At 35.3% G+C, this 144,179-nt stretch overlaps 1 protein-coding gene and 1 long non-coding RNA gene across 3 annotated transcripts; one reads left to right on the top strand and one right to left on the bottom strand.

The window, feature by feature from the left end:
• Nucleotides 1-23,543: 23,543 nt before the first annotated feature.
• Nucleotides 23,544-74,712, bottom strand: EMC2 (ER membrane protein complex subunit 2). Its single transcript, XM_061171599.1, has 12 exons — nt 74,650-74,712; nt 64,541-64,654; nt 63,967-64,031; nt 61,870-61,955; nt 54,857-54,914; nt 44,938-45,023; nt 44,728-44,787; nt 39,225-39,306; nt 38,287-38,397; nt 36,163-36,267; nt 27,244-27,331; nt 23,544-23,713 (listed from the first exon to the last, which is right to left on the bottom strand). The coding sequence occupies exons 1-11, from the start codon at nt 74,687-74,689 to the stop codon at nt 27,245-27,247; spliced, it is 894 nt and encodes a 297-aa protein (XP_061027582.1). The 5' UTR covers nt 74,690-74,712; the 3' UTR covers nt 23,544-23,713; nt 27,244.
• Nucleotides 74,713-74,926: 214 nt separating this feature from the next.
• LOC133077417 (uncharacterized) lies at nt 74,927-141,769 on the top strand. 2 transcript variants are annotated; one of them, XR_009697717.1, is made up of 3 exons: nt 74,927-74,967; nt 94,412-94,484; nt 141,719-141,769. It is a non-coding gene; the product is annotated as an uncharacterized LOC133077417 (long non-coding RNA). The 2 variants fall into 2 exon arrangements; XR_009697718.1 differs by lacking the exon at nt 141,719-141,769 and adding an exon at nt 96,242-96,286.
• Nucleotides 141,770-144,179: the final 2,410 nt, after the last annotated feature.

Here is a 144,179-nt window from a genome sequence, read left to right as displayed (position 1 = left end):
CAAAATTTTTCCAGGAAAGTAAAATCAATTTAATTTAATATTTGGACCAGCTATATACCAGTAACAGTATTTTCATAGTCAAAATTATGTAAAATACTAAATGTTAATATGATCAAAATTACAATGTTAACTGTAGTAGGAAGAGAGGTATGTGGGAAGGGTGTTCATATGTGGTAGGGATGGAGAAAGAGAGCTAAATCTTCATCTTCCGTAAAGGAAAATCAATGCTTAAAATTGAAAAATCAAGAAGAAACAACACAAACCTGTTAAGTAAAGACATCAATATATTGACAAAAGTTAAATGGACGTAAGTTAAAAGGATGAAGAAGTGACCTTATAGAACTACTTGACTCTTTAAGCTATGTGTATGTATAATTTGATAAAAATGAAAATGAACATCCATGATTTATAGAGCATGGTGAATTTTTGAGTGGAAGAATAACAAAACTTGTTCTAAATGTATTAAGCAAACTTTTTGTTGGCATTGCAAAAGAAATGATTAAAGGGAGAGAGGAAAATCAGTTGGAAATCTATTCCCCTAGGTTAAAGGGAATGTAATAAAGACTTGAACCAAGTTATTGGCAGTGAAGCCAGAAGGAAAGGGGACTATTTAGAAGACAGTTCAGACAGAATCACAAGGACTTGGGAGATATTGGATATAGATACGCAGCGGGGATGTTTAGGATAATTCAGAGGCATGTTTAAGATAATCTGGAAGTTTATAACCTGAATTACTAGACGGAGCTGCTCTCTGTGTAGTTTTCTGATTAATTCACAATAACATGTATTATTCTCTATTATATATATATAAACATATTATAATTTTTATTTTTATTATACATAGTATTATATAAAATATATGTTATATATGTATTCTGGAGAGATACTAATCCCTTGTTGGTTATATAGATTGCAAGTATTGGCGCCCAGTAACTTATCTTTCTATTTCTTTATGGTGATTTTTGATGAAGAGAAATTCTTAATTTAATCTTGGTATTTATTTGGTTTTCTTGATTTGAGTGAGGATTACTGTCTTTCAATAATTCTGAGGAATACTTTTTGAATACTCTTTCCCATTGACTCTATAATCTCCTTCTAGAACTCTGAAAAAAAGTATATTCTCCCTTCATTCTCCACAGCTATTAACTTCTCTATCATGTTTTTCACTTCTCTCTGGACTGTATTTTAGATAAGTTCTTCAGAAATTACTTCACCAATTCTCTTTTCTGCTGTGTCTAATCTGATGGTTAATCTTTTCACTGTTTTTAATTATTATGTTAATAATTTCTAGAATTTCTATTTAGTTATTTTTCAAACCTACTTGTTACCTATTTATGTTTTCAAGCTTCTATCTCTTTAATCATATTAACCATGATTGTACATTCTGTCTCATAATTCCAACGTTTATAGTTTTGGGAGGTCTATTGTTTTGATTGTTTTGGTAGATTCTCATTTGTGATGTCTTGTCTCCTTGGGTGCTTTATGATTTTTTTACCATGAAAGTTCATTTTCCTTGGTGGTTGAGGCCTAAACTGAAGTTGGAATTCCTCCAAATAATTTTCATTTGTTTCTGCCAGTCATCTGGGGGCATTACCAGCTGGAAACATTCTAAGCTAAGCTCTCCACTAAACTCCTTGAGGCTTTTCAGACCCATTGAGGGGCCAGTTTGTACTTATATATTCTCAAGGAAATTTTTACTTATTCTTCACTTACCTAGCATTACTGGAGAATTTCCTTGGTGTTTCCATCTTTATTTCACTCCTACACATCTCAGCTTTGTGTAGGGGTATCCTATTAGGTAGGTTTCCATCCACAGCTGGATCTTCAGTTTTAACTAGTATCCCCCATGGCCCAAGAAGCTGTCAAATGGAAACCCAGTACTTCAGGATTCAGCAGAAATCCTCAGAACAAAACTAGGTTTGGCACTTATCTTTTATGGTTCCTGGTTTACTCTGTTTTTGGATTTGGCTGCTTTGCCAGGTCATCAATGCAAAACAAAGTACATACATAATACATGTAATATATATAAAAAATATACATAAGATTTTATTTTATCCAATTTTTAAAAATCTGTTCAAAGGGTGGTTTAGAGTAACTAATCTCCAGAAATATACATCCAGGTCTCCATCTTCCTTTAATGGTAAACTCAACTTTCTTGCTTTCCACGTTGTAGAATACATCCTGTTTTAACCCTGTTCCACTGCTTATAGATCTGTGATGTTGAGTCTGCAGTTCTCTACTGTGTATGACTATGCTCCTTTGCTATGGTGAAAGGCTAAACTGATTTAGTCAGTACATGTAGCTAAACCAGGCCTACACTGCTAATCTGGCAGTACATTGGTACAGGTACATTGTCTCAAGCTTCTGAAAACCAACAAACGAACAAACAAAACCAGTAAATGGCCTCTAATAAACCAAGGGTTGCTGTATCTAGTGTAGAACAAAAGGACTGTCAGGGAATCACTGAAGTACACAATGCTTTTATTTATCTCCTCTGTCAGTGTTTTTTTAGATGTTGTTAGAAGGCTGATTTTTTGAGAAGTAAAGCTGTATTGTACATAAGAAGCAATTTCAATAACTAGGGTTCTGCTTAGGTATCGTAACAAGTCTCATCTATTTGAAATCAAATGTATTGATTTAATAATAACTGATTTTATAAGTAAACACACATGTGAATGTCCAAAGGTGACTGTTTCTGATGACTGTTATTTCACTAAAGGAACAAAGTTCTGACAAAAAGCACACTGCTGATTCCTATAATTAAGGAAAGGTTAACGATTAGAAGAGATAAGCAGCTGGGAGAGAATTAAAATCAGAAAAAGGAAAAGTGAGGAGAGACCTGCCACTCGAGAGGAAAAATAGATTGTGGTTTTTCGTGCTACCAAAAGCAACAGTAATTCATCATAAGTGTGATAAGTGTGATAAGTGTGATAACAGATCATCATGGGTATGGAGAAGCTTTATTTTTTGTGTAGAGTAAAGTTGGATGATTTTCCCAGCTATAGGATATTACAGTAAAGAATTACTTTAAACATCACTAAGTAAAGGCCCCATATTGAGATAGAATCATTAGCAAATTGAGAAAATCAATAATTTGCATGCCCAATGTAAAATTTTATGTCACAAAAATGTGCCACTGAGGTCTATCCTTAGCACAGACTTTGGGTTGAGCCATAGCTTTTTTCCCCCTGAATCAATTTTTCTCCCTTAATCATAAGAAAAAAAGAAACTATAAGAGCTAGCCAGATGCTTCAATCCTGAAGGAAATTGTTTTAGTGTAATCCAAAAAGAGGAAAAAAGCCAGGAAATTTGGAAAGCTCAGGCCATTTTTTACCACACCCAGTCTGTTGCACGTAGGCTGTGTGACTTGTTTGGCAACTTCCAAAACAGCTATATGCACCATAAGGGTTCAGCATTTAAGTCTTAAATACAGTATGTGTGGCCTGAATTGGCTTCCACCAGCTGACTATCTTATTTCATGCAATACAAATCAACCACAATGTTAAATATCCTTTTAACTAAATCATACTGTGCATAAAACTGTGAGGCAAGCAAAGGACAGGAGAACAGAACTCAGATTTGAAGATGCAAGAACCAGTTACAGACTCATCAAAGAAGAAGCTGTATTTGTAGTTAAGTCCTCAACTGATTAAAGTGAAACTAAATAATCCTAAAAATCCAGCTAACACCATAGCAAATCAGAGATGTGTTTAGAGATTTAGCAAGAGAAAAATAATCAGTGACACTTAAAACACCTGATAAGCTAAGGAGGTCATCTTCACCATAGGTATAATCAGATTCTACCTCTTACCTTAGGTTCAAAGGATTTTAGTACTGTTAAGTTCCTTTCCTACTAATATCTTTGTTCATTGGGAATTTAAACTATTAAAAAGATAGAGCTCTGTGGTGCAGAATGTTTTCTATAAGCAATATAATTTGTTACAAAACAAAATTTTATTTTTACCATATTGGGAAGTAAGGTTGTCCCTGAATGAGTTTTTTACTTTGTTCACTTTGTAGCCTTAACCTACAAAACTTTCTGCTCTGCTATTTCGAAACAATAATATGAAGTTTTTGGTGTATGTAAAAGTGGAAGATTACTACATTTGAAATATAATATGATAACTCAGGTCCTAAATGACATTAGTCTGTTCCAGATTTCCCTTTGATGTAATTTGTTAGTTTAGGCTGGCCTACCCAAACTTTAAACGCAAAATGAAACAATCCAAGAGTATTGAGAGAAGACATTCCAAACTTAAAATGGAAAGGGAGCAGTAGCTCCTATTCCCACTCTATAAAAATCCAGATCCTATTTTTGTCATTTGTTCTTTAGAAATGAAGGTCTAGTAAGCATAACACTTAAATGGTAATATATTTACTTCTTTTATTCATTTTCAAAATCAAGACTCTAATGGAACATTTGTGTTTCTAATTTTTTTCCCTCCCTGGCATATCACCAGCTTGCTATTTTCCAAATGACATTTTGTTTCAGGGCTTTGTTACAATACTAATAATTTTCTTTATTTCCTTGCTACCCAAATTCAATAACTTACTTTGAGCCATAGCAATGTTTTAAGCGTTGTACCAAAATCTAAAATTAAATGAAGCTGTTTGTTAATCTTGTAATATAATGTCATCATTTATATTTGTGCCACAAATTGATGTTCTTTTTCTTCTTTTATTCAGTCTCTTCTATTTTATAATATTCTAAATCAAGTCAAATTTGAATGTGCACAAATAGAATTTCTATGAATTACCTCTCTATCAGATCTGGTTAAGTGGCAATGCCTAAGTAGAAGACACTGATCATAATTCAGTATATATTTTCATGTTAAATGAATTTTTCAAAATGTTTTACAGACTGAAAGCATTTCCATGTGCCATAAAAACTGAATTTAAAAATTTTTTACATAGAAAAATCTATATATCTGCAATGAGCTTCTTTATTTTCTATGGTTAACATGAACTTCTACACAGAGGAAAGATACTATGTTACAATAAAGAACCTCTAACTCAAAAATTGCATTACCTGATACAAAAGGGAAATATTAAATGACACCTGACCCCTTCTAACTTTTTTATGTGAAATTAATAAAAGTATTTTTTTATTTTAAACATCAACCAGAACTAAATCTAATGGCCAGAACCTTAACAACAACTGTATTTTCAATCACACTTGAGGGAAATATCTTTCCATATCTATTTCTGATATGACTATAGTATTAATAAACATGCAGTCTTACAAGCAATTTTAAAATTTTTATCCAAGTTTTATCTTATTTGTGATTCTAGTTTGGAGAATGGATGGCATTACATACAACTAATTGACTAACATAAAAATTCATAACTCCATGTACCTCCAAATTAAAAAAAAAAAACATTCTGGAAAAGGAAAAACCATGGAGACAAAAAATCAGTGGTTGCCAGGGGTCAGAGGAAGGGGGTGATAAACAGGCAGAGCACAGAGGGTTTTCAGGGCAGAGAAAATATTCTATATGATATTATAATGATGGATATATGTCATAATATTTTTGTCTAAACCCATAGAATCTACAACACCAAGACTGAACCCTAAAGTAAACTATGGACTTCTGGTGATTATGATATGTCAATGTAGGTTTGTTCTTGGTAATGAATGTACCATTCTGGTGAAAGATGAGGGATGGCTATGCAAATGTAGGGGCAACGGGCATATGGGAAATCTCTATACCTTCCTCTCAATTTTGTTGTAAACCTAAAAGTGCTCTAAAAAACTTTTTTAAAGTCCTTAATAAAAAATACATTTAAAATTATATTTAAAAGTAGCTTTTCAAGTTCAATTTCAAAAATTTGTAACAAACACATGTGTTATACCCTGTTTATTTCCTATCAAGCATTATATCATCAAGCTAGTCACACAAGTTATTGAGAAAAATAGAATTTTTCCTAGACTTCCTGTTATCCCTTACCTTCTACCATATTCATTTCATCAGGTCTTACTATGTTTAAAACAAACAAACAAACAAAAACTCAGAAAAAGAGATCAAATTTGTGGTTACCAGAAGCGGTAGGAAGGGTGAATTGGATGAAGGTGGTCAAAAGGTACAAACGTCTAGTTGTAAGATAAATAAGTCCTAGGGATATAATTTGCAACATGATAAATATAATAAACACAGCTGTATCTTATATATGAAAGTTGCTAAGAGAGTAAATCCTAAGAGCTCTCATCACAAGGAAAAAACATTTTTTCTATTTCTTTAATTTTGTATCTATATGAGATGATGGATATTCACTAAACTTATTGTGGTAACCATTTCATGATGCTTGTAAGTCAAATCATTATGCAGTACACTTTAAACTTACACAGTGCTGTATGTCAATTATAGCTCAATAAAACTGGAAGAAAAAAAGTTTATTTAGAAAACAAGTTTTAATATTTCTTAAATCTGTCCATTTTCTCTCATTTCTTTTATCCTTACCACAGTTTCATTTTTTTCTCACTTGAGCTACTCTGCCTACCTGCTTTCTCCACTAGCTCAAGTCTGTTTCAAGTACATTAACTACAGTGCTAATAAAATAGTTACTTCAATGTGGACAGCACTTTAGTAGACTCCAACCATCTACAGGATAAATTCCATGCTCCAAAGTATGACATACAAAGCTCTTGGTAATCAAGCTACTTGCTGTTTCTCCTTCTTGTGGTATAAATCTAATTCTACCATAGCCTACTTTTTATTCAATAAATATTTATTGAACTGTATTTTGCTAAGTATCTCCTTCTTTAAATTACCTGTTCATGTACTTTGCCCAATTTTCACTGATTTTTTAAATTCATAAATGTGTATGTTATTATACTAAATGTTTTTTCTTCACCTATTGAAAAAACATTTATCATCGTTAGTACATTTTTATATAACAAATTCTTTAAAAATTTAAGTTGTCATCAATTTAAAATAGACCAAAATTTCTGTGACACCCCCCCCCCCAACTTCATCCAAACTTGTGGGTTTTGGTGGTATTACTGACTCACAGTGGCTAGGAAGAGACAGAGTAAGGGAGAGGCACAACCTTCTTGGTCTCCAGAAGCAGGTCCCAATGATTCGTATAGCACCCATCTTTGTTTTTCACCATTTAACATCATATTATGTTCATTTACCACCATCTTCAAATCATCAGTCCTTCTGTGGATCGCCCTTCAGAGTGCCATCACCCTTTGGATCTTCAATATCCACCAGACTGTTTCAAGACCTTTGAGACCTATAATCTACATCAGTCATACATTTGCAAGATCTTAGCCTGGTGCCTACTGTAGGCAAAATGCCATGCTAAGCCTTAGGGATACCAGGAAAAAATGAGCAAGATACCACACTAGTAGCATAAAGCACAAGTCTTGTGTTAACAGAGAAAACAAGTCCCCTTAAATCCATAGAATATGGCTTTGCCTTTTCTGGATGTTAGACCTGGCCCTTCAAGGCCTCTGCCAGTTCCAGTGATCTTTTCTGAGATCTCTTTTTGCCTGACACCCCTGCCACATCTAATGCAGAATACTTTCTTGTTAAAATTCTTCCTTTGACTTTTATTATATCATCCCTCTTCTGATTCTCTTCTGACATCTCTGAGCGAGAGAGATGGAATGCTGAGGAGGATAAAGCATGAACTTTATTACAGATCTTGCTTTGAATCATCATTGCTCTACCATTTATTGGGTGACTGGGGGCAAATTATTCATCTTTCTTAGTTGTAACTTTCTCATTTAAACTGAGTATGAAATGAGATAAAGTATGTAATGTCATTCGTTCAATGGTTATTCCTCTGTAATTGTATTTCCTTAGTTCTCTATCCTCTACTATTTTTTCTTCTTCCACTCCCCAAATTTTAGTAAGCCTTAAACATCAATCCCTAACTTTCTACTCTCCTTTCTAAATTCTCTCTTTTCCTTAAGAATTACATGGAAGCCTACGCCTATATCAGTTTCTGTATGGCCATTTCCCAAATAGTAATCATCATGGGTTCACAAAGGTCTTATAAGGAATCATGATGTTAAATTAACAGTGTTATCTGTTTCAGTATCTACTTCTTAATATGTTAATAACTTTTTAAAAATATCCATCTAAAATGAAATCTGGAGAGCCTAGGACTGCAAGTGCTGTAAGAATGTACAGTGATTATTGGAAATCAGAGGAAGGGCCTCCATACATAGACACTGTCAGTTTATAACTCAGCAAAGCATTACCAGTCATCATGAAGGTATTAATCATTGCTTAGTTTTAAATCATCTATTTTTGGTCCCTTATTACCTAGTTTATACCCATAATCAGTCACTGGTTGAAGAAAGATAACACAAGAAAATAATAAAATACACATTAATGAGTACAAACAGGGTAAATGTGCAAATTTGCCTCAAAATGATCTTCAGACCCATTAGTTCAATCTGTCTGATCAAAATTCTTTAAAAGTGTACCAGTATTTCTTGTACCTCAAAAAGCACTGCTAATAAAATAAATGACTGTGATGACTATATCCAATTTGGCTTTATTTTAGCTGGTAATAAAAACCACTATCATCAATGCTATATTTGTGAGGACATACTAATAGGTAGCAACATTTTCTCTTATGTCATCATGAGAATAAAATAAAATAAAATAATTATGAAAACTTTTTGCTAAATTACTTTGTTACGTGCCATAGGAAAATCAGAAAATAATTTTTTAAATTCCTGAGTTGGCAAAATCATATATTATTGTGAAAGAGATCATTCATCCAAAAAGGTTAGGAAATAATTATCTACAACAGTGATTCCCAAAGTATATTCCTCAGAACAGCACTTGCATGGAATTTTTAAATTTTAAGCATAATGCCTTTAATGTTTTAGAAAAAAAGTGATGCACATTTGGTTCAGAAAGTACACTGAAAAGTGCCAGGAAGAAACTAAAAAATCTACTAATATTCCATCACCCCAAAATAATCATTGCCAACTTTTATTGAACATTCTTACGAATACGTACAGCTTGCAAAGAAGTACTTCAGAAAGGCAAATATAAATAATTTCAGGAAAAAATGGTGGAATCATGATTATTTTTAAATTTAAAAATTTTTTAAATAAATGGAAGGCAATACTGAAATTCATAAAAATTTAATCTTCACAGAAGATATTGTTACTAAGTAAAAGATCTCTCTAAAGGTAAGAAAAAAAATTATAAAAATCTTTGATGTCACTTTTGAAACTATATGTTTTACCTTTAAACCGTCTCCTTACAATGAAAGATTAAACAGATTATCAAATTTTTCCACTTTAACCTAATTTTTGTTATATTTTCTCTTTATCAAAGCTTACATTTATATTTTGTTCATTTTTATTTTGTAACAATAATTCCCAGTTGCCTTAGTTCTAGATTTATTTTTAAAATAGAAGTAATAAAGATACTGCATCACAGGTATTTAAGATTAAATGAGAATTACATAGAAATCCCTTATAAATTGTAAAGTGCTAGAGAAATATTTGTTCTAATAATTAATACTTCCCCCCATTCTTTCTCTATACTTACTTCTCTAAACTCTCATCCTAGCAAAAAAGGCCTAGCCACTGTGCCTCTAGAAGGTGGTTTTCTCCTCTCTAATATTGATGCATAAATTGTTACCCCAACCTAGAATGCCAACATTCGATCTAAAACTATCCATCTTTCAGTATCAAGGCCAAGTCTCTCCCCTTCCCTCAAGTTTTTACAGAACCTTCTGAACTGCAGTGACATCTTCATCTGAAGCTGTATGGCACTAACATATTAAGTCACTAGGCAATAAGAATTACTCGCATATTATTCTACTGGACAGTTATTTCCTGTGTACACTAATAGAATTTTCATTCTTAGTCACTGTCTTTCAAACTAAATTATAAGCATTTTGAGGGCAAGATCTAAATATTAGATTTCTGTCGCCATATTCACTTCTGTTTTATGCATACTGGTACCACCAGTGTATCCATTTCATAAGCTTCCAGAGAACAGGGAATATAATTGTGCAACGTAGTTGGGGTAAACACAAAGTTAAAAGTTAACTTAGTAGATATTTAACTAAACTATGCCTCAGAGACTGCCAGTGTTCAAAAAATAAAATGAATTACATAAATTAAAATGAACACAATCCACAAATCTAGAAATTATAATGAATATAATTTCATATGTCAACATTAAGGAGTTAATTCTCGGTTGTGTATATTAAGAATCAATGCTAAGAAGGTGTTTCTAGGTTCTTAATATTAAAAAGGTACTTCTTGGGATATCTGAAGATAACCTTTATGAACACCAAATATTACAGGTTAATGTGGTAGATGTATATGGGTTTGGAATATTGGCTTGAGATAAATGTACACTGACTCTAAAATATACTAGTTGTTTTTAAAAAGAAATCCTAGATATTAATAAGTTCACTTTTATTTTCTGTCCTGTTTCTCTCATAAAAGTTGAGGAAAAATGTCTTTTAATTAGTTCATTTAGATTTTCACTTATTTTAAGTAAATGAAAGCTTACAAAATGATATTGATGATAGTGACAATTTTTCTTTGATCAGGAAAAAATAAGCATCATTCTAATAGCTAATTTCCCATATTAAAATTCTGCTTGAAAAGTGCATGTCAACTGACAAGACATAATATTTTAGTTTTTAACTTTTTGGTTTTAATATTATTATACAAGTTTATTACAATGCAAATATAGTCAGTTATAGGTAGAGTAACTATGGCACACAACTGCAGTTACGTTTGGTGTTCTTGGAATATATGGGTCCAAGTAACAAGAAGCTACTACTTCATTGCCAAGAAGTCAGGTTTAATTTACTTTCTTTTTCCCTCCCTCTTCAACTGGCTGAAATACAAGTTCCACTGCAAATGCAACAACCAGCAAACACAGATGCCATCATAAATACATAATGCTGCCAAGTAGGAAACCCTACATTGACGAATAACAGAACTCCCCATAGCAACTGGAAGATATTCTGGGCAGCATATTTAAAGTCTTGAAGCTATATTATAAATAAAATGCATGTGTCCCTTGTAACTAAAAAATAAGTTAGTTTTTTTTTAAACACTGACATTTACTATTACTCAATGGGTAATTTTTCTGTCTGGTTTATATTTTTAGTGGGTTGAGAAATTTTATAAATCTTTCATTCTGAACTGCTATCAAGGAGGCTTTGTTATGCCTTAAATAAAATTTGCCATACTAAATTAAAAAAAAAAAAACCATGAAGAGTTTTCAAACTTTGCTAATTAAATTCCTAGTCTGATAACCTAATTTGACTGTTAAAGTTTAGCAACTGAATGACTCTCACTGACTTCAGTTAGCTTGGAGACAAAATATTATATCAACAAATATTTATAAGCATTCCCTGTGGCAAAAGTATGTGTTAGATAATGTAAGGAAATGAAACTGAAGACAAGACCTCTACTCTGCAGGAATTTTTCCTCTGGATAAGTGTAGAAATCACCTATACAAGGACACAAATAAATCAAAGCAATATTTCATTAGAAAATCTGATCCCTTGTGGGATGTTACAAGAAACATCATTTGCCCACACTGTTTCAAATTCTGAACTCCCAAAGCAAAAATTCCAAGCATTACCTATCAACAGACACAAAAACTAGAAGAGAAAATGATCCTTTAAAGCAGAGATAAGATAGAGTCTCAGAGATAAGATAGACCTCTCCAAATAGCTTTGGTTTCAAATCCAAAATATTTTGTACTCAATTTCATGAAATCTTCCCCCATCACATTCACTATGAAATGTCAATCCTGAGGAGTGACATCACCAAGATGGCAAAGTAGGAGACCTCAGACTCCATCTCCCCGCAAGGATCAACAATTAGACCGCTATCCATGAACAAAGCCAGCTCTGGGAGAACTCAGGAGTCCACTTAAGATACTTTAGCAACACAGAGGAACAAAAACCCTGAGAATAAACCCACAAAAAGGATAGGAAGAACAGCTCCATTTTGCCTCCCTCATCTCCCTAGGCCAGGAAGGAACTCCCCAGCTAGAAAGAGTTCCCCTCACTGGGAAAGAGAGAGCAGGGTGAGTCATCAGCTTCCCCAGCCTTTCAGTTCACTATAAGAAGAATCCACTTCAGTTTCAGCCCACCAAGAGACTGGCAAAGCTGAGACATATAGATACAGCTAGGAATAAGGAAGAAGGGCAAGGGCTACCAGTATCAGCCACACAGTGGAAGTGACCGTGATTCCCAGCAAACTCCTCTACAGAAGACCCGAGCAGATTTTGCTACTGAAGAAACCAGTACAACCACAACAGAACCCTTACAGATTTATCTGGTTTGTGCCCCACAGGTTTTCATGTTTACAGATGCCAAATGCCTGAGTATCTCTCCTCACTCCCCGCTTCCCTCCCTATCAGAGCCTGGGATCTGCACTGGCATCCCGGCTCTGTGGCTGCATGAGTGCAAAACACAGCCTTAGACCCCCATGGCTGACCCCCAATGCCATGTGCATGCTTGGGGCTAGCTCCTCCAGCTGTGCACTTGTACAACTCCAGTTTGATTCCTGTCACCAACCTTCACTGCATTGAATGCACCCATGGCAAGACCCTGCAGTCACAGGAGTGTATGCTGACAACCAGGGCCCCACAACTGCCAGTATGCCCAGTTGACCTTGGCACGTGCTGCTTGCCCTGGCCCCTACCACTATGTGTGTACCTGCAACCAGCCCCTATCATTACACAGGAACCTGCAGCTGGCCCCCAGATCCACATACCCCTGACTCCAGCCACCACCACTGGCTTGATCCCTAGCCACTGGACCTGGAAACACAGCTGAAGAACCAATAACCCTCGCAGCCATTGAAGATCCCCCACAGTGCTCACCAAGGAGCACATAATTTCTGATATTATGTACTCCAGTTGGCCAAGCCATTGAGACGGTACGCCCCTCCACAGGACCCAGAGCCACCACATGCACGCACACTTGGTGCCCTGAACCACTAGACCCAGGGTCACATCATGTGCCAGCATGCCCCACCACACAAGTGAAGGTCTTTTCTTACTGAAGTCAGTCCATAAAGTCTGGCAGAGGTGACTGCTTCTTCAAAAGTGCAGACACCTATGCAAGACTACTGGCATCATAAAGAATCAGGTAAATATGATACCACCAAAGGAACACAGTAAATTTTCAGTAAATGATGCCAAAGAAATGGAGATCCAGGAATTGCCCAATAAAGAATTCAAAATAATTGTTATAAAGATTCTCAGAGAGTTGTAAGAGAACACAGATAAACAATCATTAAAGTCAGGAAAATAATATAAGAACAAAACAAGAAGTTCAACAAACAGAAAACATGAAAAAGAGCCAAAGAAAAATTTTGGAACTGGAGAACACAATGACTTCACTGAAAAAGTCAATAAGAGCTTTAAGAGCAGATGGCACAAACAAAGCAGAAGAAATAAATAGTGAGTCCAAACACAGATCATTTGAAATTATCCAGTGAGAAGCAAAAAAAAAAAAAAAGAAAAAAAGAATGAAAAGGAATGAAGAAAACCTACAGGACTAATGGTAAAAGATTAAGAGAAACAACCTAGGCATAATTGAAGTCCCAGAGGGAGAAAAGAGGGAGAAAGGGGTAGAAAGCTTATTTAAAGAAATAATGTCTGAGAATTTCCTAAACCTGGGGACAGATTTGGACATCAAAATTCATTAAGTTAACAGGTCACCCCAAAATTTCAATCCAAAACAACCTTCTCCAAGACACACTATAATAAAACTGTCTAAAATCAAAGAGGGAATTTTAAAAGCAGCCAGAAGAAAAAAATATTTTGCTCTCATAGAAGGGAACCCCCATAAGGTTATCAGTGGACTTCTCAAACCTTGCAGGGTGGGAGAGAGGGAGATGATACATTCAAAGTGCTGAAAGAAAAAAACTGCCAACCACAAATACTTTACCTGGCAAAGCTGTCCATCAGAAATGAAGGTGAGATAAACACTTTCCTAACCAACAACAGCTGAGGGAGGTGATCACCACTAGACTTGCCTTATAAGAAATGCTGAAAGGAGTTCTTCAACCTGAAATGAAAGGATGCTAATTAGTAACACGAAAACATATGAAAATATACAACATACTGGTGACATTTAGTATATAGTCAGATTCAAAATACTCCAATACTATGATATGGTTGTGTGCTAACCACTTAACTCTACAATAAAGGTTAAAGGAAAAAGTAGTAAATATAGCTATAGTTACTATAATTTGTTAATAGATACACAATATAAAAAGATATAAATTGTGACATCAAAAACATAACATGTGGGGAGAGGAGTAAAAGGGTAGAGTTTTGTATACAATCAAAGTTAAGTTGTTATCAGCTTAAAATAGACTGCTATATCCATTAAGATACTCTATGTAAGCCTCAGGATAAATGCAAAACAAAAAACTATACTAGATACACACAACATAAAAAGAAAGGAATCAAAGTATACCACTATGGAAAATAATCAATTTACAAAGGAAGACAGATAGAAAGGAAGAAACGAACAAAAAAACTACAAAGGATCCAGAAAACAATTAAAAAGATGACAATAGTAAGTCCCTACTATCAATAATTTCTTCAAATGTAAATGGATTAAATCTCCAATCAAAAGGCATAGAGTGACTAAATGAATTTTTAAAAACCCAGACCCAACTATATGATACCTAAAGGAGACACATTTCAACTTCAAGGACACACACAGTCTCAAAGAGAAGGAATGAAAAAATATATATCATGTAAACAAAACCCAAGAGAGAGCAGGGTAGCTATATTTATATCAGACAAAACAGACTTTAAGTCAAAAACTGTAACAGGAAACTAAGGTCATCATATAATGATAAAGGGGTCAATTCATCAAGAGGCTATAACAATTATAAATATATATGAACCCAACACAGAGTACCTAAATATATTAAGCAAATGCTAACATATGTGAAAGAAATAATAGCCAGCAATACAATAATAGGAGGAGACTTCAATACCTCACTTTCAACAATGGATATATCATGGAGACAGAATATCTATAAGGAAATGTGGAACTTAAACTGTACTCTAAACCAAAAGGACCTAAAAACATATATGGAACATTCCATTCAACAGCAGCAAAATATACATTCTCAACTGCATGTGGAACATTTTCCAGAATAGATCATATGTTAGGTCACAAAAGTTTCAGCAAATTTAAAACACTGAAACCACACTAAGTATCTTTTTTGATCACAGTGATATGAAACTAGAAATCAGTAACATGAGGAAAGCTGGAAAATTTACAAACACATGGAAATTAAACAATACACTCCTGAAAAACTAATGAGTCAAAGATAAAATCAAAGATAAATTAGAAAATGTATCAAAACATATGATATTGGAAACACCACATGCCAAAATGTATGGGATGCAGTAAAAGCTATGCAAAAGAAAACTTCATAGCAATAAATGCTTACATTACAAAAAGAAAGATTTTAAATAAATATCCTAACTTTACACCTCAAGGAACTAGAAAAAGAAAAATAATTAAGCCCAAAGTTAGCAGAAGTAAGCAGATAATAAAGATCTGTGCAGAAAACAATGAAATAGAGAATAGGGAAACAATAGAAAAAAAAAATCAGTGAAACTAAGAGTTGGCTTTGTAAAAAGATAAAATTCACAAACTTTTAGCTAGATTTTCCAAGAAAAAAGAAGAGTGGACTTAAATAAATAAAATTATAAATGAAAGAGGAGACATTACTACTGATACCAAAGAAATACAAAGGGTCCTAAGAAACTACTATGAACAATCATACACCAACAATTGGACAACCTAAAAGAAATGGACAAATTCCTAGAAACATACAACCTACCAGAACTAAATTGGGAAGAAACAGAAAATCTGAACAGACCAAATACTAGTCAGGAGATTAAATCAGTAATCAAAAATCTCCTAACGAAGAAAAGCCCAGGAACTAATGGCTTTACTGGTGAATTCTACCAAACATTTAAAGAATAATTAATGCCAACTTTTCTCAAACTCTTCCCAAAAAAGGAAGAGGAGAAAACACTCCCAAACTTATTTTAGAAGGCCAGCATTATCCTGATACCAAGTCAGATAAGAACAAATAAATTCAGTAAAATCTGCTTATAAAAATCAGTTATGTTTCTATACACTAACAATGAACTATCTTAATAAGAAATAAAAATAACAATCCCATTTACAATGGCACCAAAAACAATAAAATACTTAGGAATAAATTTAACCAAGAAAGTGAAAGATCTGTACACTGAAAATTATAAGACATTGATGAAAAAAATTAAGGATACAAATAAATGGGAGATATTCCATGTTTATGGATCAGAAGAGTTAATATTGTTAAAATGTCTATACTACCCAAAGCCATCTATAGATTCAGTGTAATCCCTATGAAAATTCCAATGAAATTTTTTACAGAAACAAAAAACAATCCTAAAATTCCTATCGAACCACAAAAGACCCTGATTAATCAAATCAATCTTGAGAAAGAACAAAGCTGGAAGCATAACACGTCCTGATTCCAAACTATATCACAAAGCTGTAGTAATGAAAACAGTATGGCACTGGCATAAAAACAGAAACATAGACCAATAAATCAGAATAGAGAGCTCTCAGAAATAAATCCATGCACAAAAGCTCAACAAATATTTGACAAGGAACCAAGAATACTCAATGGGGAAAGAATAGTTTCTTCAATAAATGATGCTGGGGAAACTGGATATCCACATGCAAAGAATGAAATTGGACCCCTATCTTACACTTCTCACAAAAATTACCTTGAAATGGATTAAGGCCTTAAACATAGAAAATACCTAGAAGAAAACAGTGAAAAAGCTCCTTGGCATCAGTCTTGGCAATAATTTTTTGGATACAACACCAAAAACACAAGCAACTAAAGCAAAAATCAACAAGTAAGACTATATCAAACTAAAAAACTTCTGCACAGCAAAAGAAACAATCAACAAAATGAAAAGGCAACCTAAGAAATATAAGGAACTCACACACCTCAATAGCAAAAAAAAAAAGAAAGAAAATCCAATTTAAAAATGGGCAAAAACTCTTTTTCCAAAGAAGACATACATACAGTGGCCACCAAGTATAAGAGTGCTCAATATCAATAGCCAACAGGGAAATGCAAATCAAAACCACAATAAGATACCACCTCACACCTGTTAGAATGGCTATCATTAAAAAGACCAGAGATAACACATGCTGGAGAGGATGTGGAGAAATAGGAACCCTGGTACACTGTTGGTGGGAAATGTAAATTGAAACAGTCAATAGAAAACAGTGTGGAGATTCCTTTAAAATATTAAAAACAGAACTACCATATGACCCAGCTATCCCACTTCTGAATATATATCTAAAGGAAATGAAATTACTATCTTGAAAAGATATCTGCACTCCCATGTTCAGTGCAGCATTATTCATAATAGCCAGGACATGGAAACAATCCAAGTGTCCATCAATGGATGAAAAGAGAAAGAAAATGTGATATATATATATATGCAATGGAATATAATTCAGCCATAAAAAAGAAGGAAATCCTGCCTTTTGTGACAAGATGGATGGCTTTTGAGGGCATTAAGCTAAGTGAAATAAGTCAGAGAAAGACAAATACCATAAGATCTCACTTATATGTGGAATCTAAAAACGTCAAACTCATAGAAACAGAGAATAGATTAATGGTTACCAGAGGCTGGAGATCAGAAGAAACGGTGAGATGCTGGACAAAGGGCACAAACTTTTAATTCTAAAATGAATAATTTCTGGGGATCTAATGTATAGTATGAATTATAGTTAACAATACCGTATTGCATACTTGAAAGTTGCTGTGACAGCAAATCTTAAAGTGTTCTCACTGTAACAACAGAGTAATTATATGAGGTTAAGGATGTGTTACTTAACCTTATTGTGGTAAATAATTTGCAATATATACGTGTATCTGATCATTACTTTGTATATCTTAAACTTGCACAATGTTGTATGTCAGTTATATTTCAATAAAGTTGGGGTAAAAAAAGAAAAAAAGGTCAATGATTTTTAACATTGCCTAGTATACTGTGTGTGTACTTATGTATATATCCAAAACTCATTATTTATATTATCTCTCAAATATTTCCATAGTTATTTTAGTTGGTAATAGCATGTTAAGATTACCTAATGTCATTGAATCAGGTTTCAAAAATTATAACTCCTGAACTTGATTTGTTAACCATCTCGAGAGGGCACATTGTGTAAATTGCTTAATCTGGAACTATTGAAAAACAGTCTATTTTATATACAGTAATATTAAGAAAGTCACATCAAAACAGAAAATATATGAAAAATTCCACAATTATAATATTTAGCTTGATTTTGATTAAAATGTGCCTACTTTTTATAGTTTAGAATAATAAAACCAGCCCAGCAGTTTTTACACTTTAAAAATTATAAAATTTACTCTAGGTGGCGTACTTCTATAAGCTTGTAGAAGGAAAAGAATACAATTGAAAATCATTTTTTGTTATTTCTAATCAATGACTGTTAATTCAAAAACTAGTCTAATGATATTTGAGATTTGTTAATAGAAAATTAAGTTTAAAGTTGCTAAGCTAAATTGGGATATAACTAACAGAAAATACTGTATTATGATTCTCTTTAGACTAGTAAATATTGTCTTGTGGGAAAAACTTTAGAGAAATCACATGCAGAAAAATGAAATATTTAGCAGTAACCCCCACCCCATGGAAAAAAAATATTGTATTTAACTATTTTTATATCTTTAAAACTTGTTTTTTAAAACTCCCTCTCATTCTAATATTCATTAAGATTGCATTTGTGCAAGCATCAGAGTTCTGACTCTTGGGTGCCATTTGTGATGCAACAATTTGTGATGCAAACATTTGCACCATGTCTATTTCCCAAAAGCCATTAGTTTTTTAAAATCAGCATATATATCATGTTACTTGAAGCTCTTTTTAGCAAGACAATTTTCTTCAATTGTTTTTATCTGGAACCACACAACTTTGATTCCCCTCACAAGAACTGTAGTCATATTTATTCCCGTATTTTTAAAAATCAGACTAGGGGGGACATTGGGGAATTATCAACCAGCAGAGCTGTGTTGTCTCCAGTTCTCTCTGTCATACTGAGTATGACACGTAGACCAGTATAGTGAAACTGGATCCAAAATCAGCTGTCATTTGAGGCCAACTCTTGAAACCACTCTACAGTTACCACTCTGGAGAGCTTCAAATTGATTTTAAATTGATGTGATATTTTGGTACACGTTGTTACCTAGAGTTTTTAAAGAACATGCTTTTTGATAAACTTCAACTTTTTGGGTCATTCATCTGATACAATCACATTTTCACATAATTCGTATCCATGCTTTCATGTAATATTTAAGTTGCCTAAAAAGGAACTGAATTTGCAATTAGGGATTCTTTCGTAGTGTATCTCTCAAGTTTGTCAGGCATAAACTCAGATTTCCTCGAAGTTACTGTCCATTCACTGTTTGGAAATGTTCATGATTACTTGGACATCTGCAAGTACATATTTCCTTATTAGTGACTTATTTGCCAAATTAATGTCTCTAACTTTGTTTTGGTGGCAGCAGTTTGTTGAGATAGAGGAATTTTTCCAGGACTTAGACTTGAAAATGAGTTGTGCATTCTTATGTTTGTGTTTTTATATTAAATAGTAGAGATGCAATTGACCTTATTGGAATTCAGTCATTTGTGGATTAAATGGTCTGTTGCAATGTTTCTAATTTAACTTTGGGCATCAAGATCTTTCTAATTATTAATTTTATTTTTATGCTAAGAAACAAGTATAGAAGACTTGATTTATTCTTGTTTTCTACTATGTCTACAGTAATGCAAAGTTCATACCTTCTACACCTCATTATGATTATTACAATTGGGTGCAAAAATAAATACAAATATATAAATGGAGAGAGATGAGTATATGAACATGTGTGTGTGTGTGTGTGTGTGTGTAGCTTCCATGCTAAAAACTGGAATGACAATAGTGGGCAAAAACAGTTATGGTCTCTGACCTCATGTAATTAAAGAATCTACGGCAGGGGGTTGGCGGGGGTGGGGGGTGGGGGGGTGGGGGTGGGGGTGGGGAGGAATCACCTGAAAATGATTAAGGTGATGAGTGCTTCAAATGAAAGGTATGTGATAATATAGAAGTATATGAAAAACCGTTTTCCAGAGAAGCTAAACATTTGACATTTCCAAGTTGTTTTGCATAATCATCAGCACAGAGTTGTTTTATTTTAGCCATTCTAATAGGTTTTCAGTGGTATCTCATTATAGCTGTAATTTGCACTTCCCTAATAGCTAATTACGTTGAACATCTTTTCATGTGCCGCCACTACAGCCTCTTTGTTGAAATGTCTGCTCAAGTCTTCTGCCTATTTTCTAACTGGATTGTTTTCTTCCTATTAAATTTTGAAAGTTCTTTATATATTCTGGACACAAGTCCTTTATTGAATATGTTTGCAAGTATTTTCTGTCCATGGCTTGTCTTTCCACTTCTTTAACAGGGTCTTTCTCAGAACAAAAAATTTTTATTTTTTTGAGTTCAATTTATTCATATTTTTAAATAAGGATTACATCTTGTTGTCACCTGAAGAATTTTGGCCTAACCCTAGGTCAAAGGGGTTTCTTCGTGTTTTTTTCCTAAAAATTTTAGTTTTACACAATGCATTAAGATCCATGACCCATTTTGAACATTTTTTTAAGGTGTGAGGTCTAGGTTTAGGGGTTTTTTTGCTATAAATTCCTAACTGTTCCAACACCATTTGTTGAATATTCAATCGTCCCAGCACAATTCCTCCACTGAATAAATTAGTTTGCCATACTGGTGTGAGTCTATTCTGGACTCTATATTCTGTTCCATGCTCCATGTGTCTTTATCACTCTGGCAAAACCACACAATCAGTAACAATACCATACTTTCCTGACTGCTGTAGTAGCTACATAGTAAGTTTTGGTATCTTGCAGTCTAATTCCTTCAACTTTATCTTCATTTTCAAAATTGTGTATGCTATTCTTGCTCCTCTATCTTTTCATATTAATTTTAGAAAGTCTGTCTATCTACAGAGAATCCTTCAGGATAGAAATTGTATTAAACCCACAGATCATTTGGGGTACAACTGACGTCTTTACTATGTTGCCTCCCAATCCACGAATATGGTCTGTCTCTCCATTTATTTAGCTCTTCCTTCATTAGCATTTGTAGTTTTCAGCAAACATATCCCACAGATTTTCTTATACTTAATATTGTATTTTTTAGCAACTGTAAATGAAAATGTCTTCATTGCTAGCATATAAAATTTTTGTTGACCTTGTATTATTCTGTGATCTTGCTAAACTCACTTATTAGTTGCAAGATGTTCTTGGAGATTTCCTGGGATTTTACATGTTGACCATCAGGTTATCTGTAAACAGAGACAGTTTTACTTCTTCCTTTCCAATCTGTATGCTTTTTATTCCTTTATCTTACTGCACCAGCTAAGTCATCAAGTACTATAACAAACAGATGTGGTAATTGCATATCCTTGTCTTCTTCCCAATCTTAATGTATTTAGTCTTTCATCGAGTACCATGCTAGGTGCAAGTTTTGCAGATGCTTTTTATCAAACTCAGGTAGTTTCCTTCTATTGCTGAGTTGTTTTTTTCATCATAAATGGGTATTGAATTCTGTCAAATGCTTTTTTCATATCAGTTGATATGATCATGTGCTTTTTCTTATTTTCTTCTTAATATGATGAATTACACTGACCAATTTTCAAATATTAAAGCAAGAGTCTCGCATATCTGGAATAAAGCCCACTTCGTTGTGTAAACAACTCAAATGTCTTTCCATGGTGAATGCATTACCAGACTGTGATACCTCTATACAATGGAATATTATTTAGCAATACAAAGGAACAAATTATTGACACATACAACAACACTAATAGAGCTAAAGGGAACCATGTTGAGTTAAAGCAGTCAGTCTCAAAAGGTTACAAATTGTATGACTCCACTGATATAACATTTTTACAGTGAGAAAATTATAGCAATAGAGAAACAAATCAGTGGACAGCAGGCATTAGAGTTAGATGAGGATGTAACATGTACCCTATTAAGCAGCATTAAGAAGTTCCTTTGTGATATACATTCTATATCCTGATTGTGGTGATGGTAAAATTAATCTACATATGTAACACTTAATAAACAGAAAAGAAAAAAAAAAGGCATGTAAAAATTGTGAAATCTGAATACAGTCTGTACCTGAGTTAATAGTATTGCTGCAATGTCAATTTCCTGGTTTAACAATGTACTAAGGTTACATAAGATAATAGGGAGAAGCTTACCAGTACATGAGAATTCTCTGCATTGCTTTTGCAACTTCTTGTGAGTCTTAAAGTATTTTAAAATAAGACATTGTCTTTAAAATACAGTAGGGAAAAAAAAAGAGGGGTGTGACCTCTGAAACATGAGTCAAGGAAGGCTTTGTTTTACAGAGAGGGAACAACAAGTACCAAGTTTGTAGAAGGAAGCATAACAAGGCCATTGAATTTAAGTGTAGCTAAATTCAGAAACAAAGGGGAAGGGTAGAGGATGACAGTTTACAATTAAGAAACTCTGAATCTTCCTTCCTGGTTCTGACACCATACAGAACCTCAAAGGTCATGTTTAAGGCAACAAATGGGAAACAACTGAAGAGTTTTAAAGAGGGGGTAGGGTAAAAAGGCATTATTAGTGATGTTTTGTCACATTCTAATTGTAGTGAAGAATGGAGTAGGGGAAGTGAAGATGCTCTCTAGCCACTGTTGTAGTCCAGGAGTCATGTAATGGTAGCTTGGTCTAGGGTGGTGGTGGCAATAGAAATGGAGAAGAGTGGATAGATTTGAGGCGTATCATAGAGCATAAAATAGATGGAACACGGTCATGACTTAAAAGACTGAACATGTCCATTAGATTGGTGACATTGAACTAAACTATTTCAAAGGAACAATGCAGGGGGTGAAGGGAATGCCAGACTGGAGCAATTTAAGAATGGGAAAACAGACATGAGTTTAGACAAGTGAGGAAATTTGGCTGTAAAAAAAGAGAAAAATGGGTAGTGGCTGGAGTGGGACTGTGGAAATGAAGGAAGACGTTTTAAAAAGTGGTAGCAAACTGAGCATATTTTAGTGTTAATAGGAAGAATCTAGTTGAAATAAAAAAGAGAAGAGATAATGAAGAAAAAAATAGTTTAAGGACAAATGTGAAGAAAAGACGAAGTTTTGGGAAGTCAGGAAGGGAGTGTGGCAAATTCATGAAGCTAAAGTATGGCTAAAGCATAAAAAATGAGGAAGACAGTGGTGGGAAATAGCTCAGAAAAGGGTAGGGCCAATTTCTTTTACTCTAAGAAGAAAAGAGGTGAATTTGGGCACAAGAATGTCATACTGGGTATGTTTTTATCTCACGACTTCTCTTTTTCTCTGTGAAATAGTAAGAGAGCTATGTTAGTTAACTAGAGCTGTCTTAATAAAGTACACAGAGGACTGGGTGTCTTAAAACAACAGAAATTTATTTCATCACAGTTCTAAAGGCCAGAAGTCCAAGATCAAGGTGTCAGCAGGGTTGGTTTCTTCTGAGGAAACGCTCCTTGTCTTGTAGATGGACATCTTCTCTTCGTCTTCTCATGGTCCTTCCACTGTATGTCTGTGTCCTAATCTCTCCTTATAAAGATATCAATCATATTGGATTAGGGCTCACCAATATGACCTAATTTTACTTAATGACCACTTTAAAGACTCAATCTCCAAATAAAGTCACATTCAAAGGCACCAGGGGTTAGAACTTCAAATATGAAATTCTGGGCAAGACACAATTCAGCCTATAAAAGAGGTTACTTGCCAAGAATGAGAAGAGAGATAGGATAAATTAGAGGTTCCAAATGAAAGAGGTTTGAAATAGTTCTAAATAGTTTGAAATACTTCTCACATTAACTATAAATGAAGTAACATCTTTAATGGGTAATTTTGTTTAAATTCAATTTAATTAAAAATGAAATTCTGACTTCATTATTCCATTAAAAAATTCTTTTACAAGCCAGAAAATCTGAATTCTAGTCCTTGCTCTGCTAACAAGCAATGTCCCTTAGGTATATCTGGCTCTCATTTTTGTCAAGGAACAACCTATCAGAGACTAGACATATGCCTTGGAATATGCTAGAAGGAGCACTAACTTGGGAACGCCTGACATCCTGGTCCAATTACCTGCTCTGTCACAGAAGAGCTTAATTTCTCAGAACCTCACTTCCTCATCCTACAAGGGAGAACAACTAAATCTCTCTAAAGTCCCTCCTACACTCCTACTATAGTTCTTTGAATTTAAATAAGTTACTTTGAGAATAAAGGGATTATAGCATTAAAGAAAAAAAATTCTTCTAAATATTTGATAATAAAAATTGTATGCTTCCAGCATATTGAAACATTAATTTTCCATTTCAATTTTTTCTATATCCTCCTCTATTCCCAAGTCAATATTATCCTCATGATTAAAGACATTCTAAATATGCCTTTTTCTCACCTCTGTTGGCTTAAATACTAGGTGCTGAGTTGGAACAAGATACTACTTCTTTTGTTACATGTAATTACCTACTTAATTTTAAATCATTACATTCTAAAATAGCATCCCTAGCATGTCTAAAGTAAGAGTTTTGCATCTTAAAAAAAAAAGCTGAATGATGGATATATTAGTCAGAAACATATATGGCTAAAGTAACAAAAAATAACAATGGCTTAACAATCAAGAGTTTATTTTTCTCATGTAGTTAGTGCAGAAGCTGGCAATTGCTCTTGTTGGTTCAGGTGTTCAACCAATCAGGGACCCAGGCTCCCAGTAATCTTTCTACAGAACCATCTCTGAAATGCAGCTTTAATTCTCATATTTGCTATTTCATGCTTGTAAGATGGCTATTATACCTCCAGGCTTGTTGTTGGCATTCATGGCCAGAAGAGGCAAAAAGCCTCAGCTCACAAAACTTTGACTTTTTAATTTGAAAGACAGGCCCTTCCCCACAGCTTCTGTTCATTTCATTAGCCCTAATTAGGCCACATGCCCAGATTTTGGATATCTGCACTTTCAAATATGGTGGCCATGAGTCACATGCAGCTATTAAAATTAAAATTAAATAAAAAATTCAATTTCTCGGTTGTCCTGGCTACATTTCAAGTGCTTAATACCCACATACAGCTAGTGGCTACCACATTAGGTAGCACAAATATGGAATATTTCCTTCAATGCAAAAAGTTCTGCCTTGGCATATCACGGACCATATGGAATGAAACCACTTCTGTTTTAGATCAATCATGATACTTCCCTTGGGGCTGAGGGTAAGGTCCAAACCTCCTGGAATAACAGGGATCTGTGCTCCTACCTGAACAATATAGGATACTGTTAACAAGGAAGAAGGAGGTAAAAGCAGTTGGGTGGGCAACTGTCTGCCACAATGAGATTATCACTATATATAATTGAAGTTTATAAATTATTACACATTAACAATGTACTTAATAAATAAAAAATTCCTGGCAAGGAGGTATTAAAATTAGAAAAAATAAAGTGAAACTAAAGGCTGACAGTTATAAGGGACACTAAATTACTTATTACACAAATATTGCTAAAGTAAACACTACTCTAGTGACTCACGGGAGGAGATTAAAGGGAAGAAAGGTAGTGGAATAATATGTGGGCACTATTTTCTTTATAACGAACAAATCTGAAATGTCTGATTATATTGAAAATGGTTACTAAATTCATGGGCAAAAACAGTGTATCTTGTGATAACAATTATTAATTTATAAGAATTACCTTCATATGGGAAGAGTTATTTCACATCTGCCCATTACTCAGGGCAAAATAAAATGAAAAAAACTGTAAAATGAAAGAATTAGACTAGATGTGGAGAATAATTTACTAACAGAATAACTCAAAAGGTTAAAAAGCTGATACTGACAATAGTTTTCTTCCTTAAGACTTCCAGGTTGTCAATTCTTCCATGATCTCCAATTTACGCAAATAAAGCAATAACAAGCATGTCGGAGTCTCTGTATTATGTTGGTAATTAATTAATTAAAATTTATATATGTATTTCTATATGTAATATATAAGTTATGTATATAAATTACAGACTAATACTAACAATATTTGCCCTGAATGAACAACTGCCTATTTTAAAAACTGATTTGTGTCTGAATAAAGTGGTTAACTCTCAAAGTTCTTTCTATTCTATTGTGAAACATGCAAAATACTGCTAAAGGTAGTGTAATGGTTGTTCACTATGAAAAGAGAAAAAAAGGAAGAAGAAATTCTAATTATTATTACTGAGGAGTAATGAGATATGAGAATTGTAAAAATTTTGCTTCTAAAGATAGTTCAGATTTTCTTATTTTTCCTTAAAGTAAAAATAACTAAGCCACTGAAACCCCTTTCATCCCTATTATCTATGCTCTCTAAAAATTATGCCTTTTACATAGAGTTGAAAGTTGGATAAATATAACTTTCATAAGGGTTCAATTTGAATATCATAACATACATGAACCTTAAACCATTTTATAGGTTAAAAAAATCTCAGTTATGTCCCATAGCAAAACAAAATTTTATAAAAAGATAGTGCTGAACTTTGGAGAATGATGTATTTTAATCAAGATTTATCAGAATAACATTACAGCATATAAAATAATAATAGCCCACTGGAATACAGAGCGAAACCCAACCTGACGCTATAAAAAGAATGAAAATAATTTGCCAGCATTTTGCTTCTGTCACCTATATATGCTATGTATTTCCTATCACAAATAAAAAGGAGTTAACTAGAAATTGAGTTCTAAAACAATATAGTCACTCACTATTTGAGTATAACAAAAAGAATCTAGAATTTTCATATGAAAGTTTAATAAATCATCAGTTTATTTAACAAGGTTATTTCTATATCAGATTGTGGTTTAAAAGCAGTTATATATGTATGATATGGAAAGAATGATGTACAATCAGTAAGAATCTTGTCAAATCTCTCTTCCATGGGTTTTCTCCATCTTCCTGCTTAGCAGTAAATGGCATTTTTAGGTTTATATAAACACATTCTTTACAACTGCCTTCTTAGCAGAAAATCAGTATATAAATAGCACTGGGCATCTAGTAAATAAGTCACAAACCAGTGAGCTCAATTTTACAGTTGTGAAATGTAATGTGAAAGAGTTTTTGAAACCTTAAGACTGGGTGATCTGCAGTGTTTCCAGCATGTCTTCGACTGCCTTGAGAGAGTATTTGGTTTCCTTCTTACTTCGACCTGCAAACTAATTTTTAGAAAATGCAATTAGGCTCAATTTCAGTGGCAGGTTCAAAATCACAGTCTTACTTTCAAATTGTTAGAGAGTTAACATTATCTATTTTATCACTAGCATGAAATCAGATACGTTCTTTTTCTTCAATAAAAAACAAAATTTGGGTTTTAAGGACATTTTCATTAAGGTTTCATCTTCAACTGCCGTATATAAAAATTTCCGTGTGAAACTGGCCAGTTTAAATGTTTAAGTAGGATGATAACCTATAAAAACATTAATATGATTTTCAAACTGTACTCCCTCTTCAGACCAGAAAAGCTTTATGAAATAAAAAGCATAATTTAGAAATGAAATTTAGCTTATATTTACGTAGGAATGTGGACTACTTGTGTGGCCTCTAATCAACTTTTTACAATTTCAAACAAAGGTAAAATACAAATGTAAAGAAGTTTTATCAAACATTTTAGAGTTGCAAGATTTCTCTAAAACTACTTATAGTGGGCTGTAATTTTTAAAAATTTCCCAGATTTATTAGTTGACTAGATAATATCATGTTTCTGCAGCAAAAACCTATCAAATAAAACTCTATGCTACATATTAAAGTAAACATTTTAAAACATGCATTTCTAGTTTATTAAGTCATAATTTATTTTACAATACCAAATTGGGATTGGATTTTACAATAAAAACAAAACATAGTGCATTAAATACTATCTTTGTACATTTAAAAGCAAATTCCTGTGTATTAAATTCAATATAGTGCATGATAAGTGGGGAAAACACTGTTGAATACCCCATGCTGATTTCAAAATGAGTTTTCTAACTAGACTGACAATTCCCATCATTTATCAGTTTTACTTAACACTACAGATTTACTAGATAAGTATGTGTTCCTTGTAAAGGCAGGGGAAGGTTTATTATAACTATATTACCTGTTTTTCCCCTGGTTAAAGTATTAACATTTTCTATTAGCAACATACAGTATTTTCAAGTTAACATCTAAGCACTCAGTATACTTTCAAGTGACTGATCTTTCCTTCAAATACCAATGCTGTCTTAGGTACTTAGTACTTGATTTATGATGTGTTCCTTCTCTTTTGTAATTAACTTAATTTGGCAAACTTCTTGTGACCTGTTGAGAAAGATTAAGTGATCAAGCACAGGTAATATCGCAGAAGCAATAGGCTTCAGGAATTGGTAACCTGCCTCTGACCCCTCTGGCTGCAGCTTAACATTATGATTCTCCTATTTCCTAAACCATTAGCTTCTGTGATTGAATCTTGATTTGATAGAGTAACTAAAGGGGATTTCTAGAGGAAATGCCAGGGAAAGAGAAAAGCTTCTTGTAAGAATCAAGATCACTTTGCCTTTCATAAGACATTATTAATTTAAGGAATTCAAATGCTGAATATACAGGCCATAATTCAAAAATATGGCAATAGCAACACCACATTTAAAACTCTGCCCTTTCACAATTTCCCTTGGTGAGTAAAGGATGTGGAGTGTGCTTATTACTCCTATTACCCAGTTGATAGAGTCACTTTCACAAGGACTTACCAAGAACAGAAAGCCTTTTCTTTTACCACTGCCTACCCAAAGTAAACAGGAATCGTCCTAATCAGATACTTAAAGGTCTAATTCTAAGAAAAAGCTTTTGATGGGTTGGGGGAAGGGGTACAAAATAGGACACCTAATTTTTTAAATGGAAAATAAAAATGAAAAATTTGTGTAGCGCTGAAGTCATAGTATTTTAAAATATAGCATTTTTCTTGATTTGTGTTTAAATGTAATAAAAATAATAACAAATACAAATTTGTGATTTTCAAAATTAGCTAATTTTAGAAAACCACCTAAGATTGTGTGTCAACACTACTGACAACCAGTGCAATTGAGAATAAACCAAACTAACTTGTGTCAGAACAAATAAAAAGAAAGTTGGAAATATAAATCTATCACTTCAAATTTTACCTGACATGCAATTATTTTGTCTATTCTAGAATTATATGGCAATTTAACTGATTAAGCCGGAATCCTATTTTTCCCTCAAATCATGATTTAATTTTCTATTTCCCAAAAGGATAGTAACAAAATCACCTCTGCAATCACAAATACCATATGGATCACTAGCACAGACGAATTTAACAGAGTACCGAAGAAGCATTTATCTGGAAAATTACTGAGTAGGTTCACATTAAAGTTTTTCATGAGCATTAATCAAACTTGCCTGCCTCTACTGAACATGCTAAACCAATTACCTAATTGAAGAGCAAGTAGTAGCCATATTTTGTTTCATTATTAAGTAGAAACAAAGACAGAAAGCAGTTCTTAAAATCTCATTTTCTCTAATTTTTAAATGCCTAGAAAAACATTACAATAAGGAATAATTATACACTTTATACTTGTTTATATGCCTAGACATATCATAAAGTTCTCAATTAGATCCCAGAGATTTATTACTAAAATGTCAATCTCTGAAAATTATACTTTTCCACATTAATCACAAATTCTGCATTTTTATTTTTCATATAGATTTTGCTTAAGTAAACTTTTTTCATAATTTCCTGATGGATCTTAAAGAAAACTAACCAGAAAACCACTCAAATAATAAAAAAATGCTTATCAAATTCAAAGGTCAATGATTCACCCATTGTGATAACTGGAGTAAGTTGGGCTAAAATTCACAAATTTACACAGTTTGTGGAAAATAATATGGGTGGACAAAGTAATAAGATAAATAAAATGGAGAAGTGGATGGATGAAGCTCAGAAACATGCTGAGTGAAAGAAGCAATGCAGAAAAGAGTACATAATCTACGATCTCATTTATATATAAGGTTCTAGTACAGGCAAAACTAATTTATAGTGATGAAAATCAAATCAGTGCTAGTCTGCAGTGTGGAATGGGGCTGACTACTAAGTGGCAGAGGGGAACTTTCTGGGGTGATGGAAACTGTATGTCTTGAATGGGGTAGTGGTGAGAGAGGAGTATACATTTGCCAAACTCAACTGTACACTTAAAATGTGTGCATGTTATTGTATGTAAACTATACCTCAATAAAGTGGATAAAAAGAAAAAGGCAAAATAAACAAAAACGGATGGAACTATGGAGTTATACAAAAGTGTAATAAATTGCCAAATGACCACATATTTCTCTTCCGATTGAGAGGTGAAATATTATATCCCCTGTATCTGGGTTCACCATGCGACTTGTTTTGCTCAATGGAATATTAGCAATATGTGACACAAGCAGAGGCTCAGAACACTCTTGGGCACTGGAGTTTGCCTGTTTGCTTCTCCTGGAACCCTGAAACCATCATGTGAATAAGTCCAAGTTAGCTTGCCAAATGAGAAATACAAGGCCCAGCACCCCCAGCTGACAGAGAGCCAACCATCAGACATTTAAGTGAGGCCGTCAACCACTAGCATAGAGCAGAAAAAAAATAAGTCCACTATAGACCTGTAGAATTACTCAACTGAGTGTAAGCCTACATGATACCTACAGATTCATAAGCAAATAAGTCGTTATTTTAAACCACTATGTTAGCAAAAGGCAATAGATACAAATATTTATGAAATCTGATTCACATGAAGAAAACCACCAACTTCTGTAGAAAAAGCATAGAGATGAAAATTTCAAAAGCACCAAAAGATTTTATTTAAAACCCGTTACTGGGACTTCCCTGGTGGTCCAGTGGTTAAGACTCTGCGCTTCTATTGCAGGCGGCACGGGTTTGATCCCTGGTTAGGAAACTAAGATCCTGCATGCTTCGTGGCGCAGCCAAACAAAAACAAAAACAAACAAAAAAAGTGTTACTAGTGTCTAGAGGCAAAAATAAATTTTGCATGATGGGTGATTCCTAATTGAGAGGTATTTTAGGCTGCTATACAGAAACCTGACATTATCAACTGAGAGATGTTATCTTTTTGGAGTGGTATCCAAGATGACAGAAACTTGCAAAAATTCCTTATACTATCCTTTCCCTTAGAGTCAAGAAAGGCAAATCATACCTTCAGGAAAGATGTGTAAAACATCACTGGGTACTATGGAGTTTATGGTGCCAAAGTCAAAGACTGAAGAGCACAGATGATATTCTCAGAGCTCTTTCCAAAAAACACTGAGACTTTACAAAATAAGTCTATGAAAAGAGAATGGATCTAATGAGACAATTTTAAAAAATGTGTTTAAAGAGAATGGCAGGGAGGGAAAATATTACTAACGAATAGGGTTTGGATATATGAACAATGGCTTAAAATATCAAAATGATGGATTCATGTCTAATGGTGAAGTGCATCTCATATGGCAGGGAAGGGCATGCTTGCCTGGTCTTGCATTACTGAAGAGACAGTGAAAAAGAGGAAAAACAAACAAACAAACAAAATGAAACTCTATATTTAGTTACTATGGAGAGCTTTGGGTCTGAAATGAAAAGGGAAACAAGTGAGGGTAGGATATCACTTGTTCACATGAGAAAATAACTAAGAAGGGAGTTGGAAACTATAATTACAGTTTTAGAAACATTTATACCTGACATCTCTTTATAAAGGCAGTATATTGTGGCCATTAAGAGCATCAAACTTGGAGTCAGGCTGCCTAGGTTTGAAAACCGCTCTGTCATTAACCAGTTATATCACCCTGGAGAAAGTTATTTAATCTTTCATGCCTTAATTTCCTCATTTGTAAACAGGAAAAGTACCTACCTTATAAAAAATTTTGTTTGCTATTATAACTGTTATTGTTGTTACTGTTATTGTAATTGCAATAAAAATAGACATAATAAAGTGAACTTACAGCATGCAATTAGTAAACACAATATAATGTGTATTACTGTGATACGGTAAAAAGTATGTATCAACTCCTTTAATACTCAGAAAACTTTTATTACGTCCATCTTGCAAATGAAAAGCTAGGCCCAGAGATGGTATGTAATTTGTCCATGGCCACATGTCAGAGCCAAACTTGGAAGCCAGACAATACAGCTCGAGCATCTGTGTTCTCTCTCAACTATTATAAGGTAGCATCTTCCATAGAATGGGACTCATGACAGAATACAGAGATAGAAACACTGGAAAGCTACGTAGGGGGGAAACAGACCTCTATTTTCACATCATACATAAAAATCAGTTCCAAATGGATTGTGGATCTAAATGTGAAAAGTAGAAGAAAAAAAACTCCAAAGACACACAAGATTATCTTTATGACCATCAGCAGCAAATGATTTCTTAAACAGAACATCAAAGCACAAACCATAAAGGAAATGAACGATTAGGGTGAAGATAATCTTCAAAACTTTCTTCATCAAAATCATTTGAGAGTGATTGCAACTAAGGAGTTAAAAAGATCTGCTACACATATAATGAACAAAGGGCCCATAATCAAAAAACTAAAAAACAAAATAAAAAGTCATAAACCAATGAAAAACATAGACTTCATGAAAGAAGATATCCAAACAGCCAATAAACATATGAAAAAGTGTTCAACCTCACTGGTCATCAGGGAGATACAAAATAAAACCATGAAGATACCACTACACATACACCAGAATGACCATAATAACAAAAACTGACAGAAGGACGTGTTGGTGAAAATGTGGAACTATGCGAACTCTCAAACACTGCTGGTGGGACTATAAACAAGTGATCTGGAAAACCAGCTTTATCTACTTCAGTTAGATATATGTACATCCTATGACCCAGTATTTCCACTCAAAGGTATACACCCCTAAGAAGTACATGTACATATACACCAAGAGACTTGTACAGCAATATCAGTGTAGTATTATTCATAATAGCCCCAAACAGGAAACAATCCAACGTCTATCAACAACTGAAAAAGGGGCTTCCCTGGTGGCACAGTGGTTGAGAATCCACCTGTCATTGCAGGGGACACGGGTTCGAGCCCTGGTCCGGGAAGATCCCCCATGCCGCGGAGCAACTAAGCCCGTGCGCCACAATTACTGAGCCTGTGCTCTAGAGCCCACGAGCCACAACTACTGAGCCTGCGTGCTGCAACTACTGAAGCCCGTGTGCCTGGAGTCCGTGCTCCGCAACAAGAAAAGCCACCACAATGAGAAGCCCGCGCACTGCAAAGGAGAGTAGCCCCCGCTCGCCACAATTAGAGAAAGCCCGTGAGCAGTGATGAAGATGCAACACAGCCAAATATAATAAATAAAATAAATTTAAAAAAAAAAACTGAATAAATTATAGTATGTTCATATAATAGACTACAGTACAATGAAAATGAATGAACTACAGACTTAAACAAAGATAAAACTCATAAATCATGAAACAGGCCAGACAAAAATAAATACATACTGTATGATTCTATAAAGTTCAAAAAAAAAAGCCAAAACTATGGGATTATAAATTTGTACTTTTGAAGGGAATACAAGGAGTAGAATTTGAAAGAAGGTACCAGGAAGGTTTTGGGGTGCTGTAATGTTTCTATTTATTGACCTGGTTACATTTACTTGTATAATTCATTGGAATGTATCTTTGTGACTTGGGTTCATTTTTCTATGTATGTTATAATTTAATAAAAATTGATTTTAGAAATATAGTCATGCCATGTCAAAAAAAGCACTCTCTGAGCAGCTAGTTGTTTCTCAAAAATATCTTAAAAACAATGATGTAGTTTGCATACTATTATTTTCACATTATCCAAGTCTTATTTTTAAATCACAAACTACCCCTCCCTCCCTCGCAACCCCCAACCCTACTCTGTGTGGAACCCCTCAAGCCATCTCAAACTCCATTTGAAGAAGCACAGCCTAGCTAATACTTATAAATATTCTGACTTGCAATATGCCAACAGAACTAACATTCTCTATTATATATAATAAAACTACACAAAAGTGACTAAATGGTGTGATCACAGGGCACTGAATTGTTTTAATCTCCCCAACCAGGAGTACAAAAACAAAGAAACAAACAGCACCAAAACCAAGACCAAAATAAGAGGAAACAAACCCAACAAAGACATCTTTCAAAAAAAACTATATTGCAGGCAATCCTTCAAAATCCTAGGTTGTTGTACCACCAACAGTAGCAGGACCTACAAAAGCTCAACAGCTATGTGGTAGGCACTACAGGATGTAAAAGACGGCAACCTACTACTCTATAGGCCACAAAAGTAAAAAAAAGTATGAACTGATGCATCTGCAAATGGCTTGCAAAACTAGGACAGTCTCATAGGCTCCAAATCAAAGTATAAAAAACTGTATGCAACCATGACATTAAACAAATCTAATAGTCTAAGACCTCAAAATCTCTGAATTATCCAGCAAACACCCTCTTCCAAAAGGAAAAAAACCTCACACTGAAAGAATACTACAGAAACTGAAACCAAATTTAACAGGGCAGAAACACTGGGGTTAAGAGGGAGAGATGGTTCAGATAAGGGGAGAAGGGGAGGGTGGGAGGTAGTGATGCCCAGAGGCAGAAAATCCCAGAAGAAAAAACAACAACAAAATGTAACATTTAAAACTAAGAACACCACCTCAAAATTCAAGATCTGTAGACCCATAGGGGTAGAACACAGGCCTGCAGCCAGAAAAATCATTCTGAATCTGACCTAGTTCTAAGAAAGACTGGATATATAGAGAGGTCATATTTGAGTTCTCTGTAGCAAAGAAGAGGAAACATATAAAGGTCAAGCTGGGAATGTTATGCTGTTCTATCTCTGACTCCCCTAAGATGGTAAAAACCACCTCCTAACAGCCCAGAAAAACTATCTTATTTAAATGCAGAGAACAGAAAAAAAAGAATTAACTCCATAAAAAAATTATTAGCAGAAAAAAAAGAAGAGAATAAAATACAGAAAACGACAGAAGGATCTGAAAAAAAAAAAGAATGATAAAAGGAAGTGCGAAAGGAGAGCCAATAAACTTATAGTTGGAGACCTGAAAAAGAAAACTTAAGGAATCAAGCAAAAAAAATTCAAAATCATAATTCTAAAAGCAACTTTTCTCAAATTAAAAGAGGACTGAATCCAAATATTAAAAAGGTCTACAGTGTATTTGGGAAGACTGACCCAAGAATATCAACAAAACATTATCATAGTAAAACTATTGGATTTTAAAGATAAAGAAAAAATTCCTTTGGGCAACCAGACAAAAAGTACAAGTCACTTATTAGAGAAAGAAAATCAGGATGGCATGAAACTTGTTGACAGCAATATTTTATCCTAAAAAAGAAAAAAACAAAAAACGGAACAGTATGTTTAATACTTAGGTAAATGTATTTAATAGCAAAGGATGTACAAAAAGTCAAATTGTCCTTCAAATATAAAGACTATAGACGGATAAGTTACAAACATGAAAGATGTAAGAAGATGAGATTCTCCATGAGTCTTTTCTGAAGACTCTCCTAGGGATGAGCTTCAGTAAACTAAAAAATGAGGGGAGATGTTTCAGATAAGGTCTGACTGTAAACAGAGTACATAAACTTTGTTATATAGTCTTGTTAGTTTACTTTTAAGATTTTCTTCCTCTTTTTTTTATTATTTGAGATATCTCTGATTAGTTATACACTCACATACCCAATCTGCCTCTGAAATGCATCATGAAATTTATCCTTTCTGGATTTTTACAATTACTTTTTTTTATTTGCCAAATGTAGAACTACTGAGATGATAAGGCTCATTATGGGATAATAGTAACAGACTCCTTTTGAGGAAAAAAAAAAAGGATCCTACAAGTTAATTCTACACAGTTAAAACATTTGATAAAGACCCAAAAGCACAAAAGTTCAATGATAGACATCTAGCTTTGTAGTTTGTAGAAACATAAACAACTAAGAAATACATTAACTGACCTATGTCATAATATAAAATTATCAATACTAACCTGATAAGCTCTGTTTATTTGACTAGCTGCCCAACTAGCATACTTCATGTTGTCCTTTTTTGTTTTTGCACTTGCTTTTGGATTAGAAGCAATATGACTTGCAGACTAAGAACAAAAAAGAAACATCAAAAACAATACTCCTTTGATGTAGCCAAGACAATCAAAAACATGTAAGGGCCATAATTGCAACGGGCTGATAATAAAGAGTTTTTAAAAACTGTACCAACACAATTTTTAAAATAAAATAAAGCTGAATGAAATTAGTGTTCACAAATGAAAATATATTTTAAAATGGAGAATAATCCAAGGTAGTAGGAAGAGAAAGGATATCTTAAATAACATCTAAAATTATTTTATTAGTTATCTACCACAGCCCTTGAAGGTAAAATTCCATCATCACTTAAATACTGTAGGATATTACTGGTGCTATTTCTTATTACTGAATTACTTCAACTTTTCTATGTCAGAATTATAGAATTACTGAATATTAATATAAGGGACCTCAAAAATAATTTAGTCTAACTTCCTACATTAACAGGTGAAAAAAAAAATTAAGTCCAATAGGAGTGAATTGACTTAACCAAAGTAAGTTAACGAAAGTCTTAGAAGTAGAAAGAGATCATCACTTCCAACCTATTTCTCTTTTCACTACACCGAGAGTTTCCAAACTATGTTCCATAGAACCAATTAGAGCCATCATCTCCTTTTTAAAGATGTGTTTAAACAAGGGATTGTTAAACTGGGATCCATGCAAGAATCTGCAGACCCTCAAAATCACATTCTTATTTTTAACTGTATGTATTTCTGAGGAGAGAAAGATACAAATTTTATCTTATGCTTAAATATATCTTATTCTTAAGAAGCTCTGTCCATGTGGTTTCTTTTATGCCTAGCCTGTGTTATATGCTTTTTCCTTCTGTCTCCTCCTCTGCCACTAAGGAATTTATATGCCAAAATCTGATTGCAGTAGTTAAGAGAATGACTCTGGAGTCAACTGCCTGAGCTGGAATCCCAGCTCAATCATTTAGTAGCTCTGTGTCCATCCTTGGGCAAATTAATCAGAACTCTGTGTCTTAGTTTCATTTTCTGTGAAATGGTAGCAGTAATAGTACCTTCTCAAATAGCTGATGTAAAGATGTAACGATTTAAAATAAAAAAGAGAGGTCATAACAACACCTGACACATAAAGTGCTACGTATTTTTACTATTATTAATAATTTATTTTTTAAAATAGTACTTATTTGGTAAAAGAGACACTGCTACCATACTGTACCTACAAGCTGCTACAATTGGCACTGGTAGAATCCAGGAAAAATTTTTTGAAATCCCTTTAATCTGTTTTCTAATTATATTTTGCCATTTCTTTGCTGAAAATTATTTCATTTACATTTCTTCCTGCCTCCATTTCTGCAATCAATTCTTTTCACTGAGCTCCAACAAAATAGTCATCCAAAAGTCCATGAAAAGACTAGGATAAAATAAAATTTCAAAGAACTGGCGTATTAAAGAAGTTTATTTTTCTAGTCATTCTGACTGTAGAAAGGAGCTCATTTTATATAAATTTGAAGTTCATTAAATTCTTCCTCTATTTCCCATAGCTCTTGTTAACTGACTTTTTCTAAGCTCATCATTTAGCATACATAAACAAAAGAAATATTTAATTACATGCATACCACAAACTGTTTTTCTATACCATAAAAAAGTTTTAATTTGGCATTAGAGATTTTATTTCTAATATGTCTTTTATAAACATAGTTTAAAAATATCTTATACAATTATAATTTAAGGTAAGAAATAAAATGTTGGGCATGAACCCAAGAATAACAAAACAATTAAGAAATACATAATATAGCTTCGTATCTGTTACTATTTAATTTCATAAAGGCAGATTTAAATTCTGATAGAGTAAAAGATAATTGACAATGAAATGTCAAATAGCTGGGATATATTAACATTCAAAAATATAACCGCCTTACAACCTATTGCCTATAATTAACTAGAGGAAAAAAATCATATGCTTATCAATGAAATACAAAAAAAAAAAAAAGAGGGAAGTGATTAACTGGGACGGTTAATGGACTTTAAAATTTCATAAAATAACATTAAACATGCACCTCAACTCACCATGTAAAGTCCAAACAAAGCTCTCATATTTCTGTTGTTCAGTTTCAATGCCTGCGCAAAATACTTTCTTGAAAGTTCAAGATTTTCAAGTCCACCTTGGGTATATTTAACCTGTTAAAAATTACGGAGTGCTGAAACCTGTTTATTTTACTACTTTGAAATATAGCATGTTTCATCATACCATAGGCATTAGTAATTGAAACAGATATTCTGTAAACAAATGCAAGATGTTAAAAGAATTCATCTTAAAGTTGTTAAAGCTAATCTAAACTTTAAAGCATAACATACCCTCCAGAATCATTATATTCTATGAACATTAAGATCACTGAGTTTTTAAAATAAAAAAATGCTGCCAATATAAAAAAGCCAGTATAATTTCTATTTCAACTGCTTTCCAAATGCTTCACAACTTTATTTTCTATTACTAGCATTATAAATCTAGACTTCATACTGAATTGTCCTTTCCTAGTTGCACTGACATTCCTTAATAATGAAGTCCTTTTAACCTTATAGGATTCAACTGTATTGCTATTCTTAACAGTTAATCAAATAAGAAAAAAACTTCCTACTTTCCAAAATACTGACCTTAATATGAATTTCCTAGAATATGGATGTAAAAATTTTAATCACTGTAAATGCCTTAAAGGCCATTAAATGGTGATAACTGTGACATAATTCATAATTAGGAAAGAATACAGTACGCAATTAAAAAAGTACAAAGAATGTCACTATTTTAAATAAGTGCATTTAATTGAAAAGTCAGTATTTCCATTATAGTATTAAAAATTTAAAAATTTTACTCCCACAAATCAATTTTCATCACATCTTACATATTTATATACTTGCCTAACATTAAGGACATATTCTTAGTTCCATAATAATACCCAAAACCAACAAAAATAAAATCACATACAATTGTTGTTTTTGAAAACACTTACTTCAGCATACTGCTGACAGTATAAGTGGTTGTGTGGATTAGTCATCATAAGCTCCTCTAAACAAAAGGCTGCTTTAGCATAGCTGAAAAACACCAAGGAGTTAATTTTAAAAGTCATAAATTTTATGTCAGTTACACCTTAAAATAATTTAAAAACAATGTTAGTGATATTACACATTTTATTCCCCAAATACTTTAAATACCTTTATTAATAAAGTACTTATCTTGAATTCATAAATACGAATATCATATTCTTTAATGAAATGAATAAACAGAAGCTTAAATCCTAAAGCAGCCTGTGAACTATCAAGAGATATTACATTTTTCTTTTTTTCTTATTTATGTATGTATGTATGTATGTATGTATGTATGGCTGCGCTGGGTCTTCATTGCAGTGTGCGGGCTTTCTCTATTTGCACCAAGCAGGGGTTATGCGGTGCGCGGGCTTCTCATTGCAGTGGCTTCTCTTGTTGCGGAGCATGGGCTCTAGGCGCGCAGGCTTCAGCAGTTGTGCCACGTGGCCTCAGTAGTTGTGGCTTACGGGCTCTAGAGCACAGGCTCAGTAGTTGTGGAGCACAGGCTTAGTTGCCCCATGGCATGTGGGATCTTCCTGGTCCAGGGCTTGAACCCGTGTCCCCTGCATTGGCAGGCGGATTCATAACCACTGTTCCACCAGGGAAGTCCCGAGATATTAAATTTTTAAAACTGGGTCACTAGGATGACATCCGAACATAATTAACAACACAGGCTTCAAGATCTTGGATCAGGTTACATATAAAATAAGTTCTGCAAGTCCACTGATCATTTAATAAAATATTCAAATAGCTGAAGTGTAATGAGGAAATAAACATTAAATATTCTCTATTCACTAAAAATCCTTTACAGACATATCCCACATATTCTATTACAAAGACTTTTCATTATTTAAGGTTACTGTCAAATACAAAATTATGATGAAGTTATGAATTTCTAAACCCATGAAAAACAGATCAAGTTAGTGGTTTTGATATGCACTCTACTACTATTTAATCATGTGGTAGAGAAACAAAATCTTTACTGAAAACCTAAGGAGAAAACTGCTGCAAAGGGCTCTGGAAAAATAGTTTTATACCACATGACTATAATTCCCCTTAATGTATTTTATATGTTCAAGCCATGTGAATATCCTTCCTATTTACAGGAAATCGTAAAGAACACAGGTGTTGTAAGATTTAGTCCCAGTGAGGAGGTTATGACATTACAACAGAAAAAGGCTACCTACAGTTATTTTTGACATTTGTCACCAATATACAAAGGTATCTATTTTACACTAACGTCCGACACACTTAGTTTTCAAAATATATACGTTGCAGTTTCAAACATGTGAAATACTAATAATAGCTAACTTTTATTAGGTGCTCATTATGTATCATGCACCTCTCTAGGTGTGTTACAAATATTAATTCATTTAATCCCACCAAAACCCTAGGAAGTAGGCAGACAGCCTACACTCTTAACCACCATGCATACTACCTATATACACTACACATCAGGATGAAAAATCGAGGTGGTGATGGTAGTGATGAATCTGTCAACGGTAACATAAAAACAGGTACAGCAATCAAACCCAAAGGGCCAGAGGAACCAAAAACACCCTGCAGATTAGCCCAAAATCACAGCATTTTAAATATATGAAGGACCTTATATATAATTCTCATCAAAGATCATGCTGCTATTTAGCCCTTTTCATATTTACGCCCAAAACCTAGTATTGGTTCTTGACATATGATAGCTATATAATGAATGACTGAACAAATGACTGAATAAATGTCTAGAACAAAAGTATTGTGACTACCTATCTGATATTTATTCATCATTGTGTAGAAGGGGAAGTCGTCTATACTTTAAACACACAGCTTCATCAGAAAGATAGTTCCCTTCTAAATGTGTTCTTTTACGGTAACGCCAAAAATTCATATTAATGCTAAGAATAAATGTTCTTAGAGATTTAAATGGGTTGAGCAAAATAGTGATTCTGATTCTTATATAGCATAATGTAAGATAAAATGGGCAGAGAGGAGTTTCTAATGAAAAATGAATGCCAAGATATTTTTCTCAAAAATTATTTAGTATCACATACAAGGAGGGGATACCTTCCCCCAATTTTACAAAATATAAAATCAAATTAATTTTGTGGATAAAGTATAGAATCAAATAAACTTAGAGCTGGAAGGAGCGAGAAATGGTCTAATCCAGTTTTTCTCAGCCAGGGGTACACAAGAGTATTAAGCCATACATAAGTGATTTGAGTGATGACTATTTTCTCAGTTCTCCCAAGATGGTACATAGCCAATACCACTGCAGATATATAAAGAAATTAATTCATTATATACAACTCATGAGACTAAGATTTAGAGAAGTAAAAATAATTGGAATCCATTTAAAATAGAATAACCACTATTATTACTACATTAGAGTCAGTAACTAGTTTTTGAAGTTCTTCTCTTCCTCACAAAAGCATATGTATAGGTTACAGTATTTGTTCCTTGACTGCTTTATCAACATTATGATTTTTCCTTACAGGATTCTGATAATTCCCTTTGTTATAGAATTTTATATAGTAAGGCTGTACCTACAATAATCACAATCATAATCAATATTTACTAACTGCTCCTTGCTGATATAACATCTAGTTTTAACTACAAATCAAGTAAAAAAAAAATTCAGTATCTTTGTTTAAAATACATATTTTTGTTTATAATATGTACTGTTGGGGTTAAGGTATAAATCATGACTAATTTTTTATACTTAGAGCAAGTGTCTCAATGTGATCAACTGGTGTGACATATACCACTAGAATAACTGTATCTAAAATTTATAAATCAGAAGCAAATTTAAATAAAAATAACTTAAAGACATAAAAAAAGTATGTGGCAGAATTCTATATCCCCTTTTCTCTCTATAAAATCACTGAATAGACTTATATGAACAGTCTACTGTGGAAATTTATTTGGAGTAAAAAAGTCTACATCTAGATTAGCAATGCTGCCTGTGACTTACTATAACTATTAATATGAAGAAAAGAATGTCAAAATATTAAATATATCAAGCAATTCCTAAATTGGTACATTTTTGCCACTGGGTCCACAAAACTGTGGTAAACTGACATTCCACAGTAACTTACTACTTGTACCCACAATACCCTACCGAAGACAATGACTTGCTCAAACAAGTTAAATGAATTAAGTGAACATTCTGATTTTCACACAGTTTCAAAAAATCTGAAGACATTTATTTCCATTCACCGTAAATCTGAATATTCCTTCTGTGTTCAATTAGAAAAAATAAACGGACATTGTGTAAGTAACTAGCTTTGAGACCAAAAAGAGTTTTGTAATACAAGATAAAAGGGTAGGCAGAATGTAAGTATCATTTCCCATGAAAAGAAACTATTTTTCAGGTGCTTTTCTGTCTCTGTATCTCTTGATTTCTTGGGATTCTTCAGTTCAATTCTCTTAAATGTACATCCAACTCTATCTCAATAAACTCTTTAGAGACCCAAAACAAAGCAAAACTGAATGTGGCTATTACAAGGTGAGGTAAATAATAATAAATTTAATGATAGGTTAAAAATAAAGTATAACCCATTGGAGAGCTAAATATAGAAATATTACAAATACATGCAAAAAAGTAAAATTGATAAAGAAGTAGAAGAAAAACACAGAGGTGATATATTTATATAGTTCTTAGAGGACAGAAAACCTGAAAGTAATATAAATTGATATACTGACCATCTGAAAATATAAAGTTTCTATAAGTTAAAAAAATCAATATTAAAAAGACATAATAAACAAGGATATATTCTAGACAGGACAAAGGCTCATATCATTTATATAAAGAGCTCTTAAAAAAAGTGTAACCAATTTTCACTTATCACAATTTGCAAAGATTAGAAAGAACAGTAGCACCCAGTGTTAAGTGGACATTCTAATAATTGCTGATGTGAGAGTAAATTGACACTACCTTTCTAGTGCACATCTAGGAATGATTTATCAAAACCACTGAAAATGTGCATATCATTTAATCAAGTAATTCTATTTCTAAGAATTTAGCCCAAGGAAAAATTTAAATAAAGATAATCGTTATATGTATGTGTAACTGAATCACTTTGCTGCATACCTGAAACTAACACAACATTGTAAATTAACTATACTTCAATAAAAACAAAAACAAAACCCAAAAAACAAACAAACAAAACAATACTGAGCCTCCAATCTATGAATTTGGTATTATTTAGGTGTTCTTTAATTTCTTTAATTAATATTTTATAGTTTCCAGCATACAAATAATTTACATTTAAAAAACTTTATAAATGTTGACTTTAAAACAATGAAAAATAGAAACATTACCATTTAACCAAATACACTACCATTCTTATATACATAAGAGAAAGCTAAGTATATTTACATATATGATCATACAAGCATCCAAACATGATTCAGGAAATAACTTCCTAACAAAAAACAAAGAATCGGATAGCCAGCATATATAATAGAGAAATGAAAAATGCTTCCCAGTACACATTCATTAAGTGACATTTTATTTTCGCCCCCACTTTTATTAGAATTACACAGATAATACATTAACTCTATTTCACATACATATATACCCCTGAGCAAAGGCAAGAGACAAGTATCTTCATTCGATACTATTTCCTATGTCAGCTATTTGTCCTATGAGAATGAGGTTAAGTATTCTAAGTATTCGTGCACAGTAAGAATATGTGCATGAGAATCTGATTCTGTTCTCTCAAAAGGAAGGAAAGAAACAATGTGATATACTTCAGACTCCTCACTAAGAAAAAAGGGGAAAAAAAGCCTGCCTCTAGATAGAGGTTAGCATTAATGCTATGATATTAGAAAACTTGCACTAAGACTGGGCTAATCCTCTCACACTGGGATTTCCTCCTGTCACTGCAATAAAAAAAAGCTAACAAAAACATTAAATATCCAATAAGCAAGTTCCTACAGCATTCAACATTCTTGATTATTCTTGATTTTTTACCCAGGCAACAGAATGCTTCTACTTTGGAAGAGTTGATTCTCTTAGCACTAAGGCTAATAAATGCATACAATTGACAGAATTTTTAAACAGCAGGGAGTATAATACTCTTTGTATGTAAGAACAATTTAAATTCTAAAAATTCACAATTTTGATTCACTAAAAATAACCTTAGCTCAGCACATACATGCCTTTCTAACTCCAAAGAATGCCATCTGTATTTGAAAGAAAACTCATTTCCCAAACAAAAATAATTTAGCAAAACACAAATGACCTACTTAAAGCAATTCACATATTATAACCAACAAACTGTCGATCTGTTTTCCTTCATTTATTTATTTTGCTAATTTAAAATGATGTGATTCATACCTCTCACCAACCCTTTAGAAACTACTATGCCTTCTGAACTTATATAGTGATGAAAATTGCACTCCTTAACGAAATTTTATGTGTTAACGACTTACTCATGTTCATTGATATAAAGTTCTGCAAGTTCATGCCAGGCTTCTTGGTCTCCAACAAATCTGGTGAGAGGAAAGGGAAAAAAAGTAAGTGTGTAGATATTCTATAAATGAACAGCATGGAGGCAAAAAGGAAAATCAAATGCAAATTCCATTTTAATTAAAAAAGATTTATCAGAATAACAAAACACAATCCTCTTGTAAGACACTCACTGTTCCAGATACTCATTCAGTTCCCGAATGGCCTCCACATTTTTCCCCTGGGCTTTTCGAATGGCAATCTTACGCTTTCTTGCAGCCTGTGGGTTGACATTAATAAAGGATTAGACCCTCATGATTCCCTGGGTTTTTGTAAAGAGGTAATTTGACTGTGCAAATTATTATCTCAATGCCAGTGAAATTCCATTGTAGAACTAACGCTTAGTGGGAGTTTATAAACATACCCCATGACATCCCACTGGGGAGTTCAAACATTCCTCTAACAATCACATGTGCTTTACTTTTGATGTACACAATGTATGCATCATTTCATTCAAATAAATAACCATCCAGATTCTGATAATTACAAGCCAGCAGGGAATCCTAATCTTTATCCAGCCTAAAGTCCTTTACTCTGTCTCATTCATAAGATCTGTATCTTAAGAGATAGAGGGATAGCGGAGATTAGAAAATAATCTTACTGTGGCCACTTGAATGTCATTATACAAATATGGCTTCAAATAACTTTTTTCACAATTTCAAGAGAAAAATCTACCTAAGAGTCTTTCAAAAGAATAATATAGGTCCTGAAAGAAATATTTTATAATAGACAAAACATTTAAAACCTGCAACTTAAAGCTTTTTAAATATAAATATAAAAATCAATGCCATTTATTTATACATTCATCAAATATGTAACAAACATCTGTTGTTTGCCAGGTACTGTGCTGGACAATGAAAATATAAGGATAAAAAAAAGGAACAGATAATTCCTTGCAGGAGCTCAGTCTGATAAGAGAAAGAGACATCAAATAAAAAGACAATAATAGAGATATCTAAGATGTTGTGGCAACACGGAGGTGATCCTAACAAGGCTGTGGCAGATGGGAGGAAGTGGAAGGACAGGAAGCAAAGAGCGTCCCAGATGTGATACCTGTGCTAAAAGAGAACGTGCAAGTAGACATTAAGAAAGCAGAAAAGAAAGCTGTGTGGAGGGACAATACTGCATAGCAGGAGAACAAAGGAGCAAAGGCATAGGAGACAGCAGCATTGTGTATAATCAAGACTATATGTTTGGGGCTGAAGTGACCGGAGGGCTCTGTGTGAATTATTAAATTTACATCCCCTCCGTCTCTGTTTAATTAAATGCAGAAGACTAAACAATAAAACACACTATAATCAGGGCTAGGTTAGGCTTATTAATTATGAACATGATTGTCATTGTTTTAAGTAAAACACACTCCACAAGATACACACAAGGGAAGTACTGTAAAATGAATGGGGCCTCTTTAGACCAAAGGAGCTATCTGTCCTGGGGTGGAAAAGGTGGGTTTTGCTCTGAAAAACTGAAAGTCACAAAATCAGAGCGAATCAAGAGACTCCCAATAAATATGACCAAAAGCAATATTTATAATAATAGTGATAACAATATTTCGGTAATGAAAGAATGACACATCTGTTAAAAATGTATACCCCTGATTATATGGCTCATGCTGAATGCCTACCAGAACACCTGCCACACAGCAGGAACTCAAATATTTTTGGAATAATTTCACTATGCACAACAATGAAAGCGCCATAATAAATGTAAAGTTTAAGTCTCAAGAATTCAGAAGGAAAGTAAAAGTAAAGCTCTAACAGTAACTCAATCCTAAAGCCTTTAGGAAGAATATTAGACTTCAAATGTACGCCTTATTCCAAGTCCTTCTGAAAATAGGTGAGGATTAAATTAACATAATTAAGAAACTAATTTCTTTGGGGCATATATTATCTAATTTCACCAGTCCAACAGAATTTGAAACATTTTTGTTTATTCATTTCATTTTTGATGACACTACTTCTTCCACAGGCAGTATGTTAGAGCAGAGAGTCTAGGTTTTGAAATAAAAAAAGACAAGGAACTGAATCCCAACTCTTGTCACTTATGAGCTTTCTAACCAAGAGCAAAACATCTGACCTGCCCAAACTTCAGTAATACCACCAATCTCCAAGTATCAAAGTGAAGTATCTAACACAGTACATAGCATATAACAGTATTGAATAAATGTTATCTTCCTTCTTTTTTACCTTTGGTCTATGATTAATATATATGCGTTAAACCTTGCCAAAAGCTCTACCTATGAGATCTTTAAAGAACTGGCACAGGCTTGCTTAGTTTAATATTGATATATTTCCCCAATCCTTACAGGATTTGTATCAGCTGAAATGAGATATTGTATAGATGCAGTGAAACTTGTTGAAAATACTGCATTCAAATGCCACAAATAAGAGACAAAAAGTCAAAGTACAAACATGAATAGCAACTAATACCTCTACAGTCATAGTAAGAATGTGGTATGAACACTGTAATGGACACCATTATTCACAAAATGAGTTTCGTTTTTTAAAAAACACCTGTCTAATATTAACTCATTTTCTCATTGATTTGACAAGAGAATCATGTCTCTACTGTTGAACAAACACCAAAATTTTTAGGTCAGCAGCATTTTGCAGAATACAGTTTATAAAGCACTGCTAGTGTTTCAAAGATAATTAGTCTTTAAAAATGCCTTTTTAAAAAATAATCCTTTTGTAAATAATGAAAAACAGAGGTTTAAACAACCTAAATGCATCAAAAGAGGTAGGATGAGAAGCAGGATCTCAAATTTCTGATTCCCGTTCTAGATTCATTGATAAGAGTTCCTGAAACTGAAATATTACAAATTAATTTGTTACTATTTTTTGAATTATGTATATTTGTAGTAGGTGGAATGCCATAATTTTATAATAATGTAAAACAGAAATTCAGTATTAACTTTGTAATAGCCTATTTTAAAAACTAAGAGTTTTCCACCTAACAAACACTTCAGTGAAGTATAAGCAAAGATTTTAAACATAAGGTTTTACTAATCAATTTGTGAAACATGCCCCAAAATCTCTACTATAATAAGCAATACATTGCTTAACCATGTAAGACCTAAGATAATAGTAACTTATCTCCTAATATTATAAGGTTTAAAACACACTTTTAAGAGGTAACTATTCAACTATGCAAAGCCAGTCTTCCTAATGAAACTATACATGACAGCTTAAAGAAAAACCTATATGGCAATCACTATCATACAGGCAACAATGTATCATTAAGTCACATACAACAGCCCTCTAAGAAAAATACTACCACATTCTGGCACAAAAACCATAATCATTTTAAATGAGCATTAAGCAGGGATTTCATTTCCGGCCAAGATGTAGTAACAGGCAGCGGTTTTACCCTCTTGCCTGAGACCACGAAAGGACTGTACTATATATATAAAACGACCACTTTTAAGGCACAGGACAACAAGCAAAAAAGGAGAGTTGATCCCTGACAGGCAGAAACAAATGAGGTGGGCCCTAATTTTATTGCCCTGACTCACTGCTTTGAGAGAGTTTCAAGGGTGCTGTGCAAGAAAAGAAAACCAGGTTGAGCTGTGAGTTCATAAGGAGCTCAGAGTCCAAGAAGATCAAAGAGGCTACAGTTCATGGGACAGAGTACAGGAGAAGAGAGAAAAATACAGAATAAAGACTCTAAAGAGATTCCCCTTGAATCTCAAGGGTTTCCCTCGAGTACTCAGGTTCGTACTGATCAGTGCATGTGTATGTGGAAACTACCACAGCCAAGGAAAGATCTACCAGAAACGTTTAGGGGAAAATGTGCCCAGAGCTCACACAGGGCTGGGAATAGTGTCCCTTCCTAATAGTCAGACTGGAAAATGCCATGATTCCTGGGGCAGTGGACAGACTACCCAGAAGGACATAATGGGGAATTAATTAGTCCCAGTATAAACACTGTTCTGGTCCTGTCTAACAAAGACCCAAAAGGATGAAACTGTTTGCAAGTAACTTAATTATATCCCACAAGAAAGCTCAAAGAATATATATAAGAATACAAAAATCAAAAGGGGCAAAGAGAACTTTAGAGCATGATGGTTTTGTTCATTATCTTGATTGTGGTGATGGTTTCACAAGTGTATACAAATGTCAAAACTTATCAAATTATACACCTTAAATATGTGCAGTCTATTCTACATCAATTATATGCCAAAACAGTTTTAAAAATACCACTAATTAGACATTAAGTAGAGTCTTGACTATCAATTTCCATTTATATTTCTTTCTTATACTTTTTATCTTATAAAATATGCCAATGTTCTGAATTTTTCTAAATTTCTTGTTTAGATCAACCTTTGTAAAAGTCAGTTTAAGTCAAAAATGAAAACTGTCCACATTTTACAAGCGATTTTAATAATGGAGTCAGAATTTCTATTATAAAATATGAAACTTCAAAACGTTCTTATGACCATAAATTTGGTACCTGCCTCTGTATATGTACAAGGAGCTAGCTAGCAATTTTTCCTGAAAGACATATCACATCTTAAAAAAAAATGAGGCCACGTAGGGAGAGAACCTAGAAAATGATTACAGGATTAAGGTCTACCAGCAAAATACAACCTAGAACACCCCCTACCCCAGATGTTGGGACACAGAAACAGACCACTGGCCAACAAAGGGAAAGCAGAGTTCCAGGTTCTTCTGCCTCCGAGGCTTATGCCATGACCCTGGGAAATATGGCATTCTAAAAGCATTTTCAGGGGCTTCCCTGGTGGCGCAGTAGTTGGGAATCCGCCTGCCAATGTGGGGGACACGGGTTCGAGCACGGGAAGATCCCACGTGCCGCAGAGCAACTGGGCCCACGCATCACAGCTACTGAGCCTGTGCTCTGCAGCCGGCGGGCCACAACTACTGAGCCCGCATGCCACGGCCGCTGAAGCCTGCACGCCTAGAGCCTGTGCTCGGCACACAACGAGAAGCCGCTGCAATGAGAGGTCCGCGCACTGCAACGAAGAGTGGCCCCCGCTTGCCGCAACTGGAGAAAGCCCGTGCACAGCAACGAAGACCCAACACAGCCAAAAATAAATAAATAAAATAAATTTATTAAAAAAAATAAAAATAAAAATAAACCATCTTCACTCTTGGCACAGAGGCAATTACATCTAATTCCAAAATAAGACTTCAAATATTTGATATATCATAACAGGCAGTTCACAATTGGAGGCAAAATCTGATCTTTCTGAAATATGAAAGTTAACTAAAAAGACAAGAATTATTGTACTTTCTTTCTGAAAGGCATTCATTCATTCAACAAGTATTTACTGAAGGCATATATGCTAGGCATTGTTGCATGCAGTGGACATAATTTTTCCCTCAAAGAGCTTTCAAAGGATGAAAAGCCTACTTTTACTTTAAAAGCAGGCAAACAAAAAACTGACCGGTGTTGGGGTAATCTAAGGGATAAAAAGCTCACAGTCAGCCTAATTCAATACTTGATTTTGATGAGCTGGTGACGAAAATTTTCATACTTCAGAGTTATCCTTCTAAAATAACGTTTATATCTAAGTTTTCATCATTTGTGTACTTTTATTGCAAAATATACTTTCATCCAACCCCATCCTCTTTAATTCTACTTATCCTAGGTTTAGATCCCCATAATCTCTAGCCTAAGACAGAACAGCCTCCAAATTACTATTTCATCTCTTTTCACCTCTTTCAAACCATCTCCCGTATTACTGACAAAGTTATCTCTAAAAAAAAATCTGGTGGAATTTCACTAATCAAAATTTGACTTCATTCTCCATTTTCTAAGAATAAAAATTAAAATTCTGTTACACCCAATATCTTGTAATAACCTATAATGGAATCTAATCTGCAAAAAGACCCAAATCACTATGCTGTATACCTGAAACTAACAGAATATTGTAAATCAACTATACTTCAATTAAAAAGAAAACAAAAAAGAAATAAAAATGTATTGATAATGCAGAAAAAAAATTAAAATTCTGAAGTGTAACATACCAGGTTGTTCACAAATGCAGACCTTCTTGTTGTATCGCTAGTCACTCTGAACAACGAACCAACTAAAAGGTATAAAATATTGTTCCTTAGAGCCCTAGTTTTCCTCAGCAGTAAATCAGTGGGGAAGAAGGGGGAGGTTAAAACTACACAGAGCACCAGAGCCATGCCCTCTCTTCAACAAGAATAGAAATGAAATTTCACGTGAAAATCGTGTTAAAGGAGGCAGTTCAAAAAGAGAAATATACCTGGCCCTATAAGCATATTAGAAGATATTAAACATCACTCATAATGCAAATTAAAACAAGGTAACATTTTTAACTAATTAGACTGGCAAAGGTTAAACACAAAAAAAGCTGATAATATACCACGTGGGAGGATACAGGGCAAGAAGCACTCTCATACACCAAATTAATGAGTATAGACAGCTAAAAAGCTTCTGTGGAGGGAAATTTGGTAACAACTATCAAATTTTAAAATACATGGACCTCCTGACTCGGAGACTTCACTTCTAGGAATCTATCCTACAAATGACATGTACTGCAACACTGCTTCTGGGGGGACTATATCAGATACCAAGGGGACTTAATTAAAGAAAGTTTTCCATCAAGACAGGGATTATACATCCGTGCATTACAATGCTATGCAGCTACCTAAAGGATGAGGTAAAGGATGTGCTGACAGCGCATGAACTTTAAAAGATACTACTAGGGGGGCTTCCCTGGTGGCGCAGTGGTTGAGAATCTGCCTGCTAATGCAGGGGACGCGGGTTTGAGCCCTGGTCTGGGAAGATCCCACATGCCGCGGAGCAACTAGGCCCGTGAGCCACAACTACTGAGCCTGCGTGTCTGGAGCCCGTGCTCCACAACAAGAGAGGCCGCGACAGTGAGAGGCCCGCGCACCGCGATGAAGAGTGGCCCCCGCTTGCCACAACTAGAGAAAGCCCTCGCACAGAAACTAAGACCCAACACAGCCAAAAATAATAAATAAATAAATTTAATAAAAAAAAAAAAAAAAAAGATACTACTAGGTAGAGTATGCCACCATTTGCATTTCCAACCATTCTCCCTGTCAAAAGGGACACACATGCACACACACTTATTTGTGTGTGCATGAGAAAAAATTTCTGGAAGAGTTCTTAAGAAATTGCTAACAATGTTTGCCTAAGTGAAGGAGGACCTGAGATCAGGGGTGGGAGGACTTATTTTTCAACATACACTCTGTACTGTTTGTAATTTTTTAACATGGGTACATGTTACTTTTTTCAAAAGAATATTTTACAGCTTTTTAAAAATAGATGAGATGTCCCATTTTAGCAACCTCCCAACATTTGAAAACTTCCATTTTAATCACTTTATTCTTTTTTCCCTAGGTAGGCCTTGTACTTTAATAATGCTAAGGCTTACTCATGCCATTCATGGGATACAATGTCTTTCCCCAGCCTACCATCTTTGTCTCATTTAAGCCACACTCATCCTTCAAGGCCTACAAGGCTTAAAAGTAATGTAGCAAATCACCAAAGAGTCAGGATTCAATAAGTCTATTTCAAAGTCCATAATGTGTTCATTATATCATGCTATCTCTCTAAAAACAAAGTCAAGGATGGTGTCTAATTCATCCCGCTAGTCTCAACAACAAGCATGTTGCAAGCACTCAACAAACATTTTTTGAAAGAATAATGAATGCATGTGAGAGGGAAAGAGAGCTCCTTAAAGCTTTAATGAACAGCCTCATTTCTATACTGGATATATAGGAACACAGAAGCAGATGAAAGAGTCACATGATCAGTTTCAGACAATGCAAAGCTCTACAGTATAAAAGCTTGAATTATAACTATGGTGTCTTCTACATAGTAACTTCACTGTTTAATATAAGAAAAGTCTTCCCCTACTAGACTTTATTAGTTCTAGGTCTTATATGCCTTTGTTTTTCTCCCTTAATGTCTACCACAGTGCTTTCTATGGATACAGTAACAGAAATAGTGTCTTTATTCTTAGTAACACCAACATTTTCATGGCTCTTGACAGGTACTCAATAAACATTTACAGAAGGACAGAAGAGACTGAGGGGCGACTAGATAAAAATAATATTTGATGAAAGAATAATACATCTAGCAAAGCTGAATTTAGTCACCTTGTTCTAAAATGTTTACCTAACAACTAAATGATTTAGTTATTACCCCCTCATACATAGTCTATGAGGGGAACCAAACCATAAAACATGGAAAGTACTACAAAGATAGAGTAATATTTAGTTACATATTACCTGAGACCCTGAAGTAGTGAAATAATTTATTTAAAATATGCCCAACTTAAACTGACACAGAAGTAAAATATGACTCCTAATTCAAAAAAATAAATTACAAACTATTAATCTTTTAAACTAGTATGAGAAAACTACATGAAACAAACTTTTTTCAGAAATCTGATGTCATATTTCATATTACACAGAAATATCGCTGTGTAAAAAATGAATACCTCTGAAACTGTGGTAAAGTCTTAGAGCTGAAATAAGTACATGAGAAAATCTCCAGGAAAAGAAAAATGGGGCTTTTTACAAGGGATTGTTTTATTAAGACAGATGGCAAGCTATTAGTATAAATAAGATTTAAAGATTATTCAGAACTTCTCAATTTTAACTCTCTTTTTATTTGGGATATCTAAATTAACTTTTTTTTTAATAACAGGTAGGCTTGCAGCTCTGTCAAAACTTTTCCCTGAACTTTCTGTATTTTGAGAATCCTCACAAAATGATGAATGCTTACCATTCAAATATCTACAAAACAAAACAAAACACCTAGAAAGTTTCCAGAGAAAATTTCCCTGGGGTGAGACTGTATTAAAAGCAATAATCTAAACCATTTCACAATATATATATACACATATCAAATCACCAAGTTGTGTAACTTACACAATGTTAATTATATCTCAATAAAGCTGGGAAAAAATATTATTTAAGCAAAAAAAATACGTATTCCTATAGAGTAACAAAAGGGGCAAGGAGAGATCAGGGATTTATGACCAATAAATGCCTGGTATAAATGTTATCTAAAAATTGCACACTTCAATATTAATTTCCAAACTTAGCATAAATAATTTAAAATGAATCAAGTTACCAATGTTCAATCAGTATTTCTGCATCTTTTAATCCACAATCATACATTATATGACTTTTTAAAATGTATATTTTTAATAAACTACTTGCCAAATAAGAGAAAACCTTCACATAGTTGTATTATGTGTTAAAATAACAATTTCTGTTTCTATAAAAGGAAAAAACAAACTCAAACTGATTATTATTTAAAAACTCTAAAAATATTTACTTTACTTTAGCAGGCATATGTGTGCATGGATAGAATAATATGAAACATTGAAACGCCTGATACGTTATCTAATGTCTCTAACTTTTCATTTAGTAAAAGGTAAGTCTGAGGGAAGCCATTATGCCAATATAGTAAACTAAAATGTTCTCAATATTAAAAAAAATTTTTTCACCAGGGTGTTTTTAAAACAGATAAACTACATAAGTATATTTGAAACAAATCTTCTGCCCAATAAACTGAGATAAATATTTGTTCAAAATCAGAATAAATTAAAGATGTTATCTTAAGGAAAACATATACATATATATATCCCTATTCAGGTATAAGGAAGAAAGCAAAACTGAAAAAAAAAGTCTTCATTAATCAATTCCATATACTAATTACTGAGGTGACGTCTTTCATTTTTCATGAAGACAACTAAAATATAACTACCCAAACCAGAGAAGTTAGTATTCCATAAACTTCAAAGTATTACAAAAACAATAAGCTCTGCTAGGTGTTTTTTTTTGCAAGCGCATAAAATTCATTCTTTCTAAATTTCAACTAGCTTCTTTCTAATAAGAGATATTGTAAGTCAAATTTTACTGAAGAGTTTTAAACCTGTTTTTTTTAAAATGGCCCATCACGAAATATTTAAAATAACAAAATAGAATATGGTTCCATGTGGTTTTTTCCATTATTTCCAAAATAAATTAATTTCATTTCTTAAAATGAATTGATCTTCAGCACAACCAGCTAACTTACAGTGTTAGTTGGATCTTCTTGTAAAATTCGATCATATAGCTGTATAGCATCATCATATCTATTTAAAAAGAAAAACAAATATCAAGAATCATTACCTTAAAATTTAGTGACAAATAGTAAATACAGAAAAAGATTAAACTGGCAGGACTTTATATGCATTTACAATTGCTACTAAGCCTCTTCTGATCTTCACATGACAGCAAGTTTGCTACAATGTCATTTTCCAAGCAAAAAAAAGAAAAAAACATGTATAAAGTATTTATAGAAAAACTTACTTCAAAAACATACTGATTCAATTTGGCCTAAATACAAAGGTAAAAACTAGCAGCTCAAAGAGACACCTTTGTGGTCCTAGTTATACACAGAATTACAGCTAATAAACCATGAAAAAGAGTTTAATTTTAACAAATATATTCACAAGGAAATGATCTAAGTATTAATTCTCCTTTAATAAATATTTATGACAGCTTTTCTTAGTTGAGCTGGTGAAGTTCAATTCATTAAGTACCTATTAAGTATGCACACATAATACACTTTGCTGGGTTACAGTCTCATATGGGAAATAGTTAACAAGTTTATCAAATGAAAAAATAATCAAATATGGCAGGATATAACTAAGAAGCCAAAATTAACATTATATGATAGTGAATCAAAGGGAGGGATACATCAGAAATCACACAAAGAACTTTACCTAACAATATACTCCTGTATATGGTGATCTTATTTGGGATACAAGGAAATAGTCGAGTGATTCTGAAATTCCCTCCTAACCATATCCACAACCCCCAACTCCCTTCCAATCAATTTCTCCACTTCCGGATATAGATCTTTAGAGAAAGCAAAAAACGATGTTTAAACACTTTTACAGCAGTATTTATAAAACTAGGGACGGCAGATATACTCTTGTGATCTATTCTTAAGTTCCCTATAATTTTTTAATTTTAAGTTTTTCTCTTAATGTTATTCAACACATAAATATTCTATATCATCATGGTGACACATCTTTTAATCAAACACCGGCCCACAATTTTAGTGACCAAGCCTGTATCTGTGGTTGTGGTCATGCCAGTAGGTAAGAATATTTAACTACTGTAGCAGACTACTGAGAAAAATAAAAGCAGACTTAATTTGTAAGTATGTCCATACCATGCAAAGGCCAAATAACATCACTGCACACTAAGTTAATCAGAGTTAGCAATAGCTCAAAAAAAGAAAATTAGTTTGGACATCAAATACATGATTATATAGTAGGTGTGCTAGCCTCATAAGAACCTGCAACTATATGGAGAAAGAGAAAATAATATCATTAAATAATTATAAAATAAAGTATATAAACAAGGGCAAAATTAATGCCATAGAGCACAGGTTCTCACAAGACATAGTACATGAGAATCGCTTGGGGATCTTTTCCCAACTATATAACTTCTAGGAAATATATTGGAAATGACAGAGGAAACTACTCATTCACTTCATTAATAGAATAATAATTTGAATTATAGTACTTTCTAGTTTTTTTGGTATTTTATTAGAAACCATACATTGTTTTCACAGTTATATGAAAATATACATGTAAGGCACTAATACTGGTTTTATATTTGAACATATTTAAGTTATATTATAATAAAAAAAGTAATTTATGTAAAAACTGGGTGTGATGATTAATTTTATGTGTCAACCACAGGGTGCCGAGATCAAATATTATTTCTGGGTATGTCTCAGGGTGTTTCAGATGAGATTAGCATTTGAATCCATGGACTCAGTAAAACAGATTACCTTCCCCAATATGGGTGGACACCATCCAATCTCTCAAGGGCCTGAATAGAACAAAAGCAGAAGGAAGAATTTACCTCTTTTTACTGCCTCACACTGCTGGAGCTGGGACATCTCATCTCACTTTCTCTTGCCTTCAGACTTCAAACTGAGATTTACACTATTGGCTCCCCTGGTCCTCAGGCCTTCAGACCTGGTCTCAGACTGAATTATAGCACCAGCTTTCCTGGGTCTCCAGGTCACAGACAGCAGATCCTGGGACTTCTTAGCCTCCATAATTGCCTCATAATAAATCTCCATTATATATATATGTATGTGTATATATACACACACACACACATACACACACATAAATATACATACATCCCACTGGTTCTGTTTCTCTAGAGAGTCCTGACTAATACACTGAAGGTCCATAAAAATTTACCTTTAGTCAGCAACGTTCTCAAATCTACCTGTCTATTCTCCTGCATTACACCCCTAACAGACTGATCTCAGTAGTGAGGACTAGGCAACTACATATTTTTTAAATGCCACAGATAATTCTAATTCACACAATCATGTATGAGAATCAATGGTTAAAGGTCCTATGTAACAAAAACATATAACAGCCACTCTTTCAGAAAAAAACAGTAAAACCTTACTAGGTAAAATGATGATATGAGTTTCAGTTAAAGAATAAAAGCTTAAAGAAATTAAAGTTCACTAGGTTTCTTAGAAACCTGAGTTAATACTTAAAAATAAATTATTGCTATCATATCAATTTTTTGTATGGCTGGAAAGAGGGTAGAGGAATGATAACTATTAAAATGTGTTAAAAAGATAATTTGAAAAATCATTCATCTTGGACTCTGGGATGTGCTTTGCTATTCACTTATTTTAAGAACGGGCTAGGAACTCATACTACTTGAAGTAAAACAAAAAGTGGTATTAGAGTGGAATACTGATTCAGGAGCAATCCTTTGCAGATTTCTTCCATTCTGTCCTCTGATTCAAAATTATTTTCTGCTAACCTATAATAATACTATTTTATTTATTTTTATTTATCCATGCCCTTTGCTAACTAACAGAGAAGATCCAAAGATATTAAAATATACATATACATAAACACATAAGCCAAAAGCCAAGAAATAAAAGGGTTAAGAAAAACTATATCAATAGATCCTATGTGAAAAAAGCTACTACAATTGAGGTACAAGTTAGCCCTGTCTCACCTAAAACACCAAGTTAAAAAGGTAAGAAACAACAAGCTGACTCTAAAATGAATATAAAAATTTAAGAGACTCAGACAAAATAATCTTGCAAAAAAAAAAAAAACAACAAAGTTGAAGGACTCACACTTCCCAATTTTAGAACTTACTACAAAGCTACAATATCGATATTGGGATCGATACAGTGTGGTATATAATAAACATATATATCGATGGAACAGAACTGAAAGCCCAGAAATAAAACATCGCATTTACATTCAACTGATTTAATTGCCCAAGACAATTAAATGGGGAAAGCAGTCTTTTCAACAAATGGTGCTGGAACAACAGGATATCCACAAAAGAAAGAATAAAGTTGGACACCTTCTTCATACTATAAAAAATATTTACTCAAAAAGTGTCAATGACCTAAATGCAAAAACTGGAACTATAAAACTATTAGAAGAAAAGAGGTGTAATCTTTGTGACCCTGAATTAGGCAATGGTTTCTAGAAATAACACCAGAATGACAAGCAACAAAAGAAAAAATGAACTGAACTTCATAAAAAAATTAAAATCCTTTGTAATCAAAGACACCATTAAGCAAGTGAAAGACAACCCACATAATGTAAGAAAATTTTTGCAAATCATATATATGATAAAACACTTGTATCTAGACTATATATAAAGAACTCTTACAACTAAATAATAAAAAGACGTAAATAAATAAAGTAACCCAATTTAAAAACAGACAATGTGAACAAACATTTCTCCAAAGAACATATATAAATGGCCAATTATTGCATGAAAAGATACTCAAGATTTCTGGTTCCTGGTCTGGCACATAAAGACCTTGGAAGTCATCACTCCCATCCTCGCAAGAAAAAAGCTGCCCCAACAACTCTTCTTAGATCCATCAGACAATTAAAGTTACAGGGCAAACCACTGCATCCAAAATTGCAAGACAGGTGAATACAATCACAGCTTACTGGTGCAAAGGACTCCATCAAAAACTGTTACAACTAATAAATTCAGTAAAGTTGCAGATACAAAATTAATATACAAAAATCTGTTGTGTTTCAATACACTAATAAGAATCTATCAGAAAGAGAAATTAAGAAAACAATCCCATTTATAACTGCATCAAAAAGAATAAAATACCTAGAAATAAATTTAATCAAAGAGCTGAAAGCCCTATATACTACAAACTGTAAGATACTAATGAAAGAAACTGAAGACACAAATAAATAAGATGATTATCTCATGCTCAAGGACTGGAAAAATTAAGACTGGTCAAATGTCCATAGTACCCAAAGCAATCTACAGATTCAGTGCAATTCTTAAAATTCCAATGCCATTTCCCACAGAAATAGAATAATCCTAAAATCTGTATGGAAGCAACCTTTAGCAAGAAAAACAAAGCTGGAGGGATCAGGCTCCCTGATTTCAGACTATATTACAAATCTATAGTAATCAAAACAGTATGGTACTGGCATAAAAACAGACACATAGATCACTAGGACAGAACAGAGCCCAGACATAAACCCACACATATATGGCCAATTAATTTATGACAAAGGAGCTAAAAATATACCATGGGGGAGAAACAGTCTCTTCAATAAACAGTGTTGCGAAAACTAGACAGCCTGAATGAAACTGGACCTCTATCTTTACACCATACAGAAAAACAACTCAAATGGATTAAAGACCTGAACATAAGATCTGAGACCATAAAACCCCTAGAAGAAAACGTAGGTGGTAAGCTCCTTGACATCAATCTTGGTGATGATTTTTTGGATTCAACACAAAAAGCAAAGTCAACCAAAGCAAAAATAAACAAGTGGGACTACATCAAACTAAAAAGCTTCTGCACAGCAAAGAAAAACATCAATAGAATGGAAAGGCAACTTATGGAATTAGAGAAAATATTTGCAAATCATACCTGATAAGGGGCTAATAACCAAAATATTATAAGAACTTACATAATTCAATAGCAAAAAAATAAACAATCCAAGTAAAAAGGGTCAGAGCAACTGAATATACATTTTTCTAAAGAAGACACACAAATAGCCAACAAGTCCATGAAAAGGTGCTCAATATCACTAATCATCAGGGAAATGAAAATTAAAACCACAATGTGGTTATCACCTCATAATTATTAGAATGGCTATTATCAAAAAGACGAAACATACCAAGTGTTGGAAGGATGTGGAGAAAAGGGAACCCTTGTGCACTGTCGATGGGAATGTAAATTGGCACAGTCACTATGGAAAACAGTATAAAAGTCCCTCAAAAAATTAAACACAGAACTACCATTTGATCTAGTCAATTCTACTTCTGGGTATTTATCCAAAGGAAATAAAATCACTAACTTGAAAAGATATTTGAACCCCCATGTTCATTGCAGCATTATTTATAATAGCCAAGAGATGGAAACAACCTAAGTGTCCATCGACAGATAAATGGCTAAAACAGTTTGGTGTAAGTACAGTTGACCCTTGAACAACGTGGGGGTCAGGAGCACCAAACCTATGGCACAGTGGAAAATCCATACATAGGCGACTTCCCTAGTGGTCCAGTGGTTAAGAATCCGCCTTCCAATGCAGGGGACGCAGGTTCAATTCCTAGTTGGGGAACTAAGATCCCACATGCTACAGGGCAACTAAGCCCACACGCCGCAACTACTGAGCCCACATGCTCTAGAGCCCGCACGCCATAACTAGGGAGCCCACGCACCATGCTCTAGAGCCCGCATGCCACAACTAGAGAGCCCACGCACCACAACTACTGAGCCCGTGCACCGCAACTAGAGAAGCCTGCGTGCTGCAACTAGAGAAGCCCACATGTTGCAACTAGAGAAGCCCATGTGCCACAATGAAGAGCTTGCGTGCCATGACGAAGACCCAGCACAGCCAAAAAATTAAAATTAAAAAAAGGAAAATCCATATATAACTTAAAATCAGCCCTTCCATATCCAAGGTTCTACATCCACAGATTCAACCAACTACAGACTGTGTAGCACTGTAGTATTTACTATTGAAAAAAATCCACGTACTAAGTGGACCCACACAATTCAAACCCATGTTACTCAAGGGTCAACTGTATATACAATGTAATTTTACTGACCCATAAAAAAGAAAAGAAATTCTGCCATTTATGACAACCTGGATGGACCTTAAGGGCATTATGCTAAGTGTAATAAGTCAGACAGAGAAAGATAAATACTATATGATCTCACTTCCATGTGGAATCAAAGAGAACCTGAGCTCACGGATACAAAGAACAGATTAGTGGTTGCCAGACGAGGGGATGGGGAGTGGGAGAAGTGGGTGAAGGTGGTCAAAAGGTACAAACATCCAGTTATAAGATAAATTAAGTCCTGGGGATATAATACAGCATGGTTTACTATAGTTAACAATACTGTGTTGTACATTTGAAAGTTGCTAACAGAGTAAATCTTAAACGTTCTTATCATAAGAAATTTATAACTATGATGATGGATGTTAACTAAACTTATTGCGGTAATCATTTCACAATGTACACATTTAACAAATCATTATGTTGTACACCTGAAACTAATACAATGTTATATATCAATTATATCTCAGTTAAAAAAATAATAATAGCTTCTATACCTTGAGTGCCTGAGAGGGCACTACACATATATCATTATTAATTCCCAAAACAACCCTGACAAGTTGGTAATATTCTTGTTTTACAGAGGAGTAAGGCTGAAAATCTTAAATAATTTGCCAGGTCAATAGCTAATAAATCCTTAGAAACAGGATGGGAAGCCTGTTCTTACTCCAAAGCATGATCCCAATTCCACTAGGCCAAAGATGGTAAATGGATTACACTCTTATGTCAAATCCTATTTAAGGAGAGTAACTTGGCAGGATTTAGGCTGAGAAGCACTCTGACACTATTCTAAAGCTCAGTAGCAAAAGATCTTGTACAATTAATGATGTTGCCATGGGTATAGAAGGACCTAAATGTAAGACCCCATGTTTGCCATTTTAAAACAGGATCACACTATTTACAAGATTCAGTTACCTCTCCATGGCTTCAAATCTCATGCCAGTTAGTCGCTTGACTCTGTGACTGCCAGGGAACTGTCTTCTCAACTCTTGAAGACAAAACTAAAAAACAATATTGGTAAAAAAGACTTGAAGAGTAGTAATTACACTACATATACTAAATGGGTTACAAGGAACAGCTTACATAGTCTTCAATGTTTCTTCTTAAATAATTTCATTACTGAGATCTAATGACATAAGTGAAATTAATCAGTAATGAATAATGGGGTGAAAGAAGAACTCTGAACTTACAGTGAGGACAACAATCAGTTCTCAGAAACTGATCAAGCTCTTAACTAAGAAAATGAGCAGATTATGAGGTCCACTAATAACTCTTCAAATACTACTACCATATCACTTTAAAACTGCTTCCATAATGTGTCAGGCACCACTTAAATAACTACAACTGCTTCCTGGCCTTTTCTTCCTAAGTATTGCACAAGCATTGTCTTGATAAAAATTAAGTTTTTTGGTAGTAACCTCAAGTCCCTAGCAAATACTGTTAACACTTTGTTTAATTTTGCCCTGTTGAAGTCATATTCTAATCAATCACCTTGTCAGTACACATGTCCTGATTTGGGGTCATAAAATACAGACACCATATCAATGGAGTACCAATCTCCTTTTGGCAGATATCCATAATTCACCCATCAACTCAACTACACAAATAATCAAATATTTATTGAGCACCTACTATGTTCTCAGCAACCTATAAGGGATTATAAGAGTCTTGGAAGTGCTAGAAATATTAAGCATGATAAAAATGGTCCACTCTAGTGCCCCAAAGCATAAGTGATTAAAAATGCCTTTAACTAATGAAGAAACTATTAACCAATAATAAAATAAATTTTAATATGATCTGGAAATATAGCTTCAAAGTCTGCAGCTATAATTTCTGTAATAAGAAAAATATTCAAGTTAGTCAAAACTGAAGATGATGTTCATTTATTTCTCTGACATCATGCAAAACTCATAGTACTTGTTCAATCAAGATAACTGTGCTGAACTTCTGAACCATTAAAAAAAAAAATACTGTGTTACAAAAGAAGTTATTATCTATTCACTTAATCTCCTACTTCACCAAATGGCATTTTGCTATACAAAAAAAAAATTTCAAAATTTCCCTCAAGATATAAGCTGCCACCTCTGTTGGTATTCAAAAGACTATGTCTCATAGGTTCTAAATGTAATACAACGGTTTCGTGGAATATTTTTTATCACTGGTAGCTCCACTGACTATATGTGTATAGTCAACATAACGTAATTACCTTGAAAAGGACAAAGCTAATTAGACATGCATATGTTCTCCGGGTATTTCTACTTTCTGGTTTTTTTGTATTTCTTTTGGGCTTAAATGAGGAAGCAGCATGAAGGAGCACTTAAAAGCTCAGGATTACAGAACAAAAGAACAGAAACCACTGCTTCCTGATTTATATAATGAATATAGTGATAGTACCAAACACAAATCAAATTAAGAAATAATTATAAAGATTAAATAAACCATGATGTAAAGCATTTAGCATAGCACCTAGCACATGAGTGTTTAAAAATATAGCTATCATTCTTTTATTTTAAAATTAAATTAAAATTAAAAATTACTTCCATAATGTGTCAGGCCCCACTTAAATACCTAGTATTAATATTTTAAGTCATGTTCTGTACATGTTAAGATTTTCTACTAATTTAACATATACATTTAATACATCGTAAAACAGTACTTAACATCATATATTACATAAGACATTTAACAACCCCAAAAATAAATGTTTTAAACTATACGCTTCTTATTTTTAACTCTATAATATGGCATAATTCACCTATTAAGTGGATAACCTTCACCAACTAATTTAACCTCTTCAGTAAAACTGGGATACTAAACATCTACTTCTCAGGGTTGTTAAAAAGATATAAAAACATACTGTGTCCCAAAGTACCTAGTTAGTCCCAGGTACTCAAGAGTAGCACTGAAAACCAGCTACAGAAAGCATTCAATACAGCCATATACTAACTGCTTACACATAATTTATGAAGCAAATTAAATATAAAATAAAATATAACAAGTTTAAATACCTACCAATGACAGGTCATCCCGACCATAGTCGAGGGCCGCAATCATCACCTGTTCATATATGATCCAAACTAGGTACACAGAGGAAAAAACTGAATATAAAAATCTCACAACAGAAATTAGATAATGAATTCTTCCTGTTTCTGATATTTTAAAGAACATTACTCATAACTGAAAATTGAATTATCGTATTACATCTAAAATTACGGAAAGAAAGCATCCTTATGTTTCCAGCAAAGCAAAATATTTTAATATAAGGTAAAAAAAATCTCTAATTATTTAATACTTTTACTGTTTCAAAAGATCATTATGAAATACATTTTGACCTGACCAGGACTACAGCCTTGTGAGCTTTAAAACAAAAATGCCTATTTGATAGCTTCACTACTACCAACAATTATAAGTCCTTCTCAAAATAAAGTTGTCATTAAGACTTCCTAAGAATTTTTTTAAAAAGTAACAAATCATAGAGATTGATATGAACAGCAGAAAAAACATAATAATAATATTTCTTTTAAAAAACTAAGTACTGTAAATGAAACATGTGCTGAGCATGAACACAATAAATTTAAAAACTTACTATCATCTCCAAGCTTAGAAGCATATTCATTAATTAATTCCTCTCCAACTTCCACAATTTGCTCACTATTTCGTGAGTTTTCTTCTCTCCATTTTCTCATTTTATCTCGCATTTCTGAAAAAAAAAATGCTTGCGATTACATATATATATATTTAATTAATGTCAAACAGTTGACAAGATGAAATCAACTTTTTAAGAAAATACACTCACACTAATGTAAAAGTCTATGGTATCTCAAATTTCATAAAGCAGAAAATCAATTTAGCAAGAGCAACAGATCCTTTAGAACAGCGCTCCCCAACCTCTTTGGCATCAGGGACCGGTTTCATGGAAGACAACTTTTCCACGGACGGGGGAGGGGGATGTTTCAGGCAGTAATGCGAGCAATGGTTCAGGCAGTAATGTGAGTGACGGGGAGCAGCAGATGAAGCTTTGCTCACTCACCCACCATTCACCTCCTGCTGTGTGGCCTGGTTCCTAACAGGCCGAAGACAGGGGGTTGGGGACCCCTGCTTTAGAAGACTGAAAATGCATTACAACTGATATTACAACTATCTTTAAAAGTAGTGTATGGCATGGGTCTGCTACAAAGATGCTCTATCCCTTTAAGCAACTATGGATCATAGCTTTTTTAGGTTACAATGTTCAGAATTTGGTAAAAGCTAAGGATTCTCTTCTCAGAAAAACAAATAAAATTATACATTGAAATCAAAAATTCAAGGTGCTCCTGAAGTTTACCCATTGACTCAAGAATATAAAATTTTCATAATCAGGGTATCATATTAGGCTATCAGCACTGAAGAAACATTCATCACAAAACTCTCTTAATAACAACATTACTACAACAGTCCATATAACATATAAAGATACACAATTACACAGGGAAATAAACAGAAAAAAAAATTAGGACAAAGGAAATCTTTTTATTACATATAAAGAAAAAAATGAATAATGTAAAGTAAGGTCAAAGGCACTAGCAAACAACAAAAGTTGAGAGAACAACTTTGCATATTAATACAATAGGGAACTCTGGAGTTTCAAAGAACAGCATTTTGACAATAGCAGAAATAATAACTGGGGTGGGGGAGTACCTAACCCAGAAAAAAAGATCCATTTTTTATATGGCTAAGGTAGAATTAACTGTCCAGTTCACCAATTACATACATGCTTTCTTACTCTTACCTACTGAAAATCTTACATATTCATCTGAAGTACTACCTTCTTCCTTCTATTGACATATATGTTGTACAGATTTAAATAGTTGAATTAAGTTGTTGTTGAACACATGAGTTAAATAAACAATATGCTATGCTTCTATAGAATAAATCTAAGAGAAGCATATGGGATTTTCACTACCTTTATATGCATTATCTGAGTCCCTACAGCTCGAAGTCTACAAAAGAAAACAAAAATCATCATAAGATGAAAATAGACCCTAAGTGAATTTACAAAAACGGTCTTAGAAAATCACTACAAATTAACATAGTTAATTCCTCCTACTGAAACCTAGAAATCACCTTGACTCTCACTCTGCACAGGAAGTAACTTGAACTGAATCTTAAAGGTTGAAGAGGAATTGAGCAGGCAAACAAAAAGTAGGTTATTCATACCCCACAGGTTAAGGGCTCAGTCTCACAAGACCGCCCCCACTTCAGAAACCAACACAAGTCAGGGATACCCATACTTCTGAGCAACTCGTTACAAAATCAGGGGCTCTTTTCAACAACTCCCTCATCCAGTTTGATACTTGCTAGAGTGGCTGAAAGAACTCAGGAAAGTGCTTCACTTACTATTACTGGTTTTTTATAAAGGATACAACTCAGGAAACAACCAAATGGAAGAGATACACAGAGCAAAGAGTTGGGGGTGGGAGGGGGTTTTCAGGGACATAGGAGTACCCTCTCTGAGTAAGTCACCATCCCAGCATCTTGATGTATCCACCAACCTAGAAGTTCTACAAACCCTGAAGTTTAGGGGCTTTTATGAAGGTTTCAGTCTGTAGGCATGATTGATTAGATCCTTAGACACTGGTTATTAAGTCAATCTCCAGATCCTCTCTCCTCCCAGCAGGTTGAGGGGTAGGGTTGAAAGTTCCAACCCTTCACTCAAGTCTTGGTCTTACCAGTAACCAGCCCCCATCCTGAAGCTATCCAGCCACCAGTTATTCAGTGGCATATAAAAAGACATGTATCACTATAAATCTTAGAAGATGTTGTATGTGGAACCCAGGACTAAGACCAAATATTATAACAGAAGATGTTCCTATCAACCCTATCACTAAGGAAATTACAAGGGTTTAGGAGCTCTGTGCCAGAAATTGGGGATGAAGACCAAATATACATTATACCTTATTACATCCCAATATAACATATATCCACAAGATAACATGCATATAACATATATCCACAAGGTCCACAACTTGGGTTCTCAGAACTCATTCAAACCACATCCCCTATACCATAGTTACACTGTCTGAAGTTGACATTCTCTGTCAACCTGGCAGACTATTTTAAAATAGGAAGAAGAGCCTCGGAAATATAAATTTATTTAGTGTTTTACAGATCTGTTCCACAAAACTACACGCCTTGCCTGTACCCTGACACCCAAATTAAGAAATGCTAGCCCAGGTGAATTAATAAAATATGCTGTTTGAATTTAAGAATTATCTTTTAATCTATTAGATTACTTCTTAACTTGCTTTAGAATGCCCTTTAAGAAACTGTAGAATTCCTTCCCATAAACTAGAGACTAAAAGACAAAAACTGGTCCCATCTCCTTTTTTGTCAAATTTCTCATTTACCAACAGTACTCAATTTTCCATCAGTCTCCTCCTCCTTATTCATAATCAAAGTATATTACTGGAAAATCTCTGACTTTTAAAACATCCCCTTTCACCCACTGTCATGTTCCCCATGACTTCTATTTAGTCATTCAAAAATATATTAATACATACTTTCTATAACATGCTAGAAACGTAATGAAAAAGAATCATCCAGTGTGCCTAAGAAATTGACAAGTTAACAGAAAAACTGTAAACAACAGCAAAACAATGTGATAAAAGGTAAGATAGTGGTTATGTTCAGAGCACTAAGAAAGCAAGGTGAGGGAAAGATTAATTACACCTGGCAGGGAGAAAGGGTTAAAGAAGACATCTGTGATACGTGAATTATGCCCTAAGGATCAAAGGGAGTTCGTTAGATGAATTCTACAACAAAGAGCATAAACCATGGTAGAGGAATAAAAGTATCTCATTTGGTAAGGCAAGGGTCTCCAACCTCCAGGCCATGGACCACTAGTGGTCCATGGCCTGTCAGGAACCGGGCCGCATAGCAGGAGCTGAGCGGCGGGCAAGCGAACAAAGCTTCATCTGTATTTACAGCCACTCCCCATCGTTCGCATTACTGCCTGAGCTCCACCTCCTGTCAGCATTACGATGAGTTTTATAATTATTTCACTACATATTACAATGTAATAACAATAGAAATAAAGTGCACAACAAATGTAATGTGCTTGAATCATCCCAAAACCATCCACCCCCACCCCGGTCTGTGGAAAAATTTTCTTCCATGAAACCAGTCCCTGGTGCCAAAAAGGTTGGGGACCACTGTGCTAAGGGACTGGGAAAGTGCCCAACCCACCTACTGGGGGAGAGAGAGAAGGCAGGCAAAGCAGTTCCTTCAGGCCATTGCAAAATGGAGCTCAGGTTAATTCTTTGTTTATGTAACCCAAAGCAGGGGTGGGGAACATGTTTCTCTGTCAAAGACTACTCCCAGAGACCCTTAAAAAAAAAAAAAAAACCTGAAGGATCACTCATCAGAAGAGGGAAAATTAGGAGAGCAGAGTATAATGGGAAGAACAAATCTGATTCCATATAGGATCTTTTTCTTTTACTTTAACCTTTGTATTCTATTGCTTTTGCTACAAGTTAAGAGTGTTGCCTAATGGCCTGAAATATACAGGACAGCCCGTTCTCAAAACTCCAACCTTTAAAGGTATGACACTTTTCCACTTATATAGAGATAAAAAGTTGCAAACAGAGCATAAAGTTTGTCTTGTTGGAGGTTTTCAGGAATATCATGACCTGACCTACATGAACAGATGCAAGAACAAAGGATTTTGACACCAAGAAGTTTGCAACAACCAACCATACCCCCTCCCCTCTTTTAGTTATAAAAGAAGCCTGAATTCTAACTGGGGTAAGATGGTTCTTTGGGACACTAGTCCACCATCTTCTCAGTTGGCTGGCTTTCTGAATAAAGTCACTATTCCTTGCCCCAACAACTCATCTCTCGATTTATTAGCCTGTTGTGCGTTGAGCAGAATGATCTTGGACTTGGTAACAAAAGCACTTTTTCTAAAGATTAACTAGGAAAAACAATGAGCCCTTTCACGCAAATATTTCCCTATTTACCCAAGTTCTAAATTTTAAAAGAAAACCAAATTGAGTATAACATGTACTTCAAGATATTTTTAAAGCAAGGTATAAAAGTATTATCTATGCACTGTTATGACTCCCTCAAAGATATATTTAAAGTGTTACATACACTTCAATTTTGCCTCACAATTCTTTTCACTATCCAAAGGTTTTCCTGTGTTTCAAAACTCCCATAAGCTTTAAATTTTTATGTTCTTTCTTCAGATTATCTCTTCTACTATCTAAAGGCACTAGTGTGTAGTGGTTAAAAGTGAAGATGCAAAACTCAAACTGCTGGAGTTCAAATGCCAGTTCTGCTACTTTCTAGCTGTGTGATATTGGAGAGTTAACACTTTTCACTTTAATGTTCTCATCTAAAAAGTGGAGATGAAAAATAATAATACCTGTATCATATAGTTGTCGTGGTAAGCACTGTGAGTTAATTTATGTGTTTCGAACAGCGTATGGTACAAAATGTGCTCAAAAAAATTTAAGCTATTAATGTTCTACTCTCTGTTTCCTTCCCTGTTCTCATACCCACTTTAAATTCTCTTTTGCTTCTGAACCAAAAGGCTTTGAAACTTCTCTGCAAGCCAACAGTACATCCTCTAAAACCAAATGCTATTTATCTTTTCCTAATCCTTCCATCTCTGGCTTTGTTCTTCATATTTCATTTAAAACAGGAGATTGAAAGCAGGGGTCAATAAACTAAAGTCCCAGGGCCAAATTTTGCAGCCACCTGTTTTATAGATAAAGTTTTATCAGCACACAGGCACCCCCCCAAAAAATACCCAAAACAAACAAAAAAAACCCACAGGTGCCCTTATTCATTTCAGTACTGTCTGACTGTTTCTGTGCTACAATGGTAGAGCTGAATAGTTGAGACAGACCATATGTCACACAAAGCTGAAAATATTTACTACCTGGCCCTTTACAGAAAATAATGCCAATTCCAGAATTAGAGCATTAAGTGGCATAAAGACATAGGATCTACAGTCAGAGGACTCTGGTTTAAATCCCAATGCTGCTACTTGGCATAGTGATCTTGGACCTGTTATGTAACATTTCTAACCTCAGCTATAAAATGTAGAAGATCACAACGTTATGAACGTTACATAAAGCAAAACCTAGACCCCTCAAATATCTTAGCCAGTACAATGTTCGGGGTTGGGGTGGGGGGTAATCTGTTTTTAATCTGATTCTGATTACCTTTAGATAAGGCATACACTCACCAGTTCTTCATAGGCACCACTATCATCTTTCACACAATTTCACACATTATCCTCATCTTCTTGGCATCTGAGTTTAGAACTCCTAATATCAGATAATTTATGTAAAGCACTTCATAAAATATAAAGTGCTACAAAAATTTTAATTAACATTAACTGAGAGCTATTTTTTGACTCTCACCACTATGCTGGTCATTGGAAGCACTGAGAAGATTTGTGTGTGTAAAGAATGTAAACAAGTAATTAAAATATGAGGGGTGTTTGTAAATTAACTATATTTCAATGAAAAAAATATGATGGGTGACATTAATAAGGTTCATTAAAAACTCTCTTAACTATCCTCCAGTTAGAATCAACTCAAAGAATTTCTTTCTGCAAAAAATACTAATGATGCCCCCCTAGCATTTGAGAAGCCCTTGGCCAACAGGCCTCATCAGTTAGCTCTTGGTTAATTGTTTCCATTATTTGTTACGTTTTAAAAAGTCTGTTGTGTTTGCATGCAAACCAGTTCATGGCAGTTAAACTTAATGTAATTATATACTATAATTAAATATTACAAAAGCCAAAGAAAACTTGAGTGCAAAAGATAGACTTTTTCTATAAAACAAAGCTGGATGCTTTAAAAAGAGTCCACAAAGGTAAAGAGCTTTCAAAAACTGCTGTTATATTAAGGTGACTCAATTAAAAATAAGAGGAAAATAATAAAAATCTACAGGACTTGTGCACTGAAGCTGCTATACAAGGGTCTTTATGTTCTTGTTCCATGTTACAGAAAGCAAAGTTGAAAATGGTTTATTAAAGATGACAGGGAATTTCAATCAGGGGATCCCTATCAAAGAAAAAGCCCTGCCCTATATCAAAAGTCCATTTAAAATTTTAAGTTTAACAAAAGGAGTCACTGATCTTTTTTTCTTTTTAAATAGGAAAGTGGCTCCCAAGTATCTACAAAATAAAGTCCAAACTCCTTAGGCTAGTATTCAAGGCACCAACCTACCTCTCCAGCTCTTACCTTGCAAAAATGACCTTCACTAAATATTTACATATCCATAAATATGAACCTTTAGTGCAGAAGTGAAATCTCAGGGTACATGCCATGAGACCTGGGACCCTGCCTGTCTTTTTCAGCACTGTATCCTCAAGAACTGGAACAGCGGCTGGCACAAAGTACTCAAATATATGTTTAACTAACATGTCATTTAGCATATAGGCTAATAATTAAAGCTAGGTGTGGATGATTACCCACAGAAGACATTCAACCTTTTTAGAGCTCTTCAAAGCTGATGGGACCTTTGAACCAACTTTCCCCCAGAAAAATGTACATGTTTAAAAACACACTCAATTTTGCATATAATTTCAGGAAAGTCACAGACCACATAACACCTATGCCTGCATCAGTTAGGAGTCTGTTGAACTCAGGATTAATCACCACCAATAACAGATTAAGAAGAGGGCTAAGGAAAGAACCACAGGGGACATCAAAAATTAAGGCGCAAATGGATGTAGAGAACACAGCAAAGTTCTGAAAAGTAAAAAGATAGCCTTAATGCTATTAAGAAACCAACGAAAGAATTTTTCATAGAGGGAATGACCTGCAATGACAAATGTAGCATAGATGTAGAAAACAGATACATTAGATCCAGCATTAGATCTCCCTAGAAATCTTACTGGACTCATAGAGCATGGAAACCAAATTGTGGTTGTTTAAAGTACTGAATAAAAAGAGAAGTAGAGACAGTGAGCATATACAACTAAAATCCCCTCAAACATTTTTAATAAATATTTTTTCAACAAATATTCATTTAATGCCTATTATAGGCCAGGCACTGTCCGAGGCATCCTATCCATATTCTGCCCAAATACCCTATTCTCAACAAACTTGACTATACCCTCCTTCAACTCTTTCCCACCTCCAAACTCCTCTATATAATAAACATCAATAACTTTCAACTGGCTGATAAATAAACCATATACCTACTTTTTTATAGAGCCCAATAGAGACTAAGAGAGTGTTAAACTTAGTATATATGTCTTTTATAAATATATGATAAACTTTCCTATCACAAGAATCACACTACTCTTTGAACTAACCATTTCCAGTACTTTAATTCATGATGCTATTCAATGGAATTCTTAAAGGACACAGGTCAACTGACACTCCCGCCCCCGCAAAAATCTAAACAAAAAAACTACCCCGAGGGTCCTCCCATCACCCTCTTGTTACCAAAAGTCTCTGAAAGAAAAATCTACAATACTCTTTTCCTAAAAGTCTCCTAAAATAGAATTTTAATTCTACTCATTAATTACATTAATTAAAATGAGCAAACTATATTCTATTTGCTAAGTGAGCTGCCTAAGTCTAAGATACTAAAAAAATCACTCCAACACTAAGAAAATTACTTATAGTATTTTTTGTGAGGATTTTTAAATTTTTTAATCCTACTAACAATTCATTTAGTCAACAGATTACTGAGTTCCTCCAATATGTCATGCACTAGAACAAGATAGGCCTGGTCCCTCTTCATTCTAGGAGAGACAAAATTTTTAAACTTAACACAATTGGGTAAGTACTTCAATAGTATGAGAACACATAGTTAAAAGACCAGGGGTAAGTTTTGTTGCTTGTTTTTGTTATCTTTTTTCTTTTAAATTTTGGTGGAGGGACGGAGAATGGGCAGGGGTAGGGTGGTCAAGGAAGGCTCTCTGAAGTATGTGGCCTTTGAGGGGAATTCCGAGAAATGATAAAAGTATAGTCGGTAGAGCAGAGCATAAGAGTAGAACCAGGAGGGAAGAACACTCCTATCAGAAGGAATAGCTTGTATCCAGTCTTAAGACTAGAGGAGCATCGCACATTTAGGGAATTCAACAAAAGCCAGCGTGGCCAGCTCATAGAGCAAGGGGAAGAGTAGCTTAAGATAAAGCTGGAGACACAGGCAGGAGCCAGATCATCTTTTTATATGTATTTAATAGTTTAAAAGCACTTTAACATATGTTTTCCCTTTTGTTCCTCAACAATCTTGTGAAGTAGTTATTATTGATTAATCTAAATCTAATTATGTCACTCATCTTTAGAATGTCCACAGGGTAAGGTCCAAATTACTTAAATTACCTTGTCTGCTGGTAGTTACACACCTACTCATTCCCTACCATTCTACACAACACTATCATCTGAAAAACTTATATTGAACATACTTTCCAAATAGCAAAAACCATGAAATATTTGAAACATATCTTAAAAGCATTAAAAATAACAGCCACGTATCTACTGAAGGAATATACCCTGACACAAGCCTTTTAAAACCATTTTACAAGTCTGTCTTTCTCCATTTGACTATGAACTCCCTGAAGGTAGGGACTGTGTTACTTAATTTGCTGTCTCCAAGATCTAGTACTAAGAACTTAATACTTTTAATATAATGGATTCCCCAGTACAGGTAGAAACACTGCGGTTCACAGTGTGCTAGAAGCCACAAAAACAATAATAAATCACTGAATTCACTTCCAGTATAAAAGAATTTTACCTTTTCCCATTATTGTTTTCAACTTTGTAATACTGGAAAGATTTACTCACCACTGAACAATCAATATAATTTTCAGTCCACGTGTTATCAGGCCATTGTTTAAATATCCGAACAAATAAGCTACTGAAGTCTACTGTGAAATGTTGGGAATATAAATTTCGATTACACAAATTTCATGCCTTAGAGAAACTCAAGGCTCTTCTCTTAAGCATGCATGCCTCCCACGAAAGTTTTTAAGAAAGGAAAATCTCTTACAGAATTCGTCCAAAGTTTGGCTGCTTCCAAATTTAAAGACAAACTCCACCTCAGATTAAACCAGAGGTACTTCCCCTTCAGAAAAGGAATTACTGGTAGGGAATAAGAAGAAAGTGTGTGTAAATGTGTTTTGAGGGAGAGTGGGACAGGGAATAATTAACAAGGGGAGAAATCAGAAACCCAGTTTTGAAGAGAGAATGAAATGTAAACTGGCATGAAGAAGAATCAGGTATGTTCACGGGTTTTTCACACACCTTTACTACATAGAACTGTAACCCTTCCAGAGCACTTCAAAGGCCTGTACAGGCCATGTATTTCTCGGCTGCAAAGACGCTTCTGCAGGCAACTATCCCGCCTCCTCCGCGCCGCCCAGCAGCCGCAGGAAACGTATGACAACCCTAGCCCCAGGTCCCGGCCGCCTTACAATGGAAGCTACCCTGGGCCGTTGGACTGGCGCGGAGGTAGGACGGTCGGTCAGCCTATTGGCGCAAGAGGTGGGGAACACCGCAGACCCCAGTCGGTGGCCGGGCCAAGGAAGGGGTCAGCCTCAACCTCCACCTCAGCCACCACCTCAGCTCTGCCGGTCCAATGCCGAAGGGAGACCGGAGAACCCAGCTCTCCGAGGGCAGCAGGTACTTCCGAACCTCTTCCCACGGCTTTTGGTCTTTCCGCGCCCGCCCCGGCAGCAGTTACCTTCCCAAGTGACATCGTAAAGCTCTGAGACCTTCGCCATCTTCTCAGAACCTGGAGGCAACCGGGCGAGAGGGCGGGGAGACGTGGTCACACGACCCGAGACCAGGCGGTGGCGAATTACGACACCATTTCTCATTGGCCAAGAGCGCGGAGGGGGCGGGATCCGCCGCACACGTGCACGCGGCTCTGCCAAGGGGCAGTCGGGAAAGGGGGCGGGAAGAGCTGGGCGGTGCGCCGCGCTTAAGGTCTGTGAGGACGCGGGGGCGGAGCCGCTGGAGCCGGAGCCGCTGGAGCCGGAGCCGCTGGAGCCGGTTTGGGGTGAGATGTCTGTTTTACCGTGGATTCTTAACAAATTCTGGGTCTTTAATGTGTGCCACTCCCGGCTTTTCACTTTTTTCTACATAGGTGTATTCATTCTCTTCCCACCCCCTAATCGGTACCTTGTTCTTTTCATGACCTGCTGCAATGCAACGTTCTGCGCGAACCCGTTATCTGTCCCCAACTTTCCTCCTTCCGTGATGGGATTCGCCTTCGATTTCCTTTTTAATGTTCGGCTGAGCTGATACACTTCAAAAATTTTTGGTTAAATCTCTTTGAGGAACTAAGCAGAATTCTGCTTTGCAAGTTATGTTCCTGTGGCCGAGGACTTCTTTATGTTCACATGAATGGCTTCGTGCCAATCCAGACCCTTAGTTAACGCTCCCCGTGGATCACTGTCTGCTTGCCACTCTATTTTTTAAACTCCATAAAAGCAGCCGATATGTAAATGATTATAAGTAGATGAATTAATCACAGCCCCTACACTTCGCTCCTCTTTATTCGCACGGGGGAGACTCCAGGCTAATTGCTTTCAGAAACCTTTGGACCTGGTTGGATAGAGCTAGGGAAAAAATGTCTGGAGTGGAAGCAAAAAATTTGAGGGTCATAAGGGTATATTTAGTATTTGAAGCAATGAGAACATAAAAATGTAAAGGGGGAATATGTAAAGTGAAGAAAGAAGTCTAAAAATTCCTGCATAACACGTATAGTTAAGGGTCAGTGAAGAAGAGAAAATCAACATATGAGAAAAAAGGAAAACAGAGAGTCATATCCCACATGCCAAAGGAGTAGAGTTAAAAAGAAAAAAAAAAAGGAACTATCAGTGGCACCTGCCCAAGGGAAGTTGCATAAGGATAGAAAAGACTACTGAATTTATAAACTTGGATTAGATTCTGAATGAAGTTTGTTCTCTCTAGACTAGACAGACCTTTAAAAAAAAACCTTCATTCAAAAAAATTAAAAATCCTCCACTCAGAAATTCACATATTCTAATACTTCAGTAAAACAACCTGGTGTAATGGAAAGAACAAGAACTCTGTCAGACAGATCTGAATCCAGGCTCCACCATTTAGTAGCTGCTTGACAGTTAGCCTATGTATCTCTGAGCACAGGAGTTGATCAGATATAGAAAGAAGCTAATCATATCGATATAAAAAGAAAATATATCCCTTGAATTGTTATCAAGAATAAAAGAGACACTGCATGACACGCTTATGGAAGTAGCAATCCTGTGGCTATAAATACTGTTTATATGTTGATGATGCCCAAATGCATAAAATCCAGCAGTCCTTACTTCTCCCCTGAAATCCAGTTCTACTTTCTTGAAGTGTTCATTTAGATGCCTAAAATGTATGTCAAAGTTAACATCTCCCAAACAGAAGTCTGGATTCCTGCCACCATGCCCCCCAACTTGCTCTTCCCCATCACCATGCCCCCCAACTTGCTCTTCCCCATCGCAACTAAAATTCTAGGAAGTATCATTGATTCCCTTCTTTGCCAAGCCCTCTATATCCAGTCTATTAGCAAATTCTGTATTGTATGCTTCCAAAACTTTCCCCAAATCCATCTATATTTTTTCATCTCCACTGCTACTACGTTAATAGAAGCCACAACCATCTCTCACCTGAATGACTGTCATAGTCTTTTAACCTTCTTAGTTTCATTCTTGCTGTGTAAAAATCTATTTTCTATACAGCGATCCTACTGGTCTTAAAAAAAAAGGCCACAGAAGTCCTCTGCTTACAGCTTTCAAATGGCTCCCCTGGCAGTAAAAATATACTCTAAACACTTTACCATGATTTACTTCATCTCCTACCATTCTGTCTCCTTTTACTAGATACCTACCATTCTCACCTATTTCTATTTCTCAAACATGGCAAACTCCTATCTGCCTTAGGTCTGGCATTTACCCAGAGTGCGTGAAAGCCCAAGAAGTTGTCTTTTAATGACTTACAATGGGTATAACGAGTACAACTAATTGAGGGAGTAAATATTTTTCACTCACTTTAACCAAATGCCCTTGTATTGGGTTGGCCAAAAGGTTCGTTCGGTTTTTTCCATAAGATGGCTCTAGTAGCACTTAGTTGTCTTTAACTTCATTGAAAAAATTTTGTTAGATTGCACATGACAGCTGTCACATCAGCGTGTTTAAAAAAAGACATCAAAATAGGTGAATTTTTTTGTAGCCATTTTAACATTGAAGATGGAAGGAAAGAAGCACCATTTTCGGCATATTATTTCAAAAAGGTAAAAACTCAACTGAAACGCAAAAAAAAAGATTTGTGCAGTGTACGGAGAAGGTACTGTGAGTGATTGAACATGTCAAAAGTGGTTTGCGAAGTTTCGTGCTGGAGATTTCTCACTGGATGATGCTCCACAGGCAGGTAGACCCGTTGAAGTTGATAGCGATCAAATTGAGACATTAATTGAGAACAATCAGTGTTATACCACGGGGGAGATAGCCAACACACTCAAAATATCCAAATCAAGCGTTGAAAATCATTTGCACCCACCTGGTTATGTTCATCGCTTTGATGGTTGGGTTCCACCTAAGTTAAGTGAAAAAAAGCTTCTTGACCATATTTCCGCATGTGATTCTCTACTTAAACGTAACGAAAACGTTCCGTTTTAAAACAAATTGTGACAGGCAATGAAAAGTGGATACTGTACAAGAGCGTGGAACAGAAGAGACTGTGAGGCAAGTGAAATGAACCACCACCAACCACACCAAAGGCCGGTCTTCATCCAATGAAGGTGATGTTGTGTATATGGTGGGATTGGAAGGGAGTCCTCTATTATGAGCTCCTTCCAGAAAACCAAATGATTAATTCCAAAAAGTACTGCTCCCAGTTAGACCAACTGAAATCAGCACTAGACAAAAAGCATTCAGAATTAGTCAACAGAAAACGCATAACCTTCCATCAGGATAACGCAAGACTGCATGTTTCTTTGATCACCAGGCAAAAACTTAGCTTGGCTGGGAAGTTCTCATTCATCTGCCATATTCACCAGACATTGCACCTTCAGATTTCCATTTATTTTGGTCTTTACAAAATTCTCTTAATGGAAAAAATTTCAATTCCCTGGAAGACCATAAAAGGCACCTGGAACAGTTCTTTGCTCAAAAAGATAAAAAGTATGGGGAAGATGAAATTATGAAGTTGCCTGAAAAATGGCAGAAGGTAGTGGAACAAAAGGGTGAATACTTTGTTCAATAAAAGTCTTGGTGAAAATGAAAAATGTGTTTTTTATTTTTACTTAAAAAACCGAAGGCACTTTTTGGCCAACTCAATAGCTGGCTACTGTTGTCTGTCAGGCAATAAACCATATGACATAAGGTTAAAAGAGGTCAATATCAGAGTTTTTGAGCTGGAAACTAGAATAATTTCATTTTAGACTTAGAAGGAACTTATGATTCTTTAGAACAGTATTTGTCAAGCTTTTTTGCCTCCATCTTATATTAAGGAATACACTTTATATCCCACTGTGCATACAGATATTTAAAACTGAAACAAAATTTGCAAACAAGCCTTTTACTGTGTCTTGTTCTCTATATTTTGTATTCAAATTGAGTCAATTCCATTTTATTTTATAAAAATATTAGTTGTGACCCACAAATGGGGTAATGACCCATATTTTGAAAAACACTAATGAACATTGAACACATTTCCTAATATGAGGCCCTGAAATGAAATTATTTGCTCAAGTTCTTGCTACTAGTAGGTAAAAAAGATGGGAAATTCATAGGGTGGAGATGAGATGTTTAGTTCATAGGTGAAAGATGAAATATTTACAGGAAAAATGTTTGTCAACAATAGTACTCTCTGAAGCGAGAACAGTGACTGTTCATATTTTACAACATTTCAGATGTCCAGTAAAATTTGCTTTCCTCAGACACTCAGGAAAAAACTGGCATGTCAGTGACAAAACTTCTGTATTCTTCTTTAACATTTTATAATGTAATTATAAAGTAAATTAAAAAATACCTTCTGTAGATAAAACCATAACCTTGGCAACATAAGCATCAAGTATACTTTATGTAAATCCACCTTTACAAATGTTCACAAAGTTTTACCTCTCACCTTCTCATTCCTTTGAAAAAGAAGAGTTTTCATTCGTGCACATTAAAAATATTTAATCCACTTTATCTGATTGAACAACTGCCCAATATTGGTGACAAATATCAGGAAACTATCCCAGCAGCCAAATAGTAGATTATGCCCTGTCCAACACCATGGGAAGTACTATTTCATTAATGATCTCAACAGCAGAATGAAGAAGGCACATGAATGTGATCTATTATATGCTTTTTTAAATGTGAAGCTATCTTATGATTTCCATTTTTTGTCCTACAAAATCATGTTTGAATAGTTAGAATAACAATACATCAGAATGAATTAGGGTCAAAAATGAATAACTTTGAATAATCCCACATTTTCTTTGAGATAGGATAAGCTTTGATTATTTATCAAGCCAGATTGGCCCACAAAGCGCTTTAGAATGCTTCTTTTTTATGGTCATGGTTTACTTAATTAATGTCTTCAGACATTATGAAAGACTAAAGCAACTTCTTAAATTTAGTAAGCCTTATGGCTTTTATAAAATGGACATTATTTAACAGGACAAAGCATAATACCATGTTAATTGATTTTTGCAGTATTCAACATAGTCATCAAATCATTTATTTAGAATCTGCTGGCTGCTTTGTTCTGTCTTAATCATAGTGAATTCAAATATCCTACATTATATAGCACAGTTTATAACCTCAATTTACTACTTTGACAATTATCCATCAAAATAAATTGGTCTACTACAACTCTCATATAAAATTCATCATAGCTTTTAAATCATGTTATTGTTTCTAATTAGTGAATCATAACTATAATCCCTTTGTGTTTAAGTGAAAATATTACTTATTTCATCTTCATTCCTTCCATGTCAATATATTTTTACTGTGACACGTTCACATTTGGAAGGAAGTTTTCCTTAGAGTTTTATTTACCAAAAGCCAGATTAATATAGAGTTGTTTTAGGAACCTTATGAACATTGTTTTTTATTACATTTTTAAAAGGTTCTGTAATTTAATACATTCCCACAAAACCCAAGAGCCTCTGCCTCTGTTACTGGCACAACCATAGCATTTAGGCACTTCTAGTTCTTTCAAGTCTGCCATCATTTGCAATATATATGTTATAAAATGTGCCAGCCATTCATTTCACATCCAATTATATTATTTTAAAAAGCAAAGGAAAGTCTCTGGGAAAGATTTCCAGTGAAATCACTTAGGTCATTTCACAGTAGAATTCACAAACTGATAATTACTCCCCTGTGCCATAGTTGTAAGAATGAAGAGGAAAGTACATCCAGAAAGAGTACACCCAGAATTTCTCCTAGATGGGCAATAAATTAAAGCTATTTCTTTTTGAGATTTATAACCATACTTAAAAGTCCACTTTTTCAAACAATATTTATTTAATTTCCCCAAAGTGCATTTTCTGTTCAGATACACACATACATCTGTGCAAATGTAACAGTCCTTTTGCAAAAATGTGTTTTTGTAAACATCCCTTTTGGGTACCAAACATCTGGGAGTCTCTATGTCCTATTACTGTGACTTGATGGTCTCTGGAGCTCATCCAGACTCCATTTTCTGCAATAGAACTATAACTGAATTCTTTACTTGAAAAACGTTCTTAAGAGTATTTATTCACAATAAACGAAACTCACACAAAAATATACTGAATGTTAACTTATGCATTTATTATTACATATTATTCTGTTGCAGATGTAATTTTCATTCTTCAACTATCCCTCTCTTTGGTGGTTTGATTTGCTCAGACCTGTTGTTCTGAGGTATATTACCCTTGCCACCAGGCCACAAGGTCATCTTTACCGGTCATCTGTTTCTTTGTAAGGTCATGCTGACCACTCTTGGCTACAGTTGGCTTAAAGGCCAATAACTGCTCTTGGCTAAAGTTGGCTTAAAGGCCAATAATATGGCCACAGTGGGCATAATGTGGCCATATTATCCTTCAGATGGTAAATCATGTGCTTTTTACATAGAGGAGGGCTTATTTAATCAACCTCATGGATTTATTTGGGAAAGAGACTGGTTTCCTGGCAGAATGTCTCTAAGAAAACTGCCCACCCCCTAAATCCATTACACCAACCACATCCAGCACCACCTCATTCCTGAAGAAACAGCATAATATCAACTTTTTGAAAACTTTATGTACCATAATTTAAAATTGTACTGGGAATTTTTTATCTTAAAACTATGAAGTAAGGAATAATATAGGTATGCTGCAAAAGCTGCCATTTGGTTCAGATTGCTGCCACCTCACTAGAAATTCTTTCAGCATTATAATGTTTTAGCTTCATCTGCTCATGATGTTTCTATTATTATTTCTTTTGCATCTTTTGATAATGGGGTTGAACATTTGTCATGTGGGTGGGGTGGGAGCAGGGACAGGCAGAGGGGGGGTGATTTCAGTTGATGTAATTTTTCTAGCAATAGCAAGATTATGGAATATTAAACATAACCTCAATCTAACCATCAGAAAACATCAATCAAACCCAAATTGGGAGCCATTCTACAAAAATAACTGACCAGAGTTCAGGCTTTTTGAGCACTAGCTCTCCTGAATTCCTCGCTTGGCTCCCTATAATAAACACTGCACTTACCTTCACCACAACTCAGTCATTAGACTGGCTTTACTGCACGTGGCTGAGCAGACCCAAGTTTGGTTCAGTAACAAGAGGACTTAGTGATGCAATCAGTCAACTTCCCAGTGATGGGAGGAAAAGAGTTGGCATCAGCAATTGATAGCGACTCATTCAAGATGGCAGAGTAGAAGGATGTGCGCTCACTCCCTCTTGCGAGAGCACCGGAATCACAACTAACTGCTGAACAGTCATCAACAGGAAGACACTGGAACTCACCAAAAAAGGTACCCCACATCCAAAGACAACGGAGAAGCCGCAATGAGATGGTACGAGGGGGCGCAATCACAATAAAATCAAATCCCATAACTGCTGGGTGGGTGACTCACAAACTGGAGAACAATTATACCACAGAAGTCCACCGACTGGTGTGAAGGTTCTGAGCCCCACGTCAGGCTTCCCAAACTGTGGGTCCGGCAATGGGAGGAGGAATTCCCAGAGAATCAGACTTTGAAGGATAGCGGGAATTGATTGCAGTACTTCGACAGGACTGTGGGAAATAGAGACTCCACTCTTGGAGGGCACACACAAAGTAGTGTGCGCAACAGGACCCAGAGGGAAGGAGCAGGGACCCCATAGGAGATTCAACCAGACCTACCTGCTAGTGTTGGAGGGTCTCCTGCAGAGGCCGTGGGGGGTGGGTGCTGTGGCTCACCATGGGGAAAAGGACACTGGCAGCAGAAGTTCTGGGAAGTACTCCTTGGCATGAGCCTTCCACGAGTCTGCCACTAGTCCCACCAAAGAGCCTGTAGCCTCCAGTACTGGGTCACCTCAGCCCAAACAACCAACAGGGAGGGAACTCAGCAGACAAGTGGATTAAAGTTTTACTGAGCTCTGCCCACCAGAGCAACACTGAGCTTTACCCACCACCAGTCCCTCCCATCAGGAAGCTTGCACAAGCCTCTTAGATAGCCTCATCCACCAGAGGGCAGACAGCAGAAGCAAGAAGAACTACAGTCCTGCAGCCTGTGGAATGAAAACCACATTCGCAGAAAGATAGACAAAATGAAAAGGCAGAAGACTATGTACCAGATGAAGGAACAAGAAAAAACCCCAGAAAAATGGAGATAGGCAACCTTCCAGAAAAAGAATTCAGAATAATAATAGTGGAGATGATCCAGGACCTCGGGAAAAGAATGGAGGCAAAGATCGAGAAGATGTAAGAAATGTTTAACAAAGACCTACAAAAATTAAAGAACAAACACCTAGAAGAATTGAAGAACAAACAGAGATGAACAATACAATAACTGAAATGAAAAATACACTAGAATGAATCAATAGCAGAGTAGCTGAGGCAGAGAAATGGATAAGTGACCTGGAAGACAGAATGGTGGAATTCACTGCACTGGAACAGAATAAAGAAAAAAGAAATGAAGACAGCCTAAGAGACCTCTGGGAAAACATCAAATGCACCAATAATCACATTATAGGGGTCCCAGAAGGAGACGAAAGAAAGAAAGGACCCGAGAAAATATTTAAAGAGATTACAGTCAGAAACTTCACTAATATGGGGAAGAATATAACCACCCAACTCCAGGAAGCACAGAGAGTCCCAGGCAGGATAAAACCAAGGAGAAACACGCCAAGACTCATAGTAATCAAATTGACAAAAATTAAAGACAAAGAAAAATTATTGAAAGCAACAAGGGAAAAATGACAAATAACATACAAGGGAACTCCCATAAGGTTAACAGGTGATTTCTCATCAGAAACTCTACAAGTCAGAAGGGAGTGGCACAATATATTTAAAGTGATGAAAAGGAAGAACCTACAACCAAGATTACTCTACCCAGCAAGGATCTCACTCAGATTCGACAGAGAAATTAAAAACTTTACAGACAAGCAAAAGCTAAGAGAATTCAGCACCACCAAACTAGCTCTACAACAAATACTAAAGGAACTTCTCTAAGTGGGAAACACAAGAGAAGAAAAGGACCTACAAAAACAAACCCAAAACAATTAAGAAAATCGTCATAGGAATATACATATCAATAATTACCTTAAATGTGAATGGATTAAGTGCGCCAACCAAAAGACACAGGCTCACTGAATGGATACAAAAACAAGGTGCATATATATGCTGTCTATAAGAGACCCACTTCAGACCTAGGGACACATACAGACTGAAAGTGAGGGGATGGAAAAAGGTATTCCATGGAAATGGAAATCAAAAGAAATCTGGAGTAGCAATACTCATTTCAGATAAAATAGACTTTAAAATAAAGAATGTTACAAGAGACAACGAAGGACACTACATAATGATCAAGGGATCAATCCAAGAAGAAGATATAACAATTATATATGCAACCAACACAGGAGCACCTCAATACATAAGGCAACTGCTAACAGCTATAAAAGAGGAAATCGACAGTAACACAATAATAGTGGGGGACTTTACACCTCGCTTACACCAATGGACAGATCATCCAGAGAGAAAATTAATAAGGAAACAAGCTTTAAGTGACACAATAGACCAGATAGATTTAATTGATATTTATAGAACATTCCATCCAAAAACAGCAGATTACACTTTCTTCTTAAGTGCACACAGAACATTCTCCAGGATAGATCACATCTTGGGTCATAAATCAAGCCTCGGTAAATTTAAGAAATTGAAATCATATCAAGCATCTTTTCAAACCACAACACTATGAGATTAGAAATAAATTACAAGGGGAAAAAATGTAAACAACAAAAACACATGGAGGCTAAACAATACATTACTAAATAACTAAGAGATCACTGAGAAAATCAAAAAATACCTAGAGACAAATGACAATGAAAACACAACAATCCAAAACCTATGGGATGCAGGAAAAGCTATTTTAAGAGGGAAGTTTATACCAATATAATCCTACCTCAAGAAACAAGAAAAATCTCAAATAAACAATCTAACCTTACACCTAAAGGAACTAGAGAAAGAAGAACAAACAAAACCCAAAGTTAGTAGAAGAAAAGAAATCATAAAGGTCAGAACAGAAATAAATGAAATAGAAATAAAGAAAATAGCAAAGAACAATAAACTAAAAGCTGGTTCTTTGAGAAGATAAACAAAATTGATAAACCTTTAGCCAGACTCATCAAGAAAAATAGGGAGAGGACTCAAATCAATAAAATTAGAAATGAAAAAGGAGAAGTTACAACAGACACTGCAGAAATAGAAAACATCCTAAGGGACTACTACAAGCAACTCTATGCCAATAAAATGGACAACCTGGAAGAAATGGACAAATTCGTAGAAAGGTATAAACTTCCAAGACTGAACCAAGAAAAAATAGAAAATATGAACAGACTGATCACAAATAATGACATTGAAACTGTAATTAAAAATCTTCCAACCAACAAAAGTCCAGGACCCGATGGCTTCACAGGTGAATTCTATCAAATATTTAGAGAAGAGCTAACACCACCCTTCTCAAACTCTTCCAAAAAATTGCAGAGGAAGGAACACTCCCAAACTCATTCTACGAGGCCACCATCACCCTGATACCAAAACCAAACAAAGATACTACGAAAGTAGAAAATTACGGACCAATATAACTGATGAACATACATGCAAAAATCCTCAACAAAATACTAGCAAACAGAATCCAACAGCACACTAAAAGGATCATACACCATGATCAAGTGGGATTTTTCCCAAGGATGCAAGGATTCTTCAAAATATGCAAATCAATCAATGTGATACACCATATTAAAAAAGTGAAGAATAAAAACCATATGATCATCTCAATAGATGCAGAGAAAGCTTTTGACGAAATTCAACACCCATTTATGATAAAAACTCTCCGGAAAGTGGGCATAGAGGGAAACTACCTCAACATAATAAAGGCCATATATGACAAACACATAGCAAACATCATTCTCAATGGTGAAAAACTGAAAGCATTTGCTCTAAGATCAGGAACAAGACAAGGATGTCCATTCTCACCACTGTTTTTCAACATAGTTTTGGAAGTCCTAGCCATGGCAATCAGAGAAGAAAAAGAAATAAAAGGAATACAAATTGGAAAAGAAGTAAAACTGTCACTGTTTGCAGATACATGATACTATACATAGATAATCCTAAAGATGCCACCAGAAAACTGCTAGAGCTAATCAATGAATTTGTTAAAGTTGCAGGATACAAAATTAATGCACAGAAATCTCTTGCATTCCTATACACTAACAACAAAATATCAGAAAGAGAAATTAAGGAAACAATCCCATTCACCACTGCAACAAAAAGAATAAAATACCTAGGAATAAACCTACCTAAGGATGTAAAAGACCTGTACTCAGAAAACTGTAAGACACTGATGAAAGAAATCAAAGATGACACAAACAGATGGAGAGATATACCATGTTCTTGGATTGGAAGAATCAATATTGTGAAAATGACTATACTACCCAAAGCAATCTACAGATTCAATGCAATTCCTATCAAATTACCAATGGCATTATAAAAATTTTTTTTAATTTAATTTAATTATTTTTTTAAACAGCAGGTTCTTATTAGTCATCCATTTTATACACATCACTGTATACATGTCAATCCCAGTGGCCCAATTCATCACACCACCATCCCCACCCCACTGCGGCTTTCCCCTCTTGGTGTCCATACGTTTGTTCTCTACATCTGTGTCTCAACTTCTGCCTTGCAAACCGGTTCATCTGTACCATTTTTCTAGGTTCCACATACATGCGTTAATATACGATATTTGTTTTTCTCTTTCTGAATTACTTCACTCTGTATGACAGTCTCTAGATCCATCCACGTCTCAACAAATGACGCAATTTTGTTCCTTTTTATGGCTGAGTAATATTCCATTGTATATATGTACCACATCTTCTTTATCCATTCGTCTGTCAATGTGCATTTAGGTTGCTTCCATGACCTGGCTATTGTAAATAGTGCTGCAATGAACATTGGGGTGCATGCATCTTTTTGAATTATGGTTTTCTCTGGGTATATGCCCAGTAGTGCGATTGCTAGATCATATGGTAATACTATTTTTAGTTTTGTAAGGAACCTCCATACTGTTCTCCATAGTGGCTGTATCAATTTACATTCCCACCAACAGTGCAAGAGGGTTCCCTTTTCTCCACACCCTCTCCAGCATTTGTTGTTTGTAGATTTTCTGATGATGCCCATTCTAACTGGTGTGAGGTGATACCTCATTGTAGTTTTGATTTGCATTTCTCTAACAATTAGTGATGTTGAGCAACTTTTCATGTGTTTCTTGGCCATCTGTATGTCTTCTTTGGAGAAATCTCTATTTAGGTCTTCTGCCCATTCTTGGATTGGGTTGTTTCTTTCTTTAATATTGAGCTGCATGCGCTGTTTATATATTTTGGAGATTAATCCTTTGTCCGTTGATTCGTTTGCCAATATTTTCTCCCATTCCGAGGGTTGTCTTTTCGTGTTGTTTATGGTTTCCTTTGCTGTGCAAAAGCTTTGAAGTTTCATTAGGTCCCATTTGTTTACTTTTGTTTTTATATCCATTACTCTAGGAGGTGGATCAAAAAATATCTTGCTGTGATTTATGTCAAAGAGTGTTCTTCCTATGTTTTCCTCTAAGAGTTTTATAGTGTCTGGTCTTACATTTAGATCTCGAATCCATTTTGAGTTCATTTTTGTGTATGGTGTTAGGGAGTGTTCTAATTTCATTCTTTTACATGTGGCTGTCCAGTTTTCCCAGCACCACTTATTGAAGAGACTGTCTTTTCTCCATTGTATATCCTTGCCTCCTTTGTCATAGATTAGTTGACCATAGGTGCATGGGTTTATCTCTGGGCTTTCTATCTTCTTCCATTGATCTATGTTTCTGTTTTTGTGCCAGTACCATATTGTCTTGACTTCTGTAGCTTTGTAGTATAGTCTGAAGTCAGGGAATCTGATTCCTCCTGCTCCATTTTTTTCCCTCAAGACTGCTTTGGCTATTCGGGGTCTTTTGTGTCTCCACACAAATTTTAAGATTTTTTGTTCTAGTTCCATAAAAAATGCCATTGGTAATTTGATAAGGATTTCATTGAATCTGTAGATTGCTTTGGGTAGTATAGTCATTTTCACAATATTGATTCTTCCAATCCAAGAACATGGTATATCTCTCCATCTGTTGGTATCATCTTTAATTTCTTTCATCAGTGTCTTATTGTTTTCTGCATACAGATCTTTTGTCTCCCTAGGTAGGTTTATTCCTAGGTATTTTATTCTTTTTGTTGCAATGGTAAATGGGAGTGTTTCCTTAATTTCTCTTTCAGATTTTTCATTATTAGTGTATAGGAATGCAAGAGATTTCTGTGCATTAATTTTGTATCCTGCAACTTTACCAAATTCATTGATTAGCTCTAGCAGTTTTCTGGTGGCATCTTTAGGATTCTCTATGTATAATATCATGTCATCTGCAGACAGTGACAGTTTTACTTCTTCTTTTCCAATTTGTATTCCTTTTATTTCTTTTTCTTCTCTGATTGCCGTGGCTAGGACTTCCAAAACTATGTTGAATAATAGTGGTGAGAGTGCAATCCTTGCCTTGTTCCTGATCTTAGAGGAAATGCTTTCAGTTTTTCACCATTGAGAATGATGTTTGCTGTGGGTTTGTCATATATGGCCTTTATTATGTTGAGGTAGGTTCCCTCTATGCCCACTTTCTGGAGAGTTTTTATCATAAATGGGTGTTGAATTTCGTCAAAAGCTTTTTCTGCATCTATTGAGATGATCATATGGTTTTTATTCTTCAATTTGTTAATATGGTGTATCACATTGATTGATTTGCGTATATTGAAGAATCCTTTCATCCCTGGGATAAATCCCAATTTATCATGGTGTATGATCCTTTTAATGTGTTGTTGGATTCTGTTTGCTAGTATTTTATTGAGGATTTTTGCATCTATATTCATCAGCGATATTGGTGTGTAATTTTCTTTTTTTGTAGTGTCTTTTTCTGGTTTTGGTATCAGGGTGATGGTGGCCTCGTAGAATGAGTTTGGAAGTGTTCCTTCCTGTGCAATTTTTTGGAAGAGTTTGAGAAGGATGGGTGTTAACTCTTCTCTAAATGTTTGATAGAATTCACCTGTGAAGCCATCTGGTCCTGGACTTTTGTTTGTTGGAAGATTTTTAATCACAGTTTCAATTTCATTACTTGTGATTGGTCTGTTTATATTTTCTATTTCTTCCTGGTTCAGTCTTGGATCTCTTAGGATGCTTTGTATTTCTGCAGTGTCTGTTGTAACTTCTCCTTTTTCATTTCTAATTTTTTTGATTTGAGTCCTCTCCCTCTTTTTCTTGATGAGTCTGGCTATCATCAAATTTTATCAGTTTTGTTTATCTTCTCAAAGAACCAACTTTTAGTTTTATTGATCTTTGCTATTGTTTTCTTTGTTTCTATTTCATTTATTTCTGCTCTAATCTTTATGATTTCTTTCCTTCTGCTATCTTTGGATTTTGTTTGTTCTTCTTTCTCTAGTTCCTTTATGTGTAAGATTAGATTGTTTATTTGAGATTTTTCTTGTTTCTTGAGGTAGGCTGGTGTAGCCATGAACTTCCCTCTTAGAACTGATTTGCCACATCCCATAGGTTTTGGATCATCGTGTTTTCATTGTCATTTGTCTCTAGGTATTTTTTGATTTCCTCTTTGATTTCTTCAGTGATCTCTTGGTTATTTAGTAACGTATTGTTTAGCCTCCATGTGCTTGTGATTTTTACGTTTTTTTCCCCTGTAATTCATTTCTAATCTCATAGCGTTGTGGTCAGAAAAGATGCTTGATATGATTTCAATTTTCCTAAATTTAGTGAGGCTTGATTTGTGACCCAAGATGTGATCTATCCTGGAGAATGTTCCGTGCGCACTTGAGAAGAAAGTGTAATCTGCTGTTCTTGGATGGAATGTCCTATAAATATCAATTAAATCTCTCTGGTCCATCGTGTCATTTAAATCTTCTGTTTCCTTATTTATTTTCATTTTGCATGATGTGTCCATTGGTGTACGTGAGGTGTTAAAATCCCCCACTATTTTTGTGTTATTGTCGATTTCCTCTTTTAAAGCTGTTAGCTGTTGCCTTATGTATTGAGGTGCTCCTGTGTTGGGTGCATATATATTTATAATTGTTATATCGTCTTCTTGGATTGATCCCTTGATCATTATGTAGTGTCCTTCCTTGTCTCTTGTAACTTTATTTTAAAGTCTATTTTATCTGAGATGAGTATTGCTACTCCAACTTTCTTTTGATTTCCATTTGCATGGAGTATCTTTTTCCATCCCCTCATTTTCAGTCTGTATGTGTCCCTAGGTCTGAAGTGGGTCTCTTGTAGACAGCATATATATGGCTCTTGTTTTTGTATCCATGCAGCAAGCCTGTGTCTTTTGGTCAATGCACTTAATCCATTCACATTTAAGGTAATTATAGATATGTATATTCCTATTACCATTTTCTTAATTGTTTTGGGTTTGTTTTTGTAGGTCCTTTTCTTCTCTTGTGTTTCCCACTTAGAGAAGTTCCTTTAGCATTTGTTGTAGAGCTGGTTTGGTGGTGCTGAATTCTCTTAGCTTTTGCTTGTCTGTAAAGCTTTTGACTTTTCCATCGAATCTGTATGAGATCCTTGCTGGGTAGAGCAATCTTGGTTGTAGGTTCTTCCCTTTCATCACTTTAAGTATATCATGCCACTCCCTTCTGGCTTGTAGAGTTTCTGATGAGAAATCAGCTGTGAACCTTATGGGAGTTCCCTTGTATGTTATTTTTCGTTTTTCCCTTGCTGCTTTCAATAATTTTTCTTTGCCTTTAATTTTTGCCAATTTGACTACTATGTGTCTCGGCATGTTTCTTCTTGGGTTTATCCTGTATGGGACTCACTGCACTTCCTGGACTTGGGTGGCTATTTCCTTTCCCATGTTAGGGAAGTTTTCGACTATAATCTCTTCAAATATTTTTCTGGTCCTTTCTCTCTCTCTTCTCCTTCTGGGGGCCCTATAATGCGAATGTTGTTGTGTTTTATGTTGTCCCAGAGGTCTCTTAGGCTGTCTTCATTTCGTTTCATTCTTTTTTCTTTATTCTGTTCCGCAGTGGTGAATTCCACCATTCTGTCTTCCAGGTCACTTATCCGGTCTTCTGCCTCAGTTATTCTTCTATTGATTCCTTCTAGTGTAGTTTTCATTTTAGTTATTGTATTGTTCATCTCTGTTTGTTTTTTCTTTAATTCTTCTAGGTCTTTGTTAAGCATTTCTTGCGTCTTCTCGATCTTTGCCTGCATTCTTTTTCCGAGGTCCTGGATCATCTTCACTATCATTATTCTGAGTTCTTTTTCTGGAAGGTTGCCTATCTCCACTTCATTTAGTTGTTTTTCTGGGGTTTTATCTTGTTCCTTCATCTGGTACATAGCCCTCTGCCTTTTCATCTTGTCTATGTTTCTGTGAATGTGGTTTTTGTTCCACAGGCTGCAGGATTGTAGTTCTTCTTGCTTCTGCTATCTGCCCTCTGGTGGATGAGGCTATCTAAGAGGCTTGTGTAAGTTTCCTGATGGGAGGGACTGGTGGTGGTCAAGCTGACTTCCCAATGGCATTTTTTACAGAACTAGAACAAAAAAATCTAAAAATTTGTAGGAGACACAAAGGACCCTGAATAACCAAAGGAATCTTGAGAGAATAAAACGGAGCTGGAGGTATCAGACTCCCTGACTTCAGAGTATACTACAAAGCTACAGTCATCAAGACAATATGGTACTGACACGAAAACAGAAATATAGATCAATGGAACAGGATAGAAAGCCCAGAGGTAAACCCACCCACCTCAGGTCAACTAATTTATAACAAAGGAAGCAAGGATATACAATGGAGAAATGACAGTCTCTTCAATAAGTGGTGCTGGGAAAACTGGACAGCAAAATGTAAAAGAATGAAATTAGAACACTCCCTAACACCATGATCAAAAATAAATTCAAAATGGATTAAAGACATAAATGTAAGGCCAGACACTCTAAAACTCTTAGAGGAAAACATAGGACGAACACTCTGACATAAATCACAGCAAGATCTTTTTTGATCCACCTCATAGAGTAATGGAAATACAAACAAATGGGACCTAATGAAATTTAATAGCTTTTGCACAGCAAAGGAAACTATAAATAAGACGAAAACACAACCATCAGAATGGGAGCGAGTAAATAAAAAATAAAATTAAGTGCAAAAAATAAAATAAAATAACTGGCCAATATTCATCAGGCCGTGGCAGTGGCATTATATATTGCTCTTCTGAACTTTTTTGACAAATTCTTGATCTTAAGCACCCATTGATAGATTCTAATGTCATGTACATGGTGGAATTAAGAGTAGACTTAAAGTTATGAATGAATCCCCAAAGTAGTTTTTATTAATTACAGATTGTACATACCATGCCTTAGAGGGTGTGGAGCTCCTTTACATTCTAGGTAACAGCAATGGATTCTTTGCTAGCATACGTGTGCATTGCTGTCTTCTACAGAACTTGCTGAGTTTGAATCCCAGGTTGAAGTATATAAAGTAATTTGAACAAGTTATTTTAACTTCAGTGAACACTAGTTACCTCATATGTTAAATGAGCACAATAATATTTGATATTTAATAAGGATTACAAGTAATAAACAAAAAATTTCTCACACAGACTCTAGCATATGGCATAGTAATACTCTTAGTGTTACATACCAGTTATTGAGTACTTGCTGTATCCCAGGCACTGTACAAATTACTCTTTGTAGATTATTTCATTTAATTTTTACAACAACCCCACTTTATAGATGAGAGAACAGTTAGGAGAGGTTAAATAACTTCCCCAAACACACTATGATATACTCCTTCACACAGTAGGTTCTTAGTAAATAGTAGCTGTGTCATTTTAGGCCTCTGAGAAGCAGATGTTGAGATGGGAATGCAAGAGTTTTGCTAGGGGACACTCCATGTGAAATATAAAAGGGGAAGAAAGCGAGATTGGGTAGGGAATGCTTTCAGACCATAATGCATATCTGATACATGTGAAAGGAGAGTAAGAAGCAGGATTGAACAGAACAAGTCTCAAACCATGATTTAGATCTGACCAAGTGTCAACCAACTCAATAAGAAAAGCTCCTGAGCAAAGATTACCGATTAGAACAGTCTTACTACAGTGGGCAGAAGTAGCCAGGCCTTAGGACTCCCACATGTTCAGTCATTGACTGAGGTCTGCCTTGAAGTGCATTGCCTCAGCTCAGAAGCTAGGAGGAGATAAATCCTGAAGCCTTTAGCAGCTAGAGGCTGTCAGCTCCCTGCCCCCCTTGCAGCTGAGTAACAAGTTCTTCCTTGAAGAGAGATTCTAACTGCACCACCATAATTGCCACAGTAGCCATTATTATTATTCTTTCATTCTGGGTGTGAGCTTCCATTTTTGATGAGAAGTAGGGCTGTGTGTTCTCCTGAAGGAATAGCTAGACTCAAAAGCTATTTGACATACATAGCTCAGAAGCTATTAAACATAGCTATATTTCATATGGAAATTATATTTCAACTCCACAGAATGTCTTTTTCTAGTATATGATTAATGGCTCAGCAATGGTTGACTTGTGTTGAAGAGAAGACATGGTAAAATATATCCGGCCCACAGAGGCTTGAAATTTTGCTTGTTTTTTATGAGACACAAATCGGGAATTATTCATTCTTTCCTCAGGTTGGGAACTAATGCTGCTACCATTGATAAATTACCTAGAACTTCATATTTCTTTCTCTTTTCACCCAGATTCCAAATATATCCAAGTAACTTAGAATTTTTAAACATCTTTCCAAGAATAACAGTATAACTCTCAAAATGGGCAGCATTTCTAAAATTCTGCAACTCAGGATCTCCATGAAGTCCTAGAAAATTCCAAAGACATTGACTCAGACATGCCCCTTGATAATTCACTGGGTAACTGCCATACTATATCATTGATGATTGTTTGTTAATAAACTTAAGCAAGGTCATATTTTATCAATGCTTGTCCCCAAAACAGATAATAAATATGAATGGTGCATAAATCCAATGACCCTTACTGTCAACCTACTCTTCTTCCTTCTGAATGCCAAGGCAGCACTAATTAGCATTTGCCTTGCTGCACAGATGCCCTTCTAGGAAGGACATTATACGTGCTCCACATTCTGGACTTCCAGAAGGAATGATATAATGAAATCACTATTAATGGGAAGAGGCAGAGTGCTTCCCAGATTCACATTCTAAATAGCAAAGTTATTGAAGGATTGTACCTTTTAAAGAAAGAATTAAAGCAATAGAAGAGGAGTGGTGAACACAGAAAACTTTGGCTGTTATTTTCAGGGAGCAGTTACATGGAACACAGTAGCCATGAATTCTCAGTACACAAATTCAGGTGTGCAAGAACAAAATTTACATTTTTATAAAACCCAGCTTCTGTTTGAGATACCATTCTTAGAGGAAGACAAAAATTTAATCTCAGTCAGGTTGGACTTTGCCCTGCACTTCTGCCTCCTCCTTTTTCAAGGCTACTCTGACTTGTGTGAAAGTGACATTCCAGATATTTAACAACCCATAGGACAAGGTCACCGACTGTGGTAGGAGCCTTAAAGATGACCCCCAATTATTTTCACCTCCTAGTTAGTATACCCTGTGTAGTCTCTCTCACAATGAATAGGGATTACCTGTGTCATCAGTAGGATACTTCAGAAATATGGAGTGTGTCTTTGAAGTCATAAAAGACATTATAGCTTCTGCCTTGCTCTCTCTTAGGTCAATCATTCTGGGGAAGGCAGATGCCACGTCATTGAAGACATCCAAGCAGCTTCACAGAGAGGTCCACAAGGTGAGGAACTGAGGCCTCCTACAGCTTGTCAGCTATGCGAGTGACACATCTTAGGATTGGTCCCCCTGTGCCAGTCAAGACTGCAGACCCAGCTGACCTCGTGACTACAAACTCATGATATACCATGAGCCAGAATAGCCCAGCTAAGCTGCTCCCAAATTCCTGACCCACAGAAACTCTGTGAGACAACAAATGGTTATTACTGCTTTAAGCTGCCAATTTTTGGAGTAAAGTGTCATGCAACGTGAGATAACTAATATACCAACCAGTCAGAAAGGATGCAGATGCCAGGTTTAGTGCTTATGTGGCATCCTGGAGGTTCCTCTGCCATCCCAGGCATTAATCCTTTAGTTTGGGGAGGGTAGGTCATTCTGGGTAAATGGCTATCAATGAATATAAAGTACTTTGATAATTTATCAACCAGTACAGCCATACCAGTTATATATGAGTCACGCTTGTGTAGTCTCAAGGTATTGGGAAGCCTGCCTAGTCTTCCAGTTAGCAATACAGCCCTTGTTTCTCTTCACAAGTGCCTCCAGGTCCTGTGCCTCTCCTGACTACCTTTGGATCACATGGGAATTTGAGATTCCCTCCCTAGGCATACCTTCAACCTTTTTTTTTTACTGGGTGCTCTCACCTCCTTGAGGTTCTGACTGGATATATGGCTCTGTCCTTGGGAACCACCAAATTCTGCTTTTATCAGCTCCCCTTGAGTATTCTCTTCCTCTCTACCCCTCCTGCCTCTACTCCCCAGCCATGTGAGAACAATATTTTAGTCTCAGGGAAAGTCCCCCCACATCCCCAGTGCTTTATTCCCTAGGCGCTGTCTTATTTGTGATTTATCCAGAGGCACCTACTTATATCCTCTTTGGTGGGTTTTGGAAGCCAAACCCAGAAAGATGAGACTCCTTCCCTCCCAGGTTTCTCCCCAGATACTCTCTTCTTCTGAGACTAAGATTCAGGATCTGGAGGAGGATAAGGAAAGTTTCACTCTCAGAAAGACAGACAGAAACAGAAAGAGACACACGGAGAAAGAGAATATCACTTCTTACCTCAAAAATTTTATCCCACTACCTTGCCTCTAGAGAAATTAATATCTGGCCACTAAGAAACTGTTGTACTGGCTGGGACATGATTATTTCATCAAAGTTCAACAGGCTCTAATTATAGCCATTTGCTCTAATTCCATGGTGATAAAGCAGCCCCTTGGTTTGCTTTTCTAAGTACCTAGTTACCTCAAGGTAGATACTTTGCTCACAAAGCCAATATGTGCTAGTCATGTTTTATATCTCGTTCCTAGAGAAATCCTTGCCTGACTTCCCCAAATCAGGATTAGGTGGCCTGCTCATATACTCCAGTATTCCCTGCACTTCTGTTTCCCTAAAAGCACTTATTCCACTGTATTACCATCATTACTTATTTGTCTATCATGAGACTCTACGTTCTATTTGACACCTGTGTGTCATGTTCATGATCTGTCCCCAGAGACTCAATAAGTATTTGTGGAAAGACAGAAGCTCTATTAGAAAAGTGCTCACCAATTTGGGGCTTTATGAACCAGTAAAATTTCAAGGGCAAAGGTAAGGGCACCGATACACAGTTGCCAACTTTTTATTTTGCTAAGTGAGTACATTAAAAGTAACAACCACAATTTAGCTTCACATCATTTCATCTTAAAACTGCTATTTTAACACTGAAAGAATATTAAGGATTCACTAAAGAACAGTTCCTGAGAAGTAAATTTAACTTTTTACCAGGGACCAGTGACAACTTCTACCTGAATGACAGATACATTTGAGAACTGCTGCTAACTTCTTAAATCCCTTCCTACTCTCAGATAAGGTAAGGCAGTTCGAAATGGTAATTCACCTATTTTCAAGGTGGAACTTCTAGTTTTTTTTTTTTAAAGAAGCACTCCCTAATAGCTAAAAATTATTTCCTATCCTTATTATCTATGTCTTTAAAGAAAAAAGAAGTCATTGAGCATCTTGGCACATGATTCTCAGCTGGGACTCATTACCCTCTTCAAGATTTTTTACTCTTTCCCAGTGAATCTCGGAAGGAGTGAACATATTAGAAAGTAAAACTACTGTAATTTTGTTTATTTTAAAAATATGTTTGGGGAAGAGTTGCTCCAGTCTGATATAAGAAAAAAAATAAAATTATAGTTGAATTATCACATGCTGCAAAACATTTCATCCAAATTTATTTTGGATATAGCTCTTGTCTCATAAATTCAGCAAAATTCATTATGGTTAAATTTTACAGTAAAGCAGAGTAAATGTATTATTCGTGTCTTATTTCACAAATCACAAAAATTCTTCATCTCATTGATAAAACAGTGAATATATAAAGAGCATTTTCATTGGAACTGGAGCAGAAGGTACTGTTATCTCTGCAAATAGATGTGGTATCAAAAAAAGGCAAAGACAATAAAGACAACACAGAAGCAGTGTTTCTGTTTTAAATTTTGCTTATTTTGAGTACCCATGGGATAAATTACAGCAGCCTTTGGGAAAGCAGAGCCATTAAAATTAGGAGATGGAGAAGATGAAATCAATGATGATGTAATCTAGACCCTTGATGACACAGGGCAGACTCCCTTAAAGATCTCTCCTGCATGCTGTGTGTGTTGTAATGCTTCAGGCCAGGAGAAATTTCTGAATCTGATTTGTGCCTTCACAAATCTATGCTTTCTCTTTATTTTTATTTTACTTTGTATAGTGACTTCCTTGCTGTCCTTAGGAAGAAGAAAAAAAGGAGGCCTTAATAATCTGGTTTTAGTCTATTTTTTTCTTACAATAGTAATACTGAAAGCAAAAGCGTGTTATTTTCTGTTATCAAACAATTTTGCAGGTAAATTTCACAGCTAAAATCCAGCCTCTCAATAAAATAGTAGATCAAACAATATCCCTGTGCAGGAATTAAAATTAGTAATCTCATGAATTACAGATCTCCATACTCTGTAAATTCTCAGAGGAATTATGCTTTTTGTTTGTGTTTTTTGCCTCATTGGAATTCGTTGAAAATAAAAGAGTCTACGACATTTAACTGTAGTTTGAGATATATAACATGTTAAGTCAAACTTGTGAAAACTAATCTATTTTAATGTATTGGTTGCCCCAGTTATGATACCACCTAACATAAAATTTAAGGAATAAATTCATTTAGTAGCCAGAAATGGTATTTATGATTATTATCCTTAATCTAGCCTGATTCAATATGAGTAGAGGACATAAGACGTGGGATTCGCACTATATATTTAAAACAATGGAAAATAGTCTTGCAGGTTTTCACTTAGTTCATAAATAGCTAGTAAAACCTTTAACAATTAATTCTGAACAAAAGTTTTCCCATTCTAAAATGCTAGAAAATTAAAAACAAAATAAAATGATGTTGATATTTTTTGAGAAGTGTTGATGATAACAGATATTTTTGAACTATCAAGAGCTAAATTTAGATGATCACTTATGAAAATAGTTATAACTGGCAGCATAATATCAATAAGTGGATACTTTAGTGTCAACACAGACAAGATTATCAACCTGAGCTGCATGCTAAGCACAATTAACTGAAAAACAAAAGTTCAACCAGAGTACATTGGTCTGATTTTGAGAGTTCTTTTCCAAAAAATTACAGTCACATAAGAGCAGTTATATGAAATTAACTTAGATAGGCAATTTTTTTCTAATTAGAAAAGATGAAGAATTTTTTAATTTAAGGAAGAAAAAGTATGTATTACTCAATAAAATATAAAAACTCTTTTTGCTGGAAGACTCAGGTACCCGAGTTTCTGAAATGTATCTGAGTTACCAGTGGCCAAACCTATGAGGAGACATAGGTTTTGTTTGTTTGTTTGTTTTTAAAATATTTATTTATTTATTTATTTATTTATGACTTCATTGGGTCTTCATTGCTGCACGTGGGCTTTCTCTAGTTGCAGTGAGCTGGGGCTACTCTTTGTTGTAGTGCACAGGCTTCTCATTGTGGTGGCTTCTCTTGTTGCGGAGCACAGGCTGTAGGCGAGTGGGCTTCAGTAGTTGTGGCACGTGGGCTCAGTAGTTGTGGCTCGCGGTCTCTAGAGCACAGGCTCAGCAGTTGTGGCACATGGGCTTAGTTGCTCCGCGGCATGTGGGATCTTCCTGGATCAGGGATCGAACCCATGTCCCCTGCATTGGCAGGCGGATTCTTAACCATTGCACCACCAGGGAAGTCCCTGTTTGTTTTTTGAGAGTAATGGATATGTTTATTATCTTGATTGCAGTGATGATTTCACAAGTGTGAATGTCAAAACTATTCAAATGGTATTTTACATACATTCAGTTTATTGTATTATAAATGAATTATACCTCAGGCTGTCTGAAAATGGAATAAGAACTACATGAAATTCTTTAGATTCTTCTTGAGGAGACATAGGTTTTTGAAGAAATTGTCACTAAAGGAATAGAAAGCCAAGTGAAATTGTAACCATGCAAATAAAGATCTGAATAAATATATGACACAAATATAAGGACATGACATTTCTCACAGTTACTGCCCCCAAAAAAGAACTCTACTAAATACTTGTTTTTTTCAATTGCAGTCAATATACTAAAACACTGATATTCCTTGGAATTCTAAAACTTTGACTTCATTTCTGGCTTTACAAATTATTAATAATATGACTTTATGTAAGTCCCTGATATCTCATTTGATAGAAAATAATACCTACCTCAGAGGTTATTTAGAAAATTAAATGTGATAATTGCTGTGAAAGCATAGCACAATACCTGACACATGAATACAATAAATTTTAAGTGGTTAAAAATAATCACTCTGCTAGTGGGAAGCAGCCGCATAGCACAGGGAGATCAGCTCAGTGCTTTGTGACCACCTAGAGGGGTGAGATAGGGAGGGTGGGAGGGAGGGAGATGCAAGAGGGAAGAGATATGGGAACATATGTATATGTATAACTGATTCACTTTGTTATAAAGCAGAAACTGACACACCATTGTAAAGCAATTATACTCTAATAAAGATGTTAAAAAATAAAAAATAAAATAAATAATCACTCTAATGAAGTCATCATTTCATAGACTAGTTCTATTTTCTTTTCCATTCATCATTCAGCTCTAGTACAGGATAATGTAGCAAACTGTGTAATATTTCCTTAGTGACAGTTAAATGGAAGCCTGATATAGATTTGAAAATAATACTTTGAAGGAAGCAAAGGTAATTTCTATTTGTTACATTTTTATCCACACTTTACTTTAAATCCATCTACTTTAAATTTGTAAAATCTGCAGGCAATTGTCTTGAATTTTTAGCAAGATATCCAAGAAGCCCAAATGGTTTCTTAAATTTATAAAATAAGCAACTACCTACTCGAAACCAACTTATGAAGATGTGGAATGCAATGAGATTATAATCACACCTGTCTCACATCTTTTCCCACACATAACCTAAAACTGAACCTCTTTAACCCATAAAAACACTGCTGATAAACCCTGCTAACATACGGTATTTCTCCTTTTTCTCTTCTCTTTGGAATTTCTCCTTGATGTCCTTAGGGGAAAAGCCAAGATATGAGTATCATTTAACATAATTTTAATTTTGTTTTATTTTTTTCAGCTTTAAAAGGAAATGAAAGCAATTATCAAGAAATGAACATATGGGATATTTTTATGGGGGCTAATATAATGCTAGTTCAAATAGCTTGTGTTTTAAAAATCTAACGTATTTCTTCCAGCCCATCACTCATCATCCTAACCCTATTCCTCATTACTTACCTACATAGGATATAAAATAGATGGGAATGTAAGAATTGGTTTCCCATAGTTGGAAATAAAAATGTAATTTTTAATCCTTTAATAATAAGTGAAGCAACAATAGCTTGAACAATAACTTCTGGAAATTCTGGAAAACTTTTCCTGTGACACAGGTCTATTCTCATACCACTAACAGCCATAATGAAAATCTTCAAGTAACAACTTACATCACAAGGTAATCATATTGACCAAAAATACTGGGCAGTTGTGGGAATGTCTCAAAGAGGGAAAATAGGACTAAGAAAGTTTCCTATAACTCCCCTGATTTAGAATTCTAACATATACATGTGAAATAAAAATTATTCAAGAGTGAGAAGAGAGACATACATTTCTCTTTACACATTTTTTTAAATAAATTTATTTATTTATATTTTTGGCTGCGTTGGGTCTTGGTTGCTGTGGTTGGGCTTTCTCTAGTTGTGGCGAGTGGGGGCTACTCTTCCTTGCGGTGTGCGGGCTTCTCATTGCGGTGGCTTCTCTTGTTCCGTGGCACCAGCTCTAGGCGTGTGGGCTTCAGTAGTTGTGGCTCATGGACTCTAGAGCACAGGCTCAGTATTTGTGGTGCACGGGCTTAGTTTCTCTGTGGCATGTGGGATCTTCCCAGACCAGGGGTCGAACCTGTGTCCGCTGCATTGGCAGGCGTATTCTTAACCACTGTGCCACCAGGGAAGTTCTCTCTTTACACTTTTCACATTTCACTACGTCATTTGGGATACCTGTCATTCACTCGAATTTACTGAGTAGACACTCCTACTGAGTAGACACTTTTGTTTGGAGTAACTGAAATAGGGATTGAAAGAAACCTTTTGAGTTCTTATCAAGAGAGCTGAAAAGATAAAGCAAACCTGTTAGTCAGTTTGCCTGTTTGTCATTTCTTCTCTCTTCCCACAATCCCTGCTGAGTGAGCATGGGGTCACATGACACCTCCCCCACACACACCGTTCACCCCACCAGATAAACACAGCCGAGGCTGATTGGATCAATTGTAGGCACCTGACTCAAGCCGAGCCAATCAGATTCATCTTCCAGGCATTTGGAATTAGGAATTCTTGTCACAACTTTGGAACATTTAGAGAGATCACCCAAAGCTGACCCTAGTGGCCATGTTTGGGCTAGTATAAGTGAAACAGGGAGATGTGCTCCATAGAGAAAAAATAGTGATTGAGGTGCATACAAGGATGAAGAAATGAGAGTCCCTGTGGCCTTGGAGAGAGAGAATAGAATGAAGTCAGCAGCCTTGGATTTTGATGGCATTCTGTTTCCTTGTTCCATTCTCTCATAAAACTTGCCCTTGAGTTTTTAAATAGTGTTTTACCCTTTAAATAAATTCCCCGTCATTACTTAGCTAGTTTGAGTGAGTCTCTGTTCCTTACAACCAATGACTAAGGTAGGAAGTGAGCTGTTCCCTAGCCTCACTTTGAAAACAAAGTTTTGCAGAGATATACTGTTACAGAGTAACTCTTATTAACTTGGTAGAATGCTGTGTGTGACAGTTTGGATCTTTTGTTCTTGTTTTCAAAAAATTAGTATATATTTTATGTAAACTTAAAGATGCCAAACAAAAGCATAAATTTCATAAATCAAGGCACTAACATAATGTGAAAATAAGAGAAGTATCATTTGACTGTATTTTTAAAATACTATTACAAATAGGGTCCGGCTTTACACTTAAAAGTTCTTTTAGAATATTTAAATTTAGCATATATATGAAATGTCTAAGTCTTGACTGTTCATTTTCCAGTCTCTCTTACCTTTTATTATAATCTTGGTTTTTCCCTTTTGTATTAATTTTACTTTTCTTTTTTTAATTAACTTAATTATATTTTTGGCTGCATTGGGTCTTCGTTGCTGCATGCGGGCTTTCTCTAGTTGCGGCGAGCGGGGGCTACCTTTCATTGTGGTGTCTTCTCTTGTTGCAGAGCACGGGTTCTAGGCATGCGGGCTTCAGTAGTTGTGGCACATGGGCTCAATAGTTGTGGCTTGCGGGCTCTAGAGCACAGGCTCAGTAGTTGTGGCACACAGGCTTAGTTGCTCCGCAGCATGTGGGATCTTCCTGGGCCAGGGCTTGAACCCATGTCCCTGCATTGGCAGGCGGATTCTTAACCACTGTGCCACCAGGGAAGTCCCTGTGTTAATTTTAGTTAGATTTTTATTTTTATCAAATGTACGTACATAGTTTTTATTAAGGCAAATTTTACTGAAAGAATTATAATAATGCCAATCCTCCTCTCCCAAACCAAACACTGAATTTTTCTAAAAATTTGTTTTCTCTAGTAGTTTCATATTTCTAAATAACATATTTTACTGCTATCTCTGTGTAGCAATGTTATTTTTCCCACTGCCTCCATTCCCCTTCCCCAGTCCTTCCTATGCAGGGTTTACTTTATTCTGATTGTCTAAATACATTTTGTCACTGTAGGTAAAGCAGAACAAAAAAGGATATTTTGCACAAGTAGGACACTGCAACTACTCCTTCCTTCCTGTACAACCCTTTATTTTTTCCTGGAATTAGTAACTGCCTAAAGTTTTCATCTGTCAGTTTTTGTTTTTCATTTGCCTAAATTTACTGTAGTTTTTCAGTACTGTTTTTCAAGTGTTTAATTATCAATTTCTTCTTCCTTTGCTTTTATTTTTCTTATATCCCCCTGTTCCAATCTGGACTGGTATCTACACATTTTAGTTCTGGGGAATTTTCTTGTGTAATTCTATAGATGATTTCATTCTCTCCATTTTCTTGTTTGGAAATTGGATCTTTTGTTGGATCCTCTAAGTTCTTTACTTTTCATCTCTTGTTTCCCATCTGCTTGATCTTTTTGTTCTACCAGCTGGGAAATTTCTTCAATATTATCTTCCAAATCTCCTATTGAATTGTTCATTTTACCTATCTTATTTTTTATTTCCAATAATTTTTCTTATTCTCTGTTCTATTTTTATAGCATGCTTGTTCTTGTTTTATGTTTGTAATAATCATCTGTTATTTCTTTGAGAATATTCCTTAAAGTATGTTTTGCCCCTTTTAGTGTGTCTATTTTCTTTATGTAATTTATTTTCTCTTTATCTAGTCTAATGTCTGTCTTTCTTGTTGAGGACTTTCCTCAAATGTCTTATGATGCTTAATTGTCTGTTTCATATTTAAGCATAAGAGGCTAGAATGCCATAGGGAAGCACAATATGTTTGTGAATAGGGTGCCTCAACTGTATAATGATTGGTAATGAACCTGCTTTTCTTTTTTCATTGGAATCTCTCAATCATCTGTTTCAATAGGTGTTTTCTTTGGGGTCATTTGCTTCTCCAGAGAAGTATTCTCTTATTCTCCCACCTGGGAGGGTACATACCTCAATCCTGTGTTCCAGGAACAGGTAGAGAAGGGGAGCTAGAGTCTTACCAATCAGTACAAAAATTTGGACTTAGTCATTTTGGCTTCAGCCCCATTTCCCTTACTGACTAGTGTCCAGAGCCTCTTAGATGTGGTATTTCATCGAGAAGCTAAAATATTGGTACTCTTCAAGGTAGAAGGTGGGAAGAAAATAAAGAAAGATTTACTTAGAGGTGTGGGGAGTAGATGAAATCCAAGGGTCTAGCCACTTTCAACCACTCTCCTTGTTCTCAGCATTGAGCTTCACCACCACCTCCCCCAGTGCCTTGTGCTTCCATGTCCTAAACGTTTCCAGGTTTCTGTAGGGCAAATTAGACTAAAAAGAGAACAAGGAGAAGGAGGAAGAGGAGAAGAGGAGGAAGAAGAAGAGAAAGAAGAAGGAGATGAAGGAGAAGAAGAAACGTGTTTCTCATGGATAACCGTCTGTCTAGGCACCCAGGTTATAGCTTCCTTTATTGAACACCACTATCCATCTGCTTTCCATCTCCCAAAGAATTCTGTTGAAATCCCTCATCATATCTTCCTTCTTTTTTTTTCTTATATATTTTTTGTCTCTTTTTACTCCTTTACTTACTTTATTGGGGCTTCAGGAGAATGAGGAAATAGAGGCATGTTCAATCACAAGTTTTCTCCTTACTTCACGTAGAATAAATTCAGATTCCCTTCTAAAAGATGCTTCTGCTCATTGTTCTTGCCAGGTCCTGAGTTTATCCCCAGGGCATAATACTTTAGGGATTTCAACCTGAAAAAAATAGCCTGAAGAATTTTCCTGAATTTACATAGAGAAACTTCAACTATAATGTCCTATAGCTTCTCACCCAAAAGCATGGTATTAGCCAACAGGAAAAAAACACACCATAATAGTGGAAGCCACAGTCAGCAGAGTTGTGAATTTTGAGGCAGTGAACACACAGGCTCAATGAGTGGAACAATGATTCAGTTAATTTGATCAATCTGAGTGATGGAACTCTAGGGACATCCCCAGAGGAGGAGAATGCCATGTGTTTGCCCCTGATCTTATGAAATGTGGCTCTGCTCTTTAAACTGCAACCTTAAAAATACAGTACAGAATTTTAGTTTACTAAAGTCACTCTCTACCACTGGGAGCCACCTGGACATTTACACATTGGCCAAAGCTTTCAAATTACTTTATCAGAGTCTGAGAAAAGTCTGATTGTAAATTATTTGCTAACGTAAGTATTCAGATTAGTTAGGAAGATAGCTTAGTCTAATTTACCAAAGCCTGTCCTTTCTTCTTAATTTCACCCTGCTTCTGCCACCGTATTGTAGATGCAGGCAAACATTCTTATGGTCCTTGAAAAAGCATTGTGCAACTTTAGGCTTAAGTCATTCTTTTAGAAAAACTTATACTGACTTTTTAAGTCTCCAAAATCCTCACACACATGAATTTCCATCCGCTATTTTCTTTTTTAGTTGTCACATAGTGTAGTTTAATGACCATTGAATGAAGAATAAGAAAAATTTTAGATATAGCCATAGTTTCTAATTTATATGAGTGGCAATTTCCCAGGAAAAAATATGTGAAAGTGCCTTGTAAATTATAAAGAAATTTGTATAATTCATTCCACCATTTTTAGTTTTTCAAAGAACACTGAGTGATGATTCTGTTTAAAATGATAAGGAATAAACATTTAATCATTATAATAAAAAGAATTTCAGTGGATTAATTTGATGGGCCTACCTTTTAATTATTATGACTACATAAAAGAAAAATACCCTAAGGCCTTCTCCAAGTTACACATTTTCCCTGTAACTAACTATAGTGTTTGTTATATGCTGAATTATGCCCCCCACACCCCAAATTTATATTCTGAAGCTCAATCCAGTACCTCAGAATTGACTGTATTTGGAGATAGGACCTTTAAGGAGGTAATTAAGTTAAAATGGGTTTGTTAGGGTGGACCCTAATCCAATAGGACTGGTGTCCTTACAAGAAGAAGAGATTAAGACACAGAGGGAAAACCAGGTGAAGACAGGGAGAAGGTCACAACCCACAAGCCAAAGAGAGAGGCCTCAGAAGAAACAACCCTGCAGACAACTTGATCTTGGACTTCTAGCCTCCAGAATTGTGACAAAATAAATTTCTGTTGTTTAAGCCACTCAGTCTGTGACATTTTGTTATATCAGCACTAGAAAAAAAATACACTGTTTAAAGCAAAAAAAAGAAAAATGTAAGACCACAGCACATGTTGTCCCGGGATAATATATAGTCCTTCTTAGAAGTTTTACTAATTTACAAAAGGTAATTTTTCTAGAAACATGAAAAGGGTGGTAATTTTATTAATTTAATGTTGTTTTTCACGTTATTCTTAATTGTGTTTATTTTAGTTTAAATTCTACTAACAGGTAAGGTGGCAGTGTTTTGTATTGCATTGGCCAAAAAGTTTGTTTGGTTTTGAATAAAAATAAAAAACATTTTTCATTTTCACCAAGAATTTTACTGAACAATGTATTCACTAACCAAACAAACTTTTTGGCTGACCCCAATACCTCAGGAATAAAACTGCTATATAGTCATACATTCAGTAGCAGCATCAAAACACATGTGGGATTTGCTTTGGGTTTTTTTTTCTGTCGTACCAAATAAATTTACCAGACGAAAAGCTCAAATATAGCTAGTATGCAAGCCATTCTGTTGGCTTGCATATATATTTCATTTTATATATTAAATATATATATATTTATATTTATATATACATATATAGTCAATAAATTACAAATGTAAATAATAGAGAGTAACAAGAATGGTATCTTGGCATATCCCATTAATAGAATGCCGTTATGAAGTATGATGGTTACTTTTTTCTTAGTTAAGGAAAACAGTAAAGAGACTTGGAATGTCTACTAAGGACTAGGCAGGAGATACGAACTTAGAAGTCACTGTTTTTGAAAAACAAGGTAGTTTCTCATTTATATTTAAGACAACTTGAATTTTTGAAACTGTATTGTAGTTCTGATATTTTCATTATTAATAATATTTAGCTGCTTATTTATTGATAAGTCAATGAAAATATTTGTAACGTCTAAATAATTTACTAATATCCTCTTACTTGCTCCAAATTATGAATCATAAGAAAGAGGACAAGTGTATTTTATTTAGCCTAAATATAGCAAATGCTAAATACTGTCTCCCTGAATATTGAAATATAATCTCCCTGCATATTCTTTACCCCAGGGTGTTACCAGAGTAGTACCCTAGGGTAAAGAGTATGAAGGGAGATTATATTTTACGTAAACAGTATGGAGTAAAAAGAATATTATCTTGGCGTATCCCTGTTAATGGAATGTCCTTATGAGGTATCCTAATTGCTTTTTTTTTGGTTAATGAAAACAGTAAAGAAGGCTTGGAACGTCATATATGAATCTGAGTTATTTCTGCCATTTGGATGGTATTGCAGCACACTGGAATTGCTTGAGCTGCAAGCAAGTTTTTTGGACTGAAAGGAGATATTCTCAAATCTAGAAAGTACTGTTTAGTATGTATAAAAATAAAATATGTACAAAAATAAAACAAAAAGGAGTTAACTTACTTTAAAATAATGAACTCATAAGTCAAATATAAAATATGAACCTAAGAAAAGTAATAGTAATAAATGAGCAAAAGCTGTTTTCTGTAAACAGTATATATTCTGTTTTCTCTCTTGTTCCCATTTGTGAGTTGTTCGTGCTCCTAAAGGCAACCCCTGCACTTGATCACTAGATTCCACGCCCTTTCTTCAAGTCAGCTTGTCATTCCAGCAATTCTTCCTTCTCCATCATTATTTCTCTTTTTTATGGATTGTAAGTACAAAACATGTTGTAGTTTCTCCCACCAGACTTTTGTAAACCTCCTTCCCCTGATATCTCTCATCAAGGACGCAAATGACCTTCACCTTTCTAAAGCCAGTGGTTCATTTTCAGTCCTCATTTTACTTGAGCAGCATTTTAAACTGTGGCTTCCAGGGCACTCACTCTCTTGGTTTTCCTCCTACCCTACTGGCTGCTTTTTCTCAAACTCCTTTATTTGATCCTTCATATCTTTTTGACAAAGCAATGTTCGAATGCCCCAAAGCTAAGTCATTGAACATCTCTATAATCTCATCCAGATACATAGCTTTAGATGCCATATATCTGCTGGTGACTTCTTAGTTTGTATCTCCCCTCCTAGATCTGCCCTCTGACTTCAGACTCATATATCTAACTACCTACTTGACATCCTTAACTGGATGTCTAAAAATCATCTCATACTTGACATGATCAAAATTGAACTCCTGATATTACATTCTTCAGTCTCCATCTAAGACAGCATCTCCCATAGTCTCTCCTTTATCAGTAATAGCAACTCCATCCTTTCAGGTGTTCAAACCAAAAAACCTTGTAGTCTTTCATGTCTCACATCCAACCTGTCAGCAAATCCTGTTGACTTTGCCTTTGAAATACATCCAGACTTTAGCCACTTCTCACCACATCTATGTCTCACCTGGATTATTGCAACTGCTTTCTCACTTGTTCCTGCTTAACCCCTTGCTCTCTTATAGTCAATACAAAAGTCCAACTGGGCCTTTTAAAAGATAAGTTAGATCACATCATTTCTTTACTCAAACATCTTGCAACAGCTTCCGTTTCATTATAAAGATAAGGCCTTACGCCAAGCTGCTCTTCTAATACCTTCCTATTCTACTGCATGTTAATCCTCCATCCCTCTGCTCTAGCCCCATTGGCCTTCTTGTTCTGGCCTCTTGTTCATGAAACCTGCTAGAAATGGTACCACCTCAAGCTTTTGTACTTGCTTTTCATTCTGCCTAAAAAGATCGCTTCCCTGCATCCCCCTACCTTCCCACCATGTCCCTGTCCCCCACTCCCCAATCATTATGTGGATTATTCTTTCTGTTTCAAATCTTTGCTCCAATGTCACCCTCCTAGTGAGACCTTCCCCAATGACCCTATTTAGGGTAACTCTTCCTCTACCCAGCTCTTGGCAATTAGCATACTTCTTCTCTGTTATTCCATAGCACTTCTCATCATCTGATGTGATGCATAGTTTTGCTTATTTCGTTTTGTATTCTCTGTCACCCTTCACTAGAATGTGAGCCCAGAAAGGAGGAATTATTGTCTGTTTTGTATTGCTTGTATCCCCATAGCCTAGAAGAGTTCCTGGTAGACCGTTAATAATTTTTTTAAATAAATTAATATACACTGATATACTCTTTATTTTTTGCCTCTTCATAACTAGATTTTAAATAACCATAGTCTGCTTTTATTTTGATAAATTACAGCCAATTTATTTTGCATTTTTCTCTCTATTACCCATAATCTAGTCATAGATTTTCTTTTTAATCATAGGATAATAGATTTTTATAACTAGAACGGACTTTTTTTTTTTTAATTTTTATTTATTTATGGCTGTGTTTGGTCTTCGTTTCTGTGCGAGGGCTTTCTCTAGTTGTGGCAAGTGGGGGCCACTCTTCATCGCGGTGCGCGGGCCTCTCACCATCGCGGCCTCTCTTGTTGCGGAGCACAGGCTCCAGATGCGCAGGCTCAGTAATTGTGGCTCACGGGCCCAGTTGCTCCGCGGCATGTGGGATCTTCCCAGACCAGGGCTCGAACCCGTGTCCCCTGCATTTAGAACGGACCTTTTAAGGTGAAGAAAATTATTTGGTCACCGTGGACTGTTATTGAACCTCTTTGGGCCTTAGTTTCTTTATCTGTAATTGAATAAGTCAAAGTCAGGCTGTAAATCCAGCTCAGGTTTTAAATCAGTATTCAACTCGTATATCACAACACTAGGAAGGTTCATATTTAGTTTTTTTTGTGCAATATACCTGAAAGTCAGTCATTTTTCACTAGAAATCATTTTCCATAAAGGAAAATTTCCTTCCAGTAGTTTGGGAGGGACAGAGGAGAGTGAGGGAGTTCAGGCTGGATGTTTTTATTTCCTTGGTAAACTGGGAAGTGAGGTCTTCAACTGAAAATAAGAAGGATAAGAATAGGAATGGGCATTTGAACAGAATGGAAAAGATTAATGAGTGTGAACAGTAAGGTGGAGAATTTACTGAGTTACTTTTGTTAAATGTATATAAATCATGCAAATGCTTTTTCAAGGGAAAGTCTATTGAGAGTGGCATGGACATAAATACACTACCAGATGTAAAATAGATAGCTAGTGGGAAGCAGCCGCATAGCACAGGGAGATCAGGTCAGTGCTTTGTGACCACCTAGAGGGGTGGGATAGGGAAGGTGGGAGGGAGACGCAAGAGGGAGGAGATATGGGGATATATGTATGCATATAGCTGATTCACTTTGTTATACAGCAGAAACTAACACAATATTATAAAGCAATTATACTCCAATAAAGGTGTTAAAAACAATAGCAATAGGAAATTACAGTAGTTCTTTATAAGAAAAATACAAATTAAAATATTTTTAAAGATTTAAAGAAATAGTACACCTAAGTAACTTTGATATCACTAAAAGAGCTTCATATTTTTTATTATTAACTATCTTCAAATTTTTAACATACTTTAGGTATCAAAAGGAAAGATACTGAGCTTTTAATCTTACAAAATCTTTCATATGTTTTGACAATTACAGCTTTGGAAGGAATTGTACTTTCTGGGCCTTGGAAACAATTACAGTTTCTTGAAATATTTAAAAAATTCTCTCATCTGCCTATTCCCAAAATCTGAAATTATGAACATTTAATTCTCTACTATTCTAATTCTTTCATTGGTCAAGCAGTTTTTGAGAATCTCCTGCCTTTTTCATACTGCAGGGGATTGTAAGAAATAATAATGTATAAATATTGTTTTATGTGTCATGCTAGTAATTTGAGAAGGATTCTTATCTGGAACAACACTTAAATGTTTTCTTAACAAAACCCAGAAAGAATCTCTCCTTCAATCTCTCCTCACTCTCAATGTCCACTCAGTCTTCAAATCATATCAAATCTACCTTCTAAATATTTCTATCACATGTCTTCTCTTTTCCATGTCCATTACCACTACCAAGTTTACACCCTATTTATTTCCCACCTCAGAGACCACAAGGGCCTCCTAACTGGTTTCTCTGTTTTAGTCTTACCTCTGCGGTAACCTCCACATTGCAATTAGAATTTCCTTGTAAAACTCAAATCTGACATCATTCTCCTGATTAAAATCTCCACAGACTCTTTGTATCCCAACAATACTGAACCACTTGAATATTCTCTCAAAGATATTGATAATATAATCTCATACTTTTCCTTCTGCTGCAGTTCTCCTCCCTCCCCCTGTCCCACATTCTATGACCAGCTAAATTCAACCCAGGCATCACCAAGGAACCCTTCCTTGAGCTATTCCATGACTGCCTCTCTCTGAATTAGAACTGTATGAGCCTCTTAAGTGCTTCCTTATCACTATGTAAACACCTATAACACTCTGTGTATCATGCTGAATTTTCAGTAACAGTTGACTTGCCTGTCTCCCGCATTTATTTCTGAGCAACCTATGGGCAAGAATCTGTCTTTGAACTCTGTATTCTCAACAGCTCTTGCAGTATCTAATAATAGACATTATTTAAATGTGAAACACTTTTCTTCTGGGAACTCTTCTATACTGCTTCTCTGAGGGGTAGTACTGAAACACATGGACGTTTGACTCTCTATTAGGATTTGAGTCCTATTAGTCTCTCTAATACAATGTTTTGTCTCTATTATGTCTATGGTCCTCAAAATTAACTTTAAGAAAGTTTCCTTCATTTCTATAACTATAAATATAAAAGTACATAACTATTTATAAAATATAAATAGATTTAAAATACATTATAAGATATAAATATATATCTCATATATATAGTGTAGAGCATAATAAAGACTTCTATAGGATGAGAAAAGAAGTTGCAAAATATTTTCAGTAAAAAATAATCTTAGAAAGCTTTAAGAAATATTTAAACCATAAACACGCAGACGTAGAGAATGGACTTGAGGACACGGGGAGGGGGAAGGGTAAGCTGGGACGAAGTGAGAGAGTGGCATGGACATATATACACTACCAAATGTAAAATAGATAGCTAGTGGGAAGCAGCCGCATAGCACAGGGAGATCAGCTCGGTGCTTTGTGACCACCTACAGGGGTGGGATAGGGAGGGTGGGAGGGAGACGCAAGAGAGAGGAGATATGGGGATATATGTATATGTATAGCTGATTCACTTTGTTACAAAGCAGAAACTGACACACCATTGTAAAGCAATTATACTCCAGTAAAGATGTTAAAAATATATATATATTTAAACCAGTTTCTTACTAAAGTAATTCTGAGAGACCATTTTTTGCTTGAGTTAGATTCATTAAGGTTTAATTTACCTGCAGTAAAATTTACCCTTTTTAAATGTATAGTTCTACCATTTTCGACAAATGTACGCAGTTATCTAACCACTCCGTGGCCAAGATATAGGACATTTTCCAGAATAGCTATCATCAAAGAGACCACAAATAACAAATGTTGGCGAGAAAAGGGAACCCTAGTACACTGTTTGTGGGAATGTAAATTGGTGCAGCCACTGTGGAAAACAGTATGGAGAGTCCTCAAAAAACTAAAAATAGAACTACATTGTGATCCAGCAATTCCACTCCTAGGTATATATTCGAAGAAAATGAGAACACTAACTCAAAAAGATACATGCACCCCAGTGTTCATAGCAGCATTATTTACAATACCCAAGATATAGAAGAACCTAAGTGTCCATTAACAGATGAATGGGTAAAGAAGATATGTGATATGTATACACACACACACACACACACACACACACACATGCCCTGGAGTATTACTCAGCCATAAAAAAGAATGAAATTTTACCATTTGCAACACTGATGGACCTAGAGGATATTATGCTTAGTGAAATAAGTCAGACAGAAAAAGACAAATACTGTATGATATCACTTAAATGTGGAATCTAAAAAATAAAACAAACAAATAGATAAAACAGACTTACAGATATAGGGAACAAACAAATGATTACCAGTGGAAAGAGGGAAAGGGGATTAAGAGGTACAAACAACCATTTATAAAATAAATACATAAGCTACAAGGTTACATGGTACAGCACAGGGAATATAGTCAATATTTTATAACAATTTTAAATGGAGTATAATCTGTAAAAACATTGAATCACTATGGTTTATACCTGAAACTAATATAGTATTGTAAAGCAACTATACTTCAATTTAAAAAAAATTTTTAAAGATATAGAACATTTTTATAACTCCAAAAAGTTCTTCCATCTGTTTTGCAGTCATTCCCTTCCCCCAGCCCCAGCCCATGGCAAACACTGATCTGATTTCTGTCTCTATAATTTTGTCCTTTACAGGATGGCATATAATCATACAGTTTGTAGCTTTTTGTGTCTTATTTCTTTTACCTAACATAATGTTTTGAGATTCATCTTGGTGTTGCATGTATCATGCATGTAATTAATTCCTTTTTATTGCTGAGTGGTATTGAATTGCATACATGTACCACAACTTGTTTATCCTTTCAGTGATTGGTGGGTTGTTTACAGTTTTTATAGCATTAGGAATAACACTGCTATGAATATTTGTGAACAGGTCTTTGTGTGGACATATATTTTCATTCCTCTTTGAGAGACATTGCTTGGTCATATGGTAATTGTTTGAAAAGACTATATAGCCTTTTCAAGCAGTTGAAAACAATTGAAAATTAAATTTCCCCATTGGATTGCTTTTGTCAAAAATCAACTAGACTATCCTGTTCCATTTATTTATATGTTTATCTGTAGGCCAATGCCACACTGATTACTATAGCTTTATAGCTTTATGATCTTGAAAGCAAGTCGTGGAGTCCCCCAGTTTTGTTCTTTTCCAGAATGATTTTGGCTATTCTGGATCCTTTTCATTTCCACAAAAATTTTTAAATCAGCTTGTTAATTCTAAAGAAAAGTCTGTTGGGATTTAGTTGGGATTTTGTTTAATCTAGAGGTAAATTTTGGGAGAGTTGACATCTTAACAATATTGAGCTTCCAATCCATGAATTTGGTGTTATTTGGGTGTTCTTTAACTTCTTTAATTAATGTCTTGTGGTTTTCAGCATACAAATAATTTACATTTTTAAAAGATATGTCCCAAAGTGTTTTATGTTTTTATGCTATTGTAAATGACTTCTTTTAATTTAAAATTGCAATTGTTTGTTACTAGTATTTAGAAATATAATTGATATCCTATCTGCAGTTCTACTGTACTCACTTATTAGTTCTAGTGACTTTTTTGTAGACTCTGTAGGCTTTTCTAAATTAGCAATCATGTCATCTATGAATAAAGAAAGTTTTACTTCTTACTTTCTGATCTGGATTAATGGTATTTGTTTTTCCTGTTTTGTTTCACTGGCTGGAATCTCCAGGACAGTGCTGTACAGAAGTAGTGAAGGGAACATCCTTACCTTGTGGTGATCTTAGGGAGAGAACATTCATTCTTTCACCATTAAATATGATAGGTAACTCTAGGTTTTTTGTAAATTCCCTTTATCAGGTTGAAGGAGTCCCCTTCTATTCTTAGTTTGCTGAGAGGTTTTATCATGACTGGATGTTGAATTTTGTCAAATTATTTTTCCATAGCTATTGAAAAGATCATATTGGTTTTCTTTTTCAGGCCATTAATGTTGTTAACTCTCATATCCTTTATAAGGTATGTGTTAAATCTCCAAGAGGAACAATGATACAGATTTCAACCACAGAGCCCTCTTTTTCATTGAATATTTTTTAGAACTAATGACCTATGGAACATACTAGGAAATGCTAATATAGAAAATAAATGTATAACATGGACGTAATCCTTTTTAGACCCATGGGATTATTAATAAGAGGTAACCAAGATAATGTAGAGAAAGCACTTAGCTTAATGCCAAGCACATAATAAATGCTCAAGAAATTATTCAAAATTAAAAACTAATTCATATATTAATTTGAACATGAATTCTACATTTATTGTATGCTTACTCTTTCAAAGTCACTGTTAGTGATATTACAAATATTAACATGAAAATTAAGATGACTTGTTTAAAACATGATTAAGTTACTTTGGGTTTTTCTTACCTGATAAGGAAAATGATGTACATTCTGTCAGAATTATAAAGAACAGTTGTTTTCACAGCTCAGATTCACCAGATTTTAACCTTACCCTGCAGAGAAGCCTGACTGAATTAAAAGGTGTTCCTCAACACCAACATGCTTATTATTTTAAATTATTTCACAGGTTGGAAATAGCTTTTATGAAATTCCTTCCATGTGCCCATTATGCACGTAGGAAGGCTTCAATGGTGTGAGAAATCATGGAGATCAGTATCTGGACTTTAAGGATCACTTGTTCCAAAGGGAATACAAACATTTCTGTGGACTCATAGAAAGCAGGTTATAATTGTTGAAAACACATACACACACACAATAGTCAATGCAGCCTTACCTTATATTTTATTTTGACTTGGAGAGTCCCAAACTTATTGTGTGTGCTAGGTTATGTAGCCACAGATAATTTATTGATCTATCACAGACTGAGTTTTAATTTGCCTGGTGTGAAGGGCTTATTCTTTTTAGTGTAAGAATTCTCAGGAGAGAAGAAGAACCAGACAATTGGAAGTGACACACCAAATATCTCTTTCCTGTTACAAGTTCTGCTTTACAACTAAGTAATTACAGGGATCTAATGATTTGCTGTCCCTGGGACAATAGTTTCCTGACATTTCAGATAGCAGTTTATAATAATGCTTATATATGGGTTTGATATTGCATGTTATTAAAAGAATCAGCAGGTCTAGACTGGAGTTTATTTTTTAAGTATATGGTAGTGATGTGCTGTATCCCAAACAGAAGGGCATGCGTGCCTACCTCAAAGCAGGAATAATTGGGTACCAGGAAGGAGCCATACTGCCTTGGCTGTTCGGAAGGGAGGGAGGGTAGTGATGAGGAGAAAAGATTCATCAGGCCTTCATCCCCTAGTTCTGGGAATGCAGAAAGGAAACGTTATTTGGATCAATAAACATCTGTGTACTTGTTCTGATTCTGCCTCGGAGTGATCATAAAGGCCAGGAGACTAGCCTTAAAATCAGGAAACCTAGGTTCAAGTCCCACTAATGCCACTTATTTTAGAAAATTTACTAATTTCTCTAAGCTTTCTCATTTGTAAAATTCTCATCTTCATCAATCTTAACTCATAGTTCTATGGTAAAACTACAAAGGTGACCTGCAAAATATTTTATAAGCTACAAAGCACTATAATATTGTTATCTCTTGCTCAAATGCAAGAACTTAGAAATAATTGCTGTGGTCATTTTTAATAACATTCAAAGAAAGAAAAAAGGCCAAATTGTTTTTTTGTTTTGAGGTTTGTTTTTTTTTTAATCCATGGTCTGTAAATGACTGTAAATCTATTTCTTTGAAATATGTATCAATATTTTCTGAGTTATGTAGTTAATGTTATGAATCTATAGCTTCTTTTTTTTTAATTTTTGAATTTTATTTTATTTTTTTATACAGCAGGTTCTTATTAGTCATCAACTTTATACACATCAGTGTATACATGTCAATCCCAATCGCCCAATTCAGCACACCACCATCCCCACCCTGCCGCGGCTTTCCCCCCTTGGTGTCCATACGTTTGTTCTCTACATCTGTGTCTCAACTTCGGCCTTGCAAACTGGTTCATTTGTACCATTTTTCTAGGTTCCACATACATGCGTTAATATACAATATTTGTTTTTCTCTTTCTGACTTACTTCACTCTGTATGACAGTCTCTAGATCCATCCACGTCTCAACAAATGACGTCTCAACAAATGACTCAATAACATTGTTATTTTCCATCCTTGTAGTTATTTGCACTTATAATCTAGCCCATTGGTATCTGGCAAGTCTCCCCGGGTCTTGAAAATAGTTATTATTTAGTCGCTTGTGATCACGACTTCAGTTTATTCCTTAAGAAACATAGAAGAAAGAATTGGAATTTATAAATTAGAAACCTCTCAGTTTAGAAAAATATCTATTTTCTCATATATTTCATTGTCATCTTTGGTCTTTCATCCTTGTAGCTACCTAAATGATCAGGTCACAAATGAGTTTGTCTAAAACAGAGATTAAAAGTAAGTATTAACACTTCAATCTAATCATTAGTATAGTTGCAATATTCTTTTTATTTCTCATACTTAATATGTTTAATCAACATCTTTCTATGTCTTTTATTTTTCTGTGTAATTTTAGTGTATTTCTTTTGGCATCTCATTTGAATCCTACAAGAATATCCTAATATACATTCAATAGTCTTTAAAAACATTATTCCTTATGGACATCTTAGGGACAGAGCTTTTTGAGTCTCTTTTAATGTTAGCTTCCAAGTGCCATTATACTCTATGCCTGATTTCATTTATGAATATAAAATTCATAATTCTGTGTTCATCTGATTTCTAAGTAAATGCTTTTAAAGTGTTGCTGTATTTTTAAAAGTACTGTCATCAGAGCATTTCTATTGACCTCATGAAGCATTGACCTTTTTCATTGAATTAAGAACTCTTTAAGTAGGGTTCTCCTGAATTTATAAATATTATCTTAAGAAGATGCTTTACCAATCTCTTAAAAGAGAGAACTACTTTTTGACTACCATGTTATTATATACTGGGCATACAAAATTTCATATTTTTATTGCATAGTCGTGGATTTTAAAATTTAATTAGTGAAATTTAATTAAATGACAGTGCATGGTTTCTATTAATGTTTTGGATAACTCATCTAATCAGTGAGATATTCTTAAACAAATGTTTTTATTTTTATTATGCCATATTAAAATGGTTAATGGTTAACTATAAGACGTATGCCAAAGGTTTCGTCTAATAAATGTCTCACATAATTTCATTTGCTTTTGGTAAATGTGGCCATTCTTTCACTCTGTGTAAGCTTTTAGTTTTATTTCCTATTTCATCAACATTATTATCAAAGTCAGTTTCAGGATTCCTACATTTTTTTCTCCATTCTTTCATTCTCCACATAGAAATTCCAAGATAAAGAAAGGATGCTTTACTCTTAAGTTTTTCCATTTAGAAAGATATTGGTCACAAATATTAAACAATCTAATCAAACTCACCATGAAATGGGGACTTCCCTGCTGGCGCAGTGGTTAGGAATCCGCCTGCCAAAGCAGGGGACACGGGTTCGAGCTCTGGTCCGGGAAGATCCCACATGCCGCGGAGCAACTAAGCCCATGAACCACAACTAAGCCCGTGAGCCCACGTGCCACAACTATTGAGCCCGTGCGCCCAGAGCCCATGCTCTGCAACAAGAGAAACCACTGCAATGAGAACCCCGCGCACCGCAACGGAGAGTAGCCGATGCTCGCCGCAACTAGAGAAAGCCCACGCACAGCAAGGAAGACCCAAGGCAGCCAAAAATAAATAAATTTATTAAAAAAAAAAAATCACCATGAAATGGTAATAACAGAAGAGATGTTACAGGTATTACACAGGCTTAGAAATTTCAAGTAATAATTAATGTAGCCAATAAATAGCAGAACTGGTACTCAAATCCAGGTTATTAAACTCCGAGACCTAAGCTTGAATTCTCTCCTTGACCTCTCAAAAAGGAACCCTTATTCTTTTCTCATCACATATGTAATATATGTTCACTTGAAACCTTAGGAATTAAAAAGGCAAAAGAAAGAAAATAACAGTAAATCATAACCACTGTTAGTATCATAGTATATACCCTTCCTGATCTGTGCTGCCCAGTATGGTAGACACTAGCCACATGTGGTATTTAAAATTAAATAAAGTTAAAAATTCAGTTCCTCGGTTGCACTAGCCACACTTCAAGCGCTCAACAGCCACAAGCAGCGAGAGACTATTGTACTGGTCAGCAGAGATTCAGAACATTTTCTTCATCATGGGACATTCATACACAGTGCTGTAAATGTAGACATTTTTCATGCATGAGAAAGTGCATACACACACTTACACAGAGGTTCACATATAAATTCATATTTTTAAAATACAAATTGGTTATACTATATATAATATTTATAATCTGACTTTTTTCATTGAACACATGTAAATATTTCCCATGTTAATATATGTAACCTGCATAATAATTTTAAAGTATGAATTTTCATTGTAGCTGTATACCAGAATATATTTAATCAAGTTCTTATTTTTATATTTTTAGATGATTAGCATTATTTTAATATGATATACAGTGCTACAGTGAACATTCCTGTATATGCAACTTTATACTTTTATCTAATTATTTCTTTGGGATAAATCTCTAGAAGGGGGAATTTTTAGATAGGAAAGGTGTGTACAATTTTAAGGCATTTGCTATGAAGACCAAATTGACCTCCAGGAAAAAAAAAGCAATATACATCTTCCCTAGTAGTGTGAGAAGTCACCTGTTACTCCCTACCCTTACTAACATAGCTGTTAGTTTATTTGCTTTTTAAGTTCATGAAGACTTCATTTACCTTATTTTTGGTCCATCAGTCTCCTCAGAAGTTTTATATTTAAGAAGGAGGACACCAATTAAATAAGTTACATGGAGAAAAATGTATGAACTAAATCTGGAAAAAGTTGAGATGAGTTTTAAATTATATATACATATATAATTATATATAAAATCGTATGAATTAATAAAGTATATTAAATTATATGTTATATATATATATAAAAATCCTCACACATGTTAACATTTGTAATTAGGAAATTTTTCACTTAATACTTTAATAGGCATGTTATTATTTTCTGAAAAATGCCTTAATTATGACAAAGTTGCCACTATACAGACCAGTTTAAAACCACAATAATACATTCCAGGGTGTGTTATGCTGGGAAATTGCCATTCTAGGAAGAATGAAGTCACTTGGCCTTTAGGTTGGTGCGTCAGAATATGCTCAAGGAAAGTAATATCTAATGAGAAGGCATGTATTACAATAGCCACTTAATTATAATTCATTAAATTTTAGTTCCAATAACACCTATTTATTCCATGAGATTTTTTTTTTTTGGCCGCGCCGCGCAACATGCAGATCTTCCCCAACCAGGGATCAAACCCGTGCTCCCTGCATTGGAAGTGTGGAGTCTTGACCACTAGGGAAGTCCTCCATGAAATTTTTTTAAACATTGTGTTCTCTAAATGAAGGATTTTACTAGTCATTAAATTTATTTTCTTTAAAGTACCAAAACTTAAAATATATACCATAAGCTATAAAACAAACCAGAAACAAAGTTTTTTCCTAATCGTGGTAGAATCTGACCAGCTGGTTCCAGTTCCCATGCCTGGTAACTGATGATCTCTGCCTTCTGAGCTCATATATACTTAGGTTCTGTGTTTTATATCCATCCTATCATATGACCATAGGCAGTATTACTTCAATACATTACATTAACTCAAATTAGTTTCTCAGATGATCTAATAATCACTCTAAAGCCCTGAGGGAATGGAACGCAAGACAGGTAAAGGTTGATGAGAAAATAGAGGCTAAAGACCATTAAAGGACAGGCCTCTATAGCAGGAGTGGGCGTTGTCAGGGTGGAGAAGGAGGGGGATGTGTAAAAAAAGACAAATTAACATTTTTACATTAAACTGGCCCACTTTGTGAGAATTAAGTTGAAAAGCATTATAGTTTTGTTCACATTTAGTTTGGGAAGTTTGGGGCATAAGGTTAGATTTAGGGGAGCTTTGATGCAGAAAGGAAACACCAAGGTGGGAAAGAGAAAGTGTTTCATAAACAAAGACAAAAGATCCTAATTATATTAATAAAATTATTTAGATCACTGATATGTTAACTTCTAGGACCAAAGATGAAATTCATCATTTTACCAAAATAGATTTATTGTTTGGAGATTTAAATTACAGCTGAATCACTCTCATTGATGATTAGAAACTTAATCTCCAGAGTTGTTTTCTGATATATATCAATAGCAATCTGTTAGACAAATTATAAAGGATTCCAGAAATAGTAGTTATTGATTCAACATGTATTTTTAAAAGCCTCTATACAATAAATGATTAGTAGCAATCTTGTAAGGTAGAAGGTATGTGGGGCACAGGTTTATAATTTATCATTTCTTTGACTTATGGTTTATTTTACTGTTCTTGCTCCATTTGTGCTAATCTGTTATCTAAGTATAGCCTATGAAGCAACCCTGGAATGCTAACTAATTTTTCCATGTGCACTTAATTAGTGTGATTTCTAGAAGTTCCCACAGTGAATGTGATATACTTTTAAGTCATGCAATCTCTCAGAGGGAAGAAGTCATGGCAACATGCAATTGAGAATAATTGGAATATGATTTCGTGTTCTTATAATAATAATGCCATAAGTATATGATGAGGACATTAACATTAGATTCAGAATGTAAGAAGGGTATACTGCCCCTCCCAGTAATAAATCACTTAGAGAAATTTTTAGTTTATAAAAGTTTAATGCTTGAGAATAGCATATAAATTCTTCTCTGAGCTCTTTTTTTAAAAATTAAGTTAACAGTGTGCCTGATAAAGTTCCTTTGGGAAATAAACTTTACCTGTAATTTAAAATTCTACAAATCCACAATTTTATTTAAATATATTTCTAAGAAATTACCACTACAGAAACTTTGCTCCTTTAAAAGGAATTGGAAGTAATTGAGAAAAATTTAACCTATCTTTATCTAGTTAACCAGTTTTGGATAGGCAGTAAATTTCTTCATGAGACTGAGTAATTCAAGTAGTTACAAAGAACAGAGGTGCAAATACTTTGAGTACGTTATTAGGGGAGGAGGGGTTAGAAAAGGGATAACCTTAAAGTCTTCAGAGAGGAGATGAGGCCTAAACAATTTTAAATAATGAATGAGAGGTTGTTATATAGATATTAATGAAAACTAGTGAATACTGAGCTCTTACTATGTGTTAGACACTGTTCTAATTGCTCTATATGTATTAACTACTACTTTAGTCCTCAAGAGTCTATGAGGTAAGAAATATTATTATCTTGATTTTATGGAAAAGATAACTAGGGCATCTGGCTCAAAGACTCTCAGCTAGTAGACAGGAAAGCTAAAAGTCAATCCCAGAAAGTCTCTGAGTCTCTATTAGAGGCAGGGGGAGTGGCCTTCAGTCTGTGAGAATAGTCGAATTAATTAAAGCTCCTCACCTCTACCCCACTTAATCCTCATTTATACTTTCCACAATGCTTCATTTTCTACAACAACCAATACTTTTCAATCTACTTTCTTTTAAAACTATCATGTATGGATAAACTGAAACTCCTTCAGAACTTTAAGAAAAGAAACTTTCCTCCTCAAAAACACTTTTTTTTTTATTATTACTATTTTTTTAATTTTTAAATTTTTATACAATTTTTAAAGGTTACTTTCCATTTACAGTTATTACAAAATATTGGCTACATCCCCGTGTTGTACAATACATCCTTGAGCCTATCCTACACCCAATAATTTGTACCTCCCACTCTCCCACCACTATGTTGCCCCTCCCCCACGCTGGTATCTGTGAGTCTGCTTCCTTTTTTTATGTTCACTAGTTTGTTGTATTTTTTCAGATTCCACATATAAGTGATATCATACAGTATTTGTTTTCCTCTGTCTGACTTCTTTCACTTAGCATAATGCCCTCCAAGTCCATCCATGTTGCTGCAAATGGCAAATTTTCATTCTTTTTTATGGCTGAGTAGTATTCCATTGTGTGTGTGTGTGTGTGTGTGTGTGTGTGTGTGTACACCACATCTTTATCCATTCATCTTTTGATGGACACTTAGGTTGCTTCCATATCTTGCCTATTGGAAATAATGCTGCTATGAACACTGGGGTGCATGAATATTTTCGAATTTGTGTTCTTTGTTTTTTTCAGATATATACCCAGGAGTGGAATTGCTGGGTCATATGGTAGTTCTATTTTTAGCTTTTTGAGAAAACTTCATACTGTTTTCTACAGTGTCTGTACCAATTTACATTCCCACCAACAGTGTAGGAAGTTTCCCTTTTCTCCACATCCTGGCCAACATTTGTTATTTGTGTTCTTTTTGATGATAGCCTTTCTGACAGGTGTGAGGTTATATCTCATTGTGTTTTTATTTTTTATTTTTTTAAATTATTATTTATTTATTTATTTTGGCTGTGTTGGGTCTTCGTTTCTGTGCGAGGGCTTCCTCTAGTTGCGGCAAACGGGGGCCACTCTTCATTGCGGTGCATGCGCCTCTCACTATCGTGGCCTCTCTTGTTGCAGAGCACAGGTTCCAGACGCGCAGGCTCAGTAGTTGTGGCCCATGGGCCTAGTTGCCCAGTGGCATGTGGGATCCTCCCAGACCAGGGCTCGAACCCGTGTCCCCTGCATTAGCAGGCAGATTCTCAACCACTGCGCCACCAGGGAAGCCCCTCATTGTGGTTTTGATTTGCATTTTCCTGATGGTTAACGATGTTGAGCATCTTTTCATGTGTTGGCCATCTGCATTTCCTCTTTGGAAAAATGTCTATTCAGTTCTTCTGCTCATTTTTTAATCAGGTGGTTTATTTTTTCGATGTTGAGTTGCATGAGGTATTATATATGTTGGATATTAATCCTTTATCAATCATATCATTTGCAAATATTTTCTCCCATTCAGTAGGTTGTATTTTTGAAAACCCTTTTCTTTTTAAAAAGCTCTTGTAAAATCAAAAGGCTTCATGTTTTCTAACTGCTGTCACTGAAATAGGCAGAATCCTGATTCCGTCTTTTCCTCGCATTCATGCTATAGCAAGCCTAATCCTTCCTGAGACAGTGGAGGCCTCTAGCTGAAGAGGGAGTAGGACACAACTAGGAAGGGTGGGAGAACAAAAGTGCATTTATAGAAGTCAAAATATTTCAAAATGAAGATAGTTTCAGATTGTCATTAGTACTAAGATGAAAAATAGCTGGGTGAGGAGGAGAGCAAATGGGAAAAGAGACTTTAGGGAGGTGGTCAAAGAAAGCCTCTGAGAGAGTGGTCTTTGGTCCTTGACTTGAGGATAAGCAGCACAGGGGAACAGCTGCAGGAAAAGCAGAGCAGTCCAGGAGCTAGTGTAAAGGCCTGAAAAGAGTAAAGATTTAGTTCCTGCAAGGAAAAGGAAGAAAACCAGAATAGCTAGGAGCGATGAGAGAGGACATGAAGAATTAGAAAGAAATCATCAGGCAGGGCCTTTTAGACAATGGTAAGGAATTTGAATTTTATTCTAAGAGAAATGGAAGTCACTGAAGAAATTTAACCAGAAAATAAGTATGATCTTGTTCACATTTTTGAAATATGACTCTGTCGAGAATAGATTCTAAAATGGACATGTAACATCCAAGTGAAGTTGTGAAAGGCGGTTGGAGATTGGGTGAGTGGTCTGTGCTGTAGAAGTTTTGTAGAGCCCTGTATGGGGGTAAGATTACCTAGGGAGAGATCCTAGACAGAGAAAAGAAGATGATCCCTGACCAATTTCTGAAGCTATCTAAACTCAAGAGCTTGGGTAGAAAAGGAGAGGCTAGGGAGGTCCAAGCAAAACTTAGAATCTCTCTGGCCAGCTAATTGTCATAGAGCATGGAGTGTTGATGCCTATAACTTTTGAACTTTCATGCTCATCTAGTCTATTATTATTAAATGTGACTTTGCCAATATGAGATTTTTGAATTTGTCTTTTTGTCTTGTAAAAAAACTGAACAAACATGGATTGGATTGAATTAATGGTATTAGCAATCAGATTTTGGCCAATACAAATCAGTATATATTAAGGAATGTAATTATTAAAGAAGTAGGGCTACAGTAAATATTCAATGCCTTTTTAAATGTCCATATCTTGAACATGATGATTCTAACATTAAAGACATCCATTATATCAGGCTGAAGTTAATGAGTTCAATTATTCTTGGTATTATATAATAATATTTTATATTTTAGGAGAAGATATCAACTATCCACAATATAACCACAGTCTTTCTAGAAAGAGACTGTGTAATATGTCTGGTTGTCCAATTAGCCCAGTCCACCCAAAGTTTAACTGACAGTTTTTCCCTCAAGCTAAATTTTATTACTTTCAAAAAGCTTATTGTTTTAAAGTTAATCTTTTTATTTTTAGATATGCTTGTTCCTTATCTATTTTTTTAAATTAATTTATTTACTTATTTTTGGTTGCGTTGGGTCTTTGCTGCTGTGCGTGGGCTCTAGTTTCAGCAAGCGGGGGCTACTCTTTGTTGTGGTGCACAGGCTTCTCATTGCGGTTGCTTCTCTTGTTGTGGAGCACGGGCTCTAGGCGCACAGGCTTCAGTAGTTGTGGCATGCAGGCTCAGTAGTTGTGGCTCGTGGGCTCTAGAGTGCAGACTCAGTAATTGTGGCACACGGGCTTAGTTGCTCCGCGGCATGTGGGATCTTCCCGGACCAGGGATCGAACCTCTGTCCCCTGCATTGGCAGGCAGATTCTTAATCACTGCACCACCAGGGAAATCGCTAAAGTTAATCTTAATATGAGATAAATTGTACACAAAAAACACAAGGACACAAAGAGCAAAAGTAGTTTCATTTGATGCCTTAATATCAGCATAGAAAAAGCAATATATTTATCCTGCCTCATTTTTTGAATTTCAATATCAAATTAATCTGGATAAAAAGTTCCAAATTTTCTTCAGGCAAATTTTTTTTGTTTTCTTAAGCAGCAGTTTTCACTTAACACAAAATAACTTTGTGGCAAATGCCCAGATTTTATATTAGCACGCGTAATTTTCCAGAAGAAATGTCAAACCCTATTGCTGGCCCTTTTATATGGATTGATTGGATACAGTGTCAGAGTTCTATTAAGAACATCTGAAATGAAGAATGCCTAGAAAAGTGGGTGCATCAGTGGTAACATTAATATTTTGTTTCAAGGAAGGGAGTGATTTTTGCTAAAGCTGCACATTTCTCTGGGCTTGAATGAATTGGATAGAATTTCAGACTGAGTGATGAAGTACAAACACTTGCATTCAGATTCTTTGTTATTTTACACATGTATACATGGCTGTCAAGGGAGTTTCTGGTTGCTTGTAATATTCATTAGCTTTGGGGTCTCTTAAATCATCTAGCTGTAACATAGAGCAATAGATATGTACATCCAATTCCAACACCTCCAGGTCATCCTACATCTCCCGTGGGTCACATTTGTCGGAGTTAGTCTGTGAGGCTTTTGGACCTGGAGTCTTGTCTTCTTCAGGGCTGAATTAACAGCTGTATTGTTTTTACTGTTCCTGATTACATTTTAATTTTATACTGGAAGATTCTTTCTCCTTTTCATGTAAAATTTTCCAAAACTGGATCCTAAATATAAAACAACCAATGGTATTTACCTTTTTAAGTCATAAACTAAATAAAATAACAACTATTTTCACCATAAATTGACCTTGAATCTGATTTCTGGCCACTATGGCCACAATTTAAAGTTTAATATATATACTCACCTACAACTTAGAATTTCTTTATCTCTTCTCTTTTTCATCAGGGTCAGATGGAGAAGTTGGTTTCCCAATTTTTAGACATGAAGCATTGGGACATTTTTTTTTAAATGTGCCTGCTTCTGTGCTGCACTGCCTCTTTTCTTTTTTTTCACCTACAAAATTCCTTGTATTTACCTATCTTCCATATGGAGATACAGTGTTTCCTATGGTACTAGCTTAATTATTTACGTAATATCAAGTATTTGTTGAGCATCTACTGTGTGCCAAACACTGCACTAGACCCTGGGGATTGTAACCAGAACTGTAAACAAGTTAGACTGACTTCCTCTTGGAGCTTGTGAATTCATAAGGGAAACAGACAGATGGTCAATTACATTCTAGGACGGTAAGTGCTATGATAGTGGGAGTACAGGTTCTAGATGAACACATGGGGGGAATTCTCTCTTAAACAATCTCTTCTCTTTCCTGTGGGATCACATTCCCTCTGTATAATTCTACTTTATTTTTTAGGAGCTTTTAGTAGCTGTACTACATCATTTCCTAAATACCCACCGTTTCTTTTCTGTAATAACTTTGCTTTTATACATAAGTTTACTTTCATGATACCCAAAAGTAGCATGTCAGTCTTTTAAAGTCCTCTTCTCCCGTAAGCATACTGGGTTTTTCTGTGTGCAGATTCAGTAACGTGGAACACTTTTGCTCTGCACCAACAGCCAAGTGACCCGGTGCTCTGTCATTTTTCAAATGTCTTCATAAGGAGCTGATGCTTATAAGAGTTTTTCCTTGAACTCTGGGCAGGCTTTTCCAAAATGCCATGAGACAGCAGTGTTCCAGAGGTGAATATAAAGATCAGGCTCACCAAGGAAGCACTCTACATTCTGAACCATTATGTTTGATGTTCCTTGTTATTTACCATCAGTATATCCCCATTTGTGGCCCAGTAGGCAGAGGTGCAATACTCATTTATCCTTATGACCTCTTTATCTCAGAGTACTTGGGAAATGAATAGGTATTTAAGGTTGTATAGAAGTCCTTCAGGGTAACAATTGATATAAGTTCCAGACTGTTTTTGCTAATGACATCATTACTTTTTTTTAATCATTACTTTTTGTTTTAAAGCTGCCATTTAACAAATCATTTTCTATATCAAGCACTTTTACATTGTCCTAGCAACCATGCTATTTAGGTATATTTGTATCCACATAGAAAAAGAAAGTGAGGTTCAGAGAGGTTTATAACTTGTCCTCCAGCTAGTAAGTGGCAGCGACAACCCAGGCTGTGAGTCTAGGTCCCTGGGCTCTTTTGCATGAGAACACACCACCTCCCTACATTAAGCAGTCTCAGGGGACTTCCCTGGCGGTCCAGTGGTTAAGACTTCGTCTTCCAATGCAGGGGATGCAGGCTCGATCCCTGGTCGGCGAGCTAAGATCCCACATGCCTCGGGGCCAAAAAACCAAAACATAAAAAACAGAAGCAATATTTTAACAAACTCAATAAAGACTTTAAAAATGGTCCACATCAAAAAAATCTTCAAAAAAAAAAAAAAAAAAAAGCAGTCTCAGATTTGCCCAGGCCCAGAGACCACTGGAACCAAGGCTTGCAATGTGTTATATGTCCCCTTTCCCCAGTGGTTGGGATATTTAATTAGCATTTTACCTACTTGCAGTCAGAATACCCAAAATGCAACCTTGGGTACTTGTATTACGACTGAGTGTGTTAAATTCCTTAACTTCCATCATGGATTTTAATGAATGACCCAGCCTGCCAGTCTTCCTTCTTTCTGGTGCCTCCCCTTCATTCCCACCCACTTAGGACCACATATCTGACTCTAACAGTGCTGACTAATGATTATATCAGAACATACATGACATCAGCCATCATACCCCACCTTCCATATTAGGCTCACTGAATACCACTGAATCATATCCAAGCCCAAGTTGCCATGTTCAGTGTGATTTTGATTCTTGTCACCTTCCCTTGGGTCTCCTCCTACAGCTAACCCTAGTTCTAGCTGCATTTACCCTGGTCTTGCTCTCTATTTCTCCCTGGCCTGATAATCGGAGAATAACACAACTATTGCCAGGTTTATCTAAGTTTTAACTGGAAGTAAAATAGGAAATGTATATTCTACTTCAGACTGTATTTTGTTGCTCAGATTTTTCATATTACTTTTTTTTTGTTTACTTCTTTCTCTACTTTAAAATGGATCCTCTCTTCACATTTCCACCAAATTCGTGTTTCTGAAGATTTATTTCCATTACATCATGCATATGACATTTTTAGAGTCTCCTATTACCTAAATGTTTCTCTTCTGATGTGCAGAGTGCATTACAGTTTGGTCAGAACTTAATATACCTCAGTCAGGTGGGCATACTCCCTATCTTCTCCCACTCCAGCCCACTCAAAGCCTTTTCTCATTTCATTGCACTTACCATGAATGCCCTTTTCTTATTCTCTCCCCTGCTTATCTAATTTTACCCATCATTTAAAGTCCTCATTTTATCTCCACTCAGAAGTCCCCCTCTCTCTGATCAGCACACACTAATCTCTAATTAATTCTAATAAATATGGAATTTATTATCTGTGCTACTTCTTAAAGCATATAGCTTCTTAAAACATGAACTGGACCAAATGATTTTCCAAGCTAACACTTTTTGATGGATTTCCACTGTATTAAAATCAAAATTCAGTCTCCAAGTCATTGGCTTCAAGTCCAGGTATAATCAGGCCCCTGTCCACATACTCTTTGTCAAGTCCTAATTGATTGGTTCTTTCATTAAGAAGTGAAATGGGGATTTAAAACTCCAAGAGAAAGAAGTCAGTGAAAATATTTTTACCAAAAGTCCATTTATTGTTTTTATCCAACTTAATACTGAGTAATGAGATTTTACCCATACAGTTCATCAGACCTCAGCTGGTAAGATTCCTTTATTTCAGAAGTCTGGACAGTTGCAATTGCTCTTCCTGTCCCACTCCACCTCTATCTTAAGAGGGGAAGATAAAATAAGTTTCATCTGTTAAGGTTAAGGTCAGTGGGGTAACTTCTTCCAAAGATGGGGTGGAGTACAGCCTTACTCATTCTTTTATAACCCAGATGAATGATAGCGTTGGTATACAATTACAATATTTCTTATGTGGGACACTAAGAGGTAGGTTTTCACCATTTTCTAACTTAATAAAAACACAAGCCAGCAAAGACACATACTTTTTTTTTTAGAGAGAGAATGGAATATAAGAACTTTATAAAACAACACATACTTAATTTTTCTTCTTTTATACTAACTTTTATAAACGATCTCTTGGAATGCAATGGTTGGATCTTGTGCTACTTGTACTACTGTGGTCTAAGAACCAAGGTCAGTTTTCCAATCCCATCACTTCCCAAGTTACAAAGGAAATGTAATACGGCAAATACTCAGAAGTCTCCATCTGCAAGCAGAATATACCAAGGATCTTTTTCCTCATCTCATGTCTCTGGCCCTGTACTGTATTTACCCACAGTAGCTTCCCTTCTGTTGCTTAATAAGGCCAAGCTATTTCCTACCTCAGGTCTTTACATGTCTGCCCAGAACGTATTTCCTTTCATCTCCTTTCCTGGCTGATAATTCTCTCCTTTAGATGTGTCACTTTCTCAAAGAGACCTTCACTGACTACCCAATCTAAAAGAGGTTTCTTCTTTAATTTCTGTTTTAGCAACCTGATAGGTTCTTTTACAGAACTTTTCACAATTTTAAAAATTTTCTTTCATTCATTTATTCATTTATTTGCTTCTTAAATGTTTCTTTCCTACTGGACTGTAGGCTCCATGAAGGCTGATCATGTCTGTTTTAATAAATATTGGCTACCCAGTGCCTAGTGCAGTGCCTGGCACAGAGTTCATCATTAATAAACATTTGTTAAATGAATAATTCCCATTTTCAATTTTAATTGCAATAGTTATTTTTATGTGCCTATGTCTTGATTTCTCAATTACATACAATACATTTAAAGAAACTGCATCTTAAACCTCTTGATCAGGGTTTATAAGTACCTGTTGAATTATATGGTTCATTTATCTATTTATTTGTTTGTTTGTTTGTTTGTCCGAATTTCAGTCCTTCACACTCTCTTTTAAACTGGTATTTAATTACAATGTTGGTTGATATCTTTTGGGAGCACCTTAAAAATTAAATTTAACTGGCAGGGAGAGATGTAGGTGTTTTAGAGCTTGGAGCTCATATAATTTGGGGAGACCTTTTGAAAAAAAAAAAGAATGTAAATTAAGTACTGGTCCTTAGGAGGGAAGTATAAGTGAAGGGAGCCTAAAACTTAAGCTTAATTTAGTTCCACAATAAATCTGCCTCTGTTAACGGAATTGAAATCTTGATTGCAACATGTTTCTTCTTGCACCATGTCCAGCATTTACAAGACATAAGGGTAATATTTGAGCCACACTCATCTTGCAGATTATTCTATCTGACCCTTGATGCAGCCCCACGCGTTCTCCCCACTTTCATTGCTCCTGTTTACTGCAGTCAACTAAATGCCAACTGGACATCAGTTTGAGAAGCCAACTTCACCACGACAGCTGTTAATACACTGATACTAATCCAATGATGTCAGTAGTTATGTTGGCATTGCTCTAGTTTCACATTGGCCTGAAGATCTCATTCTTCCTCTCTTTCTCAAATTTTGCCCAAAGATCCAAGTTTTCTATTTTTTCTCCTTTTAACTGTCACTCTCCATCAGAAATTAGCATCTGTTTTATTGACAACAGTAACTATTATTTTGTTTATTTTTTTCTCATAAGACTTGAATTTCTAAAGAGGAAGGGGAAGACAAATACATAGCAACCACTACACTATCCATGTGACTTTCATTTCCTAGCTACTCTCTTTCAATTCTTGAAGGCAGTTTCAGTTTTACTGATGAGGCAGTAAAGTTAAGGGAAAAAATGGGAATATACTAAATATGTCACTAAGAATTAGAGTTTCTCAAATAAAATTTCCTTGCAGCAGCAGAAGAGCAGCCCTCTGCCCTGCTGCCCATATTTTAGGCCAGTGAATTATTGGCTTTCATAGTGAGCTGGAGTTCAGTGGGTCTGGACAGGATCTGCCAGCTGTGAGGCAATGTTTAGGTTAAAAGATCTGTCTCGGAGATTGGGAATGCTGAAATATGGGGAAAGAAAATAAATGTCTTGAGGGACATTCGCTTATAGAGAGCATATTTATCCCATATGAATGCATTGCTAGCCTAGAGAAATTCAGAGATTAAACCTCAGAGGCAGCAGCTGAATCAGAGAGTAATGGAAGTGATGAAAACAAAAGGGAGAAGGGAGGGGCATGACTGGGGTGCACAAAGGATTGTGATATTTTGGTTTTTGAGAAGAGTCCCCAGGTAAGAAACCACGTAGTGGACTCTGTCAATGTATTCAACATTTAGTCAGTATGTACTATGTACCAGGCACCTGTGCTCAACAATAGGAATGTAGCAATGACTAGGACAGTGTAGAAGGAAATAAACACACTTAAAGTGTGCTATAGTAGAGGGTTATACAATATAGTGGTCATACAAAGGAATAAGTAACTTTTTATTGGAGACCAGGTAAGACATCACAGAAGAGCAGCTCCTGAGCTGATAGGAGACATTGTTGACTGCTGACCTGGTTGAGTTCTTACAAAAGCAGAACCAAGACAATGATTTGGGTGTGACCCCAGGGAGCACTGTGAAGAAGTGAGACACTGAAAGGAGGAAAGTCAATTAGGGACATGAATGAGTGTATTACCACTGTGGGCAAGTGGGGCACCATTCCACTGGTGAGTCTTTGGGAGGTCGTGTGGAATATGCTCCGTTAATCGGGGGAGGCTAGGGTATTTACCCATCACCTTCTGTCTTCATTAGTTGAGGATTCCTGCTGGCAGAGCAAGCTCTCATAGGCAAAAAACACTTACAAGTAGAGTGAAACAAGTGTGTGAGAGTCTTCAGAGTAGACCTATGTGGTATGGTTGGGACACCAACAGTGTCTGCTAAAACTGTCTATTCAACAGCTATTCTTGCTTCTTTTCCTTGTTAATAGAATTCTGATTTTGTTCAGGTATTTGAAAGCTTAAAAACCAACGGGCCCCCTGCAACCCCAGAGAGTGAATGTTGACTGGTGTAAACCAGTCATAATTATTTCATTTCTCTTATCAGTGATCTTTTTAAGCATGAAACACTGGCCAATAAGATGTAATGGGATGTTTGCTGGGAGCCTTCTGGGAAATTTTTTCTCAACTTTAACATGGACAGAAGCAGGGATTCATCTCTCTTCTGCTGCTTGATATGTATTGGTGAGAATGTGATGCTTACAGCCATCTTGCAGCCATGATAAAAAAAAAAAAAAAAAAAAACAACTGACAAGATCAACATATAAAGGATGGCAGCAGAGGGGAAAGAAGAAAAAATCCCAGGTCCTTGACAATTGCTTTGAGCTGCTAAATTTATAACTTTGGAACCACCTGCTTCTGGATGTCTTAAAAACTGAAATAATAAGGCTGGGTTTACTGCCCAAATGAAGGGTATATGACAGAGGAAGGGGTTGAGGCTCACTTGTTGAACTGGTTGGATGTGCATGGTATATGATAGCTTCTCAACTGTTTATTACCTGTTCTCTTGACAACCTTAATTAACGACCTCTACATGAATAGACATAATGGAAACATTTGCCTGACTTCAAGTGTTGATTGTCTCCTGAAGCTGCCCCCTCCCCATTTCTAGAGTTGTAACATAGGACAGAATGGCTTCCTGGACCACAGTGGACTTAATATGTTATTTGGACCTGCCTTCAGACCTCTCTGTTGAGTTAGTTTCTCTGGTTTCAGCCTCCACACCAATCCTCACTTCTTCTCCTCCCATGCTAGCTTACATATTTGAGGTCACAGCATAATTTGCTCCGACTCTTGCCTGGTAGAGATAAATATGCATTTGGAGCAGGATATGAAGTCTCCAGGGAGGGAGTGAATGTCACCGTGTTTTTAGGGTCTAGACTTTCTGGGGTCTGAAGGTAGTATACAAGTTTTAGGTTGTAAAGGGCTGGGATTCTAAACTACCATCTTTTTGAGAACCATTATTTTCTAGAAGTGAAATAAACTTGAATATTTGTGGGAGACATCCTTTAGAGGGCAGAGGAATTTCTTGAGGGAAGACACTGAAAGGGAAGAGGCAATAAAACATGAAACGACTTTCATGTCCTGAAAGTCAGATACTAGGGCCCCATATCCCACAATTATCCATAGTCAAGAAAGGACCTAGACTTATGGGACAGTGGTAGAACCACTGTGAGAGGCATAGTTCTATTGCCAAGAAGTCATGTTACCCTAGAGAACCTAGGTTAGGCTAGAACCTGAGGGCCAACTCACCTGGAAAGTCTGTCCATCCAGTAGAAATGCATTTGCTTAACTTCCTAAATTTAGGAAAGAATGATACACCTTTTAAAATAGCTGTCTATAAAAGTTTGAACTTTATTCTTATTCTTGATAAATTTTCCAACATCTGATAATTTTCTTCTTTGGAATCAAGGCAGAGTCAGACAATACAGAGCTAATATGTGGAATAATTATGGGGCAGAAGGAAGAATAACTATTTTTCATTTATTCATTCAAAAAGTATTTATTAGCACCAACTATGTACCAAGTATTAGTCTAAGTGCTGGAGGTACTACCATGAACAACACAGAGAAGTGCTCTGCCTTCATGAAACTTATACTCTAGTTGAAGACAATAAACAACTAAGCAAATAAACAAAATAATTTCAGAATGTGAAATGTGCTAGAATAGAAAATAAATAGGATGTGTTTTAAAGAGAAACTGTAGTAGAAGGGCAGGATAGAGTGGAGGGACTATTTTAAATAGAGGGGTCAGGGAAGGTTCTCAATAGAGGTAAAATCTCCAGTCTTGGTAAGACCCAGGGATAAGAACTGAGACTGGAGATTAAGCATTAGAAGAAGTTCAGATTTTACTGTATAATACAGTGGAATGTCATTGAAGAATTTTACACAGGGGAGTGTTGTGATCTTACTTACATTTTTAAAAAGTCACTTATGTGGGGACAAAAGCTGAAGTAAAAAGATTTGTTAGGATGCTATTGTAGTCATCTGAGTAGCAAATGTCTCTTAAGGTAATTAAGTAGTTAAAACGAAATAATTGAGAGATGTTGAAAAATACCAGAAAAGTTTATTCCTTCATCTTAATAAGTCTTAGCTCAAGTAAAATTTCAAAATTGCATGTATGCTAAAAAGGTAAGAATACCTACTAATGCTAGTTCTATAGAACTAGTTCTGTAGTTCAATAGAACCAAAAGTTTAAGGCTAGAAAAAGGAGAAATAAAATTCTTATCATACAAAGATTATTTGATTATCTTAATAGAAAATCCAAGGACTCTATAAACAAACTATAATGACTGATAATAAAAATCAGGAAGGTTGCTAGATTCAAGATCAATTCCCCAAAATTGGTTGAGAATCCTTTTGTCTACCCCCCAGAAAAGAGTAGAAATAAGTTATAGAGGACTTCCCTGGTGACACAGTGGTTAAGAATCTGCCTGCCAATGCAGGGGACATAGGTTTGAGCCCTGGTCTGGGAAGATCCCACATGCTGTGGAGCAACTAAGCCTGTGAGCCACAACTACTAAGCCTGCGCTCTAGAGCCCTCATGCCACAACTACTGAGCCCATGCGCCACAACTACTGAAGCCCGCACTCCTAGAGCCCGTGCTCCACAACAAGAGAAGCCACTGCAATGAGAAGCCCACGCACTGCAACCAAGAGTAGCCCCTGCTCGCCACAACTAGAGAAAGCCCATGCACAGCAGTGAAGACCCAATGCAGCCAAAAATAAATAAATAAATTTATTAAAAAAAAGAAGTTATAGTAATTTTTTAAATGTATATTTAAAATAGATTAAATTTTATAAGGAATCTAGGCATTAAAGTTTTAAAGATGTGCAAAATTTTATGGAGAAAATTGTAAAACTTTATTGACAATTTCTTATATAAATGGAGAATATACCATGTTCATGAATAAGACCCTCTTTTGTAAACATTTCCATTCTCCCCAAATACATCTTGAATATTCATTGCAATTCTTATCAAGATGCAAACGGGGTTTTGTTTGTTTGTTTTAGAAAATTGAAAAGGTAATTTATGTAGAAAAGCAAAACTAAAGAATGATCAAGATAATTTTAAAGGAGGAGTGGTAGGAGAAAGGAAAGGAGAGACTTTTTCTACAAAGTATTAAAACTTATCTTAAAAGTACAGTAATTAGGACAGTGTGATACTGACACAGAAACAGACAAATAGACCAATGGAACAGAACTGATAGCCCCAAAATTCTATATATTCATCTGTGGAGAAAACTTGGAGAAAGCGTGGACTATTCAGTAAATTGTGCTGGGACAAATGGATATTCACTTGGAAAAATAAAATAAGATTAGATTCTTATGTTCAAAGATAAATTCTAAGTTGATTAAAGACCTAAATATGAAAAGCAAAACTTTTAGAAGAAAATACTTAAGAGTATTTCACAACTCAGGCTTAGATAAAGATTTCTTATGCAAGACCCCAAAAGCACAGATATAGAGAATGAATTGACAGTTTTTACATTATAATGGAAATTTGCTGTACAAATAAAAGGCATCAAAAGTGAAAGATGAGCTAAAGCCTGTAATAAGATATTTTCAATGCATAAAATCAACAAAAGATTTGGTATCCAAAATGTGTGAGGAATTCCTCCAAATCAATGAACAACAAAAAAAAAAAATTAAAAATGAACAGAGAGCCAAGTAAATCTCAGATAGATTGAAAGGCCAATAAATGTATGAAAAGATGCTCAGTCTCACTAGTAATCAAGAAAATACAAATTAAAAATAAAAAAAAAGAAAATACAAATTAAAACAATAACAAAATACCATTTACTTTCATTAAATTGGCAAAAAATTAAAAAGTGACAAGTATTAGTGTGGAAGAGGAGTATCAGGAACTCTCATACACTGCTGATAGGGTAAATTATATGAAATAATATTGGAGAGAAATTTGGCGATATCTGAGAAAATTGAGGATAGGTACACCTCAAGGCTCAGCAATTCCTTGTTAGGTATATCATAAATAAACTCTTGTACATGTGCAAAGGAAAGTGTGCACAGGAATGTTCACAGCAAGATTGTCTGAAATAGTGAAAAATTGCAAATGACATAAATTTTAGCAATAGAAAAATAGATAAATAAACTGAGGTATACAGTCAGCCCTTTGTATCCACAGCAGTTTGAATATATTTGGGGAAAAATTTTTCAGAAAGTTCCAAAAAAGCAAAACTTGAATTTGGGGTGTGCTAGCAGCCATTTATGTAGCATTTACATTGTATTTACAACTATTTACATAGTACTTACATTGTATCAGGTATTACAAGTAATCTAGACATGATTTAAAGTATGTGGGAGCATGTAGGCAGGTTATATGCAAATACTAAGATATTTTATATAAAGGACTTGAGCATCCTCAAATAGTGGTTTTATATATATAGTTGGAGAAAGAGGGTTGAAATTTGGAAGGATAAACAGGGAGCTTGAACTTATATGTAATGTTTTACTTATTTAAAAAAAAAATTTTAAGCAAAATAGGAAAATGTTGCTTAAGCAGGCTAAGAGGTGGTTATGTTCTGTGTAATATTTGTGAATGAAAAATGTTGGCTGCCATATCAGTAAACAAAGGATGTTGCAGCCATCAAGCCACTACAGCCGCCCCAGTGGTGAGCCCTGAGGGAATTCATGTTGGAAACAAACAGGCTGCCCATTACCAAGCCCTCAGCCACTGCACCCACCCAAAATGGTACACCCTGAGGGGACTCAGGATGGGAAAGAACAAGATACTTGCCCTAGATAGCTAAGGTGCATATCAAAGGAATGATTTCAATGAGCCGAGACTCTTGCATCTTCCCATACATGGAAAAGTGCTAAATTTATTAACTTAATATATCTGGTTTCCTTTAATTAACGGTAATTTTTTGATGTTCCAACTACCTGGTCTTTGTTGCAAAAACCCCTGTATATCCTGGCTCCTCCTTTACCTCCTTGGAGCAGTCCCTCAGAGCTATATCTAAAAAGCTGTCTCCCGGGCTTGAAGTCCTCAGAAAGTCTGCCAAATAAAACATAATTCTCACTTTGTGGACATATTATTCCTAATTGTTCTTTATTGTTTGTAATCTGTGTTTTAAAGGCATGTTCTTTTTAGAGTGGTTGCTAATTCTAGTGCCTAGTAGTGCCAGTCAGGGAACGTGAATGCAAGAGGCCTTTCAGAGGGGCTCTGGCATTTAAGACCCATATCCCCTCCAAAGAGGGTGGCTGCTACCCAGCCCCAGTTATCTGTTGCCAAGTGGGAACTCAGACCTTGTGTTGCCATATCTGACTTTTCCAGAGAAATCAATAATCTGAAAAAAAATTTTTTCAATGTCCTGATTTTTAAAAGTTGGCAACTAATTCAAATTAACTAAACAAAGTAAAATGAAACACTATGAGGATCCAAACCAAGGGAAAAAAAATGCCTGTGCATTGGATTCAGCCCACAGGTTACTAGTCTGCCACCACCTCTGCTGTGCAGTCTTATATCGTAATCTATTTGTGTGGCAAATGTAGGCAAAATATTGTAAAGTCTTTTACTGTGGAAGACGTTATTCATGTGAAGAAGGTGAAAATGTTCCAGGGCTCTGCAGAAAATGTGTACTAACCAGACTCCCTGGAGCCCTGCAGAGAAGAGCTTTGGCTGTGCTAAGGATGATTCTTAGCTTCTTGTATACTTTACAGTCTGCAAATCCTTCACTATGAGGACCTCAAAAGAGAAGCCAGACTTTTCCATTGATTCCAAGGCTGTGTCAGCAAATGCCAGACCCAGCAGGCCCTTTGTATTGTATGTTAAGGCTCCAAACAGCTGTAAATAGTTTGTGCCAAGATCTCTAGGAGTGTGACACACACACAGCATTTTACATACCCCAGGAGGCCAATTAAAGCTAGGAGACTGAAGATCACAGTCTTTGAATACAGTCACCACACCTCTCAGGGCTGATGACCATGATGCTTTTTTTCTATTCTCTCCTCATCAGAAATGAAGACTTGGATTGAAGGTTATTTATCCATAGGTTTTGGTTTAATTTTTAGCAGAGCATAAGAAACCATTGCCTAGATGTCTAGTCCACATATTTTCTTATCAACATGTTCATGTTCACTCATGTGAGTGAATTACATACCTTCTTCTTATAGGTTACCCATTCTATTGAAGAATTGGGTCAGTATATTCTTTGAACAGAAACTGCTGATATTAAAACCTCCTCAAAAGTGCTGAAAAATCCTTATGTTGTAGAAATCATTAGTGAAACCTTTTATGGGAATAAATCATGCATCTTAATTTACCAGAAAATCATTCCCTCCTAAAGGAACTTGATTCTGTTTCGGTATTGACAAATCTCTAATATTTTTCAATTCTTTATCACAGTATTCTTTTGTCTTTGGACCAGGTTCATATAGTAACATATTGTAATATAGTATTAGCTACATGGGGTTGGAACAGCCAAGTGGGGATAAAATGAACTAATGATCATATGATGTTCTCATGAACTTTTGTATCACTGACAGCTGCTATGATACCTTAGAAACAATTGGTGTAAAGGGACATCCACAACAAACTGGGGGTGCATTATGCCAAAAGCAGCAGTGGGTAAAATAAAGAATACTGATGTAGAACTCCTGCCTAATGGAAAATAAATACAAAACCTAAGGGTGAATCTAACAATTTTTACTCTGTGAATAGAAATTTTTATTTTTGGCTACTATTCACAATGAAAGGTAATCAAATTCTTTGCATTTTTTAAAGAACTAAGTCCTCAAATTGACTACTTGCATTATTTCCAAATTAGTACGGTTTTTCATTCTTTTGTTTTACATACAATTTTTACCTACATTTTCATCCATTTAACATTCATTGCTGAGTAAGTCTCTTGGAGATCAGCTGTATGCAGAACTTCAAAAATGAGAGAGTTGGAAGATATCTTACATGGTTAGAAAAAAATTTTTTTTGTCTCAGATATGTACGTAATTTATACTAGGTGGGTATTGTTGGCCAACCTATTTTTTTAGAACACAAACATAATAAACAAAAAAAATCTGTCTATACCTATGTTGAGAGACTGTGGATAAACATATAGACTATAGTTAGAAATGGAAACATTAACCTGGATCATTCAGGGAAAATGAACAAACCACCACTGAGGAAAAGGACCTATCAACACACAGTAAATTTCCTTATACAGTTTTATAGACCTGTTCTTTACTCTGTTGTTTAGAAGAAAAAGCAAATAATAAGTCCTGGCCTCCTTTTGCTATTTTTTGAAATGACAAAGAACTTCAGACAGGCAATAATTCAGCTCTACGTTGTTAGTGCTTTATCACAAAAGAGCCTTGGAAGGAAACTCAGTCACCCTATCCTTTGTCTTGTTAATACCTTTCCACTCTTCTGCCTTGCAAACAAAACTACAATTTTGTTTGAGTAGCAATCCCCCAGCACCAGGCCCAGGGGATAATTTCTTATTAGTCTCTATCAGTCATAGGAATCTCATTTTTTATTGGTCTGCAAGTGAGCATGCAACCCATTTCACGAAAATGAGACATAAAGAGAATCTCCTTCGGGAAAAATGTTTCTTTTGCTGCCTGTCGCCTTCCTTTCTGCTTTGAATACTCTCATGTAATGGTGTAGCCATGTGATTGTGGACAGGGGTTGGGGGTACAGAAACCAAAAGAATTCCAGAAACATTGACTAACACCCTGACATTGTTGAGCCTCTGAGGAAACTGCCTAATCTCCAGATTTCTTATTAAGGGAGAACACAAACTTCTGTGTGTTTAGACCACTCTAACTTGGCCTAAAACTTACAGCTAAAAACATTTTAACTAATACATTCAGCATGAATAATTACGCTATTAAACAAAAACCCAGAAACAATAAATAACAAATGTTGACTATGCGCCAAGCCCTATTTTCACCATTCAGTTTCTCATTTATACCTCACAATAATCCTATGAGGTTTACTGTCATTATCTTCATTTATCAGTAGGGATGGTGAGATATAAAAAGGTTAGAGATATGACTGGTAAGTGGTAGAATTAGGTGCTTATACTCCAGCAGTCTTGTTTGATGGGATTGCCATTTTGAGATTTTTATAGATCAACTTTTAAAAAATTACTTGTATTCGAATTCAGGTAAATAAAATGACTATAGATGAAATTGTCAGAGAAGAATATTCTCAGGTAATGAAATCTAATGGAAGAATCACAGTGTGTTCTGTAGTTGTTGCTCACTCCAGTCTGTGTTTGTTCTGCATTGTTGCTAATATGATGCTGTGATTGTACAGGTTTTGGGCTCCATTGTTACGTACTTTTTGGCATAATTTTTTTAGCAGAATGGTGCTTTGTATTCAATAGCACTAAATATTAATAAAGCACAGGTACAAAGAATCTTTCACACCATGTAAGCAAAAAAAGCTATTATTTTAACATAAAATGATATCAGATTATCTCAAATACAATTTAATGGGAAGATTACAGAACAGGCAAAACACTAAGATTACCATCACCAGTGTTCAATCAATGGATTTTCATTTTGCTTATGACTAGAAACCAGGAAGCAAGGAAAAGTTGGCTTTTTCAACACCAAGCATATGAGTAGCAACCACCACCAATGGGGGGGAAAATTGCATACTTGGGAAATAGAAATTTAGTACCCAAATTGTCTCAGATATGTATGTAATTCATACTAGATAGGGATTCCAGTGGGTCATCATAAGAAAACCAAAATTTAAAGACATGATGCAGAACCACATATTGGGCACTCATTCATGCATAGTCTTTTGAATGCATCAGCCAATACATTTCTATCATGAACATAAAATTTATAAACTGTAGTTGTCTCTTTTCTTTAATGGTTCACTTGCTAAGTTCAATTTATTCTGGCTTTCCCCAGAGTATTTGCTTTTAAAACGCATTAAATTCCTGCCCCATTCTTGTGTTTAGACCCCATACTTCCATCAGTACTTTGATAATAAGATGGTATATTTCCAGACTAGCTTTTATTTCATTTTGGCTTAAAGATTTCCTCTTTATGGAACTGGGCTTATTAAAATAATTTTTCTTTTATTAAAAGATCATGGGGAAAAAGAGAGAAACAAGATGGAAGGGAATGTGTCTCCTTATAAAAATATTGATAAAACAATCAAGCTCAAGGGTAATGTTGATTGGGAAAAAAAAATGCACAATGTAAGAGCTGTGAGTTGAGTTTTATTCAGTGTCTTACTGAGGACCGTATCCCAGGAGACAGCCTCTCAGGTTGCTCTGAGGAACTTTTCCGAAAAGATGCAGGGGAAGCCAGTATATATGTGATTTTGGCTAAGGAGTACATAAAATCCAACTTACGTCTTGGTAGAAAGTTAGTGCTAGTCATGAGGAACAGATATCTCAGTTAATAATTGTATTGCTAAGTATGGGAAGATGCAAGAATCTGGGTTCATAAAATTTTTTCCTGAATATATATAACTAACTATCTAAGGGCCTGTTTTGTCTATTTTCCCAAAGCTCAGAGTGCCTCATCCTGTTCTTCATCCTGAATTCAGGGACTGCAGTAGCCAGTGACTTAATCCTTGTAGAACTGGGTGGTGAGTGACATTCTCTGTTCTACAGTAACTTTTTTTGGAAAAATTTTAAAAACATCCTGGAGTATCAAAACCACACTCATTAATATTTTTAAATGGCAGCTGCAATAATACTAAGCATATAATAAATTTTTAAGGTGATTTATCTGTTCAGAAGGGGTATGGGCAAAATTTGAAATAGGTCAAATTTGTCTTCTCTCTTTCCCTCTATGGTTTGGATTTTTTGTAGTGTAATGGAAAGCCTATACTCACTGTGGTCCTTTGGACAAGTTCCTTAACATATCTGAGTCTACTTTTCTCATTAAAAATAAAAAGGGGTTCTACAGTCTTAGAGTTTTTGTGATAATTGCTTAAGCTAATGTTGTGAAACAATTTTATAAACATTAAACATTCTAAACTTTTTTATCCATTCCCCCTACATCATTAAACTTACTCATCATGTGTCATTGTTCAGTGAACCACAGTGGCTAGTTATCATCTGTCATGGTTATTTGTGTTTTAAGTTATTTTAGCTAAACGCAAGAAGAGCAGCTGATTTAATCCTAAAAAGCCCAAATTCTCCAGCCTTCTAGGGTAATCTAACAAGTTTTCTCAGCTCCCTACTCTGTAGACACTGGAAATTCAGGCCCCTCCACAATTCCCAGGTGTTTCTTGGGATGGTGTAGGCATGGGACAGGCTTGCAGGATCCAGACATCTCTCACTCCCAGGCCCAATCTCCACTCACTGCCTTGCCTCTGTGACGTTTTTTTTTGTCTGTATCCTTATCCGCCTGTTCATTTCCCAAAGATCCACTAACAAAAGACTGTTGGGTAAATAGCAGTTTTTTTTATTAAACAGAACATTTGGGGAGGAGGAATATGCCCAACATAGAAAAGGAAAAAATAAAATTAATCATTAGACGATTGTTTTAAACTGTGTGTCTCCCATCTTTGGATATTTCTCACTGTCTTTCCTCTTCTACTGTACTCCTCTCCTCCCTGTCCAGAACCCCTGAAACCTCCAGTCTTTACCCCCATGCCCAACTAATCGAAAGTTCCTGTTAGTATATTATGCAGAGCAATTATTCTTCCTTTTTTCTCCCCCTTCAATTTTTTCCTTCCAGACTATGCCTAAGGACCCTGTCATCACTTAAAAATATTAAGGTAATTTTCTAAATGGAAGAACAGTATAGAGAACTAAGCAGAAGCATTGAAATTAGAGTTTACCTTTAAAATGTTTTCAAGAGCTATGCAAATTGCTTCCATGCACTATTGCATTTAACCTTCACAACAACCTTATGAGATGGGTTCTATTATCCTACTTTTACAGAAGAGGAAACCTGAGGCCAAATCCATATTTACTCACTTGTTTCTGTTCTTTTAATATTTTGTTAAGGAAGAACGGTTTCATATACGCTACATTTAAGTGATATTTTGATCTAAAAACATGAGCTGAGGTCCTATCCAATCAAAAACAGAAATAATCAGTCCCAGTAATGGAAATAATTGGAATAAAATTTTGGTGTGTGTGTGTGTGTTTGTGTGTGTTTGTTTAGCTTTCTCTACCCTTCGTTGATTTCACATTATACTGTAATTAGCCTTGAACCATATTTACCCACATTATATACTTGATCTTATCACTCATTCTGCTACTTATACTTATTCATTATGTTACCAAGTCTAAACTCGTACTACTCACTGCAGGACAGGCCAATAATCAAGAGGTGAGCTGTTGGGGCAGGGAAAAACGACTTTATTCAGGAAGCCCGCAAACCAAGAAGATGGTGGGCTCGTGCCCCAAAAAACCATCTTGCCTGAATTAGAATTCAGGCTTCTTTTATACTAAAAGGGGAGGCCATTATGTATAATTTAAGCTTATAGGCAACATCCCTTTAGTGATTAACTTGTAATAGAATACAAAAGGTTCTTCCCTATTACAATTATATTCTTTATTCAACTGTGGATTGCCACAGCTTTGGAGGAAATTGATTTCTCTACTTTGAATCTGACAAGGAATTCATGAGTCTTTGTCGAATATGCATAATTAGCTTACAATGGTGCCAGCATTGTTACTTCTTTTTTGCTTTTTGGCATTCTCAAATTATTTGGGTTTTTTGTTTATTATTTTAAAATATTTGGGAAAATTCAACATGATTTTGTGGCATGATGACAGAGAATTGGGAATATTGTGTTCTGATCTTGTTACTCTCCCAAAATTCCTAAGGGATCTTGGGCAGTTTAAAAATTTTTTCTCAGTCTCTGAAACTTCATTTTAAACTGGGGAAAATGCCTAGCTCCATAAGTATACAGAATCCATTAAATAAGAGATGATTTTAAAGGGATTTTAAAGATGGTTTAACAGGATTTTACAATATGCAAAATTAAAAGGTATTTTATATATAACA

This window comes from Eubalaena glacialis, chromosome 17 (assembly GCF_028564815.1).
Source record: "Eubalaena glacialis isolate mEubGla1 chromosome 17, mEubGla1.1.hap2.+ XY, whole genome shotgun sequence".
In the NCBI taxonomy this organism is placed as follows: domain Eukaryota; kingdom Metazoa; phylum Chordata; class Mammalia; order Artiodactyla; family Balaenidae; genus Eubalaena; species Eubalaena glacialis.
This window is presented reverse-complemented; position numbering and strand designations above follow the sequence as displayed.

What these genes read in the sequence shown, in the direction of transcription:
- EMC2 (XM_061171599.1), bottom strand. Translation starts at nt 74,689, where the DNA reads ATGGCGAAGGTCTCAGAGCTTTACGATGTCACTTGGGAAG. An exon ending in TTACGATGTCACTTGGGAAG is followed by an intron (nt 64,655 to 74,649) that starts GTAACTGCTGCC and finishes TTTTTTTTTCAG; the next exon opens with AAATGCGAGATAAAATGAGA. An exon ending in AGATTTGAAGCCATGGAGAG is followed by an intron (nt 54,915 to 61,869) that starts GTAACTGAATCT and finishes CTTTTTAAATAG; the next exon opens with ATATGATGATGCTATACAGC.